Here is a 144,179-nt window from a genome sequence, read left to right on the forward strand (position 1 = left end):
GTGAGGACAGATGAGGCCAGGCGGTAAATGTGGGGTCCAAGGTATGTTGAGTTTTGACTCTTATGAGGGCTAAAGAAGACATATAATGTATAAAATACCTGGCAAATAACTTGCCTCTTACATGGGAAAGTCAATGTTCAACAACGGTTTTTATACTGGACGTGCCAACGTTCTCTGAGCTCCTCGAAGGTCAGAGCATTGGCACCATGGTAGAGTGTGAATTAAAGAAGGTGTTCCCTTTCTGCATCTAAACGTTAAAAAGGGCATTTCCTGAGCTGGGGTTGTGGCTCAGCAGTAGAACACTTGACTAGCATTTGTGAGGCCCTGGGTTCCATCCTCAGCACCACATATAAATAAGTAAAATAAAGGTATTGTGTCCACATACAACTAAAAAAAAACAATATTAGGAAAAAAAAAAAGGCATCTCCCTGAGCTGTGTCCACTGGGCTGGCACCGCACCGAGAGCCTAGGACTTGTATGCACATCAGAGCCCCATGACAGCCACCCTGTCCTCAGCCTTGATGTCTCTGGGTATTGAATCATCAGCATAATCACACATTGGCTCCAGGAGGACTATTTATTAATCATTTTATTTCCAGCTCTGAACATAATCCACTCTTGTAAAAATAAGACACACATTCCTAGCACTCTTCGTATTTGGTGCAAGTATAGTTATTTGAAGGTTCCGCCATCTACATACATACAATCATTTTTTGCCCATACTCTTTTTCTGGGAGTATTTTTAAGAATGAAGTGTAGACTTCAGAAAGTCTTCATGTAATTTCTGTCCCATTCAAAGAGTGGATTTTTTTTTTTCCTAAAGAACTGTGAGTGGGCTTTTTACACATTGCCTTGACTTCCTTGTCAATGAAATAATACGGAGGCAAAAACCAGGTGACAAAACACTTTCCTCTCCTCCACTCACTTCCCTGGAGGTGGAGGATGTCTTTTCTTTGTCTTACATGAGGTAGTTATTATCAGACTCTGATAATAGTTCCAGGAACCCCTTCTTGAAACGTCATTTAAATTTTAGTGCCACTTTCGGATTATACAAGCATTTTAAACTCAAGATGATGAAGAGATTGTAAATTCCCAGGATGTGAGGTTCTTCCTTTCACCATGATTAATACTTGTGACAGGAAGGATGGAATAAAGAATATTGTACATGCCAGAATTTTATAGTCACTCTGCGTGCCCTAGGGGATGAAGTTGCAAGGAAGCTCATATTCCTGCTCTCTTTACACATACATCGATTAAAAAAAAAAAAAAAGTTCAATGGGTCCAGGAAGAAGATGATGGAGTCTGCTAGGTCAAGCTGGTGAATTCCTGCTGAGCTGGGGTAGAGGGTCACACGGCTCTCCTTGTCCTGCTCCAAGGAGGAAGCCTGCTGTGGTTAAAGTATGTCTTCCTATTACACATATATTGTAAAGTATCCCTGTTGGTATTGCTAAACTCCTACCATAAAAAAAAAAAAGTTGTATGTAAACAACACAGCTTCATTAATGTTTCCATGGAAACCCTAGCATTAAAACTTACCTAATATAACATTAACATAAGTGGTAGCTTTTTTCGTCTTGTTTTATTTTTCTTTGTCAAAGGCACAAGCACACACTGTATACATGTGTGCCATATGAAGAATTTACAAAATCATAATAACCTGAACTGAGAACACAGTGTTCTGTTGTAAATTATATTGGTCAAACCTTGGCTTTGCTACTAAGAATGATGTGACCCAGGTTCTCATAGCCTTCTACCAGTTTGCAGATATGTATTGACTCCTATACAGAAATTCAATTTTCATTGAAAGAAAAACAAAAACAACCTGTTTTTTCTTTATTCCTTTTTGGGTGGGGGCGGGGAGGTGCACATGTAACTGGTCCAAGAAGCTCACTTTAAATTATGTAAACATAAGTAAGATTGTCTATCTATTTACAGGGGTTTTTAATTGAATGTTTATTCTTAAAAAAAGGCAAAAGTTACATGCAATGTTAAATATAAAACACTTTTAACTGGAATCACTATGTGACACAGAGCATGGCGTTGACTTATTATAGCAGATGTTTCTGATTCTGGATTCAGCAATCAATATATTTTAACATAACTACAAAGCTCCAGAGAACTGTAGATCTAAAAATAGGTGGCTGATATTCATCCTTGAAGATTGTAGTGTGAGAAAAGTATTGAAATTGTATAAATGTCAAAACTATCAGAATAAAATGAATTAACATTGTCTACACATTCTAAGACATGTTTATAGAAAATTCTAATATTAAATCCAGCCCTTATAAAAGACTACCATTTTAGAATTACCATAATAGTTAAGATTAAATCTGGCTGAGATGGTGGGATTTGTCCTCCCTGGCACATGAACCATTTATTTCTAAAATGAAGCTATTTTATCCCCTGTCATCACACCAGCCATAAAAATCGCAGGCAGTCAGAAGCCAGCCATGACTGCCTCACAGACCCACAGCAAGGCCTAGTAACAGATTTTCAAAGCAGTTCAAAGAGTCCGGTTTCCATCTGTGTTTGGTGAAGGATGCACAAACCTTGAGGCCATCTGAAAACTCAGCTTCATCTCTAACACTTGGAATAACAAAGGTGTTATTTTTCAAAGCTGCATTCTCCCCTCCTGGGGTGGCTCTGCAGATTCAGTTCAGGGAAAGTGGGAAACTTCAGAGCAGGTATTCTCCTTCTAGACTCTCCCTCCTTCGGGGAGTTCTTTTGAGGGTGTCACAATGGTGGCCTCCTGAACATGGGTTACTGCCAAGAGAGGCCAAGAGTTAATGAACCTTGTAGACAAATCTCTTCAGATTTTCTGAGCAAAATATCCACAGAGAACCAGCTATGTCCTTTCTCCCAGATTCGGGGTGCTATTTAATCAGGAGAAAGTAGAGGGTGCTCTCTACCCACAATACAATGACAAATGCAGGTAGCTTTTGTAAAAAAGCTTTAGCAGAACATTGCTGGAAAAGGAATGGTGGAACATCCTTGTCTTTTAAGTGCTACAAATGATTGTATGATTGTAATAAAATCACTACACACACACACACACACACACACACACACACATTTTCATATATATGCACGTTCTCTCCTTTTCTTGTTTTTACTGTCTGGAGATGTAGATATGATGTCTTTATAAAGAGCAGATAATATGAAGTTGCTACACCCTTAACAAGATACAATAGAAACACAGGTGCTACTTACTATCTTTCTGTGATACTCTATCATTGAAACTCAGATGGGAAAAAAAAGAACAATGTAAACATTTCACTCTTCAATTCTTTGACATTTCGAGCTATTTATTCTGTCTCAAAAGTTCTCTGGAATTATATTCTAAATTCCCTTCAGAAAGTTCAAAGCCATCTGAAATTATTCTTCATTAACTCCAAATTCCAGCATCCAAATTTGAACAATAGTTTTATTTGAGAATATGTTATCTGAAAAATACTCCCTCACAAAAATCACTCAGTGATATCACATAAAACATATTTATGACAACCTAAATTTTTATCATAAAAGGTTGACCAAAATTGTATCTTACTATTAGATGGGATTTATGACAGAGATAACAGAACATATATAACAGAACATATATATAATTATTATGCCTTCATGATAGCAAGACTTTTAAACTTAAAAAAGATCTTAAATGAGAACCAGTGGTAAATAAAATTTAATTCATTTAGAAAGTAAAATTAATTTTATTTTATAAATAAAAATAACAAAAGGGTTTGGTAAATTAAAAAGTGGTACTTTTAACCTCTCAATTAAAATTACTTTTTGATATATTGAAGCACTTTGAAGTAGGAGAAGAGATTTTCTATGGTAACATTAATAGTATAAATAAGACAAATAATGCAAATTACCATGCAATTCTGCTTTGTGGGGAGCAAAGTAGGGAGGGACTGAGGAAGGGTTTTCTTCTCTGGAGTTCCTGGTCATATCCCTATTTATTCAGAAGCAGCAAGAGTCCCAAATGTGAAATAGCATGGCAGGACCAGAGACCCAATGTGGATACAATGGCCAACACTACTGTTTCTACATTTGCAGCTTTCCTGAATTAATAATTCTCCACTATCACTACTCCTATGACCTGAACAGACACTTCTCAGAGGAGGATATACAATCAATCAACAAGTACATGAAAAAATGCTCACCATCTCTAGCAGTCAGAGAAATGCAAATCAAAACCACCCTAAGATTCTATCTCACTCCAGTAAGATTGGCAGCCATTATGAAGTCAAACAGCAACAAGTGCTGGCGAGGACATGGGGAAAGGGTACTCTTGTACATTGCTGGTGGGACTGCAAACTGGTGTGGCCAATTTGAAAGCAGTATGGAGATTCCTGGGAAAGCTGGGAATGGAACCACTATTTGACCCAGCTATTGCCCTTCTCGGACTATTCCCTGAAGACCTTAAAAGAGCATGCTACAGGGATACTGCCACATCGATGTTCATAGCAGCACAATTCACAATTGCTAGACCGTGGAACCAACCCAGATGCCCTTCAATAGATGAATGGATAAAAAAAATGTGGCATATGGGGCTGGGGTGGTGGCTCAGTGGTAGAGCGCTCGCCTAGCATGTATGAGGCACTGGGTTCGATCCTCAGCACCACATAAAAAAAAAAGCAAACCAATGTATCCACCTAAAACTAAAGATACATAAATAAATAAAATTTTAAAAAAAATGTGGCATTTATACACCATGGAGTATTACGCAGCACTAAAAAATGACAAAATCATGGAATTTGCAGGGAAATGGATGGCATTAGAGCAGATTATGCTTAGTGAAGCTAGCCAATCCCTAAAAAACAAATACCAAATGTTTTCTTTGATATAATGAGAGCAACTAAGAACAGAGCAGGGAGGAAGAGCAGGAAGAAAAGATTAACATTAAACAGAGACATGAGGTGGGAGGGAAAGGGAGAGAAAAGGGAAATTGCATGGAAATGGAGGGAGACCCTCATTGTTATACAAAATTACATATAAGAGGTTGTGAGGGGAATGGGATAATAAACAAGGAGAGAAATGAATTACAGTAGATGGGGTAAAGAGAGAAGATGGGAGGGGAGGGGAGGGAGGATAGTAGAGGATAGGAAAGGTAGCAGAATACAACAGTTACTAATAGGGCATTATGTAAAAATGTGGATGTGTAACCGATGTGATTCTGCAATCTGTATTTGGGGTAAAAATGGGAGTTCATAACCCACTTGAATCTAATGTATGAAATATGATATGTCAAGAGCTTTGTAATATTTTAAACAACCAATAAAAAAAAGAAAAAAAAAGATAAAGTGGAAATCAAGCTGAGAATCATTAAAACATGCTACACACAAACGGCCACCATCAACAATGCAAAATGAGGTACCTAGGGGCTATTGAGATACTGAGTGTCTAAGCAATACCATACCTTCCTTCTCAGTACTTCAAGTTTAGTGAGGAACAATACGTTTTGAATAATAATAGTGATGCATGGCAATAGCAGCAATACTAAGGGTGCCTGTGGCCAGGTACCCACTCTAAAGACATCCAGGACAAAGAAAGTTAGAAGATGGATTGTCATTGGATACCCAGTTGTTGCAGATGAATTCATGCTAAACCAGTAGATTTTCTGGAAGGATTCAATAATTTTCAATTTAGTTGTTATTTTTTTTTACATTATAATGCATATTTCATATCCCAGTTGTATAAATATTACACCAACATTGAATCTTATATTTAAAGTATTATTTGGATGGTATCAAGTTATTTTTTCAAATTGCATATATACTTCATATTCATAATGAAAAAATATGAAGAACATAATTAAAACAAATGTAATCCCTCACACAGTGATTTGCTTTATTATATTTTCATGTTTCTCTTTTCAGACATGTTTGTCTGCATATGCTTGCATATGCAATTTAAAAATATTATCCGGTTGTATATGACTTGTAACATATGTTGTTAACTAAACAATAAATAAATAATATTTTTCTAAACCATAAAGTAGTTTTGATGAAATTATTTCAAGTGGCTGCATGTCATCTCATCATATACATGCAGTTTTTTTTTCATATTATGAATGGTGTAGAGAGAAGTACACCAGTGTATCTAAGTCACTGAACTTACCCCATGTTATGTCCTAAGAACAATTCTAGAAGTAAAATTTCCTAATCCAAGCAATGTTTCATGATGAGTCAGTAGCAGTCTTAAGTTCTTTGCTTTCTCATGGACCTCTTTATAAATTCAGTTGCTTTTGATGTAATAAACTACTGCCAAAGCAAAATAATGAGCAAGTAGATACAGATAGAGAGAGGGAGGATAAAGCTCAAGAAATAAAACCAAGAATCAATAAGTGGGGTGGCATCAAATTAAAAACTTCTGCACAGTGAAGGAACTAATTAAGGTCATGAAGACATAGTCTATAGAATGGGAGAAAATATTTTCTGGCTAGTATTCTGACAGGGGATTAATATCCAGGATATATAAAGAATTCAAAAATCTTAAGAGCAACAAAACCAATAACCCAATAAAAAATGTGCAAGTGATCTAAACAGACGCTTGTCAAAAGAAGAAATGCAAATCGCCAACAAATATATGAAAACATGGTCGACCTCCATATCAGTCAGGGAGATGCAAATCAAAGCTACACTAAGATTTCATCTCACTCCAATTAAACTAGCAATCATGGAGAATACAAATAACCATGGTTGTTGGCAAGGTTGTGGGGAAATATGTACACATACATTGTGGGAAGGTCTGCAGATTGGTACAACCATTTGAAGAGCAGTGTGGAGATTCTTCAAAAGACAAAGAATGAATCACCGTATGACCCAGAATTTATCTCAACTAATATCAGCATACTATAGCAATTAAATGCAGATCAGTGTATGTAGCAGAGCTATTCACAATAGCCAAGTTATAGAACCAGCCTCGGGGTCTGTCAACAAGTGAATGGATGAAGAAAATGTAGTATATATACATAGTGGAGTTTTACACAGTCATAAAGAAGAATGAAACTGTCATTTGTCGGTAAATAGATGAAACAGGAGAGTGTTATCTGAAAACAGTCCAGTCTCAGAAAGTCAAGGATTGAATGTTTTTTCCCTCATGTGTGGAAGTACACAGATGTGCATAGAGAAGAGCCGGGAGAGAGACTAATAAAAATGGGGGATATCATGAAGTAGACAGGAGATCAATAGAGTGGAGAAAGGGGAATGAGAGAGAGAAAAGAGGGAGGGACATGGGAACGTACTACTAGAGAATGAAATCTACCAAACTCTGCTACATCCATGTATGAACTAACCACAGTGAATCCTGTATGTGTGTGAACGACACAGTAATTAAAATAATAATAACAAGAATAAAGGCAGGACGGTCGAGCAAGCAGATCAGTGGAGGAAGGAAGGGAGGGAAGGGGAAAGTACTGGGGAAAGAGGCTGACCATGCTATATGCAGGTATGGATATGGCATCACGAACCCCACTATCATGTATAATTAGAATGCATCAATTTAAAATGCGATCCATTTTAAAAAGAGAAAAGAAAGGGTCTGTGGGAAGAATGGCTACATGGTATTTTGATATCTATATTTTTTCTCATCTTTCTTTGTAAAATACCAATAAAATCGAACATGTTCTGCTTTATTTCTATTTGTGTCGGTAACCTGTGATTTTTCATATATGTACATTTACTTAAATTAATGCAAGAAAAAAATGTTATTTAAAGGTTGTGGGAGAATGCATGGAAACCTTGACTCACATCTGGAGATGGGAACGGGAGTGCGGGTGCTGAGGCTGTTGGGTCAGCCAAGCGTGGCTGGGTCTGCTACTTCTGCACAGGAACTGAGGCTCAAGAGAGACTTAGGAAGGGATAAGAGAGCAGTGTCAGAAGTTTAAGGTAGGTTTGTCTGTCTCCTGGTCACGGTGCAGTCTTTCACCCAGGTACCACTTGTTCCTTGACTCAGCATCCTGAGCTGAGGTTCCTGATGAGCAGCCTCTGGTTTTCCTCTTCATTCTTAACCCTCCAGCATTGAGACAGTGACCACACACACACACAAGGTCCTGCTGTGGGAAGAGAGCAAGGCATACATAAACAAAGGGAATTACTGTGAAGGGTAAGAGCAAGAATAAATGTGCAAGTCCATCAAGGAAGGACACTACTATCCAATCAATAGTGTCATGCTAAATAAGTTATCAATAGTGTCATGCTAAATAAGTTACTTAACTCTTGCTTTTCTCTTCCTAGATAGTTAAGAAAATGGCCATGAACATCAGCTCTAACTATAAAAATGGACAAAGGAGAATTGTGTGTGTTTTTATTCAAATTAACTTAGATATAATTCCTAGCAGTTCTCAGTAGGAAATCTATACTCGACCCAAACCCTTCTGTAGGCCTATGTGTGCCGCAGTCTGGCTGGGCACAAATCACGAGCCACTGAAGCAGGAACAAACTTTATTTTTTAACTGCAGGAAAAAACCTCACACACGCTCCTGGGGAATCCTCCCGAAAAAGCCACGTGGCTCCTGCAGGAACCCCCAGCCGGAAATAGCTCCCCGGGAAATCCCTCCTCCTGCACTTCGCCAACCAATGGGAATGCCAGGGGAATCCCCGTGAGAACTCAAAATAGCGCAAGAAGTCCAAAATAGCGCGAGAACGCAAAAGTAGCGGCAGAGGCGGATAATGCCTTGCCTGTCAATCAATACTGTTGGCAAAATGCCCAGGAGCCATACAGACTAGGCTGTGGCTCTCAGCATGTGTGTATCTCCCTCACATGTTATACTCATGTGTAACACCCTGTATTGGCACCTTCCATTGAGTCTTGGTTCTCAGGGAGGTGCTGTTGGAGACCCAGGTTGGGCCAAGCAGAAGCTTTTGAAATCATTGAGGGAACTGTGGGATCCCCAGACTCTTCCTCATTCTCTTAGTTTTCTGACCATGACGGTGGAGGTTTTGCTCTACCACATACTTCGACTATGATGTCCTCCCTTGCCATAGTCTTCAAAGTAGCAGGGCCAATCTATTATGAATGGAAACCTCTAAAACTTTGAGCCAAAATAAACCTTTTCTCTTTATAAGCTGGTCATCTCAGGCATTTTGTTATAGTGACAGAAAGATGATCAACACACCCATCACTCACAACCTGAACTCATTTCTCCCTCTTTTACTGTACCATGTGCTTTTTTAAAAACCAATTTCACAGAAATTCTTTCTCATGCATCACCCAGTTTGAAGTTCTCCGTTCAGTCTCTGGAATCTCAAAATACCAAGAATTGGACTTACTCTGTTTTTGCTTTGCACATGCTATCTCCTATTTCTGTGTCCAAGTTTCTCAACTTTCAGCCTTCTAGAGGACAATGACCAATTCTCGGGTTTTCTCATATTCCATGACATGACATGAGCAAGTGAATCAGTTAATATCTGAGGAGTGACTGCAACCTGCTTGTCACTATCTCTCTCTCTCCTTTTTTTTTTCTCATCTTTTTTCACACATGTCAGTTCATATCTATGCCTGTGGGTTTATGGACCTGACATGCCCCTCAAATGTTTTGGTTGTAGCTAAAAGTGGCAACTGGATCAGTGTCATAATCATCCAGAGAGTTAATTGGTCTAAATATCTGAGACTCTGTTGACTGACTACAACATCTAAAAATGATTGTCTTAAAAGTTAAATTATAATTATCACCTTCTCTGTGTTTTATACCCTGATATTTGACAAAAACAGATGATAAATTAACTTTTGTCTTCTTGGTCTTTTTGAGTAGAAATTTCCCACACTATTTTACCTGCCTAGATTTCATATTCACCTGTTGTTCTATTTCAAACACATGGCATCTGAGATTGTCAGATAGATTCAGAGCAAAATACATTATTCACTGTGAGTTCATTTAGAGAGGCTTAACTAGATAAATGAATGTGTAACTAGAAAATTTATGTGACTTAGAAAATTAAATAAATGATATTCCTTGCTGTAGAAGAAAACTATAAAAAAGAAACACACACACTTTGATATTATGAATATATTACATGATCCCAAATTTAATAATGTCAAATCAAAATAGAGTAGTATTAAAATGATATGACCAGGGAGATTTATTCTAGGAATACAAAGATGATTCATCTTTGAGAAATCTATTACTCTGTCATATAATTATGGTGCAATGTCTAGTACTAAGATTTAAAATTTCACAGTAATGTAGAAATCAAAACAACTAATAAGGTTAAAAGTATGTGTATGAGAATATAAACGTCAAGTGGCACTAGTAAACTGGGACAGAATCATTTAAATTTGGTTTGGGCCTTCATATTTGGAAAAACTTCAGCTTTGACCACATGCATTGACCTGTTTAATAGGCAAATATTTTTTTTCATTAATACTTACTAGATTACCTGACCTTTTACATAATCATTTGTCTGTGACAGCACAGTACAGAATCACCTCTAATCAAAGCAAGCAACTACAAAGGCTTGCCATTAAGATTTAGTGTTAATATCTGACTCTTCTCCTTGAAAAGAAGTAGCATCTTAAATGTAAATAGAAATGATTCAATATGGTGAATTCTGAAACACTGAAGTTATTATTGTAGACCTATTAATACAAGAACAAAATGCTGTTATCAATAATGACTGAAATACCAAAGTGATATAAACAAAAACTATGATTGATAACTATTAGCATTTAAGTATATATGGGGGTAAGAACAATATAAATACTAAGCTAGAGGACATTAGTTAGATAACCTTTGGAAATGCCTTATATCCTTTTTGAACAAATTATTCTTAAAAGTTTTAAAATATACTATAAGACTGAGTATTTAATAATACCATAACTCTAATCTTTGTAAAATTCCTTTTTGTGATCACATTCATAACACTAAACAAAATAGCTTGCAAAAGATACATTTATAGTTATTTGATTACTCATAGGTCATGACTATTTTTTAAGTCTGATTGGGGAATTCCTGCTGTATTATGAGAATAAATTAAAAGCAAAATGATATTTTGCAATGCCCAAATTTACTAAGAAAGAAAACCCACCCCTAAAATAATTGACAGTAACATTGAATAAAATACCTTTTTTTGGCACAGAAAAAATATATTAAATAATCAAAAACTATGAAGAGAAAATAAAACCCTGTTAAATAAAAATAAGTTTATTTCTTGATATCTTGATTCTTTACAATACCATTATATATCAGTTTATACATATATTCACATCATTTATATAAGAATTCATTAGTAAATTATGATTAAGTACAAAGATTATTCTAAGTTTAGTAAGTTATTACAATATTTAATGATAATAATTTGATAAAATTTAAGATGAATATTTGTATTCCAGAAGTTTATTCTCAGTCTTGATTTCAGTTTTCGTTCTAGCTTCTGATGAATATCAATAATAACACTTGGTCAGCTGTTATTTAACCAAAATGTGTATTTGGAGCAATTCTATAAGTAAATTTCACTTGAAATGCTAAAGGCCTGTATTATAAATCTATAAAACTTTGCTCAAAGATATAAAAAAGCAACCTGAATAAATATGTACTTGCCTTAAAAAATATTATAAAGTTGTAACTTCTCTCCAAAATAATATTTAGTACAAAGTAACATCAATAAACATCTCTGTATGCCTGAAAAAATGATATTAAAGAACCAATGCACATACCTCAAAATTATAAAAGTCATGTGTGAAAAAGCTGGAGCAAATAGTGCTCTAAAGTGAAATACTGAAACCTTTTCCCTTGAGATCAGGAACAAGGCAAGGATGATCACTTTTGACCCTTCTATCCAATATAGTATTGAGTTTCTAGCCAGAGCAATTAGGCAAGAAAAAGAAATAAAAGGCATCCAGATTGGAAAGGAAGAGCTAAATTTTTTTCATAGATGGTACATTTTTATGTAGAAAAACCTGAAGTTTTCACATACAAAAGTCTTCAAAAACCAATAAATGAATTCAGTAAAAGAGTAGGATACATAGGCAACACACAAAAATCATTTATGTTTCTGCATACTAACAGTGAAACTTCTGAAAAAAAATATAAGAGAAATTCAATTTTCAATAGCATTAAAAAAACAAAAAATGAAGTGAAAGATGTGTGCAATTCCAACAGTGAAACACACCTTAAAAAACTTGAAGAAAACAACAAAAAAGAAATATATTTCATGTTTGTGAATTAAAAGGCTAATAAAGTTAAGATATCCCAAAAGATAGTAATTCAACATAATACCTAGTATAATATTAATATTCTTGGAAAAAATAGAAAAACCCATTTTAAAATTTATGTGAAATCTCAAGGGCCTATGAATAATCAAAAGTCTTGAAAAAGAGAAAAACAACATTGAAGGACTCACACTTCTTAATTTCAAAACTTTGAGAAAGATTTCAACCATCAATACATCATGGCACTGGCATAAAGACAGACGTAGAGGCCAGGGGAGTTATTTTAATATATGGGAAAATGATTTTTGATTACAGAATCAAGAACATTTAGTGGGGAAATGGCAGTCTTTTCAACAAATGGTGCTAGGAAAACTGAATATCTGCTTGCAAAATAATTATGCTGAATCTTTACCTCATACCATATAAAAATAGTTCAAAATGGATCAAAGACAGAAGAGATCTCAAACTAGCCAGAGCAATTAGGCAAGAAAAGATATGGGTAACACTTTACAGAATTTGATTTAGCAGTGACTTCTTAGATATTACATTCAAAGAACAGGCAGGGGGCTGGGATTATGGCTCAGCGGTAGAGCACTCCTCTTGCACTTGCAAGGCCCTGGGTTCGATTCTCAGCACCACATATAAATAAATAAATAAAATAAAGTATTGTGTTCAACTACCCCAAAAAATATTAAAAAAAGAATAGACAGGGATTAACAACCAGAAGATATTAGATATATAGAGAAAAAATAAAACTCAACAACCACAAAATAAAGTACAGTCTGATTAAAATATGGTCCAAGGATATGAATAGACATTTTTTCCTGAGGAAAATATACAATAAGTGTGAATCATTCAACTTTGTTTTTCTCTTTTTCAAGACTTTTGATTATTCATAGTCCCTGGAGATTTCACATAAATTTTAAGATAAGTTTTTCTATTTTTTTGCAAAAATATTAATATCATAACTAGGTGTTATGTGGGATTACTATCCTTTGGGATATCTTAACTTTATTAGCCTTTTAATTCACAATCATGAAATATATTTCATTTTTAATTTTCTTTAAGTTTTTTAAGGTATGTTTCAGTGTTGGAATTGCAATATACCAAGGACTAATAGATATATGGAAAGATGTTCAGCATAACTAATCACTCAGGAAATATGAATCAAAATTACAATAAGCAACCATCTCCCTTCCATTAGAATAGGTACCATCAAAAACAAAGACAAATGTTGGCAATTACCTAGCAAAATTGAAACTTTTTTATGCTGTAGAAGGAATGTAAAATAGTATTACTCTTGTAGGAAACAGTATGGAGGAGGGGGTGAAACACAATTGTAGAGCATTTGCCCAGCCTGCGCAAGGCCAGGAATTCAATCCCTACTACCATTAAAATGAAAGAAAAGTATGATAGTTCCTCAAAACAAACAAACAACAAATATATAAATAAATAAAATTTAAAAATAAATAAATAAAAATTACCAAATTATATAGCAGTTCCATTTGTGGATATATTTCTAAAAGATTTAAAAATAGGATCTTGAAGATCATAGCATCCTAACACATGTATTCACAATAACCAATAGGTGGAAGAAACCCAAGTCTCCATCAATGGATGGATAGGTAAGAAAAACAAATACATATAGAATACTACTCAGCTTTAGAAAGGAAGAAAATTCTGACATATGGTCAACATAGAAGAACCTGAGGACATTTTGCTAATTGAAATAGGCCATTCATGAAAAGACAGCTGCCATAGTACTCCACAGATGTTAAACATTTAGAGTTGCCACAACCACAGAAACAGACAGTAAAATGGTGGTTACCAGAGATGGAGGAGGGGGGAGATGGGGAGGTAGTATTTAAATTGGACGTGGAGTTTCAGTTTTATAAGATTAAATAGTATTACAGAGATAAACAGGGGGGGATAGTTTCCTACTATTGTAAGTGCATTTAATACCAATGAGTTGTATGCTTAAAAATGGTTAAGATAGCAAATTTCATGTTATGTGTATTCCAAAACTTCTTTAGTTTTTGGAAAACGATTGGGAAAAAAAATGCTCAAATTGTCATAATATATTTTATTGTAGCCTGATTATTTAAATAACCAATGCTTATATTGTAATAAAACTAAAAAGAAAAGAAAATATCCTTCCTTTGATTTCTAATTGTTTTAGTCAAATTTTTCTCTGCTGCGACTAAAAGACTTGACAAAAACAATTAGAAGAGGAAAAGTTTATTTGGGGACACGGATTCAGAGGCCTTAGTCCATGGAAGGCTGCCTCCCTTCCTTGGGGAATAAGGTGAGACAGAACATCATGGCAGAAGTGTGTGGTAGAGGAAGGCAGCTGGGAAAATCATACCCAGGAGAGAGAGAGAGAGAGAGAGAGAGAGAGAGAGAGAGAGAGAGAGAGAGAAATGGGGTGGAGATCTCCTCACCACCATAAAATATAAACTCTAAAGGCAGGCTACCATAACCCACCTCCTCCAGCCACATCCTGCCTATAGTTCACACTCAGTTAATCCATTCAAGTGGACTGATGCTCTGATTAGGTTAAGGTTCTTATAACCCACTCAGTTTACCTCTAAACCTTCTTGTATTGTCTCACATGTGAGCTTTTGTTGGACACCAAATATCTAAGCCATAACACTACTTGAACTCCTTTGTAGAATTGTTACATAAACCACACTTCAAGATATATTATAAGGTATGCACACATATGCTATTTTCTTCCTATCAAATCTGATTATATCTCCTAGTTTATTGAGGTTAAGATGGGGATTTTCCAAACATAAGCATGGTACATTTTCAAATGATAATTTTAAGACCAGTAGATGCTTGTCCTGTCTGTCCTTAGCCAAGTCTTTGATCTTCTTCAAATTACAGGATTTTCAAAACTTTTAATATACAGAGAAAATGTGTATAATTGCATAGGAATCAAATCAAATAAATGTATAAAGCACTCATCAGAGTAACTCACATAATAAGCACAAAAAGAAGCAAGTGTGATAAGAATCATTCTGGTTAGATTTACTAGTAACAGTCACAACTAGCACAAGTCTTGAAAGATGACTTTTTTCGCTTGCTCACATCATTCTGTTCTTGAAGAGCCACATGAAAACACTCATGGCATTCAAAGACATAGCAATAGTCTTTGACCAGGACAGAAAAAGACCCATTTTTCCTTAACAAATGCTGGCATATTCACCTTGAATTCTCTTAAAAAAATACATCACAGAAAGTACCTTCTGAACTTTTTTTTTTTTTTTTGCTAGAGCCCTCAGTAAGGAGACTTATAGGAAAATACAGTCACATCTTATATTGCAGATTCCCAAGAACAAAGTCAGAACATGTGCTACTTTCTCTGACAAGTTCCTGAAATGTTTAGAAGAAGATTGGTTTGATGATATCATTCATATTTAGATAGATTTACCAGCCAAATCTATTTAACCATTCATTCACTTCTTAATTATTTTGCTCATGTGTTCATTTTCTCAAAGGCTTACAAGTTGTAAGGGGATATGTTATGAAATCTATGTGGAGACACTGTATTCCACCCTGAAAGACATAAATTTTAGACATTAAAGAGATAATGATTTATGAGGAAGATAGGTTAAAAAATGAAGACGGGTCCATTGCAAGGGTTATTATTCTACATGAGCAGGAAAAAAAAATTCTTTTTTTGAAGGCCAAGGAACTTTCATGAATATTTTTGTTTAATGCTCTCAAACTTGACATCTTCCTAAGATGACTACTGGAATCAATTTTATACCTAGGTTCTTGTGTATTTCCAGATAGAGAATGAGACTCTTCTTGGGGAATTCTCAGTAGTAAGAAATATCACTGCATAAGAAATACAGAGTTGAATTCTAATCCCATCAGTAAAACTAAATTGATTCGTCACACATGTTGAGTCCTTTATTTTTCTAGTTTTAAAGTTCTTTAGTAATTAAATAAGAAAGTTAAATAAGATCCTTCTAGTTCTAAAAAAAAATGCTAGTGTATCTAACAGAAATACCACCTGATCATCATGGATTCTTTACCCCTTCTTTTTCAGAAATGCATCACCTGATACTCTCCAAAAAGCTCTGGAAGAGGAGACATTTGTGATTTAAAAAATTCAGCTTTCTGGTATTATCTGGATTCTATACAGCCAATTAAGGGATTATCAAAACATCCGATGCCATGTTTAGTATAGTTGCTTCTCAAGCAGTGACAATAATGTTCATTAAACTCATCTGTTCCTCTAAATTTTCTAATATCTACTGCATTTGGATGTGAAAGTTTGGCTGTGTTTTGGCAAAGAAGAATGTAAGCAGAAGCGACACATAATTTTTTGGTACCTATATTATGTTTTGGATATGGGTTCCCCCCCATAGAGAAATTAACTCTATTAAGCAATTAATATGTGAATATATTTTTAAATACAGTGTAACATAGCTCATCGTGACTAATATACACTCTTTATTAAGATTTTCCTGTTCAAACTTCCTCTAGAAAAACTGACATGAACTTAGTAAGTGTGTAATATACAGATAGCTAAACTAATAGTGAAAATGTTAATGATTCTACAATGATTTTTCAATTTTGATTTTGACATGTTTAATGGTAATTTTTAAAATAATTTTGAATAATTGGTTAGGTTATCTTATTTTATCTTCCACTTAGTCCCAGTTAAAATTTCTGGGACTTTTGCCACATACAAGACAATTATTTTACTACTTTACTGATTGCTTGGAACATGCATAAATTTATCATTGATCTGAGGATTAGGATTTCAAAAAAATTGAATGCTATTTGAAGAAAAGAACAACCCTAATTAAATGTCAGCTTCTCAGATGATATTCTGTTGGATATTTTATAGCTGCATTTTTTCATGAATAACTTACATGCTGATATATAAGGGTATTTTATATGTTAAACACTATCAATGAGTATTTAAATTTCAACTAAATATTTTTCTGATATTTACATTTTTTCATGATAAGTAGTAATATAAATTACATGCATGTTATATACATATTTATATATATATAAATTACATATATTACAAATTATAACTGATTATATTGTAATATACTTGGAATCCTAAAGGTTTTGTTTTGAAATCCCCCTCTTTTATCTCACCTGCTTCATTTCCTCACCCAAACTAATTCTCCTCCATTATCAGTAAATATGGCTTCTAGTGTCTAACATGCTGGAAACTTGAGTAATCTTACATTTCTTTCTTTCCTTTGTTCCCTAAATAAAATTGTTCTCACAGTTCTGTTGATTATACTGCACAATCTCTTAACTAACTATGGTAGTCAATAGAGTAAAAAGGGCAAATAATAATTCAAAATAGGCAAAGGACATGAATATTCATTTGTCTAAAGATGACTTACAAATGGCTAACATGTGTATAAAAAGATGCTCAAGTGTCACTTAACACCAGAGAAAATGCCAGTGGAAATTACTATGAAGATGTGGGATGTAGCTCAGTGGTAGAACATGTGCCTAGTAGGCTCAAAGCCCTGGATTCAATCCTCAGTACTGCAAAAACAAAACAAAACAGAAAACCCATTGAAATATCATGTAACTATTCGTATTAGGGTGGCCATTATCAAAAACCAAAAGACAAGAAATGTTGGCAACTATTTGAAAAACATTGGAGCACTGTCACACTGTTGATGGGAATACAAAATTGAGCAAAAGCCATGGAATACATTATGGGCTATGGAATACAGGATGGAGGTTCCTCAAATCCATTTAGAACTACCATAGGATCCAGCAATCTAATCCAAAATGATTGAAATAAAGATTTCCAAGTGATAGTAACTTTCTCAAGTTCATTGCATCACTGTCAGTAATAGTCACCCTGTGGAAACAACCTGAATATTCTCCAACAGATGAAGGGATTGAAAAAATACCATATACACACAATGTAGTAGTCTTCATCCTTAAAAAATGGATGAACATGGAGCATATATGATAAATGAATTATGGAAGTTACAGAAGGGCACATGTTACAGATTCTTCTTATATGAAGCTGTCAGGAAATGGGGGTGAGAAGAAAAAGGTAGTTTGATTGTTACCACCTACAACATTTAAGTTATGCAAGATGAATGAGTTTTGGAGATCTGCTGTACAACATTGTGATTATAGATAATAGTGTATTATACACTTTGAAACCTATTGAGAGTGTATCTTTTAAAAAATAGTTTGCTGATTTCTTTATCTCTTGTTTTAAATACCATCATCAGAAAGAGAGTATATCTTGTGTAAAATGTTTTTACCACAATAAAATATGGGTTTAAAAACCCCAGCTGTCTTTCTCTGTGATTATTGAAGTAGGTCATCTTTCTTCTATCCAATCCATTGTTTATACATCAATTTTTCTTTGCTTGAAGGCCTCTCATGAATCCTTGCCTTTTGGATAAAGACCCTACCGTTGTAGGCTGATATAAAAGAACTTGTATGATTTACGTCGTCAGCATTTATTTCTATCCTTCTTCCCTTTCACACTGAGATTTCGGTCTCACCCAGCTCTGTGATAATCTACTTGTTCACACATACATAATTTTACTTATATTCTCTGCATAGATGCTCTCTATTCTATTGGTAGTGAAAGTCTTCCTCTTCCTTTAAGATCCTTCTCACAGTCACTATCTCTGTTATTGTACCATCAATTCCTTCAGACATTATAGATTATTTCTTGCCTATACACCCAAGACACATTTCCTGGCACTTCAATTACATAACATTTTTTAAAGTTTTATAATCTATTTCTTCCATTATGACTTCTAGAGCAAAGATTTTATAACATTCATCTTTGTATCCTAAGTACCAATTAATATAAGTCCTTCAAAAAGTAAGTAAAATCAAGTAATGTATTTTTTTTACACATGCTTTTCTAAAAATTATTGTTTCTTCTTATAAAGTGAGACTGACTACCAGAATTCTTAGTTGGAGAGGAGGAAGAATTAATTTTTGTGAACAAGCACTCTCATGAAATTTTGACTAGAAGGTGTGGCAGAAAGCATTCTGAAATATTGATTGAAACAAAGATTTAATACTTACTGGTTGGATACAGTCCAGATAATTTCCAGTGATATAGAGGCCATGTGTAAATTGGGGTTTATCCCATGTATTTTACATATGAATACATTTTTTTTACTGCAAAATAAAAAGGATTTTGTATTATCTTCTTAAGTAGGTTAAGCAAACCCAAAGTCATATGTTCTCTGGTAATAATCTAAGTGGTACAGATGGATGGAAGGATTCAGGCCAAGAAGACACTAGAAGCACAAAGCAGCTATTACTTGCTATGTGAATTAATCTAAAATGGCACATGAATTAATGAAATTCATTGAATACATATGTATTAGACTTATATTAAGGTGACTCATATACTTGAGAAGAACAACTTGGAGGAGGCAAGATTTATTTTGGCTCACTGTTTTAGACTCTTTAGTCCATTGTTGGCAGGCTTTTTGGCTTTGATTCTGCAGTAAGGCCATAAAACATGATGGAAGGGTGTGGAGGAGAAAAGCTACACAGTTTATGGCCCCTTGAAACCAGGGAGAAAGGATGGGCCAGAGAGAAGATAAGCCCCTCCAGGACATGTTCCCTCTGACCTACTTCCTCCAACCAAGTCTCACTTCCCAGAAGTTCATTCAGCCTTCAGTGGATTAATCCACTGATGACAAGGGTCCCCTTAACATTCAGTCAACTTCCTAAATCCCCGCCTCTGAACATATGAGCTTGCAGGACACTCTAGACACCAAGCATAACAAAAAGGCAGTGCAAAAGTTCATCTAAGGTAGGATTGACTTGGAGAAGACAATGAAATGTATATCTAGATGGCATTAGCTACAGTGATAATGTATCTCTGGAGGATTTAGGCATTTGGTATAGTCAGGCAAATTGAGGATCGTTATAATCAAAATCATCCCTTACAAATTCCTTCTAAATGTGTAGGTATGGAGTTCCACATACAATCTAGCTAGTATTCCTACATTATTATATAATGCTGTTTCTTCACTTGGAAATGAGTAAAGAATTTGGCCCCAACTAGGGGTCATTTTTTATATACATATAAAAAAGTGTATACTAGCTTCATGTGGCATTACAATTAATATGAAATAAAAGAGGTACTGATTCACGTGTTCAGTTTATGCTCACTGTGGCACAGATGGTCACTGAGAATATTAGGCTAACCTTTCTCTGCTGCTTAAGTTGTTTTCCTTTCTTTTTAAGTAAATATGCATTTTGTGTCACTAATTACATATAAAATTCATGGAGTTTATTATCCATGTCCATACTGTATTCTTTTTGCTGATTGTTTTAAACAGGTCTATTCCTAAGGGAGCAGAACAAGAAATATGACCTCCAAGTCAAGCCAAAAATCAATCTGAGTACAGTAGTTCAATCATATTATTTTAGAATTTTAAAAAAATGATACTTTAATTATTTAAATATATTTGGTGACTATTTTTTTATATCTGGAAACTATGATTTTTTAATGTCAAGATAACCAATAGTATTTCATCTTGAAAAAGAGATAAACCTGCTACTTCAAAGAAAAGTGCAGCTGACACTTAATAATAATCTTGTGTGTAATGTGATCTGTGCTTGAGGTCAAGTTATTACTCTCCTTTAATTAATATTCAAGAAATTTTTACATAATACTTTCTCCAATAAATTATTTAATTCTTCTTAGCTATATAGTAGGCAATTATCTTTGTTCTTCTAATAATATGCTCACTAGAAGACAAGTAAAAGAAGAGAAGTAAAAGAAAGAAAAATGAGTCATTATTAATATTTTAATATTTTAAGACATGAACATATTTCCAATTTATGTAATTAAAGCAGGAAGCACATACATCAATATAGGTAATATATTGATAAGATATAATGTGGTCTCTCTCTCTCTCTCTCTCTCTCTCTATATATATATATATATATATATATATATATATATATAAATCATACTGTTTTTCTATTTTAAACATTTATTATTTGAAATTATTATGTTTATTGTAGTTAATATAACTGATATAATTTAAAATAATTTCATATAAACAGAAGAATCCTTGAGATCTTCTGGCATATGTAAAATTATCAGAAAGAAATATGTGCTATAAGTTCTAATTTCTTCTTATTTTTTCTCCAGAGATACTATAAGTCAGAATGTGCCAGAAGAAAATGGGCATGGGCATGATTTAGCCTGTACAGTTGTTGTTTTCAGATGCAACATGTATTTCAGAAAATTTTGCAAAGATGATAGTGTTAGGATATGTAAACAATGAAGCTAGGCCAGTTGGCACAAGCCTGTAATCCCAGAAACTCAGGAGGCTGAGGCAGATGGATCTCAAATTTGAGGCCAGCCTTGAAAACTTAGTGAGACCCTGTCTCAAAAACAAACAAACAAACAAACACACAAACAAAAAGAGCTGTGAATGTGGCTTAGGTTAAAGTGCCTCTGGTTAAACCCTTAGTACCTCCCCCCATAAAAAAAATCAAGAGCATTTCAAAGAGTTTTAGGGTAGAACACAGAGGTCCTTAAGTTAGATATGTTCTATGATGCAGATGGGATGGAGTGATGACCAAAGGTACAATACGAATGTATAATTGCATAGTTTTCCATGTTCTCATAAATCCTAAGTATATTCTAGAGATTCTATTGGGAACTTTTAAAATTCTCCTTATCTCTACAGTGATCTCTGTGTGAGGTGCAGAAGTGGGCAGAGGGATGGTAGGGGAGGAGAGAGGGAGGAAGTAGAGAGAAATGTTCACAATGATTTTGCCTCCCTTCCTGTGGTTGCTTTCCACATCCCACCTCCTGTGTCTAACTAAGATGGAATGCATGGATAATATTATTTAGTTGAAACAAAGTAGCCCCCATAAAACTAATACCTGACTTAAACCGTGTGAGTCTTTCAAAAAAAATAAAAATAAAATGAGTACAAGTGATCCAAGATGGCAGAGCTACAGGAGTTTTGCTGCCTGTTCACGTTCTTTCAGCCACAGGCCTACTGAAACAATGACAGGGACCTAGGCACCAAAGAAGTGAGCAAAGTAAGCTGGAAGGACCAAGACCCCTCCAGTATTTCATGGTAAAACTATTCTACAACAATAGCTAAATTTTCATCCATTACTGCCACTAATATCACATTGACATAGATAAATGTAGAACTTCACATGAAAAGTTGTTTATCCAGTAATACTAAATAATATTTTTGAAATCATAAAGCATATCTAATTAAACTGTTCATAAGTAAGTGCACAATTGGGGAAAATACTTTTTTGTGTTTTAAAAAGATTTTCATGTTGTAATAAGTAGATTTAAAATGACAGAGAATTTGTTTCATATTTTACTTACCTTCAATTATTTTGTGACTACTAAAATTATATAATTTACAAAAATTATATTATTTTGGTAGCCACAAAAAAATCACAATGTGTAAATATCACAATGTTTTATTTAACCCAGAGACAAATATAGTATGTATGTTGGGGTGCTTACTCCAAGTCTTTCACTTGAATAATTTTGGAATCTGTTTATTTAAATGGTGAACATTATAAATTGTGGGTCCATTGGTAGTAGAGGCAAAAATGGCAGAGAGAATATATTATAATGCTAAGATAAATGGTGGAGGGGGAGTTCAAATGTAGGTCTCTGACTTCTGAGACTCAAGCATGAACGTCTCCTGCAACTTCATCTAAAATAAGTACCTCAGGTTGCTTCAGGACTGCCCACTGTCTTCACCTATACCTCCACCTTTTAAAATACTCTCATGTACCTGATAACTTACTTTCAGGGGAAAACATGGCAGAAACAGTGTTGCATTTAATGTTTTTGGTAGAGGGAAGACCTATTTTTCTATTTACATAATACTGTATGCCACAGTCCGGCTGCAGCAAAATAACGGGGGTGGGGGGGTGGGGGGGTGACGAGCAACTTGTGTAGATTGATACAGCAGGAGTGGGAGCCGTTTATTGTAGGACAACAGAAGTATTTATACATTTTGCACAGCTTATCTTAATTAGCATAAACTAGATACATCAGTCAACCAATAAGGAATCTCCACACTTAATGGCTCTCTGTGTTACTTCACAAACCACTCCCTCTGGCAAAATGCCAGGCGCCATCCTGACTTGTTTACAGACTCTAATAACTGTACACAAACTACAAAATATTTGAGGCAGAAGAATTATTCTGGCCAGGCTCAGTAGCACAGACATGTATTTCCAGCTGATTGGGAGCTGAGGCAGGAGGATCACAAGTTCAAAGCCAGCATCAGTAGTAACTTAGCAAGGCCTTAAGCAACTTGGTGAGATGCTATCTCAAAACAGAAAAAAAAAAAAAGAAAAGAAAAGAAAAAAGAAGGAAAGAAAGAAAGAAAGAAAGAAAGAAAGAAAGAAAGAAAGAAAGAAAGAAAGAAAAGAAAGAAAAGGGCTGAGGAAGTGGCTCAGTGGTTAAGTGCCCCTGGGTTCAATCCCTGAAATTGTAAAAAGGAAAAGAAAAAAAAAATCAATTTGAATTTTTTAACCTAGATTACCCACAGTTTAAAATAGTATAGAAATTGAAATCTTTCTCTCTCTCTCTTTCACCCATCTTCAACCAGCTAGCTGTTTCTAGTGAAGAAACATGGAAATAATAAAATGCACATTAGAAGCATTCAATGAGATTCTTAAAGGTTTTATTTCATTTTCTTATCAAACTTAGAAGTCTAATATTGATTCTTTTGAAGCTTGTAAGTGAAGATTAAAGCACTCTGACATGCTATCTACAGGTGTGCCATAATGAATTATGATCTTTGCCTAATCCACGGAATGAAAAAGCTGCAGTACATAGCAAATGGCTAATCAGCGCAGTGGCACAGAAGATCAATCTTTGATTCCTGTATTCACAACCCTGTTTATTTGGCCATATAAGAGAACAGGCTGGGGTGTTGGAATGGATTCCTAGAAATGATGGATGTAATTGTCAAAACTGCCAAGGTCAATGTATAATGTTCATAAGAGAACCGACCCAATGCGTGGACCTGCCATTTGTCATTCATGCAGTTTGACCCCCAGTTCTCTTTATAATAACACGTGAAGGAGGAACAACTGCTGTGTTCATTCCAGAGGAATCCTGTGCTCTCTCTAGTATCATTCGGGTCACAGCCTTTTCTCAGGAAGGGATCATTTGTACATAACTTTTCATTTTCTGATGGCACTGGACTGATTAGTTGAAATATGGATTTAATTTTTTAAAAAAACTGATCAAGGAATCTGTATGTAATTCTGTTACCATACTATGTAGATGGCTCTGAAATTCCAATTGCATCAGGACCTTTCTGATCATCATCTACTCTCTCCTAGAATACACTCTCAACTTTGACATGGGCAGTACTGTGTTGAAAGTTATTCTAATACCAGAATTTTACAGATAAGTTTCTCTTAAAATATTTTTAAGGACTAAATGTTGACTATATTCAAATAAAAAATCATATATATATATATTCTATTGGTAAAATCACATACGACTGGATATTTTTACTTATTTTCTTTGGACACTGCTTTTCTATTGTAAGGATGGGTTCCTGACCATGCTCATAAATGCATTCAGTTAAAAGTATGCAATTTTAATTCTGTAACCTCATTAAATCAATAACTATTGAGAATTCTGATGTTTTCTTGATTGTTATATTTGTGTACTTGCTATAATTTCCTAAATACTTATATTGGCACTAGAATGTAAATCTCATGAAGGACAGCCTTGTTTTGTACTCTAACTTGAATTCTTGGAAGAATGAGCATATTATATATAGGCTCAGTGATCATGTCCTGAAAGAAGAAAAAACAAGGAAACAAAAATAAATTTTAAAAAGATGAAAGACAAAATATATGTTTATTTAAAAATATGTCAATATTGAAGTTATTCGGGGGAATTTCTCTTACTGCAAATAATTTGTTATGAGATTACCAAAGAGATTACATTGCCCCACTTTTCTAAAACAAAAACAGAAACTTTTAAGGTAGAATAGATAGTTATCACCTGAAAAACAACTCAACTGGTCACATGACAAATACAGTCAACATGTAAAAACAAGCAATGAATCTGATGTGGTGACACAGCCTGAAATCCCAAAAGATTGGAAAGCTGAGGCAGGATAGTTGCCAAGTTCAAAGCCAACCTCCGCAACTTAGACCCTTCTCTAAGAAATATATAAAAAGGGCTGCGGATGTAGTTCAATGGCGAAGCAATCCTGGGTTTGATTCCCTGGTACAAAATGTAAAAAGAAAAAGAAAGCAATCCCAATTGAAATTACATGAAATAACATTGGTGAATACCTCACTGGTTCTCTTCTTCACCTCAAGGTAAGCAAATTCTTTTTAAAAACACTTTAAAGAAATCTGAGGAATAAAGAGCTCTCCAAACCTGAGACTAAAAGGGGAAGTATTGTGAAGTGACCTACCATATCCACTTTTATTAAAATGTTACAGATATTGCACAGATGGAACCCGTCCAGGTGCTTAGAAAGCATGGTCTTGCTCTTACTGAACGTGCAGTTCTGGATTCAGAGAGATGAATGACAAATGACAAAAAGTGATAATTGTAGGAGACGAATACAGGAAACAGGGTTTGAGGCAAGAGTGACAATTCTGATTCATTAAACATTAATACACAACTGGAACTGGAAAAAAAAAGACTTATGACTTTAACAAAACCTTTTGTTAAAAACGGTTCAGCTTCCTTGACTGACACGGTCATAAGGAAATGTAACAGCTCTGATTTGTGATATAGTCCCCTCATTTATGAAAGAAGGATTTAAAACGTCTTTTGAAGGTCAAATAAGAATCTTTGGTATCTCCATGTGACCTGCCAATAGCTACACAAATGTTAGTCATTATTCTTAGTTATCTGTAGCACGTTCATGTCACATGATTCACATGGGAGTCTCCCAGAAGAAAACTCAAAAACTGTCTCTACTGCGCAGCTTTATTTTGTCATTGTCTATAGTTATTTTATTTCTGATATACTTATTGAGAGGCAGATACATTTAAAAAAAATACAGACTAATAAGAAGATAATAAAATTATAAGACTATAGTCATAATAATTTTATTAGATTAACTTATTTATTCGTAAAACTAGATTATGTTAATTCCCCAAAAGTCTTCTGAAAGTTCTAAATTGCTATACTTTAATTAGAAATGGCTGCAAAACTCTTGTTTAAGGTAAAGTAATACCATTTTTTTACATGGCCTGAAGATACCATGATACTTCCCTAGGATAAAATGGAAAAAGTGTTTTTAGTCCAACTTATTCTTACCAGGAATAATCATAAATTTTTAAATGTCCTTTATGTTAAATTAAATTATTTATTTATTGCCTCATGTTTTTTAATGTGGTATTTATGTTTTATTTTCATGCTTCTGTTGCTCTTCTGTAATTACCTGTTGAATTCTATTCATAGCACAATTATGTTTAAGTTCCATTTTTTCCTATTCCAACATAATTGGAGAAATAAAGAATTCTAAGCATGTTTATAAGTTTCATCAACCATTTTTCAGCTAATGAAAAATAGACAAGTTCAAAGAGAAATGGAAAACAGTAAAAAGAAATCAAACTTTGGTCTACTTGTTCCTTGACACTACGTTGGGAAATAAACACTCATTGTGAAATTGAAGACCAAGCAAACTCAATTCTGTATCAGACCAAGATTGTACTATGAGATTTTAAGACAAAGAAAGTCAGGATCACTAATTGAAAAAAATCACATTTTCTAATGTAATTAATATTGTCACCAGCCTTATCTCTGTTGAAAGCAAACAAATATTTAACTTTTGTATCTAATTTAAATAATAATTAATATTTCTATCAATTGTAACATAAAGGCAGCAAAAAGAAAGTGTAATAAAATTATACATATGGAAATTTCTAAGTGACAAAAAACTGATACTATTCATTTTATGAAAACCATAAGGACAGCTTCATGAAACTCTATTATTTAGTAATTTTTAATATTGTACTTATATTTAAAACAGTCAGCAAATTAAGGGTCATTCATAAGCATTAATTTTTGGCTACAATGCTATTCTATTTGAAATTTTTTTTAGTTTATATATTTTAAATAGGACATTAGAAACATGGACCAATTTACCTTTCTCATAAAATCTGTATCCATAGTTATGACTAGTTTAACTTCCCATTCCCTACTGTTTTATTTTACACAAACACTTTGATATAGTTTTACTGAATCCATATATTACTTGCTGCCAAGACTTCAAATAGATGAGACATAGATTTCAAATATATGGGACAATAATATGTGTAATAAAATTCTAGGAAGGTTATGGTACAATGGAAGAATAATTTCTTACTTATAAACTGTGTCCATGAATTTGGATACATTTAAATATATATACAGGATGTGTATGTGTGTATATGTATACATATACACACACTATAATTTTGCAAATGTGTGTGCATACCATATTTGTTACCCCAAATGTACATATTATATCATTTAATTATTCTACAATTTAATATTTATGGATTCTGAAAAAGGAATACCTTATAAGTACTCAGACTGATGTAAAGTCAACTAAATCTTTGTCAATATTCACTTTAATTAATGATATTAACTGCTGATGACTTTATTCCACCCATTCTCTGCTGGCAACCTGAAAGGCAATTCTCACTGTGACTCAGCTCCTGGGGTGCCATCCGGGAGAGATTGTCACCTTGGTGTGGATTGTAACCTCTGACCCTGCCACTTTCTTCTTATAACAGTTCCACCTTGCACATTTAATGAATTTCATACATGGTTAAAAAGGTATTGGCTCAGTGAAATGTTAAGTCATGCTGTGAAAAGTTCCATTGTTTCTATAGGTCTAATTGACCTTTCACATTATAGAAGATAAGAAAAAAAAATCAATAAGGTTACTTAATAGCCAGTCCAATGCAATATTTATTATTAGCATGCTAAACACGTTGCTTTCAAGGCATTGACACCTAAACACCACTAGAAGTATCAAATGACTTCTCATTAATAACCATTATATTAATCACTGTTGCCCAGAACTTGAATCTGACTGCGAAATCCCCTGGTGGAAATTGCTATAATCGTTCAAACTACAGGAATGAATATTTTTCAGCATAATTACTGCTGTCGTCTTATTGAAAAATATCCCATTAGATGGCAGCTTTTAGTTACGTAAATCGTGTTGATTAATTTTTAATTTCCAGCATTTATATGACATTGCGCAAGTAAAGATCTTTGATAATTTAAATGGTTAGCTGAGCAATTATTAAAATAACTCACAGCAATTGAAACATTCATTTACTTACTCGAAGTGCCATACATCATTACCTCCTGATTAAAACAAAGTTTGGGAAATTGCAAGTGCTGAGTTGATCACTAAGTTATGTATTTCAGGGTGTTGTTTTATAAAAATATCAAGGCCATGAAGGACACCTCAGCTGCAAGGGTAAAGTTCTAGAATAAACACTTCAAGGCAAGGGTATCTAAATTACACTGGCTGTATGGAGAGCCAGCCCTGAGTTCAAGTGGGTATCTGTGCCTCCAGGGAGACAACTTAAATGGTACATATTTAGCCAGTTCAGTACCTCCTTCATTTAAAACATACAAAGGGTTTCAGTATTTTTATGAGCAAATAATGATTTCCCATTTTAGTTACCTATTCTATTTTTACTGATGTGTTTTAATTTTCATATTGACTGTGATATCTTAGATCATTTTGCTTATTTTTATTTTACTTTTTTGGTATCAGGAATTGAACTCAGGGGCACTCAACTACAGAGCCACATACCCAGCCCTATTTTGTATTTTATTTAGAGACAGATCTCACTGAGTGGCTTAGCACCTTGTTTTTGTTGATGTTGGCTTTGAACTTGTGATCCTCCTGTCTCAGCCTTGTGAGGTACTGAGATTACAGTTGTGTTTTTTTTTAATAGGAGAAATAAGTATACTGAGTTCATAATGCTGTACTAGGGGGTACCATTACTTAAGGAATATGTGATTGATTAGATAGCAGTAATAAACAATACATAATGCTCCTCATATCATACTTCTATCATAACTCTCCAAATAAGATATACACTACTTAAATGATGGGAGTACATTCTGAGAAACCCATAAGGAAATTTTGTCATTGTGTGAATATCGCAGAGTGTACATACGCACATTTGGTTGGTCCAGGTCCATGACTGGCCTCTTGTTGCGTTGAAGAGGTACAGCAAACTTAAAGACAGGTGAGGCTGCTGTGGGCGGGTCATGGCACACTGATATAGAGCAAACATTTCTGTAAGTATGGGAACACACTTTAAAATAATGATTAAAAGTATACCATCATAAATATAAGCCTGTGAAGTAGTCATGTAGTATTATATACTGAATATAATTGTATGTACTCCTACACCACTGGCAACACCGTAGGTCTCTTTATATCAGCACCACCACAGACACATGGAGAATGCATTGCACTGGGACATTGTGCCATAGTCAATGACATCACTAGGTGTGCCATCCTTGACTGAAATGTCATTATGCAGGACCCAGCTGTATATGGCCATTATGCAGTACCCATTGCTTCTACATTAAAAAAAGTAACTGTCCCTTTGATCCTTAATATCTCTCTATTTAAATCTTCATAAGTTGAAAATAAAACCAAGTACACCCATGCACATGATCTATCATTTATTAAGGTTTAAATAAACAAGCATGCATTAAACAAGCAGGGATTTCTTATTTTGTTCCTCCTCATATGAACCAGCTACAGGTAAGCAGGTGCCATTTTTGGTTTAGGTGCTCTTGTATGTGGAGATACCAGAGTAGACCATCTTTTACTATTTTTTCCATGAGTTATACAATTCCAGGCATTATTATAACCTTGGTCAATTCTTGACAAGGAAGCAAACAATGGCCCCACAAGTCAAATAAATTCTTTTTTATCTCAAAAGCAAAGCTTTCTTAGAATTCTCAGTTGGCTTTGTAAAGTCTTGTTGTACACAGCATGTCATGTGATCATAGTTGCAGTGGTGACAAAGAAAATATATTTATTTTTTTTATCCTTCTTCATGAAGGTTGGAAACTGAGAACATGGTTGATAGTTATTGATGGATCAGCCAACCAACAGCCAGGGAAAGGGAGCCATTTTAACAGTAGATAAGCCAATGAATGCAAGGTTTGAAAGAAGTAAATGGTATTGTTGAAAAATCTTTCTAGTAAGAAAATAATTTGGCTATAGTCCAACTTCAGGATAAACAAAGTTGAAAAGTGTTGGACAAATTCTACCTCAACAAAAAGATATTAGCATATGTGGAAACTAAAGCTCAGAGAGGGTGAACAAATGATGTTAATGAACCTGGTAAATGACAACGCCAATTTTCCAAACTGTTTTAATTTCAAAGCTTTCAAACTTTTTTTACTGTAAGGAACGGCTAAAACATGGTTTTTAAACTGTTACCAAGGAACTGCAGAAATTTATCTATGCATATAATCAATGCATAAATTAAAAAAAATCTTTCCTCCACAAAGACTAGTGTACTTCAGAGCCACTCTCTAGATTTAAAAATATGATTTCATTTCTACAAAATATTTGTAGAATAGTTCACTTTTCTCTAACCCAGATCTTCTAGACATAATAGTGACTGTTGCATGCTGTAGAAACTAGATTTTTATAAAAATAACTTTAAAAAAAGTCTGGATGTACACACTGGAGTACTGTTAACCTCCAAATATCTTTCTGAACAACATTGGTTCAGTTTTTGTTCTGTGTGTACTATTCATAGATAATTTTAATTTCTAACAATTTCTGTGATTGAACATCACAGCAAATACAGACAATATTTTACTCCTTCTCACTTTTTAAATGCTTCCTAGAGATTCTGTTTTTATTCAACTTTCTATTTCCTACAGTGTTCTGTCCAGTAGTTACTACAGAATAGACACCATTCTTTCAGTCAATTCTTTGTAGGTGCAGCCTCACAGTTTGCCTCCCACACACTTCTTTGGTGACATTTGGCTAAGATAAATGTCTTAAAGTATGGTACTCAGAATTAGATGTGGCAATAGTAAAGCAGGCAAACAACAGCTAACATTTAATAACCTCTCCTGTGATGTTCCAAGAGCTCTGTGTGCATTATTTCATGTACATCATCATATATCACACCAGCTCTTCGAAGCAAAGGTGAAGCAGTTCACTGTACACTGGCTACTGATTTGTCTGAGTCTGCTGAGACCAAGTACACCCATACACAACAAGTTGCACGAAATGGGATGATTGGTGGCTGTTAAGCAGCAAGAGCCAACACAGACCATTCGGTGCAAGCTGGTGTCACAAGGCAGAGAAAAGCAGCAAGATGTGAGTGTGCATCTGCCACACTTGCAGCAACTTGAGGCCACTGGGGGCCCCAATGACAGCCATTTCTGTTAGCTACACACTGGGCACAGGAGTTATTGAGGTAAAGCTGTGGTGGAGAAAGCTCCTTCCTTATCTCAGGACGTGGAGTTCACAGCACATCCTACAGTTATTTTTGAAAAGTCAAGTAAGAAAGAGGAGAGAACTGGTTTAGACCAGGGCCACCTGGTGAACCATCCAACTTTTCTAGTATTCTTTTTTTTTTTTTTTTTTTTCACCATGAGTATTGTTACTGTCTCCGTTAGGAATAAGAAACCACTCTTGAGGATACTGAATTTACCTTGAACTATCAAAGCCCAGAAACAAAGGATCATCTCTTAAATGTGTTTACTTTTATAATTTTCCCCTGATACTATAGTTGTATTTTAAAAGTTTTTTTTTTAATTGCTCTCACTGGATAAATAATTTTATTCTCCTGTAGAGTTGAAACATGTACTTAGAATTTAAAACTTGCCTGTCTTGTCAAGATAATTTAAAAAATTTATCTAGTTAATTTCTATTCTAATAAATTTCATTGTTTCACTGGTTTGTACTTTGTAATTTATGAAAACAAAGTGCATGTCAATAATGTTATCTAAAAGTCTTAACAGAAATTTTGTAGATAATTTCTATTTGGATAGGCTTTAGTAACACTATAGGGATATATTAAATATGGCTTTTCTAAACATTGAAAATCTTTATAGGATTTAATGTTAGCTTTTTAACATTTATGCAATAATTTAGTATTCTCATATTTTATCACACTCCCAGAATTAAGTGAAACAAACATTTTATTGTTTATGAAAATAAAAGTTTATTTTATTTGTTTGAAGTTCTCCAAACATTTGTTACAGTACCAACAGAAGAGAAACAAAGATTCTTGTAGAGCTAATTTATTTGAAAAGTTGGACATTTTGCATAAATCACCCAAATTAGTTTCACAATAAGCAAGATGATAAAACACAAGCAATTTCTTGAGAAGCTAGAGGACTGGGATTGAACTGATCATTTTTTTATAAAAATAAACTTAAGTTAACTTTATATTATTTGCTTCCAGTTTAAAATAAAGGTACATTTAGGCAGTTATTTATGATCACCATTTGAGAGTTCTGAATTCACATTGTGACACAGTAGGGAGGGGGTTCCAAGGTCACTCTCCTTCATGCCAATTTATCTGAAGTGATAACATCTTTAATAGAGAAAGTGCTCCTATCAGAAATAGGAGTGTGGTGTCAACTCCTGTCATGTGTTCAACCTGTTACCCATTCTCCTAAGCCTCCTGTTACACAACTCCACATGGTTCGGAGAAGTCTCCCCCCAAAGAATCTCATGTTTCCTCTCACAATTCACTTTTTGGTCTATGCTTACTTTCCAAAATCCACTAGCCCTGCTATTTTTTTTTTTTAAACAGAAAGAGAGAGAGAGAGAGAGAGAGAGAGAGAGAGAGAAAATTTTTTAATATTTATTTTTTAGTTTTCAGTGGACACAACATCTTTATTTTATTTTCATGTGGTGCTGAGGATTGAACCCAGTGCCCCATGCATGCCAGGCGAGCGAGCTACCACTTGAGACACATCCCCAGCCCAAGCCATGCTAATTTTTAAAAAAATTCTTCATGTCTATAAACTTATATAAAAAAGAGAACAAAAGCTGGAAACACATACATTTATATGTAAAAACACATTTGAGATTTAACTTTTTAAATAATCTCACATATAATTTCTGGTCAATGACAAAATGGGAAATTAGCAAAATGTGGTGCCGCTATCCTCCAAAATTAACTCTGAAGAACATACAGATGTGAAATGTAAGTAAAGATTCAGCAGCTAACAAACACCACCAGAAAAAATAGTCCCTTTGACCCTCTGCAAAGAATTAAGCATGGCTTCATCTGCATATAGCTACAATGTGGGGATCCTGTAAGAAGACAGGCTGTAGAAAATCCTTCTCAGCACACACCAGGTGCTAGTGGCCTTGAGTTACTGTCAGGGTCTTAAATGGATTAAGGTGAGTATTCAAAGATGGGTTGAACATCAACTAATTCTCTGGGTTGGTGGATTTTACCCAGGCACATGGCTTGGTTGAAGTTATTTCACCATCAGCAGTTAAAAATACAGTGCAGATCAGAGTTACTGCCTGGGGGAATAGTTTCATCCAGGTGGGCTCAACCCTGGGAGCTGTCTCTGGACCCTTAACCCACACTGCAGGAAGAATAGCTGGTACTCCAAGAAATGTTGAAGCATGAAAATCTTTTCACAAGAAAGACATCAAGCTGAGGAATCTACCTTTATCTACTACAATTTTCAGAACTGATGGGACAGAAATGTGACATAAGCCTATGAAGTGTCTCTAGGCTTTAAGTGATGATAACAATAATATGAGATCTCTTTTCACCATACATCCAATGCAAATTGATTACTCTAGCTTTGAGTTTGACAAAAACCAAAGAAAGAGTAGCAAAATTTTTGAAACTAGAAGCAATCTATAATAATATTCAACACAGAAAAACAAAATAAGTGTTTCTTGTTTGTTCCTTTGAGAATTTTTTTTTTAATCTTTGTGTTTTAAACCTTAAGCATTGCTGCTGCAGTTAGAGGGATATAGATTCCCAGAGCACTGGGAAAAATCAATAAGACAGTTGAGTGCCTATATAGGCAGCTCTGCAGATTGTTCTATGTGATAAGACACAGACAGAGATAGAGATACAGGTACAGATAGAGACATAGAGATATAGAGAGATATATACATACATATAAGCACAGTTACATAAATGTACTCTTTTCCGGCAATACTTACACATAATGTAAAAATAAAATTGTGCAGGTATGTAAGTTCAATGCAACTGTCTCCTGCATGACTTTTTCTTGCTTCAAGTTCTAAGCAATGATTTGCAAATACTTAGGAGTGACTTCAATTTTTTTCTAAATATTGGTTCCAAGACGACAGGGATTCCCTGTGTATTGATTGTGTGGTTTCTCACTGGCATGTGGGGACAGTTCTTCAAATGTCTACCTTGCCTTGTGTGTTCTTTGATAATCAAGAGTGATGTGATAAGGTGAATACAACCTACCTATGGCTTGCTTTGGTGGAAGAAGAAAACTATGTGCCCCTGAGTGCGAATGTTCCTAGGTGGGGACAGGCGAGGGCTTGGTGTTCAAAGCACGGATAGCCCTATTTCTGTTCTCAGGCAAGCTTTCTCTTTCCTTGGAGATTCTGAGAAGCCTTCTTGTTTGGATCCCTGTAGACATACTCTAGTCAGTGGCTTTAGTTACCCTGTATGGAACTGTATCAGAAGTAGCTTTCCTCATCTGTTGTATGACATCCAGGTCATTTGTTACTAGCAGTGTGTGTGTGTGTGTGTGTGTGTGTGTGTGTGTAAATTGTTCTAGTAAATTGTGGAGTTGTCATTTGAAAAGGCCATGCTCTCCAACCATGAGATTCGTTCACTTTAGTCTCTGATAGGCAGTGAGGGACATTAGGAAGTGCACAGGACTGTCCCAAGGAACAAGGAACGGTGAGCAATTGGGAGGTGACTCAAGGGTAGAGAAGCCACAGAGGGGGAGGGGGAGGGTCTAGTCTGTCAGTTCCAGGAACTGATGTTTTGCACATAGGCCCACAAGCATCAGTAAAGATTTGGGAAAAGAAATAGACTGTTTTTGGAAAAGTTCGTGTTTTACCATCTCATTAAATGATACGAATAAAATACAAGTGATGAAAAATAAAATGTGAATCTGAAAATGTGGTCTTAGTAGAGACAAAACAGATTACTCAACACATTATTTTTATTAATTTCTAGCTGATTCTAAAATAAAAAAATGAATTTAGCTGCTTCATAGAAAGGATACATATATCACGACTACAAAGAGCGGAAATAAAAAGGCCACAGAATGGAGGAAATAAATCTGCCATCCACTGCCATGACGTACAGATAGAGAATAGATGGGGTCTGAACCCATTAGTAAACAAAGAAGGCAAAGTAGACTTCACAGCCTTCCTGATCAGGAGCAAAACAGCAGGCTTGTTATTTATGGGAGCTACACTTTTAACTTTCTCAAGACTTTAAGTTTCTTAGGTGTCACAAAATGTCAACTTGAGTCAATAATTCTGGAAGAAATTCAGTGAGTCTGTAGGAAAGAAAAAGGATTTTGGAATAAAATGTAATTTGGCTTTTGCATTGCCAAACCTCTTCCAAGATCAATTTTTTACCTTTACATTCAAGGGATTTCATCCCATGCTGTGTATCTGACAATGGGGTTTCAATAGCCTTAAAAAACTAAAATACCCCATATCCACCGTTAATCCCACCCCCTCTCCTACATCACACCCATGTCTATATTTTCTGTTTTGATCAAAATCTCCATTCTTTTTCCTTTAGTTTGACTGTAGATGACCCATTTTAGATGGATATGTTTAAGATACACAGATACCAAGGACTCTTTGAGTCTTCTGCTGAGAAATGGAGTAACCACATATTTTGTTTTAGTGTTCCTAAATACTGGCAAAAAAAAATGTGAGTCATATTTAGCTATCTTTTTACAAACTAAATCAACAGAAAAAAATAAGAAGACATAAAGAAAACCATCAATAAGAATCACCCATTTTATGAATAATGTGATCTGAACTCACCAGCCAGATTTATGTGCACAGATATTGCTCCCAGAGTCTACAGGAAAGAACTAACTAGAGTTTCAAGGCACCCTTGAAAATTATTATTCCCTTGTCCTCCTTCTGCCCTTTTTCTCCTTGGTGGTCTTCAGACATTCTTTTTCTTTAATAGCTCCAGAAATAGTAGGGGGTAAGAAGAAGGGGTAGACAAGGCGATTTTGTGTACAGTTGTAGATATGGCCTTTTGTAGTTTAATTCTTGAAACTGCAGCCTTGGGTTCTCTGAATCTATTTACACAGATGTTGGAGAAGACGGCTTGTAACCATCTACCACTGGCCTTGTGGTCACCTTTGCCTTTAAGCAATCTCTGGGAGGTACATTAAAAATTATTGTGTTCGACACCCATTTCTAAGATAGCATGTTTTTATTCCACGTTGTCCTTTTGGAATGTAACCTAACCCATGTTCTTTAGACACAGGCATGTTTACTTAGTATTATGTGATTAGTTCATTTGGAGACCTGTAGTTTTCTCATGCTAATATCACTGCTCTCACAGTAAGTAGAAGCCTTCAAGCATGATGCTGCTTAAGGAAATATTTTGAAAATGCTGTGACTGAATTTTGACATTTAATATCACGAAGTAACAGTGGACAGAAAACAAATCTTACCTGATTTAAAATTTTCAGACTTTGATATAAGAAAAAAACATTTTTCAGAAGATAATAATGAATAAATACTAACTGAAATGGGGAAATAGATCATAGACGTTGGTAGCAGTATCACTGAAAGTGAATAGGCTGTTGGGCTGTGTTATCCAGCCTGTTTTACTGGCTACTCTAAGGGACCTCAGTGGGCATGCAATGAAACACGATTTAATTTTGTGTTTCATCTTGTTTCTCTCTTGTGCATTCAATATTCAGGCAGAATGGGTAGGTTCTTCCTCATTTCTGTTTTAAAGGACATGTTCTCTTTCCTCAGACTTCGCAGGTGCCCATGTCCTGCTGCTGTGCCAACTGCTTCATCCCACTGGGAACTCACCTGGCCAAGTGTCATGGCTCCCAAGCTGAGGGATGAGCACTGAACAGAACCGTCAGGGAGATATGTGCAGGGATGATCCCACCCTCCAAGTCAGAGGCGTCATCTCCACGGAGCCTGCAGTAGTGACTGTGCCATTTCACCACTTCAGCGAACTCTGATCCTGCTCACTAATGGGTCCTCTGGACCTCCTGCCGCTGTGCCTAATAACTGCAGCTCAGACGCCTACCTCTTTTCTCACCTTTTTACCAGAGAGGAAGCATTGTCTTTGATTGTCCATCAGGACTAATCCTTTCTCAGCGTGATACTTGTTAGCATAATTGCAGAGAAAGAACCAAAAAAAAGTACATTAGGAGTTGTTCCTTTTGAAAAGATATATGTAATTTGGATGAAAAGGCATTGTATGTATTTCCCTACTCTGGTAGTTCAGATTTCTTGCATTATCCTCTTTCTCAACCTTTGTGTTTTCATTGTTTGCATGTAATTAGGATTCATACTCCATTCCAAGAAACTTTCATAATAATATTTATTAACATGATCATAATCCAGAGAAATGTTAGCTAATACTTTTAAAGACACTTAGTTACAGAACATGGATCCTGAACAGCTCCAGTTACTTTTGGGTCTCCTTTGGTCATGCAATTGGACTGTTGATGACTTACTTAAAAATTGAATGGACAAGCCTAGTTTTGAGATCTCTTTCCAAAAGGGTTATGAAGTCATAAAATCCTTTTTCTTCAGTCTTCAGAGAGTAAACTTAGAGTGAAAAGTACAGGTGTCCATTAAGAAAAGAGCCTGCCAGCACAGAAGGAAGACAAAATGAACAGAAAATGTATTTTGGGGCAGAGGGGCTACTGGGGATTGAACTCAGGAACACTTACCCACTGAGCCACATCCCCAGACCTATTTATGTATTTATTATTTAGAGACAGGGTCTCACTAAGTTGCTTAGGACCTCAATAAATTGCTGAGGCCAGCCTTGAATTTGCAATTCTGCCTCAGCCTTCTGAGTCACTCGAATTTTAGGTGTGCACCACTACTCCCTGATCAGAAAATGTATTGAGTATAATTTCTGTTTAGTAAAAGAATGATATATTTGAGCATTAAAACATACAAAAGACACCAAAGTTTGTTATTAGGGAAAGGGTAAGGAATCATAATTGGTATACTTATATAAAGACTATATAATTTATAGAAGTTTAGCATTAACATTCAAAGTGAAAAACAAACATCAATGAAGAAGATTGTAAGACTAGAGCATCACCATACATTATATGATCATTTGTTCATGTTATTATTATTATTATAATTATTAATTATCAATTTAGTTTTTATGTTTTTTTTTTTCCACAAGTTTTAGAACTTGCACAGTGTCAGGGAAGTAATTGAAATTATCTGGGGCTTTGTTGGAAGCAATTTGTGAGAAAAGAAAAAAAGATAAGATTAAAGAAGAAAATTAGGCCCAGGACACATTTTGACAAGTGTCAAAAGTGTAATTTAAATTCCTCGAATGTTACTACAGTGAAGACTTCCTACTTTCTTCTTATATCCCAATGAATATGTAATGTTTCTTGCCAATAGTGCTTGTGCCAAAGAACTTTTTGTGATTTTTCATGGTATCACTCAGCTCTTTATGTTTGAAGACACCAATGTTTCAGGAACTCTGGATGAAGAGCAGGAATCTTGATGCAAACCTTCTCTTGTTAGCTTTGCCCAGCGTTTACCAGTCAGCAAGGTAGCCATGATACCATGCAGAGCCACAATCCCAAGGAGGTTCTAGTTTAATCCTACAAAAGGAACATCAGATAAGAACAAAGGGAATATCTCTTCATCTCAAGTTCAACAAATTTTATAGAAGTTAAATTAGTCTTATACTCTCACATTAGTCATAATAAATAAGGTCTTCATTTCTATTAAGGATGGAAAACATCAGGAAATCAAATGGTTTTTGTGTAGCTCACTTCAAATGTGTTTCATAGGTAACTCTGATGTGGGATAGTAGGTTATTTGCTCAAAATCTCAGACATGCATTCAGATGTGCAGCTCCAGACACCACAATCTGTGATGCCCTTTTGCATCATTTCTTTAAGAGCACTGGCGAACTAGTTTCATTTTCCCCAGTACAACTAGGAATCCCTGAATGGTTCAGAAATGTCTGACCAGGATACATGGCACTGTCCCACTGCCCACTCAACCAAATGTCCTTTATCTTTAGACCAGCTAACCTCAGGCAGCTGCTGCACGGTCCTCCTAAAACCAGGATCTAATGTTTAATACATGTTAATGAAATGTTCCAAATAGCGTAAGGGTTTTACAGAGTAGAAAAAGAACTTCTTTATTTAGTTCTTACTTGTAATCAATTTGTAGTTCATCTTATCACAAATGAGAAACCCAGAAAAAAAGGAGCTCCCTCTTCACATCAAGACAAGCCATCTCAAGAGATTTTTAATTTCCTCTCTCATTGCTGTTCGATGAGGTTCCCATATGAGACCTCCCTCCCGTAAGCAAAGGTTGCAGGATTCACATAGGTCTACAGCCCCCAAAATCCAACAATAATTTGTAGAAAAAAAATCCGCATTCAAAAATGAAACATTTTCAAAACAGGGAACAACAGGTAGAAATGCTCCATAATGCAACATGAGAGCCGTAATATGGAAATGGTCACAATCAAGTAATACTGTCCCTTGAAGCCCTTCATCTGGCCATCTTCATTCCAGATTTTTTGTTTCACCATCTCATAACCAGATGATCTACTAGGTCAGATTTTTCAGGCTAGACTGTTGAACTGAAAAGTCAGGAACTTGTCACCTTTTAAACTTTGAAGTTAGTTTAACCAATGATCCCTGGCCAATTATTAGGGTTCAATCTCAATATTTAATGGTGCTGTCCCCAGAAAAGTGGCTTATATTAGGCTGATATTTTCAAGATAGTGATCTACCTGTTGGAAGTCTGCTCCTAAAGTCTGAGCATGAAATTCATTCTTCTTTCCCTGAAGAAGCTTTGGAGTGAGGAAGGGGATAATGGCTTTTCTGTATTCTGACAATTAGTAATATTCTTCATCTTTCATTGTCTATCCATACCCAGCTGAAGTTAAAATTAAAATATGGAAAAAAATTAAAAAGATTATTTAAAAATAAACATTATCAAGTTATCAGCCTTTGATAACAAAGCTAAACATTTTAACTATACAAATTTCGTTTTAACTATACAAATTTAGTTACAAAGAAAGTATGTACATAGCGTCATCCATTTCCCTACATCATAAATAACTTTTTCCAATGGTGTCATAGGGATTTTAGTAAAACAAGCCAGCTATTGAATGATAATTATACCTTAACACAAATAGTACACTAGAGAAATTTAAAATAGAACACAGGAATCTATTGGATGGTTTTCCAAATGTGCTTTTCCTTTTATATTTGTGTATATATGTGTGTGTGCATTTCTATGCAATTTTAAAGATACAGAGATCAGATATATGACAAGTCTTTAAAAGGTAACCACATTTTTTTTGTTATGAAAAAAAGAAAAGAATTAATTTTCAAATTAATTTTTAGTTAAATAGAAAAACAGAGTAAGGACTTGTGGTATTTCAAGGAAAAGTCCTACATTACTTCTCAGAGTATTCTTTCTTGAATGACCTGGTGATGGCCCTCACTGCAGGAATAGATTTGTTTTTGTAGACCCCAGTAGCTAATACCTGCAGAGAGAAGAGAATCCTAGTAGAGAGAATTCTTGACATAATTGTTAAATATTCTTTCATTGAGTGAAGCTTTCACATATGGTTTTCTCTTTGATTCAGCCTAATTTGTAAACTTTTAAAACTTTATTTCAGAAAAAAATAATTAAAATTAGTTATTAGAGAAATAACTAGCCTGCATTAGAATGTATTAGCTTATTCAAACCTAACAAGTCCACTCTGGAATAGCTGAAAATAAGATGTAAAAGGAACGAGGAGGAAAGAAAATACAGCAGAATGCGCCAGATGTTTTTCATGTGTTGACTGCACATATATCTTTCTTTGTTAGCTTTTCGTTGGAGATTGAGTGCTGTGTACATCATTTTATTCACAATAGATGGCCATGCGTCATGTATTCACATATGGATATCATCCCCTGAAGATTTATTGAAATAGAAAGATTAAAAAAAAAACATGGCAGATACACCGAATTCTATATAAGCACTTGTGAATTGTATAGTTAGATGCTCTCTTCAAGGGGTTTCTTATCACTATCTCACTGGGTAGTGCAAGGATTAATTAGTTAAAGTTTGTAGGCTCTTTGAAGCTAGAAAACACTATGGAAGTGCTAAGCATTATCATGGGAAGTCGAGAGTGAGGCAAGTGATTTGCAACCTCATCAGTTCTTTGAAATGTGTGTCTAGCCTGATTCACAGTTTTCTCTTACAGTGTTTTATGGATTGGAAGGTTCTTATCAGATTTTAAAGATGAAACATCATCTATCGAAAGCATACTAATCTGCACAATCAATCTTTTTTCTATATATCTCATAAAAGGATATTTCTCAGAATAGAAGCAAACTTGAGATACTTTTCCAAAGCTAATTTAATAAAGTACGATTTTGACATCAATTATAAATCATCTATTATTGTTTGATTGACTGTGATGCAATTCTCTTAATTAGCGAAGCTAAAATCTAGTTAATTTGCAAGAGGAAAGCTATTCTCGTTTTTTATACTTTAGGAGACAGTGAGGCAAATACCCATTTCGATAAACATTCTGTAGTTATTGTTAGTATGTTTCAATCATTTATATTTTTAGAATTATTTATTACTGCTATCACATCAGCTATGCAAGGTAATGTATTACTTTTTACAATATGCTAAATAGTTAAGTGTGAAAACTGTGTCCTCTAAGGGAAAGTCAGATTTGGCATATAATCTTCTGTCCTCTCCTGCAATATGATTTCATACAAATAACGAGGCAAAGAAAGTTGCTGGGTGAATATATTTTATTTCATACTTATATTTATAAAAGGATTTTTTGGAAAATGCACCACATTTCAATTTTTGTTGCTTGAAACCCTTAGATAAGGTTAGGAATAGTGGCAAAAAACTTTTTAAGCAATGTAATTATGTGAAAAAGTTATTCCATGTTAAAGTGAATATTATTCAATATGTTCATGATGTTCCTTTGAAACAAAAACAATTTAAAATATAACAATACAAAATAATGTAACCCCACCCAGAAATGACTATTAATGCATACAGTTAAATTGGAATACATCTTTTTGGGTTTATTCCCTTTACTCCCTGTCCAGAAGCGCCAATATTATTAACTTGGTGTCTAACTTTCCCTGTAGACTTTTATAGTTACATTAGAATATAATAGTTTATAAAAAGTATTATAGTCTTGGTGGCTGCCATACTCAGGTCCCTGGGTTAGATTCCCTAGTATCATACACACAAGAAGATAAATAGCTCTTATTAGAGTTTTGTGAGTTTCTGGTTCTTGCCCATGATTTCCTGCCACATCTTTGGTTTATTTTATTGTATTTTTCTATAGTGCTGTGGATCAAACTATGTGAGTGCTCTTCTAGTGACTTATAACCCCATTCCCGAGTTCTGTAAAGAACACCTGTGGAGAAAAACCTGTGAAGAGACGCACAAAGGACAGACACAGACACATAGGGTACAAGCAGGTAGACAGAAGGATGGCAGACTAAAAGGGGCGCTGCTCCTCTCTGCTGCTGTGTTTATTAACCCCCCCAAAAGTTACATATTACCCATCACCATGACTACACTCTAGCTAGTATTCCTTTAACCCTGAGTGCTAGCTAACTGAGATAAGGTCTAGGTTAATACAAACACAGAGCCTCTCTCCTCTAAGGATACTACTATGGAAACCTAGTTCACCAGCATAGTTATCTTAATAGCCTCAGGGGGAAACTGCTGGGCATTCCAATCGTGGGAATCGGGGTGCCAGTCACTCCCTACCCCCACCCCAGAGTTTGCTCATCTGGGGAACGCTTCCCTGTCTATTTCAATGGTCAGAATACCTACAGAGTTCTGTAACTTTTTAATGTTTATGTGAGCATTAGTATAAGGTGTGTATGATTTCACAATTTTGTTTCACTTCACATTCTGGCTGAGAGCTGATCTTACTGATACCATAGATCCAATAGGTTCTGTTATGTTGCAAAATGTGCTTCGCAACTGATGGACCCTGTTCTCTGTGGCTTCGTGTCTATTTGTTTAAGACTTTGTAATGAATGTACTAGAAGAAGAGCTGCTGGGTTGCAGAGTATGGACAATTTCATTTCTGAGATCAAACATCTTTGTTGCTTCCAGAAATGCCACTTTATCCCTGCAGTTGTATTTCCCAATCGGCATAGCATATGTCCTGCATTTTAGTTGCACAGATTAAAACCAGCTTTGTGTGGATTTGTTAAAAGTTCATGTTGTCAGATACTCTTGGCTACTGTCGTGCTCTCCCAGTATGTAGAACAAATGAAATGCGAACAGGTTTCTGACTTCAGTTGCAGGTTAAGTCCAAAAATTGTCTTTGTTTTCCTAACCCATTTCATATGAAATATAGCTATGGCCTCCCATCCAAGGACAGAATACAGAGCACCTCACAATAAAATAACAGGCACTGGATCAGTAATGCCTTGGAATGGTTGACCCCTGCCAATCTTCTATGATAGTGGAGAAGGTAGTTAAAGCAATTTTTCAATGTTGTCTTTTTACATGAAACTGTAAGGCCACCATATGGTAGCTTTGGGGGGTAAAAAAAAGAAAATAGGTTAGATATGTGTGCAGTATGTGCAGAGGCTGGAAGCTGAGCATGTGGAAGGTGGTTGATCTTGTTGTGTTTTGTTTATTTTTTTTTGTTTTTAATCTCTTATATACCTAACTCTGCTTTTTTATTAGGTGGGTTGGTAATGACTATTTATTTTAAAATTACCTGTTTTATCAGCAATGTCTTAAGTGGAAATATATGTTTAATTACAAATGAATGCAATTCTCTTTCAAGAAAGTAAATGGAGGCAGTCATAAAACTTGTACAAGGTGCTGATTGGCATTTTCTGTCTACTATTGTGGCCACAAAGATACCATAATATCAGGATCTCAGAAGGGACAAATCTCATTGAAAAAATTAGCTTCTATCTCAAAGTTATTTAGTAACAGTAAGAAAACTGCTTAAGATGTCATTCTCCCAGGTTTAATAAAAAAATCTGGAAAAAGTGTGAAGCACATCATTCTAAAAGTATGGCTTCTCCTTTTATCAAATTATTGTGTTTTAAAATGCCGTTTGTTTTCAATTTTGATTTCATATCTAGCTAGTAAACATGCAGCAATAATTGTTCATATAGTAGCTCTATTATTAGCACCAGAAGAAATCCAAAAACAGTTGGATGATGTCATTTAAAGGTTTTAAACAGAAAATTAGTTCTAAAAATGGTTCCATTTTGCATCAAGTCAGTGGAACCAAAGTGAAGTGTTTATTTAAAAAGTTTATTCTTCTGGGTATAAAATATTTGATAACTATATTATAAATCCTTTTAAGATTCAGTCTAAAAGTCAAGCATTACTGATAATTTCTTAAGCAAGAATCATCTGGAGAAGTTTGCAGATAATTTTATTAAAAATAAAGTTGAAAAGAAAGACATTGATCAAAAGAAAATCAAGGAAATGAAGGCTAACAAAGTGATCAAAGTAAATAAAAATATTCCAGATTCATTATTTGGCTTGATATTTTTAATGTTTTCATATTAAACATAAAGATGTTATTATTTTTCTATTTTACTTCCAGGTATGCAATCATAATTGGCATTTGTGATAGTAGAGGATAGGAAAGATAGCAGAATACAACAGTTACTAATATAGCATTATGTAAAAATGTGGATGTGTAACCGATGCGATACTGCAATCTGTATTTGGTGTAAAAATGGGAGTTCATAACCCACTTGAATCTAATGTATGAAATATGATATGTCAAGAGCTTTGTAATGTTTTGAACAACCAATAAAAAAAAGAAACAAAAAATAGTTTTGAAGAGAACTATGATCTATTAATATATTAAAAGCAATTTATCAACAAGTATGTATATTAAATATTACATAATTTCAAAATTTTTTCGTTCTAAAAAGCCTTTTTAGATTATAAATTTTATAGTCCTACGTTTACTAAATATCATTAAACAGTTCTGTGGATTGGTGGAACAAATTTATTCTTTCTTACAACCTTTTCGACACTTAGTATTCTTTTTTTAAAGTTGACAAGCTAATGAATGAAAGATGGAATTTCATGTGGTTTTAATTTGCATTTCCCTGATTACTAATGAACTGAAACAGCTTGCTATTGTTTTAGTCATTTGAGTTTCCTTTTTAAAGAACTAGGCTTATGTCTCACTCTCGTCTTCTTTTTATTATTAGATTGATTTTTTTCATGTAAATTTATAAGATTTATTTTGTTACTTTTGGATATCAGTACTTTTCCCATATATATAGTTATTAATGGTGATCTGGATTTTATAGATCATCCCCAGAGATAATTTTTGGGACTTATGATCACATGATATGAATAGGTACAAAAGTCCAACTCAGAAGTCATTCTGGGTCCATAATGCTAACTTCAAATGAATTAAAGCATGTTGCCCCTCCACCAAAATATACTTAAAGATATTTCAAGATTTATATTTGAAATGCTAATGCAATTTATAGAGTTGAAGCAAACCCTTTCCAAATTCTTCATAGAACTAGAAAAACAATTTTAAAATCTGTATGAAACCATTAAAAAAAAACAACAACAAATAGGCCAAGTTTAAAAGAACAAAGCAGAAAGGATGTTACCACCTAATTTAAAAACATGGAACAAAGTTGTAGTAATCAAAACAGCATGTTATTGGCATGAAATCATCATGTGGAGTGTAATTAAGAGTCTAGAAGTCATCCTACATATCTATAGTCAAATGATTTTTTAAAAAAGTGTTAAGTCCATGCATTGAGCAGTTTTTTTCAGTAAATCCTGCTGTGAAAACTGGATATTCACATGTGGAAGAATAAAGCTAGATACCCTCACTAAGTTATAATAATCAATTTAAAATGGATTAAGAAGACTTAAATATAGGAGATGAAACTCTGAAGCTCTTAGAAGAAAATACAGGGGAAAGGCTTTAGGATACGGAATGGGCAAGTATTTTGAGATAAGAACATAAAAGCTCAGGAATGAATGAAAAAAATAGATAAATTGGATTATATCAAACCAAAAATCTCTAAAAAACAAAGGAAAGAAACAGTATAGTATATAAATAATATTTAGAATGGAAGAAATGCTTACAATGTATACATCTGATACAAGTTGATATCCAGAATATATAAGAATTCCAAAAGCTTAATAGAAAAAAAAAAGTTGTACACTATTTGAATTTAAATTAGTAGAGCTATTGTAGAAAACAATATGGAAGTTCCTAAAAAAATTGAAAATAGAACTACTGTATGATCTAGCAACACCACTACTGGGTATAAATACAAAGGAAATGAAATCAGTATTGAAAAAGAGCTATCTGCCCTGCCATGCTCATAGCAGCGCTATTCACTATAGTCAAGCAATGGAAATGACCAAAGTGCCCATCAATTGATGAGTGGAGAAAGAAAGTATGGTACATAAGGAACACTATTCAGTCATAAAAAGAAGGAAATCCTGTTATTTGTGTCAACATGAATGGGACTGGGAATCATCATGTCAAGTGAAAAAAAAAAAGTCAGGCACAGAAAGACAAATATTGCACGATTTCACTCAGATGCAGGATCTGAAAAAATTGATCCTATAGTGGTTGAGAGTAGAATGTTGGATACTGGTGGAAGGTGGATGGGGAAGTGTCGATTAATGTGTGTGGAGTTATAGCTAGACAGGAACAAGAAAGTCTGTTGTATTATTGCACAGAATGGTGTTTGTGCATGACAAACAGCTAGAAGAAAGGATCTTAAATGTTTTCACCCCAGAAAAATGATAAATGAGGAAATAAATGTGCTTAACCTGATTTGAGCATTATGCAATGTATATGTGCATTGCAAGGCACTCCATTAACACACAACTTTTATGTTGTCAATATGTACATTGCAAACATTGCTTCCATTCTGCATTCTGTTGATTCATCAGTTAATAATAAATAAACACACCTGTAATCCCAGCAGCTCATGGGGCTGTGACAGGAGAATCACAAGTTCAAAGCCAGGCTCAGCAACAGCAAGGTGCTAAGCAACTCAGTGAGACCCTGTATCTGAATAAAATACAAAATGGGGCAGGGAATATGTCTCAGTGGTTGAGTGCCCCTGAGTTCAATTCCCAGTACCAAATAAATAAATAAAATTTTAAAGAATTTAAAAATTATACCTAAGGTTGTGTTTTAAAGATTACATACTAAAATAATGACCACCAATGAGATTTGCTTTGTACTTCTCCCTACAACAGAGACACACCATTCACTTGGTATAGCTTCATGTGAATATTTTTAAGAAACACCTTTCTATTGATAAAGAAAATAATAGTTATTCTGGAAGAATGTAGTACTTACTCCAAGGTTAACTTTGCAGAGCTCTAGCTTCTTTGAAGAATCTTAGATGACTTGCAAAAAAAAAAAAAAAGAAGTGGAAGATTTTGGGTTACTTAGGAGGCAGCCGTTATTTACGAAGTCCGTATAATTGTCAGCCAGGAGCAACCTGTACTGAGTAGTTACATGTGAAGGGTGAAGTGTCATTGAGTAAAGGCTTCCTCAGAGGATGAATCCTGTACATTTTTACTTTGAAATATGAGTGAATTTTGTTATTAGTTTCTGAGATAGCGGAACACACAAGAGAAACCATGTTTTCAGGGCAAAAATGCAAGGTTTTGAAAGTGGAGGTGTAAAGTTAGGCCTGTTCAATATAAAAGTCAGAACAAAATCTGTCCTGGAGATATAAATGCATTACTAGGCAGCAAAAAGAGGTACTTTAAGACCTGAAAATGCCCACACTCAGAAATAAAATCACAGAGGATCCATGACAAAGACATGAATAGTTCCAACACTGAGAGATTTGCTAGGGGGAGCCAACAGAAGACATACCATGTTCATGTTAAGACTAATGGAAAAAAGACAAATTACTTAGTAATAAGTTATTCAGACCACTAACTATTAGAAAGCTAACAAGAGAAAATTATATTTACAAAAATTCTTTGATAAAGTATTGGTATGGTTTGTGGGCGATATGAAATATCCCCCAAAAGCTCCTGTGTAAGACAATGCAAGAACTTCAGAGATGACAGGATTAGATCATGGCAGCTGTAACCTAATCACCAGATTAATCCACTGATAGGGATTAACTGGGTGGTGACCTAGACAGGTAGGGTGTGGCTGGAGGAGCTAGGTCCTGGGGGATTGCCTTTGGGGTTTATATTTTGTCTCTGCTTCCTGTTGTCACATCCTGAGCTGCTTTCCTTCACCATGCCCATCCGCCATGATGTTCTGTCTTGCTTGGGCCCAGAGTTATAAAGTCAGCTGTCTATGAACTAAGAACTCTGAAAATTGTGAACCTCAAAAAACTTTTTGCCCTCTAAAATTGTTTTTATCAGGTCTTCTGATAACAGTGATGCAAAAGCTAAATAAAACAGATGTTTAAATGTAGATAAAATGAAGCTACTCATGTACTAGAAGCAAATATATAAAATTAAATTTTTTTGATAAAATTTTATTCTTAAATTTAAGCATTGTGATAGTAACTGAGACATGTCTTGAAACCTGTTTTCCATAGCCTGCCAGCCCACACCATCCTGCTCCATTCTTAATCACCCCTAGCATTTTCCATTTTTTTTTTACATATGTAACATTTTGGAGTAAAATCTATATTTTTGAGTTTTTCAATGTTTCAACATGGCTGTCTCATCTACAGAAGAAAATATACTACATAAGATAAATGAAACATCATTGTGGGCAATTCTTAGATATATTCGACTTTCTATTTCACAGGCATAATTCAAAATGTTTGGAACGCAACATGCTTTGCAAATCATCTCACTTAAACAGGCCTTGATATTATCATTAGTAAGAATATTAATATCAATAGCAGAAACATTTATGGATGTGGCACTGTCTGAGGTACTTTACCAGCCTTTTCAATGTATTCACTGTCATATTTTATATAAGTGGAATTTTACTAGTAAATTTTTAAAGCAAAACTGAAATAATTAATCTAATTTACATTATCAGTTAATGTTCCCATTGTCCCCTTGCTTTTTGTCTCAATTTATTTGTATGTCATTTTAACACACCAATGACTTTTCTTTGCTCAATTGTTATTTTTACAGAACTCTTCCCTTCTATTTTCATTATGGGCAACAGGACTCAGAAGAGAAACATTTCTCTGCAGAGAAAAATGCAGAACCCATGCTACTATATTTAAAACACTTTTGCTTTTTAAAACTGGTCTTCTGGAATGTGGTTTATTTCATGATTCTTATCAGGTCTTGATTTTTCAGGTTACTGTGATTGCTACTCCAAAATAATCAGTGTCTGAAGGTGATGACTACAATAAAATTAAAATTATGCAGGCTTTTAAGAAAATTGTGTGTAAGTGATTTTGGAGCTCTTAAATTTGAGCTCTTAATAGCATCACTTTCATGTAAGTGAATTTCCCATTCACTTTCACCAGAATCTTATCTCATTTTTTCCCCTCAGAACAGATATTGCAGCTAAGATTATTGTTCAGCTTGTGACTTAAGTAGTAGAGACCATGGAAAAATCTTCAGAAATGAAAATCATTTGGTAAATTCACAACATGAAATTTTGCCAGAGTGAAATTTTTCCAGGCCACTTTAATGTCCCTGACTTGCCTTCTTCCTTCCTGGAATCTCCTTTCCTTTCCCTGGGCACCTGGTGTCTTTGTATGTTCCAGGGAGAGAAGATTCAAGAAATCAATTCACTCTTTTTATATTTATGTATGGATGTCATGACATGGACACTTTCACAGGGTTTATTCTATTAGCAAGTGTTTTAGTCAGCTTTTTCATTGCTGCAATAAAAAGGTGTATGATATGTCAAGATCATTGTATTGTCTTTAGCCACCATTAAAAAAAAAAAAAGAACACAAAATTAAAACCTAGCACTCTGCTGAACTTAAGCTGAGGGTGACTCCTTGCAGACCTTCAGTCATTCTTATTAGTCATGAAAAATCTTCAGAGGTTCATCTAGAATAAAAAGTTGCTCAGCTGGCCAGGGAGTTATGATGCCCCTGACTAAGCCAATGTCAAAGTTTGCTATTAACCCAAAACATTCTGTACACATCCTGCCAACTACACTGCAGTAGTAGCAACTTTTCAAATTAAGAGAAATTAGTGAATATGACAGAATGATAAGATTTTAAAATTCTTCACCAACTTCAAATGTTTCTATGTGTAATTTTTTTAAATGGACTTCTTGCTTGAAATAGCATTGCTTATTGAAGGAGTATTAGGCACCTCTCCATGTACCCCTACTTTGTCCCCAGCCAGAGGGAGAAGGATGGTAGCTGTTCATCTGGCTTTACCAAATTACTGTCCTTCTTGCTGGAAAGAGGTGTTTCAACAGGGACACTCGTCACCTTTCACCTGGAACCTCACCCCCATCTCTGTTCCATCAAATTTGGAAACATTGATGAGACCCATGAGAATACCCAGTGTTTCCCAATCTACTGCATTCTTCAGTGGGATGTCTTCCAATAGTTTTATCGTTTATCTTCATGCTATACACAATGGCATATTCCTCAGCATTAAAAGAGAATAAAATCATGGCATTTACAGGTAAATGGTTGGAGTTGGAGAACATAATGCTAAGTGAAGTTTGTCAATCCCCCAAACCAAATGCTGAATGTTTTCTCTGACGTAAGGATGCTGATTCATAAGAGGGAGGGATGGGAAGATTAGATGGACTCTTGATAGGGCAAAGAGAAAAAGGGGAGGGGGGTGGAGGGAGGGGCCGTGGGGGTAGGAAATGAACATCATTACCCTAAGTACATGTATAAAGACACGAATGGTGTCATTCTGCTTTGTGTACAACCAGAGATATGAAAAATTGTGCTGTATATGAAAAAAATTGTGCTGTAATATTAATTGTAATTCATTCTGCTGTCATAGGTAACAAATTAAAAATAATAAATAAATAGCCAGTGGCATTAAAGATTGAAAAAAAATGTGACAAGAACAATATTAGAGGAGAAAAAGTTTATTTGGCACTCCCCGAGGTATCATTCTATAGACTGCTAAAGACATTCTATAGACAGCTGGCTTCATTGCTCTGGGGCCTTGGGAGGCAGAACATCAGGGCAGATGGGGTGAGGGGCAGATCCAGTTTAGGACATGGCACCAGGAAGCAGAAAGAGAGAGACATTGAAGATGAGGGACAAGATATATATACCCCAAAAGCACACGCCCAATGACCCAGGTCCTTCAATCATATCCTAAATCGTGATGGTTATCACCCAGTTAACCCATTCAAGTGAATTAATGCATTGATCAGTTTAAAGCTCTCAAAACCAAATCATTTCGCCTTTCAACTTCTTTGCATTTTTCTCACACATGAGCTTTTGGGGGACACCTATATCTAAATCATAACAGTGCATATTCCAACACATGTGCCAAGGCTAAAGGTAAATTATGGAATGGCTTCTGGAATCATCCTCAGTCCCTTTAATAACTATTTAGAAGAGATACTTAGGAAGTTTTCTTAGGCACATTCTACTTTTAAGCAATATATTTTTTATTATTTGCAAAGGATATATTTTATGCCTAAATACTCAAAAATATCAGCTGAACAAGTGTTATAATTAATAAGAAAGCTCAGTGAAAAGACTAGTTATGGGGATAAATACACCAAAATAACACCATTTTTCTTTATTGACAATAACTAGCTAGGAAATATAATTGTAAAATATCTTGGTCACAAAAGTGAGATAAAATATAAAATAGCTATGAATAGATTTAACAAGAAATATGTAAGATGCTTATGAAGAAAAACAGAACACTTTACAAAGTGGTATAAAAATGTATTTGACTTATAAAAGTTCAATATTTTAAAGAGATCCAGTTTTCCTTAATTAACTTACAAGATTATCATATTTTCCAATTAAAATACTTTTTGTGGCTTTTGTTTGTTCTTATTACTTTTATTTATTCTAATTAGTTATATATAATAGTAGAATGCATTTTGACATATCATACATAAATGGAGTATAACTTCTTATTCTTCTGGTTGTACATGATGTAGAGTTACACAGGTCATATAATCATGTATGCACATAAGGTAATAATGTCCAATTAATTCTACTATCATTCCTACCCCCATAACCTCTCACCTCCCTTCACTACTCACTGTCTAATTCAAAGTACCCCTATTCTCCCCCCACCTTATTCAGAATTAGCATCTGCATATAAATGAAAATATTTGGGCTTTGATTCTTTGGGATTGGCTTATTTTGCTTAGCATAATATTCTTCAGTTCTATCCATTTATCAGCAAATGCCATAATTTTCTTCTTTTTTTTTTAAAACCAGGCAATTCAGTTTTATTGTCTTAAATTGAAACAACATATTATAATATAGGATGAAAATCTTTTTTTTCTTTTTTTCTTTTTTTTTGTGGTGCTGGGGATTGAACCTAGGGCCTCATGCATGCGAGACAAGCACTTTACCAACTGAGCTACATCCTCAGCCCTCATTCTTCTTTAAGGCTGAGCAATATTCCATTGTGTATATAATACACATTTTATTTATTCATTCATTTGTTGAAGGGCACCTAGGTTGGTTCCAAAGTTTGACTATAGTGAATTGAGCTGCTATAAGCTTTGATGTGACTGTGTCACTGTCACATGCTGATTTTAAGTCCTTTGGGTATAAACCTAGGAGTAGGTGGTGGTTCCATTCCAAGTTTCTGATGAATCGCCATACTGCTTTCCATAATGGTTGCACCAAATTGCAGTCCTACCAGCAATGCATGAGTCTACTTCCCCCTCACCCCATCCTCACCAATATTTATTGTTGCTTGTACTCTTGATAACTGCTATTTTGACTGGAGTGAGACGGAATCTCAGTGTAGTTTTGATTTACATTTCTTTTATTGCTGGAGATGTTGAACACCTTTTCATAATTTGTTGATTGATTATATTTATTCTTCTGTAAAGTGTCTATTCAGTTCCTTAGCACATTTATTAATTCGGTTATCTGGGTTTGGGTATTAATTTTTAAGATTGTATATATCTTGGAGATTAATGTGCTATCTGAGGTGCATGTGGTAAAGATTTTCTCTCATTCTCTAGGCTCTCTCTTCACATTATTGTTTCCTTTGCAGAAAAGAAGTTTTTTAGTTTGAATCCATCCCATATATTGATTCTTGATTTTACTTCTTGTGCTTTAGAAATCTTGTTAAGGAAGATGTTTTCTAAGCTGACATGGTGGAAATTTGAGCCTACTTTTTCTTCTATTAGGGGGAAGATCTCTGTACTAGTGCCTAAGTCCTTGATCCACTTTGATTTGATTTTTGTGCAGAGTTAGAAATAGTTTTTTTAAATTTAATTTAATTTTGCTACATATGGATGGATTTCCACCATTTGTTGAAGAGGCTATTTTTTTTTCCTCAAACAAATGTTTTTGGCAACTTTGTCTAGTATGAGATAACAGTACTTATGTGGGCTTGTCTCTGTGTCTCCTATTCTGCCCATTGGTCTATGTGTCTGTTTTGGCGTCAATACCATGTTGTTTAACAAATAGGAGAACATAACCTGTACTACTGTGTCTCCTATTGTAATGCCTCCTGCTTCACTTTTCTTGCTAAGGATTGCTTTGGCTATTCTAGATCTCTTATTTTTTCAAGTGAATTTCATGATTGCTTTTTAAAAATTTTTTATGAAGAATTTCATGATTGCTTTTTAAAATTTTTTTATGAAGAATTTCATTGGGATTTTAATTTAAATTTTCACTAAATTTGTGTAGTGCCTTTGGTAGTATGGCCATTTTGACAATGTCAATTCTGCCTAACCAAGATTATGGGAGATCTTTCCATCTTCAAGGTCTTCTTCAATTTCTTTCTTTAGTGTTCTGTAGTTTTCATTGTAGAGGTCTTTCATCTCTTGTTAGATTGATTCCCAAGTATTTTATTTTATTTTTTTTGAGGTATTATGCTGAAATAGTTTTCCTAATTTCTCTTTCAGTGGATTCATTAATGATGTATAGGACTCTGTTTGATTTATGGGTATTGATTTTACATCTTGCTACTTTGCTGAATTCATTTATTGGCTCTAGAAATTTTCTGGTGGAATTTTTTGGATGTTGTAAATATAGAATCATGTCATCAGAAAATAGGGATAGTTTGACTCCTTCTTTTCCTGTTCATATTCCTTTAATTTCTTTCATCTGTGTAGTTGCTGTGGCTAGACTTTTCAGGGGTATATTAAATATATTGGTGGCAGATGACATCCTTGTCTGTTTCCTGTCTTTAGAGGGAATGCTTTCAATTTTTCTCCATTTAGAATGTTGTTGGCTTTGGGTTAGCATAGATAGCTTATAAAAATTTGAGGTATATTCCTACTATCCCTAGATTTTCTAGTGATTTGAACATGAAGAGGTGCTATATTTTGTCAAATGCTTTTTCTGCATTTATTAAGATGAACATATGATTCTCATCTTTAAGTTTATTTATGTGATGAATTATGTTTATTGATTTCCATATGTTGAAGCAAATTTGCATCCTTGGATGAACCCCACTTTATCATGGTGCATTATATTTTAAATATGTTTTAAATATGATTTGCCAGAATTTTACTGAGAATTTTTACATCTCTGTTCATCAAAATATTATCTGAAGTTTTCTTTCCTTGATGTGTCTTTGTTTGGTTTTGATATTGGGGTCATACTAGATTTATAAAATGAGTTCAGACAGGTTCTGTCCTATTCTATTTCTTGGAATAATTTGAGGAGTATTGGTATTAATTCTTTGAAGGTCTTGTAGAAATCAGCTGAGAATCTGTCTGGTTCTGGACTTTTTTAGTTGGTAGGCTTTGATGGCATCTTCTATTTCATTACTTGAAATTGATCTGTTTAAATTGTGTATGTCCTCCTGATTCATTTTGGGTAGATCATATGTCTCTAGAAATTTGTCAATGTAGTCAAGATTTTCTATTTTATTGGATTATAAATTTTCAAAATAGTTTCTGATTATCATCTTTATTTCAGTAATGTCTGTTGTTATATTTCCTTTATCATCACAAATTTTAGTAATTTGAATTTTCTCTTTCTCTTTGTTAGCGTAGCTAAGGGTTTATCAAATTTATTTATATTTTTTTCAAAGACCAACTTATTGTTTTGTCAATTTTTGAATCATTTCTTTTGTTTCAATTACATTGATTGCAACTCTTGATTTTAATTATTTTCTGTCTTCTGCTTTTTGTGTTGATTTGTTCTTCTTTTTCTAGAGCTTTGAGTTATAATGTTAGGTCATTGATTTGTTGACTGTCTATTCTTTTATTGAATGAGATCAATGCAATGAACTTTCCTCTTAGTACTGCCTTCATAGTGTCCCAGATATTTTGATGTATTATATCCCTGTTCTCATTTACCTCTAAGTATTTTTTTCATCCCTGATTTCTTCTGCAGTCCATTCATCATTCAATAGCATATTATTTAGTCTCCAGGTTTTAGAGTAGTTTTAACTTTTTGATTTATTGCTAATTTCTAATTTTATTTCATTATGATCTGATGGAATAAAGGGTATTATCTCTACTTTTTTTACATTTGCTAAGAGATGCTTTTGGCATAAGATATGGTCAATTTTAGACAAGGAAACCTGTGCTGCTGAGAAGAATGTGTTTTCCCTCACTGATGGATGGAGTACTCTCTCTCTATATATATATCTCTGTTAAGTCTAAATTAATCAATGTATTACTTAGTTCTATAGATTTTTGTTTAGTTTTTGTTTGGAAGATCTATCCAGTAGTGAGAGAGGTATGTTAAAGTCACCCAGTAGTATTGTGTTGTGGTCTATTTGATTCTTGAAGTTGAGAAGGGTTTTTGTGTTGTACATAGATGCTCCATTGTTTGGGTCATAAATGTGTAGGATTGTTATGTCTTGTTGATGTATAATTCCCTTACGCAGTAAGAAATGTCCTTCATTGTCCCTTCTGATTAACTTTGGTTTGAAGTCTACTTTATCTTACACCAGGATAGAAACCCCTGCTTATTTATGTGGTCCAGGTGAGTGATATGTTTTCTCCCATCCTTTCACCTTCAGTCTGTGGATGTCTTTGCCAATGTGGTGAGTCTCAGAGACAGCCTATTGTTGGTCCTTGTTTTTTAATCCAATCTGTCAGTTTTGATTGATGAGCTTAGGCCATTAATGTTCTAGGTTATTATTGAGATTTGATTTGTCTTCCAGGTCATTTTAGTTTACTTCTTGTTTTAAATTTGAATTAGTTTCTCCTTTGATTGACTGTTTCTTTAGTGTAGTTCTTCCCTTTGCTGGTCCCCCCCCCCTTTTTATTTTTCATTTCATCTTCATGGAATATTTTGTTGAGAATGTTCTGAAGTTCAGGATTTCTAGTTGTATGCTCTTTTAACTTTTGTGTGTCATGGAAGGTTTATATTTAATCTTCAAAGCTGAAGCTTAATTTTGCTGGATATACGTTTCTTGATTGGAGTCTGGTTTTTTTTTTTTTTTTTTTTTTTTTTCAGTGCTTGGTATACAGGACTTCCTAACTTTGAGGGTTCTTGGTTGAGCTGAGATCAAAATTGGTTTCCCCCTATACATAATCTGGTATTTTTTTCTGGTAGCCTTTATTCTGTATGCTAGGCATTTTCATTATAATGTGCCTTGATGTGCATCTATTGTAATTTTGTACACTTGGGCTCCTGTAAACCTTTGGTATTGAGTTTTTCCACTTTATTCTTTAGAGCTGGGAAGTTTTCTGATATTATTTAATTGAAAAGATTTTGCATTCCTTTGATTTGTGTCTCTGTGCCTTCATCTACCCCAAATAAATCTTAAGTTTGGTCTTTTCATGTTATACCATAATTTTTGGATGTTCTGTTCCTTATTTCTTAACATCTCTCCATAATCAACTCTATTTTCAAGATTATGTATTTTGTCGTCATTGCCTGAAGTTCTGTTTTCCAAGTGATTTAGTCTGTTGGTGATACTTTCTATTGAATTTTTAATTTGGCTTATTGTTTCCTTCATTTTGGGGATTTTTACTTGTTTTTTTTCTTCAAATTCTCTCTCTCTTTACTGAAATGATCTTCACTTTTGTATTCTTTTTCCTATTTCATATTTTACTTTCCTGATCAATTTAACTATGTATATTCTAAATTCCTTCTCTGAAATTTCTTCCACGGTGGTGTCAAAGGACTCTGTTACTGGAGTATCTTGGTTTGTTTGGGTGATCTTTTCCCTTGTTTTTTTCATGTTGTTTGTGTATCTACCCATTTAACACTATGAATCAGGGGCAGTAGAGTTTCTACTCTGTGGACTTACAGTGTCCCTGAAGGTTTCCAGTACCTCACTGTTTAGGGGGAGATAAATAATAACAACAACAAATAGAGATAATATACAGCAATAAACCAAATAGCTCCTAGTATGGTGCCTTCAATATTAGTTTTCACAATAAACAGAGATAATATGATCAGCTATTGTCTATAATAACAGCAGCAAGTTTGCAGAAAACTTTATGATTTCAAATGGTAGAGATAGAGGGAACCAAAGTGATTTAGGAAGTGATGATTATGAGGTATTAGGAGAGAAGACTGAAGTAAAAGATTAAAGGAAGACTGAAAGAGAGAAAAAATAGAAATTGGCTGTTAGTGGAAGAAAAGAATGAATCAAGGGAAACCAGAGGTAGGAGAAAATAATATATATCATCTTAACCTGGGCTCTCCAGAAATCAGAGCCCCGGACAGAGGAAGAGGGTCCACATCAGGGAACTGTTTTTTGCCTGGAGTGACAGGCTCCTCAGTCCAGGGACTGTGCCTCTGAGAAGGGACACCCACCAAGCCCCAGGATGTCCCTGTGTGGTGGAGAGGGGGTAATTCATGCTGGGGAGCTCCTATCGGTGTGGATGCCTGAGGGTGCCTATAGGTCCAGATTGGATGGCAGGAGGTGTATGGCCAGGGATTGTGGGGGAGGATGGCTGCCAGGCTGAGCCTGAATTAGGTTGATCAGAGCTTGGTTGCCATATTGGTTCCTTCTTTCATCCACCGCAGGCTGCCTGGAGAGATGGCTGCTTCCTTCCCCACACACAGATACTGTACAGTGTGTCTTTCAGATTTGTTGGGTAATGCCCTTGATCTCTAAACCCTCTGTACCCAGACATGCCTTAGGCCTCCCAAAAATATGGTTCCTTTATCCCTCTACTATGTTCATGGAGGGACCCCTCTGTCTGGTGCTTCTGGCCCAGTCATGGTAGCAGCTGTGCCACCGGGGGCCTTTTCTTTCTTTCTTTCTTTCTTTCTTTCTTTCTTTCTTTCTTTCTTTCTTTCTTTCTTTCTTTCTTTCTTTCTTTCTTTCTTTTTCTTTATTTTTTTCTTATTATATTTTTAAAATATCCTATCTCCTGTATTACCACTCTGCTTTGAATGTCCAGTTTTAGGTTCTAGGAACCTAAAACTCCCCCTTTTGTTTTTTTGTTCACCCACACTTTGTGGAGAAATTCCTTGTCTACTTTCTTGGCTTCACACCATGGAACAGCCAGGAACACAATCTCCTCTATCCCACCATCTTGAAAAACCCTAACTTGATATTTTTAAAGTGGAAATATAAAGAGGAAATAAAGAAAATCTAGACAATGCAGAAGAATAGATGATCCCACATAATCTAATTAATTCCTACTGAATTAATTCTTAATAAAACCTTGGTTAGTTTCTTATAACTTTTTATTATAATAAGATATGTGTTTCAAGTAAAAATGAACACATACTCTGCATACTCTTCCATACCTAGTTTATTTCTCCTAATACTCTGTGAAAAACAAACAACCTCATTTTATGCAATAGTGCTAATGTTTGTAATGTGCCGTTTTCTGGGTGGTCAATACTTTAATTAAACCATTTTCTTCTTTAGTGATGGACAGTGATGGACATTTATGCTAGTCAAGGATTTTGCTCTAACAAACAACACTGTAATGAAATCTTATACAACTTTTTATAAATATGTGATTGTATTTGAATATTTTAGTTTTTAATTATTCTTTGATGCATGAAAATCTACAAGATTCATGGAAACTGTTTTTTATTATGCTTTTAAATTTTTCAAGTGAATGATAATTTAAGCAGCTCCTTGTTATTGATTTCCAACCTAATTGCTTGTACTTATCAGACCTTATATTTACTTTTCTCCAATGAGAAAAAAAAATTAGTGATTACTCAGATTCTTGGAGTCTCACTTCTTGTAGGCCTGGAGATGTTCATGTGAACATTGAAATCTATGTCACTAATTCCTCCAACACCACTGCTCCAAGGAGCCTCAGTTCCTCATTCTGAGCTTTGATTAATATTTCTTTTTCAATTCCAGGACCTAAGGATTTTCCTCTGTTACCAGTGAGTTCAGTTTTTTAAAATATTGACCTATCATTTCTCATAGTTTGGTGATAGGCTTTAGATATCCAGATTGCAATAACAGTCAAGGTGTTGGTCTATTTATTTATAATGAGTACCAGTTAGATGTACATTAGTGAATGTATATTAGTAAGTTATTTAATTTTTTCCTGTTTTTACTATTTATTGAAATAGTTTGAAATCCTTTTTTAAAATAGAGATATTGTATTTCACTGTATTCTTTTTCTTTTCTTTTTTAATGCAACTTCTTTTAAAGTGCTGAATGTTATTTATTTTCTTTGCTTGGCTTTGTTTCAACAGAAGCAAGGAGTATAAATAAGAATATCTTTTGTTTAAGTTTTTAATTGATTTTTTCCTTTTCTAACATCTTTTTATTTTTTTTTCAATTTGTGTCAATTTCTCATTTACCCTTGGTTTCTGTCTTTTCATTTCTTTAATGCAGCTCACAATGTTATAATCTTTTCATTTATTTCCATCTATATTTTATTCCTGAGAATCTGACCTGTTCTCTTTCTGTTACCTTGTTGCTTCTGCTTTGAGCCAATGTAGCTAATGCTTGTATTTTGTTTCTTCAATATTTTGGATTTCATTGAGGAAAAAAATTGTTTTCTGCTTCTTGGTATGATTATTCTACTGTGCATTCTCCACTCAGTTTTTTTCTTCTTTTTTTTTTTTTAGGCTATTCCTTGATTATCCTTTCCCCTCTCTTATCATTGCTTAGTTTCCCACTCATTACTTTTTTCTAAAAGAATTTTAATATTTATTTATTTAGTTAGTTGTTAGTTTTTGGCAGACCCAACATCTTTGTTTGTATGTGGTGCTGAGGATAGAACCCCAGGCCGCACACATGCCAGGCAAGCGTGCTACCGCTTGAGCCACATCCCCAGCCCCTCACTCATTACTTTTTAATAAGTATTATCTTGCAAAAATCCATCCTCCCTGTGTGGAGCATGTTTGGGAAGCAACTGCAGTGAAGTGGATTGAAGAATGGTTTGGGAAAGAACACTCTCTCCTAGAGCCTAACCTTGGAGTTTGTCTTTTTTTTTTTTCAATGTTACTGCAGTATAGTTGATGAAAATTTAATGTAAAAATATATTTAAGGTATAAAATGTTAGTTTTCACATAGGCCCACATGCACATTGTGAATTATGTGTCAGTATCAATTGATACATCCATTACCTCACAAAATAGTTACACTTTTTGGTGAGAACCATTTTTCTCTTAGCAAATTTCAAGCATATTGAGAAATACGAGAGTATTGTTAACTGTAGCCACCATCCTGGGAGTTTGTCTACTGTAGTTTAGGGGAAATGTTCTTATGGGCTATCAGCAAAGTCACAGATCTCAAATTTTACTATGTATTAGAGGCTTGCTTCTATCCAGGTCTTAACCCAGTAATTGTGTGGATTAAGTCTCCTCAGCACTTGTTTTAAAAATTTTATTGGTTCTTTTTAGTAATTTGTATCAGTGGAGTCCATTTTAATATAATTATACAAGCACTGAATATAATTATAATTAGGACCCTATTCTTGTGGATGTACATGATGGTGGGATTTACTGTGGATTATTTGTATATGTGCATGGGATAATTGTGTCACATTAATTCCACTGTATTTTCTTTTCATTTTTCTTAAAAAAAAAATAGCTAGTTCCTGCAAAGGTGGCAGTTCTGTACTATCCCTCATTCAGTCCCATATTCCCACTGCCCTAAAATGTCATATAAGTAGAAATTTAATGCATTCCAACTGGTCTGCCAAGCCCAGGGCATGCTTCCTTCTTGAGAAGTGAATCTTTTTGTGTCGGATTCCACAAGTGTGTGTAACAGTGCACATGCTCCAAAAGTTCTCTGGCACCAATTGCCCAGTTCCCCTCTGCAACATCCTAATCTCATAGCTTGTGGTTGAATATCAGTACAGAGGTAAGCAGTGGCTTACTTAGTACTCCCCACCCAAAGCACAACATTTATTTGTGCATAAAAATAATGTATTTATAATACAAACGCAGCTTCAATATGTGTTCCTTAATCTTTTAGGCATGTACTTTAAAGCTTAGCTCTTATGAATTTCCTAATGACATTTCTCAAGGTTATCTTCTAGTTCTATAGAAAATGACTTTCTTTCTTTCTTTCTTTCTTTCTTTCTTTCTTCCTTTCTTTCTTTCTTTCTTTCTTTCTTCTTGTTTGTTCTTGTTTTACCTTTTTTCTTTTTCTAGAAAAGAATAAGGTTGAAATATTTTCATACAATCTTTATACAAACAATCCTCTAGATTACTTAAAATGTGTATGTGTTTGGCTTGATAGTTCCTTTCTATTATTTGGCTACTAAAACAGTAGAAAACAATTGTTTTCCTTTTTAACATTAACAAAAAAATTTGTATGAATTGTGTGATGTCCAAAGTTAAAGTTACTGATGAAACTAACATTTTTTGTGTGAACTTATAATTTCAGAAAACTTTTAAATCAATGTTAAGATATCTCAATGATTTCAAATTCAATTATATAGCATTTTCTGTCTTGACAGTCCTAAATCTTGCTTCTTATCATTTCCTCAGAGAAAATTAGCAACACAGTATCAGTGTTAGCAAATTGAAAAGTTTGTTACCTCTGCCTGATTTCAAAGTCTAAGCTCATTTTATTGATAAGCTTGACTGTCTCTGTTTGAACCTTAGTTAATCTTTCAAAACATTGTGGTATGTAAATTAATTATCACCTAGTTCTCTGGAAGAACTCCTCCTACTCAGGGTACTGAAAAATTATATCATTTCAAGACCTTCAGTTTCAAATCATAAAGAAACTAAACCAGACTGAATCCATTGCTGTTTTCTCTTGACCACCCAACATTTTCACCAATCAGGAACACTTTAGGTTCGTATGTCAGCTCAGAGTAAGCACAAGGCATAAGTACAATTTGGCTTCTATTTTAAAAACCAGAAGGGAAGATCCAAGAAGCTACACAAAGCTAAGACCAGGAACTCAACTCTGTTCCTGTGTTTTTGCTGTAAATCAGAAAGCTCAAAATTGTACTATGCAGGAAGCAGAAAGTAAAGAAACGGATCTCTGTTATCTGGTACCCTTAGCAGTATCTGGCTTCAGTTGACCCAATCAGATCCAATTTGCACCCTGTGGTATGAACCAGCCATGTCTTGCAGCTTCTTTAATATGTTTAGTCTTTAGTCTTTATGTTTTTAGTGCCATCTGGAGGGTTCTATTGGCCATAATTCAATCTCAGCCCATTGATTTATTATTTCTACAGTTCAGTCTCCTTTCTGAAACTTCATGTCTTAGGAGAGACCCCTGTAACTGACATCTCCTTTAGTTTTTCTCTAACACCAAAGTTGGTGATGGACCAGCAATTCTCTGTCTTTTTAATCCCACGGAACCTATAATTTGAACCAAGGTATTCACAAAAGACTTGCAAACCATCAAACATTTCTTCCCATTCTGCAAATTTACCTTCTTGTCTTCTGAATGGTTTTTCCATTTGGACCTTGTCAGCTACCTCCCCGCTTCTAGAAGGAAGATTCTCTCTCAACAATGTATATCTAATCAGAACTTCATAAATTTTAGTCAGTTGCCACTTGGTGCATTACTTAGGTACCACTAAAATTACTTTAATTATTGCTGGAATAAATTTCATGGTTGTGGCAAGGAAAGGAGTGTTTTTCAAAAAGCTCGCCATTTCTTTGCTTCATTTTTTTCCAAAAAAAAAAAAAAGCTTTTTTTCTATGTTGACAGAAGGGAATAAATTTGACAGTTGGGGTAAACAAATCGACATCATTTCAACCTACACAATTCATAAAGGACACATACACTGACTTTAAATGACAGTATCATTTTCCACAAACTCCTCTCTTAGATAATATGGTCTTTTAACAACAACAACAACAACAAAATGCCCTTCTGTAAGATGGGTCCTTATCTGCAAGTAGCTTTAGGAAGACTGGTGATGTTGCCATCAGAAGTTACAGTAACTAGAGAAGAGTTATTGCTTCCTTAACTTTGTGGCTCTGTCTGTCCACAGGAAAAAAAATATAGCTAAAAAAAAAAAAAAAATCAAAGCCAGATGGCTCTAGAGGAAATGCCTCTAATGCTTTGGCTGTTATTAAGACACCCTGGGAAGAGCTGTTTTATGACTGGTCACCATGGCCAGCTTTACTGGCCCATCTGCTCCCTATATCTTGTGTAAGAGAACTTGTGGTCTCTGCTAACTTTACATGAACATCAAGGCACCTTGTTCTGGGTCCATCGTGATGAATTTTGTTTTGAAAAATGACTTACAGGGAATAAATGCAGAAAGAGACAATACAAAATATTGAATATGCCCATAGACTAATAAGAACTCAGCTAAAACAGAAGGGAGAAATTTGAAACAAAATGATATGTCACTTTTAAATCAGCAGAACTGTCTCTTATGTCTGCACAAGAAGTGACCTATTTGCAATGAAAAAAACATGAAAGTTGTGAAAATTAATTTCTTTCTCCAGGAACTTGTAAGAAATCATCTTTTGAAATTTTACTTAACCACTTACATGAAAGAGATAGGACATAAGAGTGAAGGTCTATATATAATTCACAAATCTCTACATTTCCGTGTAGTTTTAGACAGCATCATTAAGAGATGACCACATCTGGTAACCTCTGTGGTAGATCCACTCTCTGAGGTGGGGGAAGGTTCCTATTTATGGGTTTTGCAGAGTTTGATCCTGTGACCTGTAGACTATTTAAGATTACCAAAGGTTTAAGAACAGGCTTGGAAACTTTGTAAATATTTAAAATTCAGATATCAGTGCCTTAATTTAGAAATATCCATATAAACTCTGGACATTTTACAAATAAGTGACATAGTTATTGTTTGTGGCAGGCCTGCTCTGAGATGGAATGGTTTCTTGCAAAGCCATAATAAGAAGGAATCTAATACAAAAAGCATGACATTCTCTAGACTGGTCTTGTAAACACTCAAAAAAAGAGTTGGTTCAAGAAGGTTTTTTCCCCTTATTTTTTACAAATGAGTAAGAACATGTTGTTTTATGTTACATATAAATTTTCCTATACAATTTCAGTATTTAAGGTAGCTTAAAAGCCTTAAGCAAAATTGAAACTTAGGAACACAGTATATTCACTGAGTGTTCCTAATGTATAGGATTAAAGGTGAAAGGAGAACACCAGGTAATCTCACCAATGAAATTGTTTTCTGTCCCTCCAAAGACAGCAGTTGATCCTACCAGTGATGCTTCTGTTTTTGGTGAAATTTAAGAACAAACAAGTGGATAACTATGTACACTTAGAGTAAGTTTGCATATGATTTCCAGAAGGGATATCTGAGTTGATAAAAGGTGCAAAGTAAGAAACACCTGAAACTTTACAGATTCTTTAGATGAGAGAGGGGTCTGATTCCAGAGATTACAAAATTCATTGAAGATTATTCCTCATGCAATTAATAAGCACTACAACAGAAACGAGCAAAAAAAAAAAACAGGTAATATTTTTATGCTGCAATGTTGTGGTGAGAAATCTAGGATCTATACCCTTTAAGAGTATGACTTCTGTTAAAAATGACTAACCATGGGTGCATGGTGTTTTGATAAGCAGTAGATAGCTTTTGCTTGATTATAATAGTTTGAAGAGTTCGATTTGAAGTCAGTGTAATGTAACTGAAAATCACTTTGGCATAAATAACCTTGGAAATTTTTGAAATGAGTTTTAATAAATTGAATATTCAAATGTATTACATTTCCATAAACTGTGATACATTTGTGTATATCTGTAGACATATTTTTAAAATTTTTAATTTATTCTATAAACTCTTCTCATTAAACAACGAGTGGTCAGACTAAAAAAAATCGCCCACTAGACAAACTGCTTGGCTTGAAACTCAGATCCCTAGGCAATTTTTTAAAATCTCTAAACTTCAGTTACTTTATCTGTAAATAAAAATTATGATAATAGTATGTACTGCATATGGTTAAATGAGTTAACACATCTTTATCAAAAATAGTGCCAAACTAAAATACGCTTCTGAAATTTGCCTTTTGTACTTAATATGTCTTTCCCTTTACCTGTCAACTATTTTTGGTGGGGAGGGTGATAACTGCCAAATCACATGTACTTAACATACTTGTTTTCCAATATTTAGTACTAGAATCAATGTTGAAATTATTCTTAATTATTCTGTATCTCAACTCGTTTTTATTAGTTGTTCAAAATATTACAAAGCTCTTGACATATCATATTTCATACATTTGAATTAGGTGGGTTTGTATCTCAACTCTTGATGGTTAGTTAACATAGTTTTAGACAATCATTAATTCATAATTTTTTGAAGTGTTATCAACCAAGAGTGCGATGACTCAATGATTAAAGCTATGCCATTTTCACTAAAATTTAAGGTTTAAAATATATTTTCTATTATTAATAAATGAATTCCAATCATATTTTTAATAGACTTGAGGGTGTTTAATGCACCATGTTTGGCATGCAGAGCACAAGCATGCTGCCCCTTTTTCTGGAAATGCGATCCTCACCATTTTGAAGTTCTGTCATTGCTCCTGGAGTACAAAATAGAATGAGTAGACCTGGTACCTCTTTCCAACCACGTGGGACACAACATCAAGGGAACAGCACACCACGTGCTATCTTATACATCTAGTCCATTACTAAGAAACTATGGCAAAGCTTGAAAATTTCCCTGACTCCTAGAAGGACTTTTAATTTTAGATTCTTGGAGCCTTGGTTTCTGCCCTTCCTCTAAATTAATGAGTCAATTATTCCATGAGAAGTTATCTAGATAGTTATTAGCATTCCATGCTGAATGTTTCTATAAAGTAAAACTAATAAACTCTCTGGGATGAAAAGTATTAGAACAAGGAAGATTGCCAAAAGGGTCCGTTTTTAACAAGAGCAATAGAAATGAGCATGTGTATACGTTGAAGGCAGCGACATACAGAACCTCTTTGTGGTTTCACAGGAAAAAGGTGGCAACCTAACCTCAGCATGATAGCAATTATGTATAAAGAATAATGCATTCTCAACTTCAGTGTGATAGTGTTTATATTTTTAGGTACAGTGTGATTTTTAACTTTGTTCAGTTGATAATTAAAATTAAGGTAGGTGCATGAATAATTCATGACAAATGAAAATGGCTTATATATATATAAAAATGACACTACTAGTCAGGTATGTACGAATTTTAAAAATTAGTCTCTACTTTCAGATAGTTGTTACTTCCAATGAAAAGTGTTAAAGAGCACTTTTTTTTTTTTGGAAACATTTCGGTGGGGTTGGAATTCATTGGTTCATTTACTTGTAGAGCCTTCTAATGGCAAAATCATCATTGAAGCACAGATCAAAATGGAATCCTGAGATGATCTCTTATATCAGCATGAAGAAGAATTTTGGAAGATGTTCATAATTATTTCAATGTCTGTTAATCAAGCTTAATGTTGAACACTTCTTATTTCTTTGTAATGCTGCAGAATATTTGGATTAAATATTTAATCACCATATCCAACACCTTTAGCAATTTGCAGGAAGTGCAACTATATTTAAAGGTTTTTAGCTGAAATATCAAATTTAAAGCTGAAGTTATACTGTCTGGCCTTATCTCTTTACTTGTGAAGATCATAGAGCTCTAGGATTCCATCTGTGTCCTGAATCTTCCTGCAGAACCTCACTGCTCACTCCTTCATGTTTGATAGGACACTATTCTTGCTACAAGCAAGAAGAGCCTACCAGTGTCCACATACACACAAAATTAATCATATAACCTTTTCAGTGTCCTTGTACCATATTATACCACTAATCTCACTAAGCATAGTTTAGTGTCTAAAATCCTCTTGAATGAGGCCTTTGTTAATAATTTTCCATGGTAAACTTACTTGATCTTGGACGTGGGAAATAGATTCTTCTCATTTGGGATATTTAATTTACTAAATCTATGATGTGTTGATTAATTCTTGGCTCTTTAGCTACAATGAACTATTCACAATATATAAACAAATTAGTAAAGGCTCAAGAATATTTTCTTGCCTCATATCACATACCATCATTTAAAGGACAGTAGCATACTTATGAAAATGAGGCTATTATAACAATACTACTAAATATATAAATTTAATTTAATTATATACATTATTATTAAAAGGAGTCTTAGAAAGGGGCAAAACAGATTAAATTGCAGTGTTTATTTTTATTAAATAGAAATAAATTTTTAAGCCAGAAGATAAATTAATGTCAAAATTTGTCATATGGAATTAGTTTAATATACATTGATCCTTTGATAATTATTCTTAGTAATTGACATAAAATTTCTCATAATTGGGTAATAAATTAAGTGTAACAATGAAAACAAAAACTTAAGTGAGCACATCCAATTTCTTTACATTTAGACAAAACAATCCCTACTACTTGTTGATTAAATTTTCTGTGCAATGTATTTGAATTATAATATTATGTAACAAATTAGCCATGGAGACTGTTTACTTCAAAATGACAAAGACAAATACAAACACATCTCTGTGTATATGTATTCCATTATATAAAAATGGGGTCCGTAGGCTGGGGAAAAGGCTGTGTGTTAGAAAACTTGTCTAGATTTCATAAAGCCCTAGGTTTGATTCCCAGCACCACAGGAATAAAAGGGAGTTGTATTATGAAATGATTTGAAAATTAGTTGTTTGGAAAGAATACTACATTTTACCATATTAATTCAATAAGTACTGGTAACATCCATTGCAATTTGTAATTGTAAGATTCAAGGCTAAAAAAAATCTTACTACATAAAACACAGTTCACTTTGATCCTGAAGTAAGTTAGAAGAGGGTTGGAGGAGTGGAGGACAGTGGTCAACTGAGGCGAGAAGATAATCTGGCGGAGGAATGTTTCCCAAGTTAGAAGCCATGAGAAGGCCCTTAGGGTGGGAGTTGTGAAAGAAAAGAACCATGTGCAAGTCAGTTATCTGAATGTGCACAAAAATAAAGTATCAGTTCATTACATAAAATTACAGTGATAGTTTTGCCATTTAGTAAATATACTTCCTGTGACAGAATTATACTTTCCTGCTCCTTGGCTCTGGGTAGGGCTCAGTGGTGTGTTAGCACAAGGGACACAAAGAAGATCTTGATATATGCTTGGCAATTGGAGCTACCTCCCTTGCCTTCCTAGGTTTCCTCATGGGGGAAGAAAAAAAAAGAAAAAGAAAGGAAATGAGCTAGCTGTTGGTTTAAAGAGCACACACTGTACACTGGATTAAGATCAACCCAAGATGATGCCACTCAGTCAAATCCCAGCTCATCTGCAAGGGCAAGGGCAAAAAATGCATGTGTACTTTAAAAAATACCGCAAAATCACTGTGGGTGATACACGGCATCATCATAATGTTGAACTAACTGACATAACCTTTAATGCCACAGATAATTTAGCTTGCCAGGCCAACCTTGTAATACAGAAAACATAACACAGAACCTATACAGGGGAATTCAAAGTATATGTGACATTAACAAAAATAGCAATGATTACCTTAGTGGCAACTGTAATGAAAGCAGAATAAGCATTTTTTCCTGCCTTTTCCCATTTTATATAAAAGTCACAATTCACATGAGCTTGAATAACTTGTACCTTGAGCTTTAGTAATTTGGAAATGCCCCATTTGTATACAAATTGGGCCTGGCATTTTCCACCTAAGTCTGTTCAGCCATCTCTTTGTTGAGGATGAGCTGTTCCACCTATAAATGAGGCAAGGTCACCTGTCTCAGTATGAAAAAGAGTTTGTTTTCCGGAATGAAATAACAGTGACAACAAATCTCCCTGTCATTGACACCATATCATTCTTTACGACTCTCTTATGTAGGTAATTGCCTTTATGATTTGAGTTGGGTAGTCCTGAAGCCTTGAAATTGGGAAGACTTCTCCTTCGAAAAGATTCACCCTAACCTCGTTTTTTTTTTTTTCACAAGAATATAGCATGATCTGAATAAGTCAGATAAATGGAAAAGGGAAATTTCGTCTACTTATCAATAAATGGGGAGAAATGGAGAGAGAGTATGAGGAAGAAGTAAAGAAATTAAGGAAATAAATGATGAATTGTACATGGAGCTGAGGAATCTTTTAAAGAAACCTTACTTCTGCACCTTCAGAGATGTTAAAATTTGCCAGAGGGATGAAGTGAAGAGATTTAATCATATGCCAAGGAAAGAAATGAGAATATTCAGAATTTGGAATACTGTGGTCCACCAGAAAAAAAAAAAAAAACAGGAAAATGTCATGAGATTAGAACATGTGGTCACCAGGCCATGGGTGGAAGGCTGTGCTAGTGGGGGCAGGAGGGGAGACTGGAGATGAAAGATTCAAGTGGACATGTGCAATAAGGACAAGATAGGACAAGAAGAAGTATTATAATATTTATAAAATAGTATTATAATATTTCAGGTGACACAGCATTTATTTATTTATTATTTTGAATCTCAAGCAAAGACTATGAGGATGGAGAAGAAGGATACATTTAAGACTTTCAAAAAAAAAAAAAAAAAACCAAGGGACCATAGGCATTTAGTCACTCCAATTTTAAAATGCAGGCCCAGATTCCTGCACTGTGTGTGTGTGATCCTTTCTCATGTAGAAGGAAGAAGAAAAATCTGTAGTCAAACATGAGCAAAGTGAAAGTTGATTGTGTGATTTTAGCTTATAAACTGTTCTGAAGAATGCTAACATTTTAATTATTGATGAGCAAGTTGATGCCAAGTTACACCTTAATTCAATACATTCATTGACCCAAGCTCAGAAAGAGATGGTATTTGAAAATACTGCTAGCTGATTCCCAAATGCATTTGAAAAAAACTTAGATTGCATTTAAAAAAAATGTAAAATTGACTTAGCTCTTGACAATTTTCTGTTTTAATTAAGATTGTTCCTCAAGTCAATTTTTCAACATTGAAAGTAATACAATATATGAATTTGTATTATCATTCACCAATTAATAGGCACGGAAGATAGATCTCAGAAGGAAAACTACTACATCCAACTAAGTATAGTTCTGAGAGTGCTTCATTTTTGCACTGTTAATCATATGCAAATACGTATTAGAACTGTTGATACATCCATCTTCATAATGCCTTTTCCGCTTGTTAAAGTGAAGTTTAAGATGCTCCTGGAGGAGTAATAGGCTGTATATAATGGACTAGGGAGTAAAAACTTTGGTTCTATATGCTTAATTAGTTTCTAATTTCTCTGTAATCTCATCATGAGTCTCTAACAGAAAATAATATTGACCATACATATGGTACAAGTGGGTGCTGGCATTGTAGAGCATTCTCAAGAGGCTCACTGAATTATTTACTAAGACTAATGTACTACTAATTCAAATTAAACTTCACCTCCAGTGTAATTGTAAATTCGGTAAGTAAGTGGTGCCCTATAAACATCATAGGCTTATTAGAATTAAGTGAAATAAAGTGCCCAGCACAATGCCTATGAATAAATAGGCTGGTACCTCACTTGGCTCCATCCAAGAAATAAGATACACATCATTTTTCAGATCAGGAAAAACAACAACAACAACAACTTTGTACATCTCCAGATTTAGTCAGACCCACCATGCTTTATAACATACGAGTGACCCCAGATACTGACAATTCTAAAACAATAAAACCAATCTGGACAGAAAGACCTTCTGCATAGCAGTTAAGGAGAACCTGGCCTTCCTTCTGCTCTTGCAGGAGTGGTAGGAGAAAACCACATAGAGATGGCATATAATCTCTGAGTGAGCCATTGGTTCTTTTTTTTGTATATAAAAAGCACAACTTTTCTCAAGGTTTCAGGGGCCATGATTTCACACAATCAATCCCAATCTATGCTCAAATACCCTGCCATCTGGTGAAAACTGCATCCATTGGGGGTGGACATGCAGCTCAGTGGTAGAATACTTGCTTAGCATGCCTGAGACCATGGGTTCATTTCCCAGGATTGACAAAATAAATGCATAAACAAACAAAGAAGCAAACAATGATTGTTAATAATGTCTTCTCTGGCTAATAAAGGAACATTGGTTATTGTTTTAAAATCTTAATGCATTTCTTAGTCCTTACTTAATCTGTAGTTTTAAAAAAAATTCAGTCAACAAATGTTTATAATGTGTTATATTAATATGTACCCTCTTTGGAAATTCAAAGAGAAAACTGCAAGTAACACACATCTTTGTTACTAAATCTCTCACAAGGACAAATTGGGAGGGAAACTATACATTCTAAAACATTTTCAAGAGCAAAAACGTGTGCTCTCTTCCTAAATTTATTATTTAACTAATTAAGTATTGTGTCTGAGATGAATGACATTATTTTCGATGAACTATTTGAATACATATAAGCCACTAATATATTTCAGTCTTCACAATAAAGATCTGTTAGATTGATGAATGTTATATTAAGTAATGTCAATTTCTAAACATTATTTGTCTCATTCATTCATCATTCTGTTCAAGTAGTACAATTTCATGAGCATTTACTGCATATTTGGAATTTGGAAATCAATATGTCGATGCAAAACATATGAAGAATGATTTTATCTGACACATAATAGACAATCCACTTTGAAAACCAAACATCATATTAATATTTTTTGTAAGATCCTGTCTTAAAAACTTAAACTATCTTTCAAATCTCTTAGTAATCTAAGGCTCATAATTTTTAATCCTACATTGCCTGGCATCTAAATATTTCATTTTGCAAGCTAGTCAATATTTTATATTCTTCCGCATTATTTTTTTCTTTCCAGAGGAAGTGAAGTCATGTAAGGAAAGATGGAGACGATCACACAGGAAGTGGGTGAGAGCTGCACTAAAGGAGAAGGAGGCTGACTAATTGCAAAAAGGTCTTGACTGTAAGGCAAAGGAGCTTAGAACTGATTTGATAAAGACCTCAGAACCTCTGTATGATTTTTTTTTCTTCTTCTTTCAATCTTACTTTCTTTTGTCAAAGCCTTTGGCTGTTTTCAGATCTGGGGCCTTGGTTACATTGTTACTTTGGTTCAGAGGTCATAATGAAATTAAAAAGGAGGCTCAGTCCAGCAGCTACTAGATGGGATATAAACCAAAATAATAATAATAATAATAATAATAATAATAATAATAATAATAATAATAATAATAACAATAATAATAATAAAAAATGAAAGGGCTATTTCTCATTTTCCACTTTCATGGAGCAAAATAAAAAAGATTCCATTCTAAGAAATTATTTTCTTTCCTTAGGCCAAAATTAAGCTTTGAGGTTCAAAGGTAAGTAGAAAATCAAGCATCACCTCCCCTCTTGCTACAAACAAAAGAAAACAAACCTTGTAGCCAGGACAGCAGGAACCTGGCTTTGTAAAATTGCAATCAAAGCTGCTCTGTTGGTCAGCCAGCAATGGATCTCAAGTGGTGATCTGGGAGCCTGCCACCACCATGGTGCTTTCAATCCTAGTTAGCAAATGCCCCCTTCTAAGATGAAATCTGTCTCCTATGAGTAACCGTCAGGGACATAAGGTTTAGAAACCAGAACGAAAGCGTCTTTTCCTGTCCAAATCCCATTATAAACTAGGCACGGTTTTGAAATAAATATTGCTTAATGTTACCTATTTTTTAAATTAAATGCCAAGAATATAGATTTGAAGGTTATATGTATCCTGGTGTATGTAGACCAGTATGAAATGAATCATGTTACATTATTCATCTTTTCAAAGGTAGAATGAATATGAAATTACAGAACCATGCAATTAATTCAGCTGAAGGGCACAGAAAGATAAAGATGCCTCTGAACTTTCTGGAAAGAATATATATATATATATATATATATATATATATATATATATATATGCAAAAATTCTGAAGAAACATCACAAGCTGTAGCAATATAATAAGATTTATGTTTTTTTAAATCTTAATAAAAATCAACAGGTTACTCTTTGAGTGTCTGAAAATGTAATTCTAACTCCCTTAAGACATGGTACTTCACATTTTCTATCAAGATTTTCATGGCTGTAATTAAACTCAGCTGAATGAAACTGCTTTAAATGAAAATTAATTTAGCAAGTATTATTTTGGAATTTTAGGAAAAAAATTTTAAAAAATATAGTCTGTTTATTTTGGTTCTATTAAAAGATCAATGGAAATTTTTAGTAATGGCAACCACTTGGAACGAAGCAAACATCTCAGTGTATATTAAGTCTAAAATTCTATTTCCTCTCTCCTCCCTCTCAAAGAAACTTGATCATGGCAAGCAAAGATTGTTAAATATGCTCTTAAGAAGTGTATACGATTTTTAAGAAAAATAACTAGATTTTTATATGTAGAAGGAAGTTATTTTAGTTCTGTAATCTATGTTTTATACAGATATATAGATATAGGAGACTCACTGAAAAAGGGGTCTTTAAGTTTTTACCTTTCCTTTTATGTGATGGAGTTTAAAAAGATGAAAGGCAAGCTTTTGTGTTTACATCTGGAGTATAAAAGAGGCTCAGTATGAGAAAAGGACATTCCATGAAATACTATGTCAGAAACATTCTCAGTCAGAATTCCAGAAATAGCAAGATGTTAAATAGATAATTAAAATGTCTTCAAGGTTTAAACCATAGGGACTTAGGGTTTTAATCATGTAGTGTATATTCATCAGAAGTTTTTGCTTTTATCTTGATCAGATTTTGATGCTGTCTTTGGGGGAAGAAAGACCAAGCTCTGTGCTCTTGAAATTTTTTTGGTTTGCTAGGATCTGATATTAGCATGCTTAACTCAAAATAGCTATCGTTTTATTAGATGGCTGGCAGAAGCCTTCAACAATGCTGTCTTGCAGAAACATAATGGGCTTCTCCATTTCTGATGAAATTGGAAAGCTGTGGGAACTTCTGTGTCATGGCATAGGAATTGTGTTACCCATGGTGTAAGATTTTTTTTTTTTAGAGAAAGAATAAAACAGAAGACTACAACTAATCACAGTTTTAATATAGAAAGGTTTTATTCAAAATAATTTAAAAAATGTAATGTAAGTATAAGAACATAGTTTGGGCAGCAAGGTCCTTATTGGGTAAACAAGCTAATGTCTATCTATGTCTGGAAGATTCACATATGAAATAAATATAGCTTTGAAATTCACATATTTGTGTCTCATGGCATCTGTGGAATTATTATTTTTTTTCCTACTTCACTCTTTACTTCTGAAGAGGCAATATACACAACCTGGTAACTGTGATCATTAGCATAAAAATTATCACACACTAACCCTAATATTAATTTCTCACTAAAATATGTTTTGCGATTTGAAATATGGCCCTGTTCAACTTTTAATAGTGAAAATAGTCACAAACTCACTAAATAGTTCCCTATAAAATTCTCACATTGGTCCTTCAGTTACACTAAACAAAAGAAAGATAAGTGAGTTAAAATCATTGTATGTCTTTATGTATTAGATTAGAAATAAAACATATTTCCCTAAGAAATAGTGAATGAGTACATTATAATATCTAAATATTCCTTAATTTTTTGTTAATGAACAGGGGATTAAAATCATTATAGAACAAGATGTCGCAGGTAATTGAAACCTTTCAAAACTCTCCAAATTCTACACGGAGTAACAAAATTAACCTGTCTCACTTGTTTGTCATACTGGAAGAGAGAATGAGAGGAATAGAGAAATCATCTCAATGGAAATGCTCTTATACACAAATGAGTTTTAAGTAGTGAAACTGCAGATGCTGTTTATACTTTGGCTTAATCGCTTGAATACACTTGCAGGTGGAGAAAATGCTAAATTGTGCCTATTAGACAGTATGATTGTTTGTTAGCAAAGAAAAATAACCCTCGCTTATGACGAGAATTTGTAGAATAATATCAATTAAAAAAAGAAAATATAATTGAGGCTTTAAAAAACATCATTCACAAATCAAAACTGATGTTTAAAATTTAATAATAGTAGTCAAAGTCAATGATTCTAAAAATATCATTTAATAGTATACAAACATATGTTTATATATTATTTAAACACATTACATGGGGGTATAGTATAGAATTATAATGTAGATCAAATTGACCTTTTGATGGTAATTATCTTAAATTTGTCTTAAACTTTTAAAAATATCTGAATGCATTAAGCAACTGATTTTCCTGCTGATGATACTACATTTGAGGTTTTGTTTCTAATTTTTCTAATGGCAGAGCTGATGCAGAATGAAATTTAGATTTTCTTGCAGACATTTAAAATTGAGTTGCCATACCACAAACTTCTAGTTAGAAAGGAGGATATATGCTGGTGTAATTATTATGTATGTGAAATAGCATATGGTCAAATAAATAAGTTCAAAAAACAAAAAAACAAAACAAAACCAAAAAAATAAACCTCTCACATTAAAAAAAAATTTTTTTTTCAGTATTTGCTGGCTTAGCATTTCTTGGATTAAAGTCCAGGTTGGCTGATGGGGTGTCTGTTGATGTTACAGTGTTTTCTTTAGGTGTGTGATTCTGTGGCTCCTCTGAGTATCAGCTGGGCCATGCTGCAATTCCCAGCACAGACAGAGGCCCTGGCTGCCTCTTCCCCGGGAGTCTCTGAACATGGAGTCTTTGAAATCCATCTCACATCAGAAATCACTTGTCAGTTTACCTATTTCCATCCCAAATTCATAGTGTTGTTTTGAGCTTGTTTACACAAACTCTCTCAGCATGAAATCTGGTCTGGATTTTTCTAAAAATTGTTTGGGATTTAATTGGGAAATGTTTTTTTTTTTTTAAAAAAAAAAACGAAAACAAAAATATTGTGAGGTTTTAACTGAAAGAAAAGTTTGAACTAATTATTCTAAGGCAAAATAAGTTAGATAAAATATGTTAATATGCTTTAATTTCATTAAATTATTGGTCTCAGATATTTAAGATTACCAAAACGTCTTTAGAGCCTGAGTCAGTTGTTACACACACACACACACACACACACACACACACACACACACACAAACACTCACACACACACACACACACTCTCTCTCACACACTCACACACACACACTCTCACACATATACATACTTTAAAAATAGTTGAATAAAATGACAATCAAAAGACTTCATATTATAGGCAACATAAGTATTTCAATTTGACATATTTAAAATATTAATTACTAGATCAAACTTTTAAAAATTTTAGTAGTGTCATTCATATATAAACAAATCATAAAATATATTTTCTCATACACTTTTATTCAATCACATTGTAATAGCAATTTACTATTATTTTCAATATATTATATTTTAGTTAATCAGGAATTTTAAACAACTAAGGTTGAATATTTAAAGCACAAATTCATTCATATCAATCAGACATAATTTTTATTTTGCCTTTTTGAGAAATAATCTAAATACTCAATCATTTAGGAATAGAGATTATAATTAAAACAGTATGCAATTTAATGTTAATCAGAAATTATATGATGTACAGTAGCAGGTAAAAGATTCAAATGGCTTCCAAGTACCAAGTAAAGCTGAGAACAGTCTTTTAATAAAGGCTATTTTGCCTGGTAGGAAAAAATTGTTAGTTGTAAAAAGAAACCTTTTAAACTAATATGATGAGGTGCATGTAAAAATTAATATTATGCTCTAATGTTCTCTCTAGTGAGTAGCCTAGGTTGATTTATTCATTTAGGTAATTATGTTCAGCAATATTAGTAATTCACTGTTAAATTGAATTTGGAGAACGCACAATAAATTGAAACTGTAGTCATATTTCTTTCTCACTGTGTAACAAACAGAGATGTATTGATGTAAGTTCTGAGTGTACTACATAAGTTAAATTCCCTAGACTGCAATTTGATCAAAAAGCTTTCAACATTTACTTGAGCTATATTAGGCAGCTGCCATTGGATGGCAGTAAAATTCTACATCAATCACTTTAAGCAAAGTGAAGCTGAGAAAATAATGGGACTTTTCTTTTATTATTTAACAGCAGAATGCTGATTTAAAAGGCAAAGCTCAGGGGGTTGTATATATTGTTGCAATACCAACTAATTTTTTTAACTCTTTTCTTCTCTCTTTCATTTAAAGGGAGATTGAATTGGGGAAAAATCATTTATAATGTTTTGTTATGCCAAGACAAATTATATTCTTGCTTTCCTTTTATGTAACAAAAAATCCATCATACATTTTAAAAAAGAAGTAAAAAAAGGAAATTAAATATATATATATGTATATATATATATATATATATATATATATATGATGTGAACCTCTTGTTCAGTATCTATGCCCACGTCTGTCTTTGTTCTTGTTAATTATGATTGTAAAGTACTCTTGAATTTTTGTAACAGTCAGTCCTTTATAAGCTGATTTCATTTTAAGAGCCCTGAACATAATACATGTGAAATTTGTGTTAAAAATTTAAACAAAGAAGAAAAAAATGAAATCACACAGTAACCCTTGCTGAAGGTACTGTGAAGAAGAGATTTTTTTTTCCTTTCAATGAGACTTTAAATTCTATGCTTGGAAACTACTGAAAGGGGTCAATATTTTCCCTTGAGATTTTTAAAGACAATGTTGATTTTTTTTAAAAAAAGAAAAAGAGTTAGACCATATTTCTAATGTTAATTAGTGGTTGCTGGAGGAAAATTCACAGAGAGGGCAAATCTGAAGGAAAACCTTTTTCATCTCAAACCTGTTGTGTTTATCCTATGAAATTAGCAGGAATAGATAGCACAGAGAACAAATAAAATATGTTCTAGAGGCTATGCCACATAAAGAAATGTGCATTCTTGGCTTTCTTCCCCTTCACTGAGGTTTTTATTTGGTTAGAAATTGGCATCCTCTATTACAATTTATTTGGCAATAAAATGAACCAATTGTTTTCAGGAAATATTCAGGGTGGTCTGGCACGATGTGAAGGCTATTAATCAGGATTTCCGGGGATCAAGCCACAGACTTCCCTGCTATTTATCTTTTTCCTCACTTTATGTGTGAAGTCTATTAAAAGTTTATAGTCTTCCAAAGATCATATTAGGCATTAAAATTCAGGCATCTCATTCTTGCTGCAAAGATTGTTAGAAGAAAAGAAAATAAATGGCTTATCATGAATCCATTCTCATCATGAGGAGTGTAAAAGCATGCACAGTGGAACAATATTCATTTATTTTTACGACAATGCTTGAGAAAAGAAAAGAGGAAGTAAAATAAACCTAGGGATATGTAGTATTATTACTTCAATGCACAGGGAGTTAGGAAGGTTGGAATGAAATCTCTCAACAGGCAGAAAGGGTACATTTAAGTGTGCACTTGTGTATGCATATATGTGTGTGTGTGTGTGTGTGTGTGGTTTGAAGTATATGCTCTTTGCAAGTCATGGCTTACTGAGTTAAAGAGTTTATTTATTTCTGATGAAAAAATAATGTTTCATCTATTTCAGTTCATAATTTTCAGTATTTTTTAAAGTTCCTGTTACAACAATTTTGTCTGAATAAAAGACATTTACAATTTTTTCTACATGTACCATTTCCAAACAAGACTTGGTTGTATATATATAAAAATGAATATCATATATTTACAGATATAGACAAAAAAGAGGAAGTGATCATTTACAAATTTTAAACACAGATAATTTGCAATAACATACTTGATCAAAGCAAACACATTTCTTTTGATGAAATACAAAATTGATTGATGCCCTCAGGTTTATCTCAATTGGATTATTTATGCATATATGTGATGATTTTAACTGAAAATTTGAGAAAGTAATTGTAACTTTTCCTGCTTATTGAGAATAAATTTTACCATAGTATTATCTTTTTGAGATAATGTTATCATTTACTTTTGTACATATCACAATATGAAGAAATCTAGCATCTTCACACACAAATGTCTTCTTATACTTAATGGTAAAGTTATTGAAAATACCTGTTTACAAGTCCATAAATATCATAGAAAAATTGCACAGACCTTTGAAACACTACATATTTTTATCCCACTCAGACTTATGAACAGAGATTTTTATATTAATTGTTAAAATTGATGCACTAAAAAGGTACATAAAAATTATGTCTATTGAGCATCCACAATATGCTTTATAGTCTCCTGATGCAAATTTAATGTTATTAAGCCTGTACTGAAGTATCCTCAGTAAGGAACTGAAATTCCTGAATTTTAATATTAACCCTGACACTAACTGTGACCTTAAAGAGTTTAATTAATCTACTATGCTTTTGTTTTAGAATGTATAAAATAAAATTTTCTACATCATAGGTTTGTGGCACTGAGTAAATAAATATATATATATATATATATATATTTATATATATTCATATACATATATATATACACTCTAGGAAAGATTGATTGCTCAATATAAATGTTGCAATAGTTATTTTTATATGCCAGGAAATTAAAAGGAAATATCTGGTTCCCGTTCTGAAGAAGCTATGATCTAGATTTAGTGTAGATGAGTGCTCTGGGGCACTAGCACATAGTAGACACTGGAGATACAAAGATGATTGTTTCAAGGTTGCTCACAGGCATGGACGGGAAACTAACAAGGAGAATAGTGAATTAAGTGACAGAGTTTGGTCTGGCCAGAAGGGAGCACATAGATGGAGATACCCAGCCCGACCACAGTCATACAATTAGTGGGGGTTGGACAGAAGAAGAGCAATTCAGAAAGAGACACACCTTTAACTGAGTCTGGAAGAATAGGGCTTGCCAAGAGAGGAGAGTATGAGAACTCTAAGCAGAGAAAGAAACTTGTGCAACTTGTCCCCCCCAAAAATTTTTGTAATTTATCTATGATACAGACATAAGCTGCTTATGAAAAGCCAAGCATGAATCTTGCCCTCTTAGAGATTTAAAGTTAATCAGAGTAAAATAATATCGCCTTTTATGTATATGATCTTACACTAGAGTAGATCATATTTGACTTTTGTTATTTAATTTGACATGCAAATTATCCAGTGAGGAAAATAGGACTGAGTAGTTATAATAGATGACATCTGTATTTTATTTTATTTTTTTAAAAATCATTTTAGTTATACATAACATTGGAGTATTTCGACATAACTGTACAAGTATAGAATAAGATTTGCTCCAAATAATTCCAAAATACTTCCCTTTTCCTTTTCTTCCTCCTTCTCCTTAATCCTTTTATCACTGGATCATCTTCTATTTATTTATAGCTTTTTAAAAAACAGTGCATTTTGGATATACATACAGGTGAAATTTATTGTAGTATATTCATATATATTCATAGGAAAGTTTGGTCAGTTTCAGTCCACCATTCCACCCTTTTCCCATCCCTTCTCCCTCCTGCTTGATCTCCTTCTTCTAATCTACTGATCTTTTTTCAATTTTCATGGAATTATCCCTTTTCCATTCTTTGCCTTATTTTGGTCTAGCTTTCACATAATAGGGAAAACAGTTGACCCTTGACTTTGTGGATCTGGCATATTTCACTCAGCGTGATGTTCTCCACTTCCATCCACATACCAGCAAGTGCCATAATCTCATCCTTCTTCATGGCTGAGTAAAATTTCATTATGTATATATGCCACATTTTCTTTATTCTTTCATCTGTTGGTGGGTTCCTGGGCTGGTTCCTTAGCTTGGCTATTGTGAATTGTGCTACTAGAAACATTGATTTGGCTACATTATTATAGAAAGATGGTTTTAGAGATAGTGGATATACACCAAAGAGTCACATAACTGGGTCATGTGGTGGTTCCATTGCCAGTTTTATGAGTAATCTCCATATCACTGCTTTCCAGAGTGTTTGTACTAATTTGCAGTTTCACCAACAATGTATGAGTGTACCTTTTCCCCCTACATCCTCACCAACACAGATTATTATGAGTATTCTGGATAATTGCCATTCTGACTGGAGTGAGATGAAATCACAATGTAATTTTGTTTTGCATTTTCTTGATTGCTAAAGATTCTGACATTTTTTATATACTTATTGACCATTTGCCTTTCTTCCTTTGAGAAAAAGTTTTTAGTTATTTTGCTCATTTATTAATGGGTTATTTGTTTTTTTCTTTTTTTTTTGTTTATGTGTTTGTTTTGGTGTTACATTTTTTGAGTTCTTTATATATTCTGGATAATAATGCCCGATCTGAGGAACAGGTGGCAAAGATCTTCTCCCATTTTGTAGGCTCTCTCTTCATGCTTCCTTTACTGTGTAGAAGATTTTAAATTTGATGCCACTCCTTATTGCACTTTAAGAATCTTATTAAGGAAAACCATGTCTGTGCCAGTTATTTGAAGTGTTGAACTTACATTTTCTTGTAGTAGTTGTAGATTTTGGGGTCTAATTCCTATACTTTTGATCCACTTTGAGTGAACTTCAGTGCACAGTGAGATGGGGCTCTGGTGTCATTTTTTCTACATAGAGATATTTAGTTTTCTCAGCACCACTTGTTTCAAAGGCTATCTTTTCTCCAGTGTATGTTTCTGGCATCACTGTCTAGTATCAAGTGGCTGTATCTATGTGGGCTTGTCTCCCCGTTTTTTCTTTAACATCCTCATGGTCTCTAGGTCTGCTTTGGTGCCAGGAGTATGCTGTTTTTGTTACTACAGTATAAGTTGAGGTCTGGAGTTGTTGTACCTCCAGCATTACTCTTGTTGCTCGAGATTGTTTTGATTATTTATGTTCTCTTATTTTTCCAAATGGATTTTTGAAAAAAAAATTTTTAGAACTGTAAAGAGTGTCATTCGTATCTTGATGGGAATTGCATTGAACCTATGTAACACATTTGGTAGCATGGGCATTTTAATAATATTAATATTTTATTTTAATAACATTTTAATAATATTAATTTAATAATATTAATTCTGAACTTGGGAAGTCTTTTGATCTTCTAAAGTCTTCTTCAATTTCTTTCTTCAGTGTTCTATCATTTTCACTGTAGAGGTCTTTCATCTCCTTGGCTAGATTTATTCACATGTATTTTTGTTTTCAGACTATGAATGAAAAAAATGGAATGGAACAGTGAAAAAAATGTGCATGGGATAGCTTTCCTAATTTCTTATTTTAGCAGATTCATTGATGGAGTATCTGAAAGCTATGATTTACATATCAGTATATAAATATATTACTAAATTTGTTTACCAAATCTAGAAATATTCTGGTGGAGTTTTTCCATCTTCAAAATATAGGATCATGTCATCAGAAATCAAAGACGATTTGACTTCTTCTTTTTCTATTTGTATCCCTTTAATTTTCTTTTCTTCTTCAATTGCTCTGGTTAGAATTTTGTTTTAGTCAGCTTTTTTTTTTTTTTTTTTTTTTTTTTTTTGCTGCTGGGACTAAATGTTCTAACCAGAGCAATCGAAGAGGAGGAAAAGTTTTTTGTGTGTGCTCATGTTTTCAGAGGTCTTAGTCCATAGAAGACCAACTCCATTCTCTGAGGCTCAAGGTGATGCTCAACATCATGTTGAATAGTGTGGCATAGGGCAGGATCTCACATGATGATCAGGCAGCAGAGAGACTCTGTTCACCAGGTACAAAACATATACCCCAAATGCATGTCTCAGTTATCTACTTCTTACAGCCACACCCTATCCACTTTCAGTTACCCCATAGTTAATGCCATCAGGAGATCAATTCATTGATTCAGTTAAGGCTGTCATATCCCAATGATTTCTCTAAACTTCCTCTAAACCTTCTTGCATTGTCTCAGACATGAGCTTTTGGGAGACACCTCCCATCCAAACCATAACAAGTTTCGAGGACTATATTGAGTTGGAATAGTGAGAGTGGGCATCCTATCTTGTTCCTGATTTTGGAAGTCATGCTTTCAGTTTTCTGTGGTTTTATATGATGTTAGTCTTGGGTTTGTCATATATATCTTTACAGGTTTGATGTAAGTTCTTTTATCCAGAGTTTCTCGAGTGTTATAAACATGAATGGTGCTAGACTTTGTTAAATGCTTTTTTTGTATCTATTGAGATAAACATGTGATTCTTGTCCTTAACTCTGTTTATATGATGAATTATACAAATATATACAATTATATATATTATATTATACAAATATATACAAATTATCAATTTGTATATATTGAATTGAACTAAACTTGCTTTGCTAGAATGAAACTCACTTGACTACGGTGCACTATCTTCTTAATGTGTTTTGCAAATGTTTGATTAAGAAGTTTTATAAATATGTTTATAAGGGAGATTAGTCTTAAGTTTTCTTTCCTTGGTGTGTCTTTGTATAATTTTGGTATTAGGGTTATACTGGCATCAGAGAATGTATTTAGGAGTTTTCTCTCTTTTCTAATTTCATGAGATAATTTGAGAAAGACTGTTATTAGCTTACCTTTAAAGCTCTGACAGAATTCAGCTGGGAATTCATCTGGTCCTGGGCTTTTCATAGTTGGAAGATTTTTAATAGCTTCAATTTTGTTACTTGATATTATTCTATTTAAGTTTTATATATACTTATGGTTCAATGTAGGTATGTCATATGTCTCCAGGAATCTGTCACCATCTTTGTTCTAGTTTGTTGGAGTATAACTTTTTGAAATAGTTTCTAATGATGTTCTGGATTTCAGGAGAGTCTGTAGCAATATCTCCTTTTTAATCTCTACTTTTATTATTTTGGGTCTTCTCTCTCTTTCTTTTGGTTGGTTTTATCAATGTTGTTTGTCCTTTTGAAGAAACAACTCTTGGAGGATCCAACATGGCGGCCGGCGAGGAAGCAGCGATTCCAATGTCTCCATTTTAACGGGACCAGAAGGACCCATTGGAACAGCCGCAGCCTACCTATGGAGGAACTTCTAGCAAAATTCCCTTAAGAAGAGAGCAGCTGAGAACTGGTAGGTTTATTGGAAGTGACAGTTTGTCCCAGAGAAGTGGATCTTGGCTGGCCACACGGGCACAGAGGTACAGTCCTGCAGCCATCAGCCGCTCCTGCAAGCTGCTCTCCTGGGAGGCCCATCTCTCACTGTGCAAGCAGCTGCCCCACCCGCCTGGCTCTTAACCACGCGACCGCAGCTACTCGGCTCTACAGGCGGTTCCACGGCAGGTGCAGGAGTCAAGTCCCGCAGCCAGCACCCCCTTCTGTAAGTGGCCAGCATCCGGAGCTGCGCGGCCCGCCCCGCCCGAACCGGCAGGCGGCCTCCGCCATCCGGGCTCTCACAGGAGGCCTGGCTCTCGCTCTGCGAGTGGCCGCCACACCCGCCCAGCTCTTAACCACATGGCAATATGAAAAGACAAGGAAAGAAAGGACCACAAGAAATGCAGGTCTACTCAACTTTAGAAGAGGCAATAGCTGCATCAGATGTAATGACAGATAAAGAGTTCAGGATATACATGCTTCAGATGATCTGGAGTCTCAAGGAAGACATGAAACAGCAAAATCAGACAATGAAAGATCACATTGACAAGGAACTACATAAACAAATACAGGAAGCAAAAGATCAATTACACAGGGAGATAGAGGTAATAAAAAACAAACAAATAGAAATCCTAGAAATGCAGGAAGCAATAAACCAACTTAAAAACTCAATTGAGAATACTACCAGCAGAGTATATCACTTAGAAGATAGAACATCAGACAATGAAGACAAAGTATTTCAACTTGAAAAGAACATAGACAGCTCATCAAGTCTGCTAAAAAACCATGAGCAGAACATCCAAGAATTATGGGATAATATTAAGAGACCAAACTTAAGAGTCATTGGGATACAGGAAGGCACAGAGCTCCAAACCAAAGGAATAAATAATCTATTCAATGAAATAATATGAGAAAACTTCCCAGACTTGAGGAATGAGACAGAATCCCAAATCCTAGAAGCCTACAGGACGCTGAATGTGCAAAATCATAAGACATCCACACCTAGACACATTATAATGAAGATGTCCAACATACAGAATAAGGAGAGAATTTTAAAAGCTACAAGAGAAAGGAAGCAGATTACATTTAGGGGTAAACCAATCAGGATAACAGCTGATCTCTCAACACAGACTCTGAAAGCTAGAAGATCCTGGAATAACATATTTCAAACACTGAAAGAAAATGGGTTCCAACCAAGAATCGTGTATCCGGCAAAATTAAGCTTCAGGATGGAAGATGAAATTAAAACCTTCCACAATAAACAAAAGTTAAAAGAATTCGCAGCTAGAAAACCTTCTCTTCAAAAAATCCTTGGCAAAACATTACAGGAAGAGGAAGTAGAAAATAACATTGAAAACCAACATTGGGAGGTAGGACAGTAAAGGGGGGAAGTAATCAAAGAGGAAAATAAATCAGGTTTAGTAACATTAATAAACAAATATGGCTGGAAGAACAAACCATATCTCAATAATAACCCTAAATGTTAATGGCTTAAACTCACCAATTAAGAGACACAGGCTAGTTGAATGGATCACAAAACAAGATTCAACAATATGCTGCCTACAGGAGATGCATTTGATAGGAAAAGATATACATAGACTGAAGGTGAAAGGTTGGGAAAAATCATACCACTCATATGGACTGCGGAAACAAGCAGGAGTGTCCATACTCATATCTAATAAAATAGATTTCAAGCCAAAGTTAATTAAAAGGGATAAAGAGGGACACTACATACTGCTCAAGGGAACCATACACCAACAAGACATAACAATCATAAATATATATGCCCCAAATAATGGTGCAGCTATGTTCATCAAGCAAATGCTTCTCAAGTTCAAGAGTCTAATAGACCACCATACAATAATCATGGGAGACTTCAACACACCTCTCTCACCACTGGACAGATCTTCCAAACAAAAGTTAAACAAGGAAACTATAGAACTCAATAACACAATCAACAACGTAGACTTAATTGACATATATAGAATATACCACCCAACATCAAGTAGTTACACTTTTTTTCTCAGCAGCACATGGATCCTTCTCAAAAATAGATCATATTTTATGTCACAGGGCAACTCTTAGACATATAAAGGTGTAGAGATAATACCATGCATCTTGTCTGATCATAATGGAATGAAACTGAAAATCAATGATAAAAGAAGGAATGAAAAATCAGGCATCACTTGGAGAATGAACAATAGGTTACTGAATGATCAATGGGTTTTAGAAGACATCAAGGATGAAATTAAAAACTTATTAGAGTTAAACGAAAACAAAGACACAACATATCGGAATCTATGGGACACTTTGAAAGCAGTTCTAAGAGGAAAATTTATTGCTTGGAGTTCATTCCTTAAAAAAAGAAAAAACCAACAAATAAATGATCTCATACTTCATCTCAAAATCCTAGAAAAAGAAGAGCAAAACAACAGCAAAAGAAGTAGAAGGCAAGAAATAATTAAAATCAGAGCTGAAATTAATGAAATCAAAACAAAAGAAACAACTGAAAAAATTGACAAAACTAAAAGCTGGTTCTTTGAAAAAATAAATAAAATTGACAGACCCTTAGCCATGCTAACGAAGAGAAGAAGAGAGAGAACCCAAATTACTAGCATACGGGATGAAAAAGGCAATATCACAACAGACACTTCAGAAATACAGAAGATAATCAGAAATTATTTTGAATCCTTATACTCCAATAAAATAGAAGATAGTGAAGGCATAGATAAATTTCTTAAGTCATATGATCTGCCCAGGTTGAGTCAGGAGGATATAGACAACCTAAACAGACCAATAACATTAGAGGAAATAGAAGAAACCATCAAAAGACTACCAACTAAGAAAAGCCCAGGACCTGATGGGTATATACAGCAGAGTTTTACAAAACCTTTAAAGAGGAACTAACACCAATACTTTTCAAGCTATTTCAGGAAATAGAAAAAGAGGGAGAACTTCCAAATACATTCTACGAGGCCAACATCACCCTGATGCCTAAACCAGACAAAGACACTTCAAAGAAAGAAAACTGCAGACCAATATTCTAATGAACCTAGATGCAAAAATCCTCAATAAAATTCTGGCAAATTGGATTCAAAAACATATCAAAAAAATTATACACCATGATCAAGTAGGATTCATCCCTGGGATGCAAGGCTGGTTCAATATATGAAAATCAATAAATGTTATTCACCACATCAATAGACTTAAAAATAAGAACCATATGATCATCTCAATAGATGCAGAAAAAGCATTCAACAAAGTACAGCATCCCTTTATGTTCAAAACTCTAGAAAAATTAGGGATAATAGGATCATACCTCAACATTGTAAAAGCAATCTATGATAAGCCACAGGCCAGCATCATTCTGAATAGAGAAAAATTGAAGGCATTCCCTCTAAGATCTGGTACAAGACAGGGATGCCCTCTCTCACCACTTCTGTTCAACATAGTCCTCGAAACACTGGCCAGAGCAATTAGACAGACGAAAGAAATTAAAGGCATAAAAATAGGAAAAGAAGAACTTAAATTATCACTATTTGCAGATGACATGAATATATTCCTAGCAGACCCAAAAGGATCTACAAAGAAACTATTAGAGCTAATAAATGAATTCAGCAAAGTGTCAGGATATAAAATCAACATGCATAAATCAAATGCATTCCTGTATATCAGCGACAAATCCTCTGAAACGGAAATGAGGACAACTACTCCATTCACAATATCCCCCCAAAAAATAAAATACTTGGGAATCAACCTAACAAAAGAGGTGAAAGATTTATACAATGAAAACTACAGAACCCTAAAGAAAGATATAGAAGAAGACCTTAGAAGATGGAAAAACATACCCTGTTTATGGATAGGCAGAACTAACATCATCAAAATGGCAATATTACCAAAAGTTCTTTATAAGTTCAATGCAATGCCAATCAAAATCCCAACAGCATTTCTTGTAGAAATAGATAAAACAATCATGAAATTCATATGGAATAATAAAAGACCCATAATAGCAAAAACAATGCTAAGCAGGAAGAGCGAATCAGGTGGTATAGCGATACCAGACTTCAAAGTATACTACAGAGCAATAGTAACAAAAACAGCATGGTACTGGTACCAGAACAGGCAGGTGGACCAATGGTACATAATAGAAGACACAGTAACTAATCCACAAAACTACAACTTTCTTATATTTGATAAAGGGGCTAAAAGCATGCAATGGAGGAAGGATAGCATCTTCAACAAATGGTGCTGGGAAAACTGGAAATCCATTTGCATCAAAATGAAACTGAATCCCTTTCTCTCACCATGCACAAAAATTAACTCAAAATGGATCAAGGAGCTTGATATTAAATCAGAGACACGGCGTCTGATAGAAGAAAAAGTTGGCTATGATCTACATACTGTGGGGCCAGGCTCCAAATTCCTCAATAGGACACCCATAGCACAAGAGTTAACAACTAGAATCAACAAATGGGACTTACTCAAACTAAAAAGTTTTTTCTCAGCAAAAGAAACAATAAGAGAGATAAACAGGGAGCCTAAATCCTGGGAACAAATCTTTACTCCACACACTTCAGATAGAGCCCTAATATTCAGAGTATACAAAGAACTCAAAAAATTAGACAATAAGATAACAAATAACCCAATCAACAAATGGGCCAAGGATCTGAACAGACACTTCTCAGAGGAGGACATACAATCAATCAACAAGTACATGAAAAAATGCTCACCATCTCTAGCAGTCAGAGAAATGCAAATCAAAACCACCCTAAGATACCATCTCACTCCAGTAAGATTGGCAGCCATCATGAAGTCCAACAACAACAAGTGCTGGAGAGGATGCGGGGAAAAGGGTACACTTGTCCATTGTTGGTGGGACTGCAAATTGGTGCAGCCAATTTGGAAAGCAGTATAGAGATTTCTTGGAAAGCTGGGAATGGAACCACCATTTGACCCAGCTATTCCCCTTCTCGGTCTATTCCCTAAAGACCTAATAAGAGCATGCTACAGGGACACTGCTACATCGATGTTCATAGCAGCACAATTCACGATAGCAAATTGTGGAACCAACCTAGATGCCCTTCAATAGATGAATGGATAAAAAAAATGTGGCATTTATACACAATGGAGTATTACTCTGCATTAAGAAACGACAAAATCATAGAATTTGTAGGGAAATGGATGGCATTAGAGCAGATTATGCTAAGTGAAGCTAGCCAATCCTTAGAAAACAAATGCCAAATGACTTCTTTGATATAAGGGGAGTAACTAAGGACAGAGTTGGGACGAAGAGCAGGAGAAGAAGATTAACATTAAATAGGGATGAGAGGTGGGAGGGAAAGGGAGAGAGAAGGGAAATTGTAGGGAAAGGGAAGGTGATCCTCAGGGTTATACAAAATTACATACAAGAGGAAGTGAGGGGTAAGGGAATAATAATACAAGTGGAATAAATGTTTTACAGTAGAGGTGGTCAAGAGAAAAGAGGGGAGGGGAAGGGAGGGGAGGGGGGATAGTAGAGGATAGGATAGAGAGCAGAATTCATCAGACACTAGAATGGCAATGTGTAAATCAATGGAAATGTAACTGATGTAACTGATGTGATTCAGCAATCTGTATACGGGGAAAAATGGAAGTTTATAACCCTTTTGAATCAAATTGTAAAATATGATATATCAAGAAAGATGTAATGTTTGAACGACCAACAATAAGAAAAAAAGAAACAACTCTTTGTTTCATTGATCCTTTGCATCATCTTTTTTTAAAAAAATAATTTCATTAATTTTAGCTCTGATTTTTATCATTTCCTGTCTGCTGCTGATTTTGGCACTGGATTGTTCTTATTTTTAGAATGTCTTTAGATATAACGTTAGATTATTTATTTGGTATATTTCTAGTATTTTAATGTAGAATATCAGTGTTATAAACTTTATTCTTAGAACTGCTTTTGTACTGTCCCAGAGATTTTGATACTGTGTATGTTTCATTTGTATCTAAGTTTTTTTAAAAATTTTTTTTCTTAAATTCATTCCTTATTCAAAAGTATATTATTTAGTCTCCAAGTATTAGAGTAGTTTCTGATTTTTATCTTGTCATTGAGCTCCAATTCTATTCAGTTTTGATCTGGTAGGGTGCTAGAAATTACTTCTTCTTTTATTTTTGTTGAGATTTGCTTTGTACCCTAAAATGTGATCTATTTTAGAGAATGTTCCATGGATGAGCTATTATATAGATGGTCTGTGTCCATTTGATTAAGAGTATTGTTTAATTCTGAAGAATCTTTATTTAGTTTATGCCTGGATGATCTATCTAGTGATGAGAGAGGTGTATTATAATCACTCAGTATTATTGTTTTGTCATCTGTTTGATTCTTTATATTGAGAAATGTTTGTTTTATGCATATAGACGCATCATTGTTTGAGGCATAAAAACTACAATCCTTGTAACTGGTTGTTGGGTGATTCTTTTAATCAGCCTGTAGTGACTTTCTTTGTCTCTTCTGATTAATTCCGGCTTAAAGAATACTTTATCTGATACACAAGTAGTTACCCCTTCTCACTTTGGTTTTCCATTTGTATGAGACATTTTCACCATCCTTTCATCTTCAGTCCATGGACATTTTTGTCTGTAAAGTGAGTCTCTTATAAACAAAATATGCTTGGGTCTTGTTCTTATTCCAATCTTCTAATTTATGTCTTTTATAGGTGAGTTTAGACTGTTTACATTCATATATCTCTATTTTAAATCTAGAAACACTAACAATAAAATGTCAAATGAATTATCTAATTCTTGTCCTAGAGATATATGATATATCGAAATTGAACACTGGGTATACATAAAACTTAAACACTCCAAAATCAAGTAATGAAATTAAAGCAACTACTTAAAGTTTTCCAACTAAGAAAAGCCCAGGAGTAGATGAAATCTTAGCTAAATTCTACCAGACCTTTCAAGATGAGCTAATACTAGTCTTTCTCAAATTATTTTAAGAAATTAAAAGAGAGAGAAAACTTTCCAAAATATCTGGAATAATAACACCTGGATTAAAACCATTTGTTTTTCAATTTTAAACTCTAGCACTTACACAAAATATTTTTAATTTTACTGTTTCTTTTTTTGTTAGACATGACAGTAGAGTCAAATTTGATATAATTATACAAGCATGAAATATTTCTTATTCTTAATTAGGATCCCAATCTTGTGGACATACATGATGGTGAGATTCACTGTGGTTTATTTATATATGTACATAGGAAAGCTATGTCAGTTTCATTCCAAAGATTTTCCTTTCCAATTCCCCTGCCTTTACTTCACTCCTCTTTGTCTAATCTGTTGAACTTTTATTTCTCCAATTGTGGGGTAGCTTCCACATACCAGAGAAAATATTCAACCTTTGAATACTATGTTCTAATGCAAATAATCCATTGACAATACTGCTTTTGGTTTACTGGATTATCAATAAGGATATATGATCTTTAAAAATCACCAATATAATAAAAAAGTAAAATATATACTATAGAGCTTCCCAACAGATTACAAATAGGATAGATATTACATTTATATTGAACTCTCTTTTAAATAAATAATATTATAAAGTATTACAAACCCAAAGTTGAAAAGCAGAAATGATGAGAAACTCTTTTGATACCAAATAGATGGGATTGTGTGTGTGTGTGTGTGGGGGGGGGAAACAGACCTAAAAAATTAAAACAATGTATTTTTTCAAGAAAAAAAGCTTTCAAAATCAAAATGAAAGTTCTGATTTGGTTGGAGAAATGCAGTATTCAAATTAAAACTCAATGGAAAGTAAGAACCAATATTTAAAATCTCCCATCACTTGAGGAAAAGTAAAATTTGAAAAAAAGTAAGTGTAAGAGAGAGTTTCTTTAAAAAAAGTTTCTAATTGAACAAAAGAGGAAAAATGGTTTTTTTTAGATTAAATAAATAGTAACTAGAGAGAATATGATGAACCATTAATTGATAATTATAGAAAATGGTGATAATGAAGAAGTGATGATTACCAAAGTATAAAATCCAATTATGAAAAAGTAAATTATCCTAGCAGAAAATAAAAGTAGTGAGATTATGCTAAAGAATTAAGGGCTCTATCTATAAAATGTCTTTGTGACATTCAATCTTCAAAAAATGTATTATGTTTATTGAAGTTTATATGGTAAAAATGTACATTTACTTATCCAAAATCATTTTTAACAAAGTAATTTAGGCAAAGACTTTGAGTTATAGTTCAATAGTTGATCATAATTACATTTAGACATTTGTAAAGCACAGTGTTGGCTAGAACAATGGTATATTGGTTAATGTGGGTGCTTGGAAAAGTAATTCAAATTATTTTTGAATAATTTGAATAACATTTCATGCTGAATATTTTTGAAGTAGTATAATCTTGATATTAAAATAGAAAATCTACTTTAACCTACAGTGCCAAAGCACAAAGAGATGGTTGAGACAGGGTCATAGATTCAGAAGTTCCTCTATCCACTGGCTGCATTTCAAAGCCAAGAACATAACAAATAGAAGAGGAAATGATTTGGAGCTCAAGAAAGATATAGCTTCACTTTAAATGCGTCCCATCAAGATACAATTTTAAAAAAGGACAAATAGACTCCATGTGGTGAAATTTCAAATCAATTAATTCAATGATATAATTATAAAAATGAATGCTACACATTAAAACAGTCAAGTAAACACACCCAATTCTCCCTCCCCTGACAAACTCATGTTATTTAAAAAGATAATCAAAACAGCATCAGATTTTCCCTCCACAATATTGAATTGAGAAAACAATGAAACTTTATCTTCAAAGTTCTGATGAAATTTTAACTTATTTCCTTTCAACCTCTCTCTCTTTTTGTCTCTCTCTCTACACACACACACACACACACACACACACATCTGTTTATGTTCCTATTTATTTATTTGAAGCAGTTTTGGAAATGCATCGCAACGTATGGAAGTCTACGATATTTAAAATGCCCAGAGCAATATTTCTGTTCCCACATTTTATTGCAGAATGTCAGCATTTCTCATCAAAAGCTGAAGATTCCCCACCATGTCCTTGAATTTGGAAAGAATATTTTAACTGTTATGATGAAAACCAACACTTGGTAATATTGATTATATAAAACTTTAAAAAACTCAATGATAAAATACATACCAGCAATAAAACATTAATTTGGGAAAAAATACATGAAAAATATATAAAATACATAAAAACCGACAATTATCGCATGTATTTTTTGTAATAGACTTTAAAAGTTAATAGACCATAATGCCAATTTAGAAATTGAGCAAATTCCAGAATGAACAAGTCACTAAAGAAGAACTAAGCATATCAGTGAAAAAAAATTATGCATAACTGAATAAATATCCAGGAATATGCAAACTGAAATGACGGAGAAACATAATTTTAATGTATATTATCAGCAAAATGTATTTAAGATTTTCAATATCTGATATTGGCAAGGGTTTGGGATTTTAAAGATTCTTACCCATAATTGCCTTCATGAACATCAACTATGGCATCTACTTCAACTTTCAGAGGTGAACATTTCATAAACCAAGAGTTGTACTTGTCATAATTTATCATACAGAAATATTCTTGTGTGTACGTGTGTCTGCACATCCATAAAAGGACATTCATTAGAGTACTGATGATCCCCAAAGCTAAATAAAACTAAAGGGCGCATGTGCCTACCCTTAAATTCCAGCACATACATAATACAAATGATAACACACAATAGCACCATACTTAAAGAAAATAGTAAATGTGTTTATAGATGTTGACAGATTGTTTAAATTACCAAACATATATGAAAATAAAATAACACTCTATAATTTGATACACTATAAATTAATATATATGAATTTGTAAGTGTATGTGTGTGATCAGTTCTAATAATACATGCCAATCCATGTATCACTGGAAGTTTGGAGGGAGGTTATTTGCGAATAACCAGGATATGAGCCATTTTTTATTTATATGATTTGATGTTTATTTCTCAAAAATGTAAATGTGTACTTATTTATTTAACTTTTAAGTAAAAATATTTAAGGGAGTCCAGGTGTGGTGACACACCCAAGTAATTCCAGAGGCTGAAGCAGAAGGAATGCCAGTTCAAAGCCAGCCTCAGGAAAAGTGAGGCACTAAGCAACTCAGTGAGACCCTGTCTCTAAATAAAATAGGCCTGGGGACATGGCTCAGTGGTTGAGTGCCCCGGAGTTCAATCCCAGTACACCCAAAAAAATATTTAAGGGAGAGAAAAACCAAAATTTTATGATCTGGGCCAGGTTCAGTGGGAATAGATTATGTCAGATTATAGTTGCTTCATGTAGATTGTCTGAGATAGCTTTAATGACACCACAGGATCTACTTCCAACATGACACCACATTGATTGTTTTTTTTTTTTTTCAGTTGGGAATTCAGGTGAGCAGTAATATGCAGAATCTTAATTCCCTCAATGTCACTACTTCAACAAGCAAAAATGGGCATGTCAAGTGACAGTGTTTCAGGGTAGCCTGGACTTCTTATAAGGTGATTTGTGTTCAGGGAATACTCAGAAACCAACAAAAGGAAGTGGAAAAACCAGAAAAAACTAAGTGGGTACTTCAACATCTTCCCTCTTCAAGGCAGAAAAGGGTTAAAGTTTTAGTCTCAAAAGTTAGATAGATCAGACAAAAATCTTAGTCTGTCTATTGGAATCTCAAGGTAGCCTTTAGTATGCACCTGGAAAGGGATTCACTTTAAGAATAATGGCAAAACCCAAATAGTCTCACCCTAAGAAAGCATATGACAAAGTCCCTACAAGAACAGTGTAATGGGCCAGCAATTTCTGCCAAAAGACACAACAGCATCCTTCAGAGAAAGATAAAAGAATCCTCTAGACATGTGACTGAATTTTGTAATAAATTTTTGTTACATATATAAAGAAATAAAACGTGTCTCATAGGTCAGAGAAATAGGCAGTCAATGGTAAAGACCTCACGAGGATTCAGAGGTTGAAACCAGAGGGAAAAGGCTTTAAAATAGTTATTTTAAATATGCTCAATTACCCAGAGAAAAAGATTAACAGAGAACTTCAGCAGAGATGATTCAACATCTGAAATTTAAATCACTGTATAATATTAGCAGAAGATCAGAAAAGTCATCACACAAGTCAATAATCTAACATATGGTAGCAGAACAATAACCTCAAAGTTGTTCACATCAGGATCTCCAGAACTGGTGAGAATGTTTCCTTACTTTGGGAAAGAGACTTTTCAGATGTGATAAATGAAAGATCCTGAGATTGGGAGATTTTTCTCTATTACCTGGATGAGACCCAGGTCATCAAGAGTCTTTAAAGAGGAAGCAGTCTCTAATGGCCTTCTTTGTCCATTCTGATTAACTTTATCTGATATGATGATAGAAACCCCTACTTGTTTACAAGATCCATGTGAATGATATGTTTTTTTCCCCCATTTTTTCACATTCAGTCTCTTTCCCTATGAGATAAGTCTCTTGGAAACAGCATTTTATTGGGTCTTGTTTTATAATCTCATCTGCCTGACTAGGTCTTTCCAGTGATGAGTTTAGGCCAGTTACATTCAATGTTATTATTTTATTCCATGTGATTTTGATTTATTTCTACTTTTTAATTTGAGTTAGTTTCTCTTTTGACTATTCTTCTAGGGTAGTACCTCCCTTTGCTGTTTTTCACTTTTATTTTTTTAAATTTCTTTTTCATGACATATCTTATTGAGTATGTTTTACAGTACAAACTTGCTAGCTGTGTGCTGGGTGTAGTATTCCTGGTTGGCATCCATGTCCTTTCAGAGCATGGTATACGTCATTCCAACACCTCCTAGTTATAAGGGTCTGAGTTGAGAAATCATCTCTGGATTGCTTTCCCTTCAAATGTGACTTGTCATTTTTCAAGGGTTAAATTAGGGGGGAGGGTGGAAGATGCCCAACTGCTAGTTTGAAGTTAGAGAAAAAGGACAGAGCTGAAGCCCAGAACCTAGAGAAGACTAAGTAATGGGCAACCTGTTAGATCATTTGAAAGACATGCGTCCTTGCCAACATGTTCATAATGGAGCTATGAACCATAACAGACCTCGAATCTCCAGAGATATAGAGAGACAACGTTCAGTGTAAGACCTGAAGGTAAATAAAATGTCAGCTATGGGAAGACTGAAGGAAAACAGTTACATTTATTGGGAAAAGCAAGAAGAAAGGCCCTAAGCCAAGAAGAAGCTGATATACCTGAGGAACTTAACTAAACATACTGACTCAGTACTAGTGTGTACATTTGAGCAATGAGGCCAGAGCTTGGCAGAGATCAGCACCTGAGAACCTTGCAGATCAGACAAAAGCAGGTAGATTTTTTCTAAGGTGAGTCCTACTTAGAGGTCTTTAAAACAGGAGAGTGACTTGACATGTTATGTACTGAAAAAACAGGTACCAGAAAATAAATTTGAGAAAAGCAGTAATGAAATATTTTAAATGTTTGGGAAGAAACTGCAATAGATGAATCAAAAATATAATGATGTTTTGACTTCTCAGTGAGTATGGAGCATGTAGACTGATTTAGTGAGATTCTGGAAACTCAATTTAATAGGACTTACTTAAGAAATGGATGTAGAGTTTTAAAGAAGGGAGAAAACAAGGACAAATTTTAAGCGTTCTGGCTTGAAAGACCAATGGTGTTTTAAAGATGTTTAGTAGCAAATGTAACTTTGTTAATAAACAACTTAGTTGGTAGTTGCTAGATCCATATTATTCCACAGCAACATACTGCAAAATTGCCCCCACTTGGCCACAGGTTTTCTTGATTGAAAATATAAGGGAGTGATTAGATTCATCTCAGCTTTGTGATTCTCGACAATATTTAAGACTTGTAATCTATTTCTTTGTGTACATGTGAGAGAAACATGAAGTAGATCAATATATATCCAATTTAAATATTCCAGTTATGCCTACCCAAGAAATCACACACACACACACACACACACACACACGGATAAATTAGAATTACATGCATTTTTGTATCCATTTGTGTGTCTTGGCACCAGCATTTCCCCCTATGTATCAATTAAAAATCATTAAGTCATTCTGAAACTCAAGATTTTCATAGGTAAAATGGCTAAGGAGGCTGAGGCAGGATGATCGCAGGTTCTAAGCCAGACTCAGCAAAAGCAAGACACTGGGCAACTCAGTGAGACCCTGTCGCTAAATAAAATACAAAATAGGACAGGGGATGTGGCTCAGTGGTCGAGTGCCCCTGAGTTCATTCCCCAGTACCCCAAAACAAACAAACAAAAGTCCTTGCATTATTATAAATATATAAATCAGATGACCTTGGCTCATTTGAGAAATTAATAATTGGAAATGTTTGTTGTTTTATGCAGTAGTCTTTCATCATTGTAACATTTAAAAGCAAATAGACGTGCCTAAAATAAATTAATAATTTCCTTATTTCACCCTCAAATAGAACCACAATTGCAATTTGACTTGTTAACTTTCAAACATTTAACATTTCATATAAATTTTTTATAGATATTTTGTTTATATTATATAAAAATTATATTACAACATATACACTGATGTGTACATATAATGAATACACATTCTATATTCTACTTTGGGACCTAGCACTATATATTTTAGCTATCCTTCAAAAGCAATACATATATCAAACTCATTTTTGTTAATAGTTACATAATAACAATGTTATATATACACTAAAATATCAATAAATATATCATTTAATCATTCCAGTTTTGAGAAAAATTCAGATTATTCCAAGTCTTTGTTATTCAGGACAAATCATATAATAATTTAATCAAATTTTATAAATTGTATTATAATAAATATTTTGAAATATATTTTAATAATAGTAATTTTATTCATGTTTGGTAAATGCACAGAAATGGAAGAACTGGGCCAAATGCTATACATATTTTAAATTATTTAAATGCTTAAATTAAAAAGTTAAACTAACCTGTAAGTATGTAAATACTAAATCATTTTCCCCAAAATGTACATTTTTCTTTACAGTTTCTAAGTTCTTAATATGAACTAATAAATCTCATTTAAATTTTTCTGTTTTCTAAGTATCTACTTTTTTATGTTTTTCACTCATCATAAAATTATTTCTGTGTGCAACATGTATTAACACATGATTGATTTTTTGCCAATATAAATGACATTTAGCATAGGTTTTGAATAATGGAGAAATGCCCCATAAACCATATTAAATTTCTATATGGACTTCAATCAGTTTCTCCATATAATTTTCTTCTATGGATAACTATGTCTATTCCCCTGCCAACTCAATGATGTCATGATTATATTAGCTTCTCACCAAGTTTTGAAATCTGTTAGGCTAGTTTTCCATTCTCACTATCAATACCTTGGAGATGTTTACATTTTCATTTACTGTGAACTTTAAGATAATTTATTGATTTGAGTCATACTTTTTATTTCTATTGGAATTCATTGTATGGAGGAATTATAATTTATCTGTCCATAATTAACTGTAATATTTCTACGTGAATTATTGGTAATTTAAAAAAAAGAAGTACAACTAAATTCTTATTTGATGGCAAATCAAGCAATAGGAAAAAAGCATTTTGTACCAGCAGTCTTTAAGAAATAAGTATAAGCCAAGAAACAAACTTTTGAAAGGAATAGAAATAACTTAAAGAAGACACTAGTTAGAAGGAAGCACAGCTATAGTTTATTAAATGCTTGTTCTGCCATTTAAGTTACAGAGATTATTTCCTGATTCTTGGAAGAATAATTAAGGTACCTATTTATTATGAAGGAAGACTGACTAGAAATATCTGTAGTTCAGGAAACGTATGCTTTAGGAAAGAAGAGATTAGATCTCATCCAGTAATTCTCTTGCTTTGAAATGGCTGTGTAGGACCACATCCATAGCTCACTTCAGAAGAGGGCCTCAGTTTACCTTCTCATGAAAATCCTTTCCTAGGAGTGATGACAGAATGATTATATTCCAAACACTTAGAGAAGAAAGTGTTCTTTATCAGTTACACATTCCTGGCCAATATGGAAAGTCATGTATGGGAAAATCTGTAAAATTTTACCTATCTGCTGAAAAACCAAGCATTAAAAAAAATCTGACCAAGTCACATAAAGAAAGCCTAATTACCAAAAAAAAAAAATAGTTTATGTGGTAAGGCTTAAAAAATACTGAAAAAGATTTCTAAGAAAGTCTCTGAAATCAGTTTCAGGTAGAAGAGAAAGAGATTTTGTCTGAAGGTGTGGAGGAAAAAAATAAGGACATTTCAAACAATACCACTACAACAAAAAACTTCTTTTGATCTGCTGCCTTTATTATTTGTTTTCATTCATCCTATGGTCTTTTCTTGTGATCTAATATACTGTGTAATACCAAATCTCGGATACTCCATCTTTTTAACTGCTTCTACCAATATTTCTAACTCTGAAATGTCTGATCTATTACTGGTTTTGACACTCTTGAAGTGTAAATGATTTATGCAAAATTCTGGAGTATTCAGATTTTGTTTGAATTATCAGTGTTTACTTGCAAACAGAAAAAAAAAACATGAGAGGGAATATTTATACAACTAGCTTAAATTCAAAGGTGCATCCACATGACTTTGAACTTTGCCACTTTTAAGCCCAGAGGAACATTAAATGATTGACATACTAAACATTTTATTGTCTTGAAAATCTACCTAATATAAAGTACATAGATTATAGCAGTATACAATTTTAATTGGGTCACATCCCCAGGAAGTTTGCTATTTAAAAATGCTTGCAGAAATATAGATGGAAAAATAATTTGAAGGATAAAAATCTAAGGTTTCATTTAGAAAGTGAGGGTGGACTACCATTATATTTCATTATCATTCCCTGAGACACTGGACAATAGATGTCTGGCTGGGTGGATGTTATTTCCTTCCTGCTTCCGATGTGGATCTCTGAAAGCTAAATATGTGGGGGGAAATGAGAATACTCACAGTAGCATCTAACTATTGAAGTAGCATGTCATTATTTCTTTTAAAAATAAATAATACACAAGTATACAATGTTTAGTCAACAAAAGTACCAATCAGAAATGAGGCCCACTGTTAAAAGCCCCAGGAGTAAGAGAAATGCTGAGACCTCTTGCACCATGCCCACCATACTGTCTACCTGTCTCCTACAATTACCTGGTTTTTCACTTCTTTGGGGGCTGCTTATTCCTGACTCTCATAATTGGTTCCATCACTGTGTTTAGCCAAACAGTGTTAACCTCCCTAAGGTTGAGAATCTTGTCTCACTTTTATAGAGCACTAACCTTGCTTTACGCACCTGGCCAAACTACTCCCCACCCCCCAGTTCTCTGAACTCTGTCATTGGCAGATCCACCTGTTCCTGGCACTCCAATTGATAACTTGGTTTATATTTCTTCCTACTCTACCTCATCTTCCATCAGGGGATAAAGACAGGCAGTGAAAAGCAGAGTCACTAGCATGGTTTTTAAAGAAGATGAATTTTTACAACTGACATGAATACAACCTCATGGAATTTTCATAATGTAATGTCATAAAATATACAACATATAGCAAGGTAAATGTGTTAGCTTTCCTCTTTGGACAGGAATTTTGTGATCAAAGTAACTGATAAGAACAACTTAGAGGAGGAAAAGTTAATTTTGGCTCCTGGTTTCAGAGGTTTAGTCCATGCTTGGCAAATGCTAATAGCCTTATATAAGGCAGAGCATCATTGCAGAAGGTGCAGTGGAGGAAAACTATTCAGTCCCTAGCTGCCAGGAAAGCAGAGAGAGCACAAGGAGCGAGGGAAAAGAGCAACCCTCAGTGAACTACTTCCTCCAGCCATGCCCAAGCAGTCTAGAGTCACCACCTGATAATCCATTGAAATTATTCATTCATCAAATGGATTAATCCATTGAAGAATTTACAACTCCCCAAATCAAATTATTTCACCTTTCATTATTCCTACATTGTCTAAAGTGAACTTTTTGTGGGGACACCACACATTCAAACTGTAATAGTAAATATTATTTTTGGTAAAGAAAGACATAGCAAATGTTACCATGTGCAAATTAGAGTTTTGCCTTCAACAAATATTGAACATATAAATGTATTAACAAATAATGGTATATAATATTAGTGATATTATATAATTTATCATTCAATACCCTCCACCACGATATCTTTATGTTCTATCTCTAGGAAGTCTTTCACTAAAATAATTTGGTGAAAGCAATCTGATGCATTTGTCTGCATTCCAACAAAATATTTTAAGAATAAGTATTTTCATGGGACTTCATGCCCACAACTGATCTCTCAAAAAGATGCCATGCAATTTATAATAACTGTGTTGTATACTATTGTCTTAAATGCTATTTACATCATTTTGATGGTTCTGAAATATCACAAACAGTAAGTCCATTTTCCTTTCCTAAATTTTTCCTACTCAAAATGGTTGCTTCAGTTTTTTTTTAATGTGTACTTTTAATATAAAATTCTATGTTGAATTTTTGATGAAGATTTCACTATCTTTATTAATGAAGATTTTATTTGATTAAAAGTAATCTTGTTTTACAAAGCATCATATTATCAAATTAAATAAAAATAATCCTTTATTGTTTTTGGATTGTAATTTTGATAATACAAATTTTGTCATTCATTCATATAAGTTTTTTATCTAAAGTTTAATTTATCTTGTTTAATTTTTGTTTTTCAAAATCTCTGACTCTTGGCTGAGATCAATGTGCTTGATTTCAGAAATTCCTATTCAGTATATAGGAAATTTTTAATGAAATGAAGTTTTTTTTTAAATTTATATAAGACAGCGGAATGCATTACAATTCTTATTACACATATAGAGCACATTTTTCATATCTCTGGTTGTATACAAAGTATATTCACACCAATCCATGTCTTCACACATGAACTTTGTATAATAATGATCATCACATTCCACCATCATTTCTAACCCAATCTCCTTTCCCTTCCCCTCCAACCCCTCAGCTCTATCTAGAGTTCATCTATTCCTCCCATACTCCTGCTCCCTATCCCAATATGAATCAGCCTCCTTATATCAAAGAAAACATTTGACATTTGGTTTTGGGGATTGGCTAACTTCACTTAGCATTATCTTTTCTAACTCTATTCCTTTACCTGCAACTACTATGATTTTTATTCTCTTTTATTGCTGAGTAATATTCCATTGTGTATATATGCCACATTTTTTTTATCTATTCATCTATTGAAGGACATCTAGTTTACTTCCACAGTTTAGCTATTGTGAATTGTGCTGCTATAAACATTGATGTGGCTGAATCCCTGTATTATGCTGTTTTTAAGACCTTTGGGTATAGACCGAGGAGAGGGTCAAATGGTGGTTCCATTCCCAATTTTCCAAGAAATCTCCATATTGCTTTTCATATTGGCTGCACCAATTTGCAGTCCTACTAGTAGCAAATTTCCCTACATTCTCGCCAACACTTATTGTTTTTATCTTCACAATAGCTGCCTTTCTGACTGGAGTGAGATAAAATCTTAGGTTTTGATTTGCATTTATCTAATTGCTAGAGATGATGAACATTTTTTCAAATATTTGTTGATTGATTGTGTATCATCTTCTGTTCAGGTCCTTGGCCCATTTATTGATTGGGATATTTGTTTTTTGGTGCTTAGCTTTTTGAGTTCTTTTTAAACCCTAGAGATTAATGCTCTATCTGATGTGTGAGGGGTAAAGATTTGCTCCCAAGATGTAGGCTTTCTGTTCACCTCATGGATTGTTTCTTTTGCTGAGAAGAAACTTTTTAGTTTGATTCCATCCTATTTATTGATTCTTGATTTTAATTCTTGCACCACAGGAGTCTTATTAAGGAAGTTGGGGCCTAATCCCACATGATGGAGATTGGGGTCTACTTTTTCTTCTATTAGATGCAAGGTCTCTGGTTTTATTCCTAAGTCCTTGATCCACTTTGAGTTGAGTTTTGTGCATGGTGAGAGATAGGGGTTTAATTTCATTTTGTTGCATATGGATTTCCAGTTTTCCCAGCACCATTTGTTGAAGATGCTATCTTTTCTCCAAGGTATGTTTTTGGCAACTTTGTCTAACATAAGATAATTGTAATTTTGTGGGTTAGTTTCTGTGTCCTTTATTCTGTACCATTGGTCTACCAGTCTGTTTTGGTGCCAATAGAACGCTGTTTTGTTACTATTGCTTGGTAGTATAGTTTAAAGTCTGGTAGAGTGATGCCACCTGCTTCACTCTGCCGGCTAAGGATTGCTTTAGCTATTCTGGGTCTCTTATTTTTCCAGATGAATTTCATGATTGATTTTTGTATTTCTATGAGAAGTGTCATTGGGATTTTGATTGGAATTGCATTAAATCTGTTTATTGCTTTTGGAAGTATGGTCATTTTAATAATATTAATTCTGTGTATCTAAGAGCAAGGTAGATTTTTCCATCTTCTAAGGTCTTCTTTGATTTCTTTCTTTAGGGTTCTGTAATTTTCATTATCTAGATCTTTCACCTTTTTTTGTTAAGTTGATTCTGAAGTTTTTTTTTTTTTGAGGCTATTGTAAATGAGGTAGTTTTCCTTGCTTCCATTTTGGAGGATTTATCACTGATATACTGAAATGCCTTTGATTTTGGTGTGTTGATTTTATACCCTATTACTTTGATGAATTCATTTACTAGTTCTAGAAGTTTTCTGCTGGAACTTTTAGGGTCTTCCAGGTATAAAATCATATCATCAGCAAATAGTACCAATTTGAGTTCTTCTTTTCCTATGTGTATCCCTTTAATTTCTTTCATCTAATTGCTCTGGCCAGTGTTTCAAGAACTATGTTAAATAGAAGTGGTGAAAAAGGGCATCCCTTTCTTGTTCCAGTTTTTAGAGGGAATGCCTTCAATTTTTCTCCATTTATAATGATGTTGGCCTGGGACTTAGCATATATAGCCTTTATGATGTTGAGTTATACTCCTGTTACCCCCACGTTTGTTTTTCTAGTATTTTGAACATAAAGGGGGGCTATTTTATGTCAAATGCTTTTTCTGCATCTATTGAGGTGATCATATGATTCTTAACTTTAAGTCTATTGATGTGATGAGTTACATTTATTGATTTCCATATGTTGAACCAACCTTGCATCCCTGGGATGAATCCCACTTGATCATGATGCACGATCTTTTTGATATGTTTTTGTATTCAATTTGCCCGAATTTTATTGAGAATTTTTGCATCTACTTTTATTAGAGATATTGGTCTGAAGTTTTCTTTTTTTGATGTGTCTTTGTCTGGTTTTGCAATCAGAGTGATATTGGTCTCATAGAATGAGTTTGGAAATGCTGCCTCTTTTTCTATTTTCTAAAGTAAATTTAAGAGTATTGATATTAGTTCTTCTTTAAAGGTCTTGTAGAACTCGGCTGTGTATCTGTTCAGTCCTTGGCTTTTCTTGGTTGGTAGACTTTTGATGGCGTCTGCTGTTTCATCACTTGAAATGATCTGTTTAAATTGTGTATATCATCCTGATTCAATTTGGGCAAATTATATGACTCTAAAAATTTGTCGATGCTTTTGATATTTTCTATTTTATTGGAGTACAAGTTTTCAAAATAATTTCTAGTTATCTTTTGTATTTCTGTAGCGTCTGTCATGATATTTCCTTTTTCATCATGTATGTTAGTGATTTGAGTTTTCTCTCTCCTTCTCTTTGTTAGCATGGCAAGGGTCTGTCAATTTTATTCATTTTTTCAAAGAACAAACTTTTTGTTCTGTCGATTTTTTCAATTGTTTTCTTTGTTTCAATATCATTGGTTTCAGATCTGATTTTAATTATTTATTTTCTTCTGTTGCTTTTGGTGTTGATTTGTTCTTCTTTTTCTAGGGCTTTGAGATGTAATGTTGTCATTTATTTGTTGACTTTTTCTTCTTTTAAAGAATAAACTCCATGCAATGAACTTTTCTCTTAGAACTGATTTCATAGTGTCCCAGAGATTTCCATATGTTGTATGTGTGTTCTCATTTACCTCCCCCAATTTTTTAATCTCTTCATTAATGTCTTCTGCAACCCATTGTTCATTCAGTAGCATATTATTTAGTTTTCAGTTGTTGTAGTGGATTTTATTTCTTATTTTAGCATTGATTTCTAATTTCATTCCATTATGATCTGATAGAATACAGAGTAGTATCTCTACTTTTTTATGTTTGCTAAGTTTGCTTTGTGGCATACTGTATAGTCTATATTAAAGAAGGATCCATAGGCTGCTGAGAAAAAAGTGTATTCTCTTGTTGAAGGATAAAATATTCTATATATATCAATTAAGTCTAAGTTATTGATTGTATTATTGAGTTCTATAGTTTATTTTTTCAGCTTTTGTTTGGAAGATCTATCTAGTGATGAAAGAGGTGTGTTAAAGTCACCAAAAATTATTGTTTGGTGGTCTATTTGACTCTTGAACTTGAGAAGAGTTTGTTTGATGAGTATAGATGCTCCATTGTTTGGGGCCATATATATTTATAATTGTTAGGTCTTGTTGATATATGGTTCCCTTGAGAAGTATGTAGTGTCCTTCTTTATCCTTTTTGATTGACTTTAATTTGAAGTCTGCTTTATTTGATATAAGTATAGAAACCCCTGCTTGCTTCCGCAGTCCATGTGATTGGTATGATGTTTCCAAATGCTTCACCTTCAGTCTGTGGACATCTTTTTCTATGAGGTGAGTCTCTTGAACTAATATATTGTTGTTGTTGTTGTTTTGGTCCAATCTTCTAGTATATGTCTTTTGATTGATGAGTTTAGGCCATTAATATTCAGGGTTATTATTGAGACACAATTTGTATTCCCATCTATTTTTGTTTATTTTTGGTATTTAATGTGACTTGGTTTCTCCTCTAATTAGATTTTCTTTTAGTGTAATCCCTCTGCTGATTTTAATCATTGTTTTTAATTTCCTCTTCTTGGAATATTTTGCTGACATTCTACAGTGCACACTTTCTAAATATAAATTCTTTTAACTTTTTTTATCATGGAAGATTTTTATTTCATCATCAAATCTAAAGCTCAGTTTTTCTGGATATAAGATTCTTGATTGGCATCCATTTTCTTTCAGAGCTTGGTATGTGTTGTTCCATGATCTCCTGGTCTTGAGGGTCTGGGTTGAAAAATCTGCTGATATATGAATTAGTCTTCAACTATATGTGATCTGATTCCTGTCTCTTGAGGCCTTTAAGATTCTATCCTTATTCTGTATGCTAGGCATTTTCATTATAATGTGCCTTGGTGTAGATCTGTTGTAATTTTGTACTTTGGTGTCCTGTAAGCCTCTTGTATTGGTTTTCCAATTCATCTTCGTGCTTGGGAAATTTTCTGATATTATCTCATTGCAGAGATTGTGCATTTCTTTGTTTTGAATCTCTGTGCCTTCCTCTATCCTAATAACACTTAGATTTGGTCTTTTGATGCTGTCCCATAATTCTTGGATGTTCTGTTCATGGTTTCTAACTATCTTCACTGTGTGATCAACTTTATTTTCCACATTGTATACTTTGTCTTCATTATCTGAGGTTCTTCCTTCCAAGTGATCTAGTGTTGGTTATGCTTTCTATTGATTTTTTCATTTGATTTATTATATCCTTCATTTCAAGGATTTCTGACTGTTATTTTTTTTTCAGAATCTGTATCTCTCTCTTGACGTAATCTTTTGCTACCTGTATTTGCTCTCTTATCTCATTGTTGGAGTGATCAATTTTTGCCTGCATTTGCTCATTTAGGTAATTCTTTAATTCACAGATTATTTTAATTATCAACCTTCTGAACTCCTTCTCTGACATTTCATCAACTTCGCTGTTAGTGAGTTCTGTTATAATAGTGTCCTGGTTTGTTTGGGGCACTTTTCTCCCTTGTTTTTTTTTTTTTTTTTTCATGTTGTCTATGTGTTTTCCTTTCTTGTAGTGTGGATCTGAGATATTAGAGTTTCTTCCTTATATTCTTGTAATGCACATGCAGAGTGTCTGTACCTCACCTTGATGTAGGGATTCCAGTCCCTGCTGGTGTCCCTCAATAAATGCTACTGCATCCTGGATCTGGGACCTGTGTAAGTTGGAATGGGTGGATCTGGGCCTCTGGGCTTGACCTCTTGCGGTAGTCTGCTGGTTGGAAGGGGCGGTCCTGTGCTAGAGGATAGGCTCTGGTGCTGTCTGCCCCACTGGGGGAGGGGTGGACTGGGCCTACTAAAAGCTTGGGTCCCTCATGGACTGATGTGGGCAGTTAGGGTGGGATCTTGTCTCCTGAGCTGAAATGAAGTTTTGAAAGAATAAAACTTTGGGAGATTAGGAAGGTCCAGAGAAAATACGATATGTTAAACAACAATATTATCCAGTGTTTTAATAAGAAAAAAGCAGACTCTTCTCTCATTAGAAAAGACATTTATTCTAAGGATATGCCAAAAGTTGTGTGTTCTCCTGATTTCCAAGAGGAAAGCAATTGACTACGTCTGATTGGATGTAGAAATCAAGAATAATATAATGACAAGAATTCATTATTTTAGAAAACAACAGCAAAAAACCTCTGAGCACATTCCCTGAGCTCTTGCTCTGCAGAAGTGAACTGAACTGTCCAGATGGAGGGCTGGACTGAACACCAAACAAAAGACGCTGATGCTTGGTGATGACAGTACATGGGTGGTACCAAACATGATGATGGAGAAAGAGCCCCTCTTTCCCAGTGTGCTGGTCCTGCTCTCTCCTCCAACTGCACTAGCCTCATGTTTGACAGTGGGTGAATACTTTATCCCAAGAAGCAGGGTCAAACATTTGACGTGAATAATCCCATGGCCATTACCTCACTTTAATATCCATGACTGACTTGTTTGTATTTTCTATTTCTTGCCCTATGTGAAAATGTTCATTAAAAACAGTTGGAGGGCTGGGTTTGTGGCTCAGAGGTAGAGTGCTTGTCTAGCATGTGTGAGGCACTGGGTTCGATTCTCAGCACCACACACAAGTAAGTGACTAAAATAAAGGTTCACCAATATCTAATAAAATAAAATTAAAAAAAAACAATTGGAACTTTGAATGGGTTATTAGGTTCCAAGGGAAGGGAATTGAGAATTCCTTCCCTGGGCATATTCACAGGTAAAAATTGTAAAAGTACATTTCTTTCAGTTTTTTTTAAAAAATAGGACCTTTTAGAGAAAATTAAACTTTGAGAATGATTGTCTTATTTGTGCTTTGGAGTTGTGGACCATCTCTAAAATTTTTCACAGATGTTACATTGACAGAATCTGTCAGGCATTAGATGAGCTATGGTTTTTATTCAGTTTCGATTCATTACATTTTTTGTATGTGTGGCTAATGTTGCAGATTATTCTTGTCTTTTGTATTGACTACAATCTTCTAATTTGTGGTGAAATAATTTACTATAATGCATTTGGGCTATATTATATCTGCTTAGAGAAAGCTGTGGTAAGAACTTAATGATTGATATCATAAGAAGGATAGCAAACAAACTCAGAAATAAGCTCTCTGAATACATGTGCATCTGTGCTCCTGAAAAACCTTCATCCATTTACTCAACATGCTTTATTTAGCACATATTTTCTTTTCTGTGGATGTAACGAGGAATACAGAGCAAGTCCATTCCTCAAGAGACAGTAAAGTGGAAAGAGTAGAGACTACCTATTTTCACTTCTCTATAAAAATTTTAACTCAAAAATAAAAAAGATGTTTAAATAGCATTTACGTTATCATACAATTTATACAATACATAGATATAAGAACAGTAATACAAGACTTCATACCAAAAAAAACATGAGTCGTTATTTAGTAAAAATATTTAAATAATAGGAGAGAATTGTAATATGTTCATAGATTGGAAAATATATATTGTAAGAATTAAGTTCTTCTCAAGTTTACCTATAGAATCATTGCATGCTATATCAAGATCTCTGCATTTACCCAAATTGCCAGTCATTCCACTCTTGGATATATGTTCCAGAAACACTTGTGAGTGGTCTTCAGGGAAAGAGTATCAAGATATTTACAACAACAATATTTGGGATAGTACAGATTCGGAGTAACTTAGGTGCCCACTACAAAGGGAATTAATATGTGAAAATGGTGGATGAATTCTTTAGAAAAAGTATGAATTATTTGGAAATAATGAATCTGAAGTATACTCAACAACAAGAATAGATCTTAAATTCAAATGTTGGGAGAAAAATTAGCAGAATGAATACTATAGATGAATCCACAGCATGATGAAATTTATGTATTTCTAAGGAGTATACAGAAAACCACCATACATTTCTGAAAATTATATGCATATCCTAGTGTATATAGAGATATACTAGAGTGTGTAACATTTGAGAAATGAGAATAGGAATGGGTTCATTATGAAGTTGGCAATAAATTGAGATAAAACAAGAAAAGAACTTTGCACATAATGAGGGTAATCATGTGCCATGAAAAGAAAAATAAGTTCTATTTATGGTATACCATTCTCTTAAACTCTGATCATCGTATAAGTATATGTAAATAAATATATGATGTAGGACATCATGGATAAATCCCACTGCTCCTGAGAACTTGAAATACATTAGAGGGGAAAAATGTTTGTTGGATTTGGCAAATAGTTCTTTAATGATCTCAGCATGAATTTCAATTGAGCAGCACAAATATTGCTGTTCAATTCTGTATATCTGTCCTCTGGCCCCCCAATTACATCTGCTCCATATGAAGAGTATATTCACCCCATCTCAAAATCCCCAGATATCTGAATCCATTATGGTATGAACAGTAAATTCAAATCTCATCTAGATATCAATCATCAGCTCAAAATTCTCAAACCTCATATTCTGAACTCATCTCAATTAGGTTTGGGGGAGATTCTGAGTAGGATCCATCCTGGGGCAAAATCATTCTCCATTTCCAGACTTCCAAGTAATCAGTTTTCAAAATGTCACAGTGGGAAAAACAGGATAGACATTCCCATTTTAAAAGGAAAAAAAATGGAAAGGATACGGAGCAGTTAAGCAAAGTCATAATAGTCTTCTGTGGCTCAAGGCTCTGCCTTCTGGGCCCATGACTGCTCCGTCCTCTGGGTTTTTGCCCATCTCTGTATCACCACCTCTGTGCTCTGCCCCATATCACCAACCTTGGCCTCAGCCTTCCTTCCACATCTGCCTTGACAGCCCAGATGGCTTCTGCTTATAGTAATTCCATCATTGGGGATTTTTTTTTTTTTAAGAATAGCATATATACCATGAATCTCTCTTGTTTCATTTTCTGCTTGAAGAATCCCAGGAAGCTGAAAGCCTGCCTCAATTTCAACCAGTCTTAGCCCCTTCACTTGAAACTATCAGAGATACTCTTTTTTAATTTTTTTTATTGGTGCATTATAATTATACACACTAGCAGGATTCATTGTAATACATCTGTATGTGCACACAACACAAATCGGTCTATTTCATTCCCCAGTACCTTCCTTTTCTCTCTCCTCCTCTCACCCCCAGATCCTCTGTTCTACTAGTCTCTATTCTATTTTCATGAGGTACTTTAGTTATTTATTTTTCTTTTTTGATGCTCGCAGTATTTTCTGCTGACACAGCATTCTCAAAAACATTCTGAGTCACCTCTGTGTATTGGAGATCCATGCCTTTAAGCAAGAAGGCTCATCACAGAACTTTCTTGGATCATCCTTCTCTATTCTGGACTTCACTGAGATGGGTGAGTGGACAAGTGCATTCCATCCAAACCCTTCAGCAAATGCCTTCCAGCTGTACTCTTAGCCATGTCTCTAGAACATACTTTCCAAGTGAATAGCTTAATTTTAGCACCCTTTGCAATCTGGAGAGTAGAAGATCTGCTTATGTCACCCAGTGTGCTCTCTCCTTCTTCCCTGCACCTTCACAATCTCTCAACATCCTCTTCTTCATTTTCTCCCTTTTCTCTCCCATGTTGCTATAAATAGCAAGAAGGAAGCAGGTTATGTTTTCATATTCCACATTTGGCTTGAATCTCCCCTGTTAAATTTTCAAATTTATTGATTACAAGTTCTGCTTTACACACTATAGCAGAGAACAATTGACCCAAGTTTTCTTCTACTATGTAGAAAAGACCATCTTTTCTCTAATTTCCAATATGTGTTCCTTGTTTTCTTATAAGACCTCCCCAGCAATATTTTTAAAATCAAAGTTTGTACCAATAAGCTGTTAACAATCTAGGCTTTCTCTACTGCTTGCCTAAAAATCTTTCAGCTTTCATGCATCATCCAATTCCAAAGTGACTTCCATATTTTTTTGATATTTATTACATCAACATGCCTCCTCCTTGTTAGAAGATCTGTATTAGCTTCCACAGGCTGCTGTAACAAGCTGCCATATAATTAATGAATAAAAAGAAAATACTTCTGGAGGGAAGAAGTTGAAATCAAGGTGTTGGCAGGGCCATGCTGCCTGTGAATATTTTAGGGAAGACTCTCTCCCTTACCTTCTTCAGCTTCTGGTCACTCCAGGAGTGGTGTGACTTGGGATTGCTTCCCTAGTCATGCTGACTTCTACCTAGTACGTTCCATTTTTTTTTTCTTTGTAAAGAACAAGTCATTGGATTCAAGGTCCACCCCATGCTAGGATGTTCATCTTAAAATCCTTCATTTACAGGGAAAGTTTCTCCATTCACAGATTTGAAGACATGGATATGGTATGTGTTTATCAGTTGGACACATGTAATTGGGAGTCAGGGAGTCATAGTGAGGGCAAAGATAAACCCTTCTTCATGTTATGGCACATTTTTCAGCATATTTGCACCTGATAATTATTGCAAAAATCAGAAACATATCTTTACAATTAATGGAAGTTTTTCTGGAAGTTTGTTCAATAACCATGTTAAGCCAATTTTTAAAAAAATAAAAACAATATCAGTAGAACATCATGGTTTCACAGCATGAAAATATGAACCCAGAGTGTTAGCAAGGACAATTGCTAACGATTGCTCTTGTTAGCAAAATTCTAATTACATGAAAAAGTAATGGGCATATATATGATGTGAAATATATGAATATAATTCAAAAATTGGCTCTAACTATTGGAAATTGCAGAGAAATATTGCTTTTTTATAAACCTGTATTGGCATTAGCTCAATTCACCACCATGGTCAATTACATAGCCAAATACATTCTTGATGGGACTTGTGTAATGGGCCATCATTCTTTCAAGAACAAAATTGTTTCCTATTCCTCTGATTTGATAATCGGTAATAAACATGTAATATATCAATTTACAAAGTCAATTACATAATCAAGAAGAGTGCCAACAGCAATAACCAAAGTACTCTGTACTGTATTTACTTTCATATTCTCCACCTTCCCTAAGGCACCAGGGCTGGCATTTTTCCTACTTTCTCAATTTTCCTTGCATAATTTTCCACTTGGTGGACCGCCATTGTCAACAGCAACACTCTTCAACTTCTGGAGGCCTGATAAGAGCAGTTTAGGAGATGAGAACTGAGTTTAATTAAGTCCTGGTTGCTGAACGTAAATGTGAAAGTGCTTAATTATTCAACGTTGGTGGTGATGAAAGTCACAGAACAGGCTCCAGAAGAAACGTGTATCTCGTGATCTTTGAGATGCAAGCCTGAAAACTATCAATTTCCTCCTTACCTCCTTTAAATTAAAACAATGTTTTAGAGGAATGTTGATGAAAGTATGCATAACTAATAAAATACCTTGCTGAATAATTCCAGCTGCAGAAAAGATCCATTTAGAAGCAGATAATGTGGTATAATTATGTGTAAGATATGCTCCATGAAAATATCTACCAGCATTGTGTCCATGTATATTTAAGGAAAATTTTTAAGTAAAAGCAAAATATTGTTTTGAATTTGGCAACAATAAGATGATTCCAATTTAAAATTCAATTTTGTTTTTTTCAAAACTCATTTTCATTTTTCTAAATTTATTTTTTATTCTAATTTGTTATATATGGAAGCAGAATTCACTATAATTCATTTATACATATAGAACACAGTTTTTCATATCTCTGGTTGTATATAAAGTATACTCACACCATTCGTGTCTTCAAACATGTACTTTAGTTTTCTATATTCACTTAAATATAGACTACAAAATGTTTGCAGTTATTTCAATAAAAATAATGTAATTTTAATCACTATTGTGACTCCTAAAGTGTTTTTCTAGTAAACATGAGTTAACATCTATTTATAATATCAGCTACCAAGTTATTTGTTCAGTGTAAGCACAGATACATTGGGCCTGCATTATAGTTCTTAAATATGCATGCCAATATAGAAGAGAGAGAATTCTTTGGGTAAATTTCTTGGTTTGCACAACGTCACATATGAACTCTTTGTTTCTTTAATTGATGATTTAGTTTTTCCTGACAATATTACTGGCAACATTTGGATAAGGTGGCATTTTAAGTTTTTCTGTAGAATAGCTAACCAGAAAAAGATTAAATTTTATACAGATGGGTCTATCCCCAGATGTGAATATAGGAAAAACTTAGTTTTGTCTCAGGGTATTTATTCACCATATAAATCTACTAGCACATTCTTATCTGTTATGTAAATAAGATGTGGAATTCCAATAGTGTATCAGTGTTCCATAGCAGATGGTACACTGAGATTTACCACACCATTACATTTAATGGGTTTGAATTCATTTGGATTTCTTGATGTTCTCTCTGTCCTTCTCATAGCGGCAATGTTGCCAATGTTCCTGATTATATATGATTTGAGAGAGTGCTTAAAGAAGAAAAACTCCTTTATCCTAGAAATATGAGTATTTTATGTCAAAGTTTAAAGTGTGTATGTATTGCATTTTTGAGAATTTATATGCCCTGAAAGAAAAGGCTAGTTAATGAATATTCAACAAAGTACATGCAGTCATTACACTCAAAGATATTTTATAAAATGGAAATACTCAATTAACTATTGTAGTGCTAGTCGGGAGTATTCATTTGAAAAACAAAAAGAAAGTTTTCACTTAGATAATCATGGATGAAGTTATATTAAAAAAAAACTGAATATGAGAATACCTAGACTCAGGAAGGCATGCATCTTAGTCATAGCAAGCAAAGATACTCGTGACTATTTGTCAACAAACATTTATGTAATATTGGGCTCATTGATTGCTCTAGATTAATACAAAAATACTCCCTAGTTGTATGGAGGAAGGATCAGACCTCAGTGATAACTGGAAATGACAACATGAGCCATGTGGGTATTTTCGTTTGTGAAGCCCCTTTACTTCGGAGCACAGAGAGTGCTGGTGCAGTTTTGATCGGATAGTCACAGGAATCACTGTGGATGAACACAGAATACAAAAAGAATAAGAAATTTAATGTTATAAATAGATCCTCTATTTCTAAATCAATTTTGTTCAAGGAGTAGACGTAGCAGCAAAATCACCTACAAAATCTTGTTAAAATAGAGAAGCAGCCCAGATACTCTAAATCAAAAATCTATGATGAAACTTGCTCATTAAGACATTAAAAACAAGTAAACAACAAAACCGTAAATCTCTGATGATTATCATGCACATACAGATGGGTATGGCTATATATATATATACTGTATATGTGTTTGCATGTATGTGTGTATACATATACTCACAGATCTGGCAAGTCAACCCTCACACTCAGTATCTAAAGCCGACTGTCTGGGGTTTAAATTAGGCTCCTCACTTGCTAGTTCTGGACCACAGGCTCATGGTGACTTGCCCACTCCCTGCCTCAGTTGCTTCTGCTCTCAATGAGGTTAGCATAACTACATCCCAGGATTGTTAGCCGAACTGAATGAGGCAATATATGTAACACACTCAGTACCTGACACATGACATTCACTAATGAAATGAAACTTTCTAAAAAATTTAAAGATGGAAATGTTTATTAGAATTGCGAGACACCAGGTTAATTTCCAAGACTTCCGTTAGAAAAAAAGAAACAGCACTCCCTAGGAAATAGCCAAGCACTAGTTGTAGCATAAAATATTATTTCCTATTTGGAAACCAAAGTGCATTCAGATCTTTTTTGGTTTCTTCCTTGTTTCCACTTTCTGATCATTATTTTTAATACTGTCAGAATCAGTTTCAGGAGCAACTCTGAATTAAACATCCTCTCTGGTTTTCCCAGTCACACCCTATGTGCTTTCTAGTGACACTTATTCTCATGAATAGTAAGGATGTTTTGTTTTTTTCCCCACTGGTATAAAATGAGGCTTAAATACAGTATCTTGGTGCATATATGTGCATGCTATTTCCAGCAAATCACTTCAGTGATACAGCACAGCAGTCACCTTAAAGTGACACTTCAGGCACGGTACTCGGGCACAGTTCATTTGTGGGATGCGGGGCTCATTTGGCAGCAGTGCTGAAGTCACATTCATTTATAGGCACTTCAGAGGCATCCTTACGCCCTTCCCTAATTACATCACCACTGCCGGCCTTGCCATGTGTTTATCCATTTTCAGGTCTTAGAAGCCTTTTCCATTATTATCTGCAACTCCCTTAGATCTGCAGTCACGGATCACGATTTAGAAGAAGAAAACCGGAATACCCAAGACAGGTAGAACATGATTATGTTTCATTGGTCTCATACTTAGCTTTTCACCTAGTGATGATGAATTCCAGAATGAGCCAGAGTGTTTCATCCATCACGATGCCACCACCTCGCACCCGCACTAGTACCAAGACCCTGGGTTTCACATGCCTCCCGTCAGAATCAGCCGTCCAGGGCTTCTGTCGAGAGCACTATTTCTGGGCACCTCGTAATTGTACTTCCCGCATTATTCACACAAGCTTCCAGTAAGTCTAATTACTTCTCCAAATTGGCCTGAAAAGCATTTAGACAGTGGGGCTTTCCATTGGCCCTGAAGTCATTTGATCTCTTTATGACTTCCCTGAGCTAGCAGCAGCCATTTCAGATTGGCTCTGACTGTGAGACAGGCAATGGTGCATCTGTTTTCTGGTTTGTGTTTTAATGGGAAAAACACTTTCGAAGAAGGCAAACTTCATATCCTTACTTATGTAAGAGTTATGTGTAACCCTTTGAAATATGCAAATGAGTGTACCTCTCCGGTCGGAAAAAAAAGTTTATCTGAACCTAATTTGGAAACTAGGAAAATGTTCCCAGATCAATTTTAATATTATGAGTTTTTTTTTTTTTTTTTTTTTTTTGCATAGGTATGTCTGTGTGAGTGTGCAAAATAATAAGAATGCTGCCAATTTGGTTCGGGCTGAGTTATAATATCCTGAATATAAAATCTAACAATAATTTTGAAAGTTATAAATCATATGATTTAAGTAGTAATAAATAAAACTGAAATTTGTGCTGCATGATATGATTTTGCCTTTTTTAAAAACTTTCCAACATGCTTTTTTAAAAATTAGCAAATCAGTATTTTAATATCTTTAGAAATTGAAATGTTTCTGGATTATAGCTACTTGGAAAAAACTCTAAAAATTACTTTATGCTACATTTTTTATTTCAGGCAAAATTTAAAAACATTCTTAAGAAGTTGACAGTATAGTAGTTAATAAATCCTAAACATTTACAAATATATGAATGTAAAAATGTAAATGTTACCAGTTTCACCATTTTAGAAAATTTCAATTTATAAAATTTGTACAAAATATTTAAGTGGGGGTTAACAGTATCTACTGTTTAACCATATTCTAATTGGGATTTTTATAATAATTCCAAAACTTCCTTTGACACTTTTAAATTATTCCTCAACAAATTATAAAGAATACATCAATTTGATTGTTGAATATAATTATTTTCCTTGTCTATTTATGAGATTTACTGATAGTATAAAAATGGTAATTTAGATTTTATATTATTTGAGTAAGATTTACATGAGGTCTGGGATTGAATCTTCATTTATTTATATAACATTTGAAGTCTGATAGATACATTAAGTATCAATGATTCAGTGAATAAATGTCTGTGTGTTTTTATGAAAGTGCTAAAGAGTTCAGCATTTTTAATATTGCAAAGTTTATGTGTTATGGTACAGATATGAGGAGTCCCCCAAAAGCTCATGTGTGAGACAATACAATAAAGTTTAGAGTGAAATGATGGGTTATGAGAGCCTTAACCCAATTGGTGAATTAATCCCTTGACAGGGAATAACTGGTGGTGACTGCAGGCAGGTGGGGTGTGGCTGGAGGAGTTGATCACTGGAGGGCATTCCTTTGGGGTATATATTTTATATGTTGTGAGTGCAGACTCTCTCTTTCTACTTCCTAATGTGATTTCTTGAGTTGCTTTCCTCTGCCGTGCTCTTCTACCATGATCTGCTTTACCCCAGGCCCTGAGGAATGGAGCCCACCATCTAGGGACTGAGACCTCAGAAACTGTGAGCCCCCAGATAAATGTTTCCTCCTCCAAAATTGCTCTGGTCAGATATTTCAGTCACAGAAAAAAAAAAACTAACACATTGTGATAAACATCAAAATATCTCATATAATACCAATTATAACTCAGTGTCAGCATAAAAGATTTCTGAAATCTTTTATGAAATTTATCATTTTCTCTATATTTATGATTGAAGAAGCAAAATCTTTCACTTAATACATTTCTCCATATTTGCATTCAAATGCAAAATTGTGTCAGTAATGTTTTATTTATTTAACGAGTAGTCATTTAGCTCATACCATATTCCAGGCAATTTAATAAGATACTATTACTACAATAATAAACATCTATATAGGTCTTATTCCTATCCTCATAGAAGTTATAAAGGAGTCAGGAAAGAAAGTAAGAAATTCCAAAAATCTAAATAGAACCTGGATGGTGTGCTGTGAAGAGAAGTTACAGTAATCTATAATAGAGTTCAATGGCTCTAAAAAATTTGTCCTCAAGAAATTATATTCTTGGGGCTGGAGCTGGGGCTCAGTGGTAGAGCGCTTGCCTTGTATGTGTGAGGCACTGGGTTCGATCCTGAGCACCACATAAAAATAAATAAATAAAGACATTGTGCTCACCTACAACCAAAAACATTATTATTATTATTATTTTTTAAAGAGTGAGAGAGAATGAGAGAGAGGGAGAGATAGAGAGAATTTTTTTTTAATGTTTATTTTTTAGTATTTGGCAGACACAACATCTTTGTCTGTATGTGGTGCTGAGGATTGAATCCTGGGCCGCATGCATGCCAGGCATGCGCGCTACCGCTTGAGCCACATCCCCAGCCCCCCAAAAACATTATTTTTAAAAAATAGAAAATTATATTCTTGCTCTGTTCTGAACTATTAGCCATACAGCATCAGTAACAGTGAAGGAAATCATTTGAAGCTCCAAAGCCCTGAGGTCAAAAGTGTGAGGGAAGCAGTTAATGGAGATCATTGCAGAGAGAAAAGGGAGAAAGTATGAGATGAGACTGATGTTAGGTGAGGTGACATCATAGAGCAGTAGGTTTTTTAAAAGCACTCCAGTTGCTCCGTGCAGAATGAATGAGTGGCAGACAAAAGCATATTCAGGAATGATAGCTGGTATACTACTACTGCAATTGTCCAGGCATTTCTGGATGTTTATTTAATTGTATAGTGCTGATCACTCCTTAAAATACAGAGATCAAGAGTAGGTCCCCTACAGGGAGGGCTAAATTATTTCAGTTATGAGGAAAGTAAATTTAAGACTTTAAAAAAATATCCATATAGGGATGTCGAGGAAAAAAAATGAAAATTAGAGGTAAAACCCAGGATTGTATATTAGTACCACCAATCAAGAGACAGTATAGAAATCAAGAAACTGAATGGTATTCCATGTGTTAGAGTACACTGTTTTATGTATGGGGAAAAAAAAGAGATGAAGAAAATCAAATATTTATTATGATAATTCCTGCAGAATATTCAGTAGAATTACCGAATTACTGATCCAAAAAGACAACTCAGATTACCAACTGAGATGTTGATACACTTTTTTTATGTAAAATAAAAATTATTTTGATAATTACTTTTTATAAATAATTTATACAGAGTAAAGCTGAAGACATAGTGACCTGTGGTATTTATAGGAATTCTCAAATTTTAGTTATGGTTCTATGAACAAGGTGGTCCCTTTCTGCATTACATTACATGTATAACTGGAATAACACTGTGTAACCACTTCCCAGTTCAATCACTTCCATAAGCCAATCTCTTGGTATCATGTAATATCTCCCATTGAGTTTTAGGCTTATGGTTCAAAGAGTTTGGATGATTTTACATAGAGCAAGTAAAAGAGAGTCATCCTTTCATACTAAAAAATCTCAGGAACAGGAAGCACAAGAGACACAGGTGTGGAAGAGGATCTTGTAGATAGATTACAACTTCCCTTTATGGGTTTTTTTTCCTAGAGAAGAAGAAAAGGTATATTCTCAAGTTGAGAAAACAAAAAGGGAAAGAGACTTTTGCTCAATATGTTTTAAGATTTGGGGACATTTCCTTCACTGTTAGCTTCTCCTTTTCCTTAATTCTTGCTTTCCAATACCAGCCCCTGCACACGTTTGGAGAGGAATCCACAGCACAGTCGATTTGGCTTCTTGGTACACTTAAGGAAGAAAAGAGCCAATGGGAAACTGGGCTCCCTGAGCCTCATTCCTATGTGAATGAAACTTAGAGGTCCCAGCAAGGTCTTTGGAGACAGGCTGTCCATCAAGGAAATGGCAAGCCCTTAGGCACTGGGGAGGCTGAGGAGTCAACCTTTGGGCAGGGTCTAGATGGAGAGACATGACAGGGGCCTATCACCTGCTCTTGCTGAGACAAGGCTGAACTATCTGTGCACACCCACCAGGCGCTGACAAAGCCTGCAAGGGCCAGAACATGCTTTCACTCTGGAGCTAAAAATAGCAGCCAAGTCAGAAAATGCCAGTAATCAACAAGGGCAAGATCTTTCTTCACTAGTACAAAATCCTTCTCATACATCTGTTGCCATCTTGGATAAGAAAAAGGAGAGAGAAACAAAATGAGAAAATTGGACATTTTATTTCTAAGGAAAATTTTATGACTGTCATTGATTTAAGATTATGTGATATTCTGAATATGACTTTTCCCTCTCTTGGGGTTCAGAAGGCTCAAAGGGAAGTCAGTAAACTTAAAAGTGTAATAAGGTTACTTTTTCTTTATATGTGAGCATGTTGCCTTCATTAAAAGTTCATGCAATCTCTATTTTCTTGCAGAAAAGTATATTCCCTTTATTTCCAATAGCAGAGTTGGTACTAGGGATTGAAGTCAGGGGCATGTGGCCACTGAGCCACATCCCTAGCCCTATTTTGTATTCCTTTTTTTTTTTTTTTTTTTTTTTAAGAGACAGCGTCTTGCTGAGTTGCTTAGTGCTTTGCTTTTGCTGAAGCTGGCTTTGAACTTGCAATCCTCCTGTCTCAGCTTCCTGAGATGCTGGGATTACAGGCATGCTCCACTGCACCTGGCTACTTGATTATTTATTCTCAGTTCTGTAGTTTGGATTCTAAAGTCCCCAAGTACATGGGGTAAAGGCTTAGTCCCCAATGTGAACTATTGGAGATGGGGGAACTTTTAAGAAATGGGATCCAGTGGGAGAACTTTAGGTCACTGGGGGTGTGTCTTGAAGGGGATAAGGAGACCCCAGCTCTTTCCTCTATTTTTCTTTTGCTTTTGGGCTATGAAGTGAGCACTTTTACTCCACCAAGAGCTCCTGACATGATGCTCTGCCTTGCCAAAAGCAATAAGGCCCACCAATCATAGATTCTATGTCTGTGAGACAAAATAACCCTTTATTTTTAATAAGTTGATCATCTCAGGTTTTGTTATTTATATAATAAAATTTTATTAAGTGGATTTGAAATTGAACAGTATCATGTATTATAAATTAACATGTATTATATTAAGATGGAATAGCATTAAAATATTGCACCATTAAAAGAACAGTGCATTAGAATATTCATGGAACTAGTTATTTGTATTGACTTAAATTTTCTTATCTGGATTAAAATTGAAAAAAAAAGTTAAAAAAAATCTACAACTAGGGTGGGAAAAGTTGTACCTATTGAAGAAAATATGATACAGATTTTTAATCTCTTTTATTTTGAGATGAAATCAAGTTTACATTCTTATCAATTATATCTTATCAATTATTTACAATTATTGATATTATTACAATTAATTATCAATTAATTCTTATCAATTATTTACATTATTATCTATATTAATGTATAGAATATATGAAATTTTTTATACTTGTAACATCAGTGACTTGTGAAAATTAATATATACAATTTAAAGTAAATTCCACAGATGAATGTACAGGACTAGATACTATTTTACAAAATGTATTTTTTTTCTGGGCATTATAGGCTGAATTTAGTCCATTTAATAAATATGATTTCAGAATAAAACCTTATTTAATAGCTGTTAAGAATACAAAGGTAGAGACAAGAACCAAATGTAGCCCCTTTTAATAAAATAGTTAATGGTATCACCATATGCTAAGCTCTTATTAGAGTCTACTCTGGATCTGAATAAAGGAAATGTTTAAAAATAAAATGCTTTGAGGGTGATTAGCTGCAGTAGTGTCCTAGAGACGGGACATCTTGTTCCTTTGGCTTAGCAGGTGTGTGCATGCCTTAGGCAAGTGTAAGACAATTTAGCTGTGGTTGTGTTTGATTAGCTTGATCAAATATACATTTTACACTATAAAGAATGTTTTTTTTCTTTTATATTAGCTGAATACCTGTTTCTAAAAACTCCTGAGCCTTCCTTTATTTTATGTCATCTGCTCATGTCTACTATGGTTTAAATGAGAAAACCAGGTGGCTTCCCAAAGTCATGAATATATTATAAAAAAATGTATTCTCTGGGTCACTGATGATAAATAAAATCGTATTTCGTACCATTGTAGTCACGCATTGCCCATTTCATTGCGAGTTGAAAATTACTGCTTATGTTCACTGTTTTGCTGGAAAACACCATTTCAAGGGGGTATTGGTTTGTATTTGTTTCTAAATTATGGAAAGAATAAGTTCTTTTGAAATAATAGTAACTCCTAGGAAAACTTAGAGCCAGGGGTTTCTTGAATGGTTTTGTATATGATAATATATTTAATATTCACAGAATATGAGATCATGGGATAATTATTATTATCTGTGTTTTATAGCTAAAGAAATGTGGCTGTGCAGAGGCTGAGCTGCTGGACCCATGTACAGAACTATGGAAGAGGGAGTCTGAGGCTGATCTTCTGTGCTCTGAACTGCTAGGCCATGTGTTTTTGGTGTGCGCGCTATTGTGTTTCAGTTCCCACAGGCACTGGGACTGTGTCCTGGATGTCCTCAGCCATGTCAGTCCTGTTTAGCTCTCCCACTTGTACCTTCTCAGTGTCTGTCTCACCTAGAGTGATGCTTCATTTTTTTTCTCTTATTTATGCAGTCGTCACATTTTGCTGTGATTTTTGCATGACATCTTCAATTTCTTCCTTTTCCAATTCCTTACATATAGACATTAGAATATTCTTGCTGACATCCTTTCATGATAACAACACTCATCAAAGTAGGAATAGAAGGGAACTTCACCACACTTGTAAATGGCATCAAAACACCAACATCTGGCACGGTACATAGTGGTGAGACAGGACCAGAGTGTTCTGTCCTGCCACTTCTTTCTCTGTTTGACTAGAAGTTTAGCCTGTACTATATTAGACAAGAAAGTGAAATAAAAGAGCACTGTATGTTGGCTTACACCTGTAATCCCACCAACTCGGAAGGCTGAGACAGGAGGATCACTAGTTCAAAGCCAGCCCCAGCAATTTATGGAGACCCTAAGCAACTTGAGACCCTGTCTCCAAATAAAAAGGGTTAGGGATATGTGGTTTAGTGGTTAAGTACCCCTGAGCTCAGTTCCTAGTACCAATCAATCAATATTGGTTGAAAAAAAAAAGAAAATGAAATAAAAGCCATCTATATTAAAAAGAAAAATTATGTCAAAATAAAAATATCTCTGTTTGTAGATGATGTGAACTTGTGTAGTGAAAATCTTGAGGAAAACACTAAAGAACAGCTCTTTCATGTGTCACAGCTATAACACATGAGCCCAGCAAGGTTTCAAGACACAAGGTCAATGAATAAAAAATCCATTGCATTTTTATACATTTGTAATGAAAAACTTAAGAATAGTGTCAAGAAGATAATTCCCTTAACAATACCATCAAGAAGAGTAATATGCATAGGGAAATTTTCACACAAAAAAAGTGCAAAAATTATAGTCTGAAAGCTGCAATGCATTTTGGGTACAAGAAAAGCCCACAGAATTTTATGCTTCAATTTGGTTAATGTCTGATATATCTCAATCATTAATAAATACATAAAATGATAACTTTGTTGAAAAACTCTCCCAAGGACATCCTTCTAGTCACCTCCCTGGTCTACAATTTAAAGTCACAATTCCTGGGCATAAATTAAAAGCTTTTGTGATCTGGCCTCCACCATTTTGTCCCTCTCTCTGATGAATTGAAATTAATTATGTCGCTATTCATATTTGCCACCTATTTTCTCTTCCCCATGCTGTCTCTAAACAAGAAATATTTACCTGTCCATATTTCTGTCAAATCATTTCCAATTTTAAGTGCTCATCCCCTGTGTCATCTCCAAAAGATGACTCTCTTCTATTGCACCCAACTGCTCTCTCTGGACCTTTTGTGCATTATACCTCAGACACTCCTTCGATTTGCTGGCCATTTTTTGGTTTCTCACAAGGTGACTCAATTTTACACAGATCCGTTGAAGGCAGATGAGTAAACTTTACACAATCCCTAATCGACTGATATTTTACTTCCCACACACAAAAAAAGGACATATGCATATAGCTGGTGTTTGATAGCATTTAAAATAAGCTAATCAATTTTCAAGAGAGGAAGAGAAAGTGAATAAATTGAGAAAGGGAACAAATCCATAATCAGTAAATGGATCTCACATGCTCTCTAAGCTTTTTAGCTGAGGTTTTTGTTTTGTTTTGTTTTATTGCTTTTGTGTGTGTGTGTTGTTTAGTTTGTTTTTTAGTACTAGAAACTGAACCCAGGGATGTTTAACCCCTGAGCCACATCTTCATCTCTTTTTTAAATTTTGAAACAGGATTTCATCAAGGTGTTTAGAGCCTTGCTTAGCTGCTAAGGTTGACCTCAAACTTGCAATCCTCCTGCCTCAGACTTCCAAACCTCTGCGATTACAAGTATGCACAGTCATGCTCAGCTTTAGCTGGGTTTTTATGACTGTTTCATCAGGATTCTTAGTTACAAATAGAAGAATCTATTTTGATTAGTTTAAGCTAAAAAGGAATTTTCAAAAGTGCTTTCTTTATCTTATGGAATTTCCATAAGTGCCAGAGAGCCATTCTTAGCTCTCTTGTCAGATAAAACGCCCAAACAAACTGCAGATATTTATGTAGAGAAAACACCACCAGTCCCCTCCACATGCTCAGCACTTGCTAGACACAAGACTGGATCACCAAACTTGTTATTGTCAGTACCTGCAGAACTGGGCACAAGTGTTTGCTAGATTCTGCAGAATTAATATGTACATCTTCTATCAACCTCCGTGGATACCTCTTCCTTCAGAATCTGTTTCACATGAAAGCCAAATACGTTTAGCAAAGCATGAAACAACTACAAGCAGTCATCAGTGGTCACAGAGTCACATTTTAGCACGACTTCAAAGGTGTCATAGACCTCCTATTTATTTTCTGAATAAACATTGATCTCATGAAGAGTGAAGTACCCAAGGATGCGGGCCGGTAATGACCCACCAGCTAGGTACACTGTCATTAGCCATGATGAAAATGCCTCTGGATTTCCATGTCACTGCATACTGCCTGCCTTGCAAGGTATTACTTCACAGAAAAGAGAATTCAACCTCCATGTCTTGATCGGCCCAATCTCTATCAAGCAGACGGGAAGCCTGCTGAGCCAGCCTTGGGTTTCAATGCTGGCTTGGCAAGGGGGTGGACTCATTGGGATAACAATTCAAGTTAAAGATGAGTGCAGTGTACTTTAAGCAATAGCACCTGTCAGTCATAGAATGAGGATAAAAATAGTGTGACAAGAATGACCTTCAGAAGAAGAACCAGAGCACTTGATTTTAATGTCACCAGTCTTACAGAAAGTCCCCAGTTAGTTTTCTTTCCATGATTGTTTGATGTAAATTCATACAGTTACTCCCTGCAGGAAAACAAGTCAGATGGCTATGCCAGGCTTTTACTCAAAAAAAAAAAAAATTTAAAAAAAGGCAAAACCTGGAAAACCCCAAGAACATGGATTAACAAACCCCCAAGAACATGGATTAACAAACCCTGAGTGTGGAGGAAGTGGAATTGTGGGAAAATCATTTAGCATCTCTTGAGCCTCATTTTCCTCAACATTAAAAGAGAGAAACTGTGAAATATGCCATATGGTTGTTGTGAGGACTAAACTGAATAAATACGTTCAGAGGACGTAAGACTGTCTGGCCCATCGTAGGCAATAAATTATGGATAGCTAGAATTATTAACTGTAAGCGTGAGATATTTTTCAAATTAGTTTATATTTCTAATGACCTTAATTTGTTCTGTGTAATAGTTTTCTATGCATTCTCCACAGAGGTAGCATAGGCATTATGCCAGTCGTTTAACAGGTAGGAAAACTCAGAAAAAAATAAAGTTAAGTGATTTAACTAAGAGGAGTAAAAAAGGAGCTACCGTTCTATGTTACATTTATACTCTTTCTACTAATGGAGGGTAGTGGTGGCCTGCATGAAGGGACAAGAGTTGTGTGATAAATGACATGAAGTAAACTAACAAGGGAAAGAAGGTAATTTTTAATCCCAGAGTCTTTCAGATGCATGATTCTTCTTTATAAAATCTTAGAGTATTAAAAGTATCCATTTTGGCTACCTATGGCATTCCTTTGTCAAGTGAGATTAAGCATTTCAAAGTCTTTTTTGAATTGTTCATGATGTCAATCTATAACAGATGTCATTTGTCCCTCATAACCATGCTTATCTTTTTTTTTTTTTAATGCAATAGAATTTCTGGCTAATCACGTGGCCACACAGAGACACGCTTCATATCCCAGTTTTGCCTGAAATCAGGTAAACCTTGTGATAGAGGTCTGCCTGTGCACCAGATAAGAAGGGGCCTTTGTCTTCAGAGGAGGGAGTCAGCCTCCTGTTTCCTGTATCACCCATCAGTAGAGCACAATCAGCCTTTGGACCATCGGAGGCAAGGTGCCCTTGAAGACGGTGGATCAATAGCAGAGGCTGCCTAGGTCTCTCGGAGGGTTGGAGCCAAACAAGCTTAGAACTCTATATGAAAAGAAAACAAACTTGTGTCCCATTCAGATCATTTTAGCAGCTAAAATGATCCCTTAATGAAGCATGATGCAGCTTGCTTTTTCTCCCTACTACTCCTCTGTGTGCAAGCTGTATTATAGAATCTGAGAATATTGTCCGGGGTGGATAACCAGCCAGGTCGCAGTCTTTTCACCTCCACCCCACGCTGGTCAAGTGGAGAAGCTGAGACCATGGCCTAGCAGAGGTCAGCATTTAAAAATAAATGTCCTAGTTTACAATTTAACATAACATAAATTTCACCTGAAATGTGCTTAGGTTTCTGTTTTTGTTTGCCTCTCCATTAAGTAACTAAGGAAACACATTATCAATATGAACATATATTATCGATAATATGAATGTTATATCTCTATTACTTGTTTTGTTTACAAATTTCTTCTAAGAATTTAATTTTAAAATTATTTAAGGACGTGGGTATGGATGACAAATTATTTGACTCTAGTTTTAGGAGAGCGTGTGTCCTATGTTCTAATTATTGCTTTGATAAATGCACATGCACATGTTTATCCATATTTGTAGAGATATGTGTGTATCTATTCAAAAATATATGGAAGCACAAATATTAACTTCTTAGTTACATCCTCTGGGATAAGAATTAAAAAGGAGATGGGAAGGTATCTGACATTTTTAAAAATTTACTCATGTATTAGTTAATTTTTCAAAAAATATTTTCAAAATTTTATGACTTAAATACAAAGAAAATACATTTGAATTATTTGAAAAATTCTCTAATATCTAGAAATTTAATAGGAATGACCCAAAAGGGACAGTTCCATATTCAAGACACCAAGAACAAGAATAGTTCAGGTAATTTCTGGTCTACTGATGAACCCTCAGGCCAAAGGTGGGCCTGGGGGTCATCTAGGTGCACAAGGCCCAAAGCAAGAAAGGGTGGAGGAGATGACAGGAGAAGGAGAAGATAGAGAAAGAATGGAAGAAAGAGAGACTTGGAAAGAAGACAAGGAGGAAGAGATAGAGAAGGAGAAAGAACAAGGAGATGTTAAGGCAGAACAATAAAGGGTAATCTGAATTTTACTAATCTCAAATATAACGAATATTTACAAATAAAAAAAAAAGTCAGTCTAACCTCACTAGCCAGTATCTGAATTTTTCATTTAGTGAACAAAATGAGGACCTGTGTTCTGGATATGATTAAAAGTTCTATCTATCATGTGAGAAATTTTAAAAGTATAGAACTTTATTTATATAACATTGAGCATTAGAGCTTTAGTTTAATCAGTAATTTAATGTACCAAAGCAATCTTTCACTGTTTTGGTGGAAATCATGAAAAAAAATTGGTAAATGCTCAAGTATAAAAAGCATGGCTAAAACAAAGGCCTAGCAAATTAACCTATGAATCTCATAGATTGTATATTGATTCAGGGTAAAAAATACAACTTCTCTTCTGGTTGAATTGACCATAGATAATTATGAGGAAATTAATACATAATGGGTTAGTCATAAAATGAATGAATTTATATATTTTGCAAGCTTATAAAGAGCAAAGCTTTTTCCCCTTTTTAATCACTATGGAGGGACTGGGGTTGTGGCTCAGAGGTAGAGCACTTGCCTAGCATGTTGGAGGCCCTGGGTTCAATCCACGTAAACATAAAATAAGCAATCACTATGGATCAGGAAGAAAACAACATTAAAATGATCAGTGATATTTATAACAGAACTTTAATATCCAGATATTCTACTTTCAAAGAAGGTTCTGGGAAGTCTGTGGAAGTAGAAAACACCTAGGAATAAAACACAGAGGTGCAATGCTGATGTTGATCCAGAATAGTCTCTGCTTTTTCCTATTTATATTTAAGTTCCTTTGAATCAGGTAGGGAAGAAAGGTCAGTTTCTAGTAGGAAACAGCACAGAAACTTCAGCACTGAGAAAGCTGAATTACAGCCGAGTGGTTAAAATCATCAACCTCCAATGCAACCTGGGATATGTAAAGTCTATTGTTTCAACACTCAAGCTACAAATCTAGAGAAATGAATAGTTTCCATCATACAATAAAATGACTTTTAGTATATAATTCAGCTGTAGGAGGAAAACCAAGGTTTCATTCTGAATAAGGGACAATTGAATGAAAATTGCCATGCAAAGCTAGGTAAAGATTCTTTGTCTTTCTTCTTGTACATTTATCCTTATATATAGATCCAGTTGAGTAATATAATTGGTATTTTAATAACATGTTTTCTATTTTTGTCTTAGAAGAAGAAACATTTTAAAAAGTGAGAATGAAGAAGCATCCATTGCTCAGTTATTTTTCCGTCAGCTTTATCTGAAATGAGAAATGCTCTGATGTGACCCATTACCAACATCTGGTGCCAATTATCTCATATTACAGCCCTAATATCCCTGGATACAATAACCAATCTTTGTACCATTGTAGTGTAAATACAGTTTTTATTAAAGATTCTATAAATGTGTGTGCATGTGAATATGTCTTATATAGTTGTGAAGTGGAATATTTGGTTAACTTAATTATCAAGAGCATATTCAGAAGCTTGTGCAATGCAGATAACACGTGGTATACAAAAGAAAGGACCGAAGAGCATAAATATTGCAAAATAAGTAGTAATGATAAAATGGATTAAATAATTGGATAATGAATGTTTGTTTGAAATATTGTCATGTTTAAGGTTTTTTATTTTCTCAATATATATCATTTAGGTTTTTTGTGGAAAATGATATGTTTAGGCAAGATATGTTTGACAGTTCTTACATGTCATCATCCTATATTAACTATGGAATTAATAGTATTCTCAAAAGTGGGAATAATCTACTAAAGGAAATATGAACTTTATAAATATGACTCATAGTAGAACACATATTCATTCATTCATTCATTTATGCACTTTGATATATCATACATAGATGGGATGTAATTTCTCATTTTTCTGAGTATACATGTTGCAGAATCATATTGCTCATGAAGTCACTATATATATACAGTAATAATGTCTGTTTCATTCTCCTATCTTTTCTATCCTCATATCCCCTCCTCTTCCCTCCCATCACTTCCTTCTACTTAATCTAAGGTAACACTATTCTTCCCTAGTGCCCCCTACCTTGTTGTGAATTAGCATCCACATATTAGAGAAAACTTTCAACCTTTGGTTTTATGGAATTGGTTTATTTTGTTTAGCATGATTTTCTCCAACTCCAATCATTTACTGGCAAATGCCATAATTTTACTCTTCTTTCAAGCTGAGTAATATTCCATTGAGTATAGGTACCACATTTTCTTTATCCATTCATCTATTGAGGGACACCTACGTTGGTTCCATCGTCTAGCTATTGTGAATTGAGCTGCTATAAAGGTTGATGTAGCTGTGTCCCTATAATATGCTGATTTTAAATCCTTTGGGTATCAACCAAGGAGTGGAATAGAAAACACTGTGATTGAGGGGAATAACCAAGATACTGTGTTAGAAACAAATTCTGAAAGGGGTCGGGATCATTTTCAAAATCTCCCTAAGAAGCTCAGGGAGTTACTCGTTGGGGAAGGGATTTATTAGATGTGACCTACAGGGTAAGAAAAAGACCTGAGTCCAGAAAAAGAAAACAACAACAACAAAAATATAAGACCTGGATCTGAGCATGAGCTTCCTTGACACAAGGTAGACATCACAGACAGCCTCACCTGGGACTGGTGGAGGCTGATTTGAAAAAAGGTGGGCAGGACAAGCACACCTTGAAGGGTCCCGGATTTAGTCGATGTCTCAGAAGGTACTGCCAGAAGCCTGGAGGTGGACCTGTAGTCCTGCAGCCTAGAATTAGAAGGTGCCACAATCCTTTCTACAAGGGCAAGAGTCCCCTTCGTGTCCCCTCCCTACATTCCCATTTGCCATTTTGGGATTTGTGAGTGGCAATCTGTACCACAAAGCAATTTTCTGAAGAAGAAAAAAAAAAAATTGAGTCAGAGCCCGAGATGCTATTCATGAGCCAGTTAAAATCTCCACCATGATCCCTGTGCCTGTTTGGCAGGGTCAGGCCTTTGTGGAAGATTCGATTTGTTAGAGACCATCAAGAACCCTCAATTACTTTGTACATTAGAGTTGTCCTAAGTGTAAATCTGCCGCACTACAATACTCGGATTCAATCATTATTCCATCTATTTCAGTTCATTGACTGCCCATGTGTAATTAGTACACATTTAAAAATACATGTTTATTAAGCTATGGGCACTGCTATTAATGAAACCCTCTGAAATGAAAAGTGTTCTGAACCTGAGTAAGAAACCCTGGATTCTGTGGCAGAGGCTGTCACTACCACCAACTGGCTCTGTAACCTGGGGCAAGTCATTTAATTTCTCTGGGCATTAATTTTCTCTGAAAAAAAAAATGAGGAGACCAGACTAAATCATTGCTAAGGTCAATTTTGATTTCTGATGTCTGTCATGTGAGTGCTAAAATGAGGCCTGCTGAGATGATGGTGGCAAGATTTGCATTAATCAAGAAACAAGGATAATAAGTGGAGAACCATTTAGTGGGTCCGGGCCATTTGCCTGGTACAAAGTAAGCCATTTTGTATAGGTTATTTCTAACCATCCAAGTAAACTCATGGAGAAACAGGTTCAGAGAGGCCGAGATTTGCTCGGTGCTACACAGCTGATAAGTGGCAGAAGCAAGCTTACGAGACAAGTTTTCCCTGACGCATCTGAATCAGATACCGTGGTGCTTATCATTCCTCTGTTCATATGATTTTATTTGAAGAAATATGCCTTACAGGAATTGTTTAAACCCTCGATAGCCTTCAAGTTCCTGAAGCTATTTTGAGGCAAACTGCCCCTCAACTCCTAAAGAAATCGCTTCAACCATCTACGTAGCATTTATTTTCAAATCTCATGTTTTTCTAATCTTCCGTAAATATCTCCTGTGCACCCACAGAAGACATAAATGCTCTGAAGGAGTGCTTGGAGAGTGTGTGGCGCCACCGGGATTGGAACTCAGGAGAACAGGCAAGAGTTAAAAGCCCCAGGAGGTCTCACTCCCTTTTCCTGATGGCACAGCAACCACCTCACCCCAGACCTGCCCCTGAACAGCACAGAGGGGCCAGCTGCTGGGATGATCTGAAGTTCAGCAGCATCAGCTCTCAGCTGTGATGCCTACTGAAGTCTGGCTTTCCAGCGAGACCCTGTGTAGTACCTGGAGCATCAGCCCTAGTGGAGATAGAACTGAAGTCCATAAAGGCAGATCAGAGGTAGGGAGAGTGGGAACACCTTCCCTGGGAGCATGAACTTTCACTGAAAGAACAGGTCACTGAAGAGATGAAACAAGGAGAACTGAGCAGGTATCTGCTGATGCAATGGTTTCCTGGAGCTCAACCCTAGAGGTGGAGTGTTATAGATGGAAAGTTTTCTAAAGCAACTTCTGTGGGTTCTCTCAGGCCTTGATGTGTGTGTGTTAGTCTGCTAGGACTCTGGTAACAGAGTGCTAGAGACTGGGCAGCTGGAGTAACAGAAATGTATTTTCTCATGGTTCTGGAGTCAAGAAGCCCAAGGCCAAGGTGCGGGTCATTTGCCTTCCCCTGAGGCCTCCCTCTTTGGCTTGCCAATGGCTTCCCTCTTGTTCTATGTCCACATAACACTCCTTTTTCTGTGCTCATGCATACCTCCTGTCCCTGTGCATGTCCAAATTTTCTTGTAAGGACACCAGTCAGATTGGATTAGTGCCCATTATAATGGCCTCCCTTTAACTTAAAGTTAAAGGTCCTGTCTCCAAGTACAGTTACATTCTGAGACAACAGTGTTAGGGCTTCATATATAAATTGGGGAAGTGTCATGATTCATCCAGTATCACCGTAGATCTGGAGAATGGCAAGCTCTCAGGCAGGCATGCATGTCCACAACGGCTGGCAGATAGCTATCCACATGAATAGGAAAGCACTTAACTTCTTCACAGTCCAAAATTTAACTCAGACATCTAGGCAAACAATGAACTTTTGCTGAATCAACATCATTGATTGAATGATTAAATTTATTTACTGTCTTGGACAGTCACCATCAAACTCTGCAAGCAACAAAACGTAAAGTTTAATTAGTGAGGTGGCTGAAATGAAAATCAATATATCACTGCCATCTTTTTATTTAAAAATGAATACTTAATAAACAATTGAACTCAAACAATTTTATAAGTTGAAGGGTTGATATTTATGTATAAAAACCACTCCTTTTTTAGTATGTATGTAGAACTGAATAATTTTCTTACTTTTTCTTTTTTTAATAGCATTTTCCAGGCCTGATTTATAAACTTAATTATGAATTGAATATTTATTACCCTTAATCCTATAAGACTGACTCTCTGATTTCAGGTTTTCATGAAGTAAATATATTGCACTCAGTTTACCTCTTCCAAAGTTCTCTGCATCCTGCATTACACATAATAGAAAGTGGTCAGTTTTTATCTTATTTGTTGAATTTTTATCATTATACATCTCTTCACTAGCCAAAAAGCTTGGGCCTTTTCCCTTGGCTTCCCTGCTCTATGATTCCCTGACCTCTTTTGCACATAGCAATAAAAGTAAACAAAAACTAATCTTGTAGATGTTCTCACAATCCACCACCACTCTTGTCTCAAGTCTGTCCAATTGGATATTATTTTCCAGTTGACTCTTAAAAAATAAAATTGTGCATCATCACTCATCAATTACTAGCAGGAAAAACTGATTCGTTTTTACTTGGAATTCAAAGTGAAGGTTTTACGTTTGGCAACAAGCATGGTAGAAGCAAAGTTCTGCAAGGCACAATTTTGGAAAAGCATATATTTCCATTTGTTAAATTTATTTTTATGTTTTATTACTGAAAAGATTCAAAGAAGATTATAAATTTGAGATTAAACAGGATTCTTGTTTATCAAAAAGGCTGTGTCAGATTTAAAAGATAGAAAAGACATAAATTCATGGATAGAAATAATCATTACAACCTTTCAGGTTATAAATAAAGAAACCACAGCCTGTGTAGTGATGGAAAAGTTGAAAGCAGAAACAGAGAAATATGTTTCATTTTTATTTTTAAAATTTTATTTTAATTTAATGTAATTATTTTTAATTTATTTACTAGATTTTTTTTTTTTTGCAGTGCTCTACCACTAAGCTACATCCCCAGCCCTATATAGATTTTATTCTGAGACAGGCTATCATTATGTTGCCTAGATTAAGCTTGAACTTGAATCCTCCTATCTCAGCCTCATGAGTCACTGGCATTACAGGCTTGTACCATCATACACAGCCAGAGAAACGATCTTGTAGGGACTTTCATTTTTAGGTTCAAACAATGTTTTGGAGATATGTTTGAGGCAGGATGGTTGGGGAACAGGTGCCTGTGTCTGCAGGTAACATGCATAAACAAAACATAAGTAGCTCTACAGGGGAGAGTGCTGGGGACCCTGGTAGGTTCTGAAGCAAGGGGAGAATGAGTTTTGTGTACTGGAAATGGCACCAAGTTGAATATGACTATTATAGTTTGGATCTTGAATGCCTCTCAAGCCTATGTTGAAGGCTTGATCCCCAAGCTCATGATGCTGTTGGGAGGCGGTAGAACCTTTAGTATGTGGAAATCTACTAGAAAGAAATTAAGTCATTGGGGTTGGGCTTCTGAAGGGGCTGGCCCCTTCCTGTTTCTCTCTTTGCTTTCAAGATACCATGATTTGAACAGGTTATCTATGACATGATTTACTGGGCCATCACAGGTCCAAAGCAACAGGCCTAATGACCACATCCTCTGAAACTGTGAATCAAAATAAAAACTTTCTTCTTTGTAAGTTAATTTATCTTGGGTGTTTGTTATGGTAAGGGAAAACTGCCTAACACAATAACTTAACTGCATAGTTTTTGATATGCCAGTTGACATATTTGACTAATGATGGGATAGTAGGACTAAAGACACCTGTGAAATAATGATTGCCTTTGATTCAGTTGTAAATTAACTTGAATCTGAATACAGACTAATATGAACAATGAAGAGAATAAGTGAAGCTGCAAAATGTGGTGAAAAAAAGGACTTATATTGTACAGTCCCATATTAACTTCTAAGAATTGTCTCAAGTATCAAAATTAGTCATATCAAAATTTCAAAGGAGGCAAGAATCATTAATAAAGAAGATAGGAAAAAGTTGTCATCAAAGAGGATAAAGAGTGTTAAAGATTAAAACATTCCAAGCTTGGTATTCATAATTGTGTGTGTGTGTGTGTATGTGTGTGTGTATGTGTGTGTATGTGTGTGTGTGTGTGTGTGTGTGTGTTTGTGTGTGTTTGTGTGCGCACTTGTGTGGAAAATAAATGAACCAAGCCAACTCTACGTTCAAGAATTATTGCACAAAAATGATTTAAAAATAATAAAAAGTGGCAGTCCTCTTATAAAAGAAAATGGAAATGGAATATGTATTTAAATTGCTCATGCAGAATGATGTTAAATGCCTCTGACCTTTAGTACTTCCTGAATACAGCGGGACTCACAGTCCAGACCTGAACTCTCTTCTACATGACTTCACATATTTGCAGGGAGGAGGGCCAGGAGCAGTGGGGAATCTGTCTGCTTTCTCACATACTTTGTACCAAAGTTATTTGCCACCATAGAAAAACTCCTTTTTCCCTTCCCAGTGGTGTGGATGGCGAGGAGAAAGGGTTATTACCCCACGATGATCATTTTTATTTTGTCATGGTGCTAAGCCGTCTACCCCAGAGGACTTGGAGATGGTGGGAAGCCTCAAATTCCAGTCATTTGAAATGGGAAGACAACTGTGGTGCTTTGCCGCCTTTCCTCTTTTCCTAATCTCCACCCTGTGTTTTTCAGTTCCAACAGTATGAACAGCAAAGCAAACTGAAACATCGTGAGTAGCAAGGACACGTCTCACCCATGTCTGTCCGCACGTGTGAGTCATTGATCACACATCACTTCTGAAAAGGGAGTTGAATCTGGGAGACTTCATGAAAAGGTACTTACTGAATCGGGGTCAGAGAAATTACATGGTTTTTATTGCATGTTTTCAGTGACTGCCCCAAAGTCATGAGATTTGGCAGCTCACCTGTATGAAAAACATTCTGAGATTGTTACCTCACTTCTATTTGTAGCAGACACTGATTGTGGAAAGCAGTGTCAGAATCCCAAGAATTATTTGATAATGCTCAGTATTTGGTGATATTATGTTCCCTAAAAAGTCTATGTTGGAATTCTAACTCCTGATACCTGTGAAAATAATCTGTTTTAGTCAGCTTTTATTTTTTTTGCTTCTGACCAAAAGACCTGACAAGAACAATGTAGAGGAAGAAATGTTTTGGGGTCTCATGGTTCCAGGGGTCTCAGTCCATAGACTGACTCCATTGCTCTGGGCCCAAGGTGAGGCAGAACATCATGGTAGAAAGCCCTGGAGGAGGAAATCAGCTCTGGACATGGCAATCAGAAGAGAGAGATCTTGACTCGCTTCACTTGAATCGTACATGTGGTGACCTTCCTCCTTCAGTCATACACTACCTATCTACATACCACCCAGTGAATCCATAACAGTGGATAAATGCACCAATTAGGTTAAGGCTCTCATAACCTGATCATCTCACCTATGAACTGTATTGCACTATCTGACACATGAGCTTTTGGGAGACAGCTATATCTAAACCATAATATAATCTTATTTGGCAATAGGTTCTTTGAAGACAATCGAGGTAGGGTTGGATTAGGGTGGACATTAGATTAGGGTGGACCCTAAATATAGAGACTGATAGCTTCAAAAAGAAAAGAGACTTTGAAAATGCAGACACACTCACAAGGAAGACAACCAGGAGGAGATGGAGTGAGGTACTGGAGCGATACAGCTACAAGCTGAGGAATGCAGAGGGTGTCTGGACACCAGCAAGACAGCAGAAGGGGAGAGGAAGAATTCTCAGGAACTTTCAGAAGACTCATAACCCTGCTCCGCTTGAGATTTCTATAGCTTCCTCAATGTGAAACAATCATGTTGCTTTAAGTCATCTAATTGGTGGTAATTTTTGCAGTGATGCTAAGAAACTCATACATACTTTGAACTATAGTTTTTCTCTGATTATAATTTTTTTGTTCATTGTTATATATGTTTATTTTAATTTCCAAATGGTAAAACATTCAATTTTCCGGGTTTTTTTTTGGGGGGGTGGGGGTACCAGGGATTGTACTCAGGGGCGCTTGACCACTAAATTACATTCCCAGGCCTGTTTTGTATTTTATTTAGAGACAGAGTCTCAACCTTGCCATTGCTGAGGCTGGCTTGGAACCTACGATCCTCCTGCCTCAGCCTCCCAAGCTGCTGGGATTACAGGAGTGTACCACCACACCCAACTCAGATTTTTTGATATAGAGGATATTGAGATATTTTTAGAACTTCTTATAACCTTAGGGACTTCTGAACACAATGTGTGAATTCAAAGAGGAAGATAAAATGTTTTATCTTCCTAATGAAATCAATGTCAATTGGGTGAAGACAGAGATCCTCCTTCCCACCTGCAGTCTGGTCTTAGCTTTTTCTGCAAGCACCCATGTACTAAACCATGAGCCCTGTTAAATCTTGTGAATCCTAGAGGGAGGTGTTGAAAATGACTAATGATGGTGATGGTGATCGGGTGATGGTGACCACTATACACAAGTGTATTCATAGCTTCAATATTTTTAATCATAATTTCCTAACATTTACCAATGTATTTTATTAATACATAAATGAAATATTGACTGCAGAATTGTCATAGGTCCTGAAAAGTTGTGCCCAGCAAAATATGCCCATTTCCCCTAGCACACTGGAGCTGAGAGATGATCAATGTCTTGCTAGTGTGTATGTTTTGGTGCTGGGGATTGAACCCAGGGCTTTGTGTAGGCTAGGCAGGTGCTCTGCCCCTGAACTAGACCCCAGTCCCAAATGCTTTCATTAATTTTTTTAAAATTTTGATGCAATTTTTCACCCAGCAATATATAACATATTCAGGATCAGTTGCCGAAAAGAAAGAAAGAGAAGAAGGGAGGGATGATGAGTTTTGCTGGGCTAGAAACTGAAGCATATGCTGGAACCTCATGTTTTGTGATTGAGTAACTGGATCAACAATGAAGCCTCTGAAGGGGTAATGTGAAAGGAAGAAAGAAAGTGGTGGATGGAAGTCATGTGTACCCCGGTGACACACCTCATGGATGCCTCCCCCATGAAAGTATTGTTGGTGCCCTTGCCTACTCAGGTCAGCCCATGAGGACCCGCTGTTCTAAACAAATGATGCGGGATGACTCTAATCCAGGGTTCAACTTCTCTTTTTAGGTTATCTGAATAATTTAATAATACCTATTTTTTCCTATCCCCAGGTTCTCCAGCTTTGTTTAATTTAGTAACATTTTCGTGCCATCAATTCAATCCCACCCATAGGAAGTAACCAATAGGAGGTACGGATCTCAAATTCTTTGTCACTTTTCTCTTCTGCTATTTCTTTTGTGGATCATGACAATGATGCTAACAAAGTCGTGATACCTGACAGCCCCGCTTTCTGTAGTTACCAACTCCGCCACTGAGTTTAACCTTTGTTCCTAGGTGGCTAGAGACTATTGTTCCCATTGCACCAGGCAGACCCTTGATCTCTCTATTCTAAATTTATCCTTGGATTGGCTTGCACTGTGCTTTGAAAGCTTATATCTGGGGAAATTCCTCACAAGTTTATAACTAACCCAATTTAGACACTGACCACATACCGTAGTAAGCATGATAGAAGTCCAATCAGGGCATCCATAAACCTTCTGCATAATGTTAGGATACCAGAGAATGGGTGAGTTGCTTTGTCTGCCAGGGCCTCAGTTTTCTCTTCTGTCTAATGGTCATCTCTCCATGATAAGGTATCTGGGAGGTTCAAACAGTGTAAGTACTAACATTGCTTAGAACAGCTTGTGTGGCAAAAAGGAAATTATATATCAACTGTATAAATCATATAAACTTTCCAAAAAGAGAACAATCTTATTTCAGTAAATGACGTTCAGTTTTTCACATACATAATCTCACCCAAATGTAGCAAGAAACATTGAAGGGAAAATGGTAGGAGTGATTGAACTCATTTTATAGATGAAAGAGAAAGGTTTGAAAAGTTTAAATAACAGGCACCAAATCTGGGAAGGGTCAGGGCTAAGATTTGAATCTAGGTTTTTCTCAAACATTTTTTTGGAAGCTTCTTTTGTGTGCTTCAGAGAAGCCAATAGGTACTAAGGCATTATCTTACTCCACCAGCTAGCTCATGGCTGGCTCAGTCTCTCCACTGTAAAACAAGGTACAGGTGATTGTGTGTGTGTGTGTGTGTGTGTGTGTGTGTGTGTGTGTGTGTGTGTGAGCGAGAGGTGGTGGGGGTGTTTAAGAGCTCAACTAAATTAGAGGCAAGGGAAATAAGTGCCACAGAAAATCTAGTAGTTCATGAAGCTTGGAATGACACACTCCTGTTGTTCATTTCTTGTTGCTATTGTCTTATTTTTCCAATATCATAAATTCATAGAGTGGTTGGGGGCCAGCATTCAAGAGCATTGGAACAATGATGCTCAGGGCAGCAGTTCCGAGTCTTTCTGGAGACAGCAGTCTTGTGTTGTTTTTGCTTTAAGAGTTAGAAAATGTCCAATGTCACCATGTGATCGAATGAAATGAAACCATGAAATAAAGCAGGATATACACCTCACATTTTGATGGCACTGGAATGACATTTTCTGGTTTTATCATAAACTGATACATTGTCTCCATGTTTCCAGCTGCACAAAATGCAAGAGCACAAAGGCAGTGCTCAGACTGATGGGGTGAGCTATGCGTTCGTCAATTTATCCAGGGCGTTTCAATCCTTCCTCTCTTCCTGCACCATTGCCAGGAGCCATAGACATCACACTTATAAAATATCAGGAAAATGTACTGAAAAAATATTCCAAGCCTGTTTTAATGTGTGGATTTAGTGTCTTTTATATTTTACTTTTTTATTTTTATAGGAACTTACTGTCAGCAGAGAGCTATCAGGTCCCAGTGTTTTATCTATAGCACCGGTGAAAGCTCCGCCTGTCTCCTTCTGGCTTGTGAGAGCATCTTTCCTTTGGGGTGGTGGCTGGTGCCAGAATGAGAGGAAATATCATGCCCTCTGAGAGTCAGGAGCAGCTGGTGCAGTGGCCCTGGCGTTTATGGGATATTATAGGCATAAAGGCACATTGGAACTGGTTGGGGAAAGAACTTAATGCTTCTTTCTTTTATCTTTATAATCCACTTTCCTAGCAAGGATTATCTTGCCGTTTATACTAAATTTAGCAAATGCAAGCTTAAAAAATAAATAAATAAATAAAATCCATGTTGCCACAAGGTGCTCTGAGAATGCAGTGTATGTACTGGGTAGATAAACTGCCTTTTATCCCATGAAACAATAAAGACTTTTTTTTAAAAAAAAAAAAGCCTTGTTCCAATTGTTTGGTTGTGTTTTATTTTTGAACAATGAAAGCTGCTTTTGTGAGAATTAACCAGAGGGAGTTGTGCATCTGGAGAGCGGTGAGCACGTTAGTTTCTGTTTGGGAGAAAATCGGCATTCCTGCCAAAAAATTATCCATCTGTACTATGATCCAAATTTGTCAAGCTGGGAGACTCATGAAGAGGAATTTGCTACCAGAAATTTGCATTCCGTGGCATTTTCACTATTTTCAATGACATCTTTTGTTTTGGGCAGAATTTCTATAATGTCTATTGAGTGATGAGCTACAGAGACTGGATACAATAAAAGTAGGGTCCTGCTGTCATAAGGATGACGTTTTCCCCTAAAAAACTCTGGTGTCAGGCCAATTTTGCAAGTCATAGAAATTATTCCTCCGTGTTCTCTGTGCTGCTCTTCTGTACTCTCATCCTTCCTATTCTTCTGTCTGATTATTTTTCCTCCTACTCATATAGAATGGATCACTTTGCTGCATAATCCTCACCCCCTCAATGAATGACTATTATAGGGTGTTCGCATCTGCATTAATTAATTAATTAATTTGGCAAACAATTGAGGAACATCTATGGCCCACAGACCTGGGAAGTCACTGAAACTGTAAAGATGAATCCATACCTACTCAATACAGTAGGGTATGTGCTTAATAGAGGGAAAAGGAGGCCTAAATCTTCATCACGCCAGATTAGGCCCCAACTTCCTTAACAAGACTCCTAAAGTGCAAGAAATAAAATCAAGAATCAATAAATGGGATGGATTCAAACTAAAAAGCTTCTTCTCAGCAAAAGAAACAATAAACAAGGTAAAGAGAGAGCCTACATTTGGGGAGCAAATTTTTGCCACATGCACATCAGATAGAGCACTGATTTTCAGGATTATATAAAACTTAACACCAAAAAAACCCCCAAACAAACCAAAAATCAAAACAAAACAACCCAATAGATAAATGGGGTAAGGAGTTGAACAGACACTTCTCAGAAGAAGATATACATTCCATCAACAAATATATTAAAAAAATGCTCAACATCTCTAGTAATTAGAGAAATACAAATCAAAACTACTCTAAGATTTTATTGCAGGCCAGTCAGAATGTCAGTTATTAAGCATACCAACAACAATAAGTGTTGGTGAGAATGTGGGGTGAGGGGAGGCACACTCATCCATTGCTGGTGGAACTGCAAATTTTTGCAACCAATCTGGAAAGCAGTAAGGAAATTATTTAGAAAACTTGGAATGGAACCACCATTTGACCCAGCTATCCCGCTCCTTAGTCTATACCTGAAGAACTTAAAAGCAGCATATTACAGGGACACAGCCATATCAATGTTTATAGCAGCTCAATTCATAATAGCTAAATTGTGGAATCAACCTAAATGAATGGATAAAGAAACTGTGGTATATATACACAATGGAATATTACTCAACATTAAAAGAGAAGAAAATTATGGCATTTGCAGGTAAATGTATGGAGTTGGAGAATATCATGCTAAGTGAAGTATACCAATCCCCAAAAAACAAAGGCCAAATGTTCTCTTTGATAAGTGGATGCTGATCCATAATTGGGGGGGAGATGCATGGGAAAGATGGAGAAACTTTGGGAAAAGGGGAAGGAGTGGAGGAGATATAGAGGCAGGAAAGATGGTGGAATGAGATGGACAACATTACCCTAGGTATATGCATGACTGCACATATGGTGCAACTCTACATCGTGAACAAGCAGAGAAATGGAAAATTGTGCTGCAATCATGTACAATGAATCAAAATAGATTCTGCTGTCATAGATACCTAATTTGAATAAATAAATAAATAAATTTAAAAAATTTTAAAACTACAGCACAGTGGATTTCTACTTTAAATACGGAAAATGGTGTATAAATGAAAATTATTAAATTTAATGATATATGGTTGAACTTAAAGAACAAAAAAAGCTATTAACCACTGTCATGAGAGCACATAATACCAGTGCAGTGAGCCAGCGCTGAGGTCAAGGTGGGCTTGGGCTGTCCAACACAGATTCAAACTTTATCGGGGGCCGGAACACGGATATTTATTTATTTATATTTGTTCTTTTTTAGATAAACATGACAGTAGAGTGTATTTTGACAGATAATATATACATGCGGTAAAATTTATACTAATTAGGAGCCCATGCTTGTGGCTGTACCTGATGTGGAGTTTCACTGGTGGTGCATTCATATATGAACACAGGAAAGTTGTGTCTGATTCATTCTATTATCTTTCTTATTTCCATTCCCCCTCCCTTCCCTTCATTCCCTTTCATCTAATCCAATGAGCTTCTATTTTCCAAGCATCCCCTCCCTCACATCGTGTGTTAGCATCCATACATCGGAAATAATATTCAGCCTTTGGTTTTGGGGGACTGGCTTATTTCACTTACCATGATGTTCTCCAGTGGAACGTGGATTTTAATATGCAGATAAGGGTGTAAGAAGAGGTCCTCATGCCTACGAAGGCATGAAGCTTCTGTATAAACTCAGGAACTATGTGATGCCCTCCTCATTGTCCTTCAAAATGGCACAGAAGCATCCGATCTACCCACAGCTCTGGCAGAAAGAGAAGTCTGTCTGAAGTTGGCCCCTAACCTGCCAACTTGCAGCTTGGAGACTAGACTTTTAACTCACAGTGTGCTGAGAGCATTTTTTGCTCCTCTCAGGGTCAAATTTAAAAACCATGTGTACGCTTGCATTAAAAAAACAGACTATTCTCCCAAAAAAGATGACGGGCACTGGAAATTCATACCATGAAAGTTGCCAAAATTACCATAATAAATGAACATCCATTAAGTCAATAGATGCAACAAAGAAAAGCAGTAGGGATTTGACCATGAAACTTGATAAACATGTGTTCCTGAAACATTTATAATATTTGGACTAATTTTATAATTTATTTCAAAAAAATTCTTTTAAGATTCTTAGTTCTCAATTCTACACATGTCTATCTCTGGGCTCACCTTGAACTTCAGAAAAATATTCAGTTCAATGAACTTGAAGGGAGATTTCATACTTGCTCTGTTCACATTCCCTCAACAAGTATCTATGGGGAGCTATGTTGTATCAAGCACTGCTCAACACGCTAAAGACACAGCATAAAAAATATACTCTAGTGTGGCTACAGATATAAAGCTTAGTGAGGTAGAAAGATAAATACATAGAAACTTATAATCCAGTGTGACATATTAATGATGTAAATAACATGGCATACACCGTTTTGAGTTAACCTAACTTTTCATAAACTAGAAACATGTTGAGCTTACCTGCTCAAGTTTTTTAGTTTATTATATTAGGGGAAAAAATCCTAAGTCATCTGAATAAAACAAGAATTTGCCTTAATAGAAATTGCAGATCAAGTTATCCTTGAATTAGTCTCTCCTAAAACTCTTACTTCCAGAATACTTGTCCATGGCTATAGAATTCTTTCTTTTTTAATTTGATGTTTTAGATATATATGAGAGCAAGGTGTATTTGTGAATAATATTCATACATGGGGTGCAATGCATTATAATTTTGATCTCATTCTTGTGGTTGAACATGATGTGGAGTTACACTGGTTGTGTATTCATATATGAGCAGAGGAAAATTATATCTGATTCATTCTACTGTCTTTTCTATTCCAATCCCCCTCCCTTTCCTTCATTCCTCTTTGTCTAATCTGTTGAACTTTTATACTTCCCCTCCCCACCCTCTCTTATTATAGGTTAGCATCCACATATCAGAAAGAACATTTGGCCTTTGGTTTTATGGGGATTGACTTATTTCACTTGTTTTTCAGTGTTTTCCAGTTCCATCCATTTATCTGCAAATGCCATCATTTCAT

Source organism: Ictidomys tridecemlineatus, chromosome 3 (genome assembly GCF_052094955.1).
Source record: "Ictidomys tridecemlineatus isolate mIctTri1 chromosome 3, mIctTri1.hap1, whole genome shotgun sequence".
Taxonomy (NCBI): Eukaryota; Metazoa; Chordata; class Mammalia; order Rodentia; family Sciuridae; genus Ictidomys; species Ictidomys tridecemlineatus.